We start from the raw sequence: 144179 nt of genomic DNA, 5'->3' as shown, positions 1-144179 counted from the left end.
ACAGAGCAATACAAGCCCATGAAATCAAGACTAGTATCTCATGTCCTTCAAAAGAAAAAAGCACAGTACACATAAACCAGTATTATGGAGCAGAATATGTAACCAGTGGGCCAAAGCAATGGTGTTTGTCCAGTTTCACCTTTTTTATTCAACCATGATATTTATTTGCCAAGGTTACCCACAGTGTAGAGTCCTGCATCTGGTTGGGTACACAGAATAAATGCAAAATGGTCGGGTTTTTGGCAGAAAATTCAGATTACCCTATTATGCAGATAGTCCACGGGTAACCCATCAGGGTACCCAACCAAGGTGAGCGACTGGTCTGGTCCCTCCCATCCTCCAATGGTGTTATTGTAGAATTTGTGACATTATCCATCTAATTAGGCTCCAGGGTGATGCCACTAACATCTTCGTGACCCCCAGGTTGGAAGGAAAAACCTTATTCTTACCAACTCTTCAATTTATCTTCATTTTTTATTATTTGTAGTTGTATTTGTCTTCCTCTTCAAATGGTGGTCACTGATCCGGACAACCAATAAAAACTATTGTGAGTCTACAATTTTATTGTTACTGAGACTTTTTATTACTTGTCTTTTTTGTTCATGACCGCCGCATATTCCTCTTCCTATCTCTCATTCAAACTACTGCCTGGTTAGTAGGTTTAATTGGACCCAAGCATCCAGATCACTGCTGAAATCCCAAATTAAATTAAAGGTGAACTACCCATTTAAAGAACTTCATTTTATGGATAAAGGCTGGAGTGAGCGGATGTATAGCATAATAGCCAGAACACTACTTCTTGCTTTGCAGGTCTCTTGGTTTCCACTGATTGGTTACTAGGCACTTGAGGGGGGGGGGGCACATGGGTCAAAACAGTTGCTTTTGAATCTGAGCTGAATGCTGAGGATCAATTACAAACTCACTGAACAGTAACATGTGGCCCCTTGTTACTGACCATGGGCATTTCTTGTTTTTTTTTCTTTCAGATGCCAACCCCCCTCACACTCATGGCTTACCTTTTTGAGCACCGGAGTGGGTCAAGGGGAGCTGCACTAGAAGAGCCGAAATTCTGGTTTAGAATTCTGAATTTGAGCTCTTTCAGTTACCAGGAGCAGCTTTTTGACACCTCTGGTAACCCACAGGCTGCTGCCGCCTGAGGCGAGTTTCTCAACTCATCTCATGGCAGTGGGACCCCTGTTGTTGACTAACTCAGAGCTGAAAAGTAGGAAGTAGTGTTCTGTTACGTTAGAAACACTCCAGCCTTTATACAGTAGATTACATTTTTGGCTAACTATATCAGAAACATTTTTTATTTTGCAAAGCCTAACTATTTACCAAATTTTTATATTAACTGTTTTTAATTTTCTTATTCTTCCTCCCAGTTTCCCTTTCCTCTCTACCCTTTACTTCTCTCTGTCTACCTTCTTCTCACATCTTAATTGTTAAACCACCCAACACTCAATTTAAATATTTCTTGGTGGGCACAACTTCTCTTCATGCCCGCAAGTCAGTTCATCTCAGAAGGCAATATTATCTGCTTTACAAAAGTCCTGTATTATCCTACCCTACTGGCTGATGGCATCATACATTTAAAAGTTCCCTCTACCTTCCCAATCAGTATAGTAGACCAGTGTGCTGCTTTATAAAACAGATATTATTGGCGTCATAGAATACATGCTTCAGCCAGGTCAGCTTACAGGTAAGAAAGTCCCTTACAGCAACCCCCACAACCCTAACCCCTGCACCACTGTCCTTTCCTGCATCTACTCAGAGCAGAACACTCCTTACGGATTCCAAAATGATACAGATCTTAAGATAGAAGCCTGTCTGACTTGTCTGTCACATGCAGGGAACATTGACATTGATTTACAATTTTTATTTAAAAAAAAAAGGGAAAAACTTCCAAAATGGTTTTATTCAGGTCCAACTACTGACAAAGATATAGAAATTGTTGAAATGCATTGCACTGTACATAGTTGCAACTGTATTCCCAGTCAACAATTTCATCACCAGATTAAAGATAAAATGCCAGGCCCAATACACCTTTTAAGATGTGCAAAGTGGATGCAAAGCTAAATAGAAATGTATCAGTGAAAGTAAAATGCCTTTGGATCTATACAATCTACATGGTAGACTGATGAAACTGATAAACAATGTTATCCATGAGGGGGGAAAAAAGTGTATGAGAGAAACTGGAAAAACTGTAATTCTCACAGGCCCATTCAATATACAGAAGAATGACTAAAATGACTATTGTGCATGAGTGCTGCTATAGGAAATACAGATAATATAGATAACGTTGCTCACCATATGAGGGTGGTATTGTATGTCACTTTCCCTCTCAAACCATCTGACTTTGAAGGTCAGGGGCAGATTTATCAAGGGTCGAAGTAAAAATTAGAATTTTCAAATATTCGAATTTGAATTTTCAAGTTTTTGGAGTGGAATTTGACTAGGGAATAGTTAAAATTTGATTTGATTTTTTAAAAAAACTTTGAAGATTTTCAAAATGTATCATGTAATGGCCTTTTAAGAATTCGAATTGCCACCTTAAACCTGCCGAATTGCTGTTTTAGCCTATAGCTGCCTTCATAAAATCAAGTTTTTTTTGGATTCAAATTTGATTTGAGTTTGCGGGTCGATCCCATTCACTCAAATTTGAAAAGTTATATTTTTTTTAAAAAAACTTTTACAAACCCCCATGAACTCGAAATTTGACCCTTGATAAATCTGCCCCTAATAGTTGCTTATTGTAATACTCCTTCTGCTAAAAAAGGTTTTGACAATTTTCCAGTCTTTACATGCTGATCCTTCATCTTTCATAAGTGTTTACTTCCGGTCTGCCCATATAAATCTTTCTTTAAAATTCCTACATATTTTGATTAGATAAAGGAGCTCAGGAGCTTTATTTTGGTGAAGCATTTACATTTTAAATTTTGTAGTTTAATGCTGGGGTGTAGGGGCTTGGGAACATTTTTAGGCAAAAAGACAGTGGTGTCTGATCAATACTAACACATAAAATCAATACTAACATATAACTATGATTTTTCATTGGAAAGTGTTTGTATCTCCTTAAAATATGTGCCAATGTTTGCTGCCCTACATGATATGTCCAGTGATATTTCTTACCCCAACATGGCTTGAGGGACCTGTTCAATCCTGTTCCTACTGTAATGTTTTCATATGTAATTAGCCTATTGAAGGATTCCATCGCCCCCCCCAGCCCAGTGTGACTGATGGAAACTATGTGGCCTCTACAGCTCCTTCCCCTTCACCTGAGTAGCTGGTACCACTGGACTGGGGTGGCATTTTTAAGCAAAGCTGTTCATAACAACATCTATGGAATTTATAGGAACATGTCAGTATCATTTTTAGAGCTAAAGAAAATAATAGGCAATACAAGAGGGTAAAGGAGGTGTAAATAGTAAGATAGAAACTCCATTTTCTGCCCAAAATGCACCTTCTCTCCAAATCCTTCACTTCCCTGTATAGCGTGCCAAATGTGTTATGAAAGGAGTGCCCCAATCCAACACTGGGGATATCCACTGGTGTCCACAAGCACGCCAAGCATGCTATTCTACAGGAGTACCTGTAGGAACAACACATATCTGAAGCCCTTTACGTAATGCGTGTCAGCAAAGATGCAAAAAAAGAGCACAATATGCTGAACACATAAATTTGAAATGGTGCAAGGGCATAGCTTACATTTGAATCTACACTCCATTCCACTGCCCCACATAATATCTTGTTTAGTCTTGTGTATGATATGCACATACAGTAAGAAATAATAGTTTTCCCTTAGGGAGTATAGTACACGGATCTGTTTTGTTTTGTATGCTTAGATACTGTCAGAGAGATAGATTTCTTCAATACCGCTCTTAGAATTTAGCAGTGTCACAGAAGGGAGCCTTTCTGTAGATTATCCACAGTATCTTTTTAACTATTCTGTTAGCTACAAATTTACAATGTCTTAAGCTGTTTTTATTCTGACTTTGGGCCTTGCCATACACAAGATAAATGGATCAACAGTTTATTTGCCACCAGCATAATGAAAAGCTTAGAGAGAAAAAGTAGAGAGAGACTCTTTCTGGGAAAAATTGTGACTGTTTTATCCAATGTCGCTGACAAACCCAAATCTTTTGCTGTAATGAACACAGATATCCTTGAAAGGTATATTGATTTTAGCAGAAAACACTGGCAAAGGAAGGTAGGTTAATACTTTTCACTGGTGTTTGTTAAAAGGAATGATACACATATACTATGCTATATGTGTGTATATACATATGTGTGTGTATATATATATATATATATATATATATATATATATATATATATATATATATATATATATATATATATATATATATATATGTATATATATATATATATATATACAGTCATATGAAAAAGTTTGGGAACCCATCTCAGCCTGCATAGTAATTTACTCCACTTTCATCTCCCAGGAGTACGTGGGTGTTTTCTGAACAAAGATTTTTAGTGAAAAAGTATTCAGATGTATGAAATTAAATCAAATGTGAAAAACTTGCTCTGCAAAAATGTAGGTACCCTTGTAGTTTTGATAATTTGAATGTATCTCAATAACTGCTCAACACTGATTACTGGCAACACCAAATTGGTTGGATTAGCTTGTTAAGCCTTGAACTTCATAGGCAGGTGTGTCCAATCATGAGAAAAGGTTATTTAATGTGGCCAATTGCAAGTTGTGCTTCTGTTTGACTCTCCTCTGAAGAGTGACAGCAGTGGATCCTCAAAGCAACTCACAAAAGTTTGTTCAGTATCATGGTTTAGGGGAAGGCTACAAAAAGCTATCTCAGAGGTTTAAACTGTCAGTTTCAACTGTAAGGAATGGAATCAGGAAATGGAAGGCCACAGGCACAGTTGCTGTAAAACCCAGGTCTGGCAGGCCAAGAAAAATACAGGAGCGGCATATGCGGAGGAGTGTGAGAATGGTTACAGACAACCCAAAGATCACCTCCAAAGACCTGCAAGAACATCTTGCTGCTTCAATTAGCACAAAGAGAATTTGTATGGCAGGGTGATGAGAAAGAAGCCCTTTCTGCACTCACATCACAAACAGAGTCGCTTGTTGGATGCAAAAGCTCATTTAGAGAAGCCAAGTCATTTTGGAACTAAGTGCTTTGGACTAATGAGACAAAAATGTAGTTATTTGGTCATAACAAAAATCGCATTGCATGTTGGAAGAAGAACACCGCATTACAAGAAAAACAACTGCTACCTGCTGTCAAATTTGGTGGAGGTTCCATCATGCTGTGGGGCTGTGTGGCTAGTTCAGGGAACTGGGAACCTTGTTAAAGTCGAGCGTCGGGTGAATTCAACCCAATATCAACAAATTCTTCAGGATAATGTTCAAGCATCAGTCACAAAGTTGAAGTTACGCAGGGGTTGGATATTCCAACAAGACAATGACCCTAAACACACTTCAAAATCTACAAAGACATTTATGCAGAGAGAGAAGTGCAATATTCTGGAATGGCCGTCACAGTCCCCTGACTTGAATATCATGGAAAATCTATGGGATGATTTGAAGCAGACTGTCCATGCTCGACAACAAATCAAATTTAACTGAACTGGAGAGATTTTGTATGGACGAATGGTCAAAAATACCGCCATTCAGAATCCAAACACTCATCAAAGTCTATAGGAGGTGTCTAGAGGCTGTTACATTTGCAAAAGGAGGCTCAACTAAGTATTGATGTAATATCTCTGTTAGGGTGTTATGATGCATATTGCATATTTTCTGTTAATCAAATAAACTTTATGTCACTGCTCAAATACTACTGTTTCCTTAAGGTATGTTATATATTAAAAGGAAGTTGCTACTTTGAAAACTCAGCCAATGATAAACAAAACTCCAAAGAATTAAGAGGGGTTCCAAAACTTTTTCATATGACTGTATAGTATGACTTTATAGTACAGGTGTGTGGGTGTGCATAGGTTTCTCTTTTATGTATAGATAGATAGATAGATAGATAGACAGACAGACAGACAGACAGACAGACAGACAGACAGACAGACAGACAGACAGACAGACAGACAGACAGACAGACAGACAGACAGATAGATAGATAGATAGATAGATAGATAGATAGATAGATAGATAGATAGATAGATAGATAGATAGATAGAATACTAATTCACACTCTCTTTTTTGACAATCAATCAAACACTTTTTTTATTCAGTGTTTCAATTGCAGTAGACCTTTCTCAAGGGGAAATGGAAATATGGGATGTGTTGATTATAGCATAGTTTATTGAAAATGTGAAAGAAAGTATGTAGAAAGTATACTTCAATTTATGGTGTAGAGGAAACTTCATTTGTAATAGAATGCTTTCACATGCATGCAGGAGAGGTCTAATACAGTGAATTGCAAATATTCAGATTCTTGGCCAATTCTCACATTTTACTGAGTACACCCTACTCTCCATTCATTTGACAATGTGTGGCATTGTTGGAAAATTAGGTGCACAATTGTCATCTGGAATTCTGAAGGATTCCTGCAACCAACCATGACATTATCTAGGTATTCTCAGATAGACGTATTCCCTACCTGGGGGTTTATTTTTTGCGCAAAACCTCAGGGCCTGAGCATTCTGGATGACAGATCCCGCACGTGTAGAATGAAGAGTGTGTTATATTGTATTATCTAAGGATACTGTTACCATCATACTTAAAGGAATTGTTCAGTATAAAAATAAAACAATGTAAATGGATAACTGTGCAAAATAAAATAAAAAGAATTTCAATATACGGTAATTAGTTTGGCAAAAATGCAATTTTTAGCAGAAACCATATTAAACATTTTCACTAAATGTAATTTTTCTATTAAAGGAGAACTAAACCCTAAAAACTAATATGGTTAAAATGTCATATGTTATATCCTGCACTTATTATCACATCTTAAAGTTTCAGCTTCTCAATAGCAGCAATGTAGCAGAACTTCAGACTTGTCACAGGGGGTCACCATCTTGGAAAATGTCTGTGACACTCAGTGGTCTCTGAGCAGCTGTTGAGAAGCTAAGTTTAGGGGTTGTCACAAATTATCAAGCAGAAAATTAGGTTTGTCTGTAATAATAGCTGATGCTAAAGGGTTGATTATTAAATTCTGATGCTAGTTGTACTTGTTTCTGTGCTGCCATGTAGTCATTATCTGTATTAATTACTAATCAGCCTTATATTGTGACATTTCTATTTTATGTGTACTGTATATTGTGAGTGGGTCCCTATGCTCAGTATGTGACAGCAACACAGAGCATGTAGCGTTAATCAGCAGAAAAGAAGACGGGGAGCTACTGGGGCATCTTTGGAGACACAGATCTTTACTACTAAAGGCCTGTGGTTGCTTTGGGCTGGTACAGAAGCCCAAAACATTAGTTAAGCTTTAGTTCTCCTTTAAAGGAAAACTATACCCCCAAACAATGTAGGTCTCTGTAAAAAGATATTACATAAAACAGTTCATATGTAAAACCATGGTTCATGTAAATAAACCATTTTAATAATAATATACTTTTCTAATAGTATGTGCCATTGGGTAATCAAAAATAGAAAATTGCCATTTTAAAAAATAAGGGCCCCCCTGGGATCATATGATTCACTGTGCACACAAACATACCAAACAAACCATACATGTTAGGTCACATGAGTCAATTAACAGACAGAGTTCTGTCTTTTGCTTCAACACTTCTTCCTGTTAGTTAGAGTTGTAGTATTTCTGGTCAAGTGATCTCTGAGGCAGCACACAGACCATCACAAAATGGTGGTTCTGTCAGGAGGCCTATCGGCTCCCAGCCGTGAGTAGTCAGGACCAAGGAGGAAGCTCTAGGGTTAAAAAGTCCAAGATCGCAGTACAGAAGGGTTCAGGCAAAAACGTTATCCAAATCCAGGCAAGAGTTCAAAGGCAGGCAGAATAGAATCAGAATCAAAGACCAGGCAGGGGTCAAAATCCAGAAAACAGTCAATTAACAATACAAAGCACCCAGGAAAGTTAAACAAATGAATCCTATAATTGGGCAGGGACACGGCATCTAAGAAGCCCTTTTATTTGAATTTCGGCGCCGGCGGTGACATCATTACACCTGTGTCTTCCAGCGGTCCTGACAGGTTCAAGGCAAGAGATGTAAAAGGTCAAGATTTACTTAAATACATAGACCAGTTTGGTAAGATTCTTTAATATGCCACTTAATATGATGTAAACTATCTGTTGCTTAAAGGATCAGTAACATAAAATTTACATTTTTTTTAAAAAAAATTAGTTTCTTTGCAACGAAAAAACAACACCAATACAGTTTTAACTTTTAAGTCGCAAAGCTTTTATTAAGAAATTACAGTTTTAACTTTTAAATCACAAAGCTTTTATTAAGAAATTACTTACCGATTCTCTGCATGAGCTTCTCTTCAGAAACGGCGACAGGGTGACGATCCATTGTGCTGCGCTCGATTTCTCCTCCCTGCCTTCTATAGGAGATAGCCAGGGAGGAGAAATCGAGCGCCGCACGATGGATCGTCGCCCTGAAGCCGTTTCTGAAGAGAAGCTCAGAGAATCGGTAAGTAATTTCTTAATAAAAGCTTTGCGATTTAAAAGTTAAAACTTTATTGGTGTTGTTTTTTCGTTGGAAAGAAACATTTTTTTTTTTTTTTAATTCTGTTACTTTTCCTTTAAGTGTTCATTTTGGGGGTATAGTTTTCTTTTAATTAGTATAGATGCTTTAAAATCTTAAAAACCAAACAGTGTCAGTTTGCACTTTTATTTTTCAGATTTTAAAATAAATACTATTCATTTATAGGAAGCATGACATTTTATTTAAAAATAACTTAACTGCCATGTGTAAGACTTTCTAGCCCAACTCATTTGACTGTATTATCTAATGCTCAGTTATAAACAACAGGACAGATGGAAAAAGAAATAAAGTGGGTGTTTGTCCATGTTATAGTAACAATGTCAGTGATGAATTACTTTTTACTTTATTTATCATGATGCTCTTATGTATATTTTGTATATTCATGTTTCTGTACCAATTATAAACAGTACAACTTGTTCTTACGCAAAATAAAATATACATTTTTCTTCCTGTGTTATTTTCCTAGAGCAGATAAGTAAGGGCTAAAATTCTTTCTGCAAAACTGAATTTACATAAATATTTATTTTTCAAATGCTAACATTTCTGCTGATTTACATGCTGTTTGTCAATTATTACTGACTAAACTATGAAGACATAGTAATAAAAGAGTTTTTATAGTGATAGGCGAATCCAACCCATTTCTCCTTGACAAAAAGGTGCCAAATGGCAAAAAAGTCACCAAACACATTGAAGTTACTGGGCGACAAACATTTTTTTAAACCGCACAACCTTTTAATCCATTTTAGTCTATAGCTTTTTTTCTTGGCTAAATATTTCACTCATCCCTAGTTTGTAATAACTGCTTGCAACATAAAAACTTGAGTGAGAAAATATGCATATTCACTTAATTCAGTTCTCATAATTACCTGCTTACAATAAAGTTGGAGCTATTATAAAACAATGAGCTATTACAAAAGACCTGAGCCTATTTAGCAGACGTCACATTTTAGTGGGTTTTGAGGTTTTTGAAAATCCGATTAAACTCACAAACTCTAATGGGGTTTATTTACTAACATTCAAATTTAGAATTTTTTTTTTCACAAATCGAAAAATTCATTGTTTTCTCTTTTTTTTTTTAAAAAAAAACTCTAAAACTTTGAGATTTATTAGTGTCACAAAAACCCCTAATACAAAACTTTGCCAGGTAAAATTTGTCAAGGTAGAATTTATAGAAGTCAACGTGAGGTGCGCAAATCCTATTGGATGGTTCTAAATTAATTTAGACTTGTAGAGGTTCAGTGTATCTGTATTTTTTAGTGCATCGTTCATTATGTATTTTCCATTCATTCTTTTTTTAATTGGGATTTTTAATACATCTCACGACATTCGTAGTTTTAGAGTTTGTGAGTTTAGTTGTGGTTTGATAAACCTAATAACTGACCTTTGATAAATGGTTCCCTTAAACTAATAATGTCATGGCATTTATTAAAAAACCTGCATAAAAAAAGTATGAATGGAAAATGACGCCGAATGACATGCTAAAAGAATGAATCCAAGAATCTCTAAATGTCTGAATTCATTTTAAATGGTCCAATAGGATCAGCATGGCTCCCACTAACTTCTATAGGACCTCAACAACTTTTACTTGGTAAAATTTTGTATTAGAGCTTTTACATTTAATAACTCTCAAATTTTTAGAGCATTTTTTTTTTTGAATTTGGAAAACCACAAATTTTTTGAGATTCTGGGACAAATCTAAGTTCAATTGGACCATTTAGACTCCTATTTATCAAATTTGTGTAGTGTTAGAAGTTTTTAAAACCACAAATAAACACATTTTCTCTATAACCACGAATGCCATGAAAGTTATTAAAAAGATCCAAATAAAAAAAGCACGAACAAAAAAAAGCTGGATGGTTCAAAAAAATATGAAAACCTCAAAACCATCTTAAAATTCTAGTTTTTAGGGAATTTACTAGGGGGAAAAAACCCTGAAAACCTAGTCCAAAGTCCAAATAAATGAAAAATGGTACAATTGGCTCAGCGCAGCTCCCATTGACTTCTATAGGACCTTGACTGCTTTAACTTGACAAAGTATTACCGTTTTTCATGGTTTTTACACTTTATAAATCTGAATTTTTTGAATTTTAGAGAAATACAAAAACATGATTTTATTTTATAGAAAAAAATGTGATCATTAAAAAAAATTGTAATTCGAATGTCAGTTAATAGGCCCCTTAGTTAAGGCTTGTCTCCCCAAAGAGATGATTATGATCCTACTTTTATAATACTTATTTTACCAAAACAGTAAACTAAGTAATATCCAAAACACAGTGGGGCTCATTTATCAACACTGGGCAAATTTGCCCTTGGGCAGTTACCTATAGCAACCAATCAGTGATTAGCTTTTTGAAGCCAGCTGCAAGTAGAACACTGATTGCAGCGATTTGATTGGTTGCCATGGGTTACTGCCCATGGGCAAATTTTCCCAGTGTTGATAAATGACCCCCAATATTCTTTAAGAATATCTCCAAATACAAGAAAGGGATGTAGAAAGAAAATTGCCACACAACTTTTTACAATCAATTTCAAATGCACAGAAATAATAGTCCCTGGTTAATGATGCCATTATTGATCATTGGTGGAGAGTTCCACTTCCAACTATCTTAATGAGTAAAACCTATTGTGTAACTTCTTCCTCCCCTGCCTTCATTTAAATGTTTATCCTAAGCTGGATTCTCCAATTTGTATTTTTATTTTAAATTAATTTACTTGCGGCGTGGCATTTATTTTAATTAATATATCCCTATCCATTGAACTGCTTGGGTCTTAGTTGAGGTTACTAAACTGGATTGTGTTTAAATAACAAGAGTATACTCCTGAATATCTTTTAAATAAAGAAATAAAAAAACACAAAAAAATAAATAAAAACTTACAAAAATAAAAGCCATAACTTCTTTTAAAATTCCTGAAGATGTCTCTTAATATAGCATTCAAATTACTATAAGATCAAATCCCATATTGGACCGTAAGCATGTGTCATTAGAGATATGAGGGCACTTCATCACAGTTGATTAGGGGATTTAAAAAAAAAAAGTAAACCATTGAGAAGCTGAAGTCACATTTTGGGATGAATAACCTAGCTTATCATTAGAAATTAGAAAAGAAAAATGATTTTAAAATGCCAAGTCATGTCATTGATATGATTGTTTCTACATCTCTACATTTTCTACCTTTCATCCTTGGTAACAATCATGGTATTTGCTTTGTTCACAAATGAAGCTACACTTTAGGGCCCATTTACTAAGGATCAAAATGAATTTTCGAGTTCAAAAACTTCAAATTTCGAAGTAATTTTTGGGTACTTCAACCATCAAATAGGCCAAAATTCGTTTTGAATTGAAAATACTTCACAAATTCAAAGTACTGTCAAAGTACTGTCTCTTTAAAAAAAAACGTTGACTTCGACACTTTGCCATCCTAAACCTGCCAAATTACTGTTTAGCCTATGGGGGAACCTCCTATAACCTATATGAGCCGTTGGCTAAGTTTTGAGAAGTCAAAGGTTTTTTTGTAAAATCGTACGATTAAATCATACGAGTGGAATTTAGCGGAAAAAAACCTTCGACTTCTACTTCAACTATCGTACTACACCTATTCAATGGTCGAATTTCAACTTTTTTCACTTCGAACTTCAACCATCGATAAATCTACCCCTTAGGGACTGATTTCATAAACAATTGTCATTAGCAGATTTGATTAAATATGACCTTTTCCTGTTGTGTATGTTGTATACGTTAAAACAATAAACTATACCTTTAAAAAAAATATGGCATTTTCCACAAGTGAATATTATTCTTGTTTTATAAAAACTCCTCTTTGGTACATAATTAACCATTACAACCTATAGTAATAGTTGAGCTTTTATAAACACATAAACTGGTTAGAATCTGTGGGATTCTAACCATATATTGGTGTGTCCACTCAGGTAACTTCTTACTTTTGCAAGACCATAATTTCCATCCCACCTCAGCGATAGAAAAGAAATTCAACATAAATAAACAGGACAACACAGATCTCTTCCGTTACTTCAACTACAGCTTGGATTTATATGAAATCAGAACAAGTCCTTCATGTTTTTTATTCTAGCAAAGTACAGCAAACCATAGCAAAACCTATATTTGCAGAAGAAAAAGAAAAATACAGTGTAGCCAAATTATTCTTTTGTGCAGTGCTTGTATAAAGCCACTTGTATGGGTTTATATTCTTGGCTCATGGAACATAGGGAGAGAACAAACTGTGATAAAAGTGTATAGGCAAACAATATATATATATATATATATATATATATATATATATATATATATATATATATATATATATATATAGAAACGAAAAAATTGGTAGCGCACTCCAGGGACTTGTATATGATTCTTTATTCTTTATGGCATAATGATCGACGTTTCGGCTCCCCTCTAGAGCCTTTTTCAAGATAAAAAGCCATTAATTACACACACATAAATAACCCCCACAATTATGACCACTCCCCTTGTGCAACGCCCATTTCCCTGTTGAACTTCCCCTATCACAGAGAATTAAAATACAATAATTTAATAAATACATATCAAAAAGTGTGCAACTATTCCATGCAAAAACAGTACAACCACGGATTTAGATATAACTATTGCCTGATGAAACATACTATCGTGTATTAAGGAAGCAATTAAAAAAGCATTGTTCATTTAGGCCTTTAGGTGCCATGGTATTTAATCTTTTGATCCAGTATGTTTCACGTTGCAACAACATTTGGGACCTGTTACCGCCCCTTCTTGGTTCAGGTACATGGTCTATGCCTATGTATTTGAACGTCGGCAACCTGTGACCTTTTTCAAAAAAGTGTTTGGCCACTGGTTTCACTGATTTACCGTCCCTAAATGCAGTACTAATCGCTGACCTGTGACCATCCATACGAATTCTTAAGGTTAAATCAGTCTTACCAATATACGCTAAACCACATGGACAAGTGACCATATAGATCACATGTGTGGTGGTGCAAGTGATACGATGCTTAATTTGAATTTTTTGACCTGTTTGAGGATGGTAGAATACTTCGCCAGGCGACATGTACCTGCAAGACATACAACTCGGACACTTAAAACACCCTGGTTTACCTGTTGACAACCAAGTGACTTGATGTTGCTGATAACACTTAACCGGATCTGTCATAACCAATTTATCACGCAGATTCTGCCCCCTGGTGTATGCCATCACCGGGGGTTCCAAGCATATTTTTGCCAAATTCTTGTCTGCCTTGATGATCGGCCACTGATCTCTCACCAATTTGCCAATCTGTCCTGAAGAGGTATTGAACCTAGTGACAAATGTCATTCTAGTACTTCCTACCTTGTCCTGTGGTCTCCTTACCCGGTCCCGGGCTCGGTCCAGAGCTCTCTGCAATACCTTTGTCTCATAACCACGAGCTCTAAATTTATCCCACATCTCCTGGATCTGTAACTCACATCTCTCTACATCTGAGTTGTTGCGCAAAGTGCGACAAAATTGCGAAACCGGTAATGACTGTTTAATACACGATAGTATGTTTCATCAGGCAATAGTTATATCTAAATCCGTGGTTGTACTGTTTTTTTGTACTGTTTTTGCATGGAATAGTTGCACACTTTTTGATATGTATTTATTAAATTATTGTATTTTAATTCTCTGTGATAGGGGAAGTTCAACAGGGAAATGGGCGTTGCACAAGGGGAGTGGTCATAATTGTGGGGGTTATTTATGTGTGTGTAATTAATGGCTTTTTATCTTGAAAAAGGCTCTAGAGGGGAGCCGAAACGTCGATCATTATGCCATAAAGAATAAAGAATCATATACAAGTCCCTGGAGTGCGCTACCAATTTTTTCGTTTCTGCATTTTCAATCCCAGGAGCAGCACCCGGGCGGATGATTAAATAGTTAATTGGAGGAGTGCGGATCTGTTTGGTTTGTGTGATTTGTGCAGCGGGAGGCACTGTTGGATCCAGCACCCTACATTTGCAACAGACATTTATGTGAAAATTGTATTTGAAATACGGCACCAAGATAACGAACGCAAGGCATCAGTTCCCTTCAGCAATGGAAGGAATGGCAGAAGGATTTATTACACCGTCTGGACTAGCGGAGACCTGGTATGTAACTGAACAAGAAGCGGAACAAGTTCTGTGGCAATCCTCACAAGCGGATCTCCCGTCTAACAACACGCTCAAAGATGTCTGCGATGAACTGACACGACTGAGACAGCGTGAGACGGATTTGGACCTACACGGTCTGTTCCTTTCAGATTATTATCGGGAAAAACACATACCGCGAGGATTCCGCATCCGCAATGTTCCGACAATAGGACGCACAAACCCCGAGTTTTGTCGGAAATGGATCGGCGTCCTTAACAGATGTTCGCTGGATCTAATGATTTTAGTGATCGGGGAGGTAGCGACCGACTTGGCCAGAATCCGCAAAGAACGTTCGGTGTATGAGTTGGAGCACCAGGAGGCCATTTCCCTGGAATCTTCTCAAGACATGTTGAACAAGGTAAATATGCGGGTGGATAACTATAAGAATGACTTGTTAAAATTCAAGAGAGAAAAATTACGGACGGTCAAAGAGGACTATGTTCAACATCGAGTATACCTATGGTTGAGTGGGGTTAGGGATAATATGCCGAGATTCAGACGGGCCCCAAGATCACGTCTGGTTAAGCCTAGAAATACCATTGATAATAGTTCCGGGGATTCTGATGGAGATGATAGCCTCAGGGGATCTAAGAATGTAAACTATGTGGCAACGGGCACCGATGGTGCGGATGTGAATACCAATGCAATAGCCCATAATAAATCGGATCATTTTTTAGATACCCCGCAATTGGCTTCTCTACCCCCCTCAGGAGCGGTAAAAGGCATAGACACCCGATCAGGAGGGGCGCGAAGAGGAAGGCAGCCCAAGAAATAAATATCCCAATTTTTAATCTTTCCTCCCACTCACTCACACCTAATGAGAGCTCGCTGCTGAGTAAGGGATTATCATATGTCCCAACTGTGCCGTTTGACTCTTTCCAATTTGAAATAGAACTATTCAAATTTATAAGACTCTTGGATTTGAAGGATTTCTTTAAAGCAAATGATGAATCAACATTTGGGGGGGGTGCACTCCGTTTAAAAAGTGCTTTCTGTCCTAAGACGGAGAATTCAGCAATTAAATTGTTTAAGGAGGCAATCGAAAATGGTGTAGCTGAACTTGAGAAGAACACCAAAAGGAATGTACTGAATTTGACCAAGGAAGAGAAATTGGCTATACAAACTCTTAGTGATGATAATAAAATCGTAATACGCCCCGCGGATAAGGGTGGGGGTATTGTGTTATTAAATTATGATGATTATCAAAAAGAAGTAATGTCACAATTGAATGATGCTAATGTTTACGAGAGCCTAACATTTGATCCCACAATAAGCTTTAAGCGACAAGTGGATGCATTAATTGATGAAGCATGTATCAATGGGTGGATCTCGGTGCAGGACAAAGCGTTTTTGGTTCAACCTTTTCCCAAATGTCCTATACTCTACACACTGCCCAAGGTGCATAAGGGCCTTAATCCGCCACCTGGGAGACCGATTGTGTCGGCTAGGGATAGCTTATTACATCCCTTGGGTATGTATTTGGACCGAGTGCTGCAGCCTATTGTTCAAGGGACAGGTTCGTACCTGAGAGACACGCCACATTTTCTAGAATGTATCAATCTATCTTCCCACTGATAGAGTTGTTTGTTTAGCCACTGTTGATGTGGCAAGTTTGTATACTAGCATTCCTCATCAGGAAGGTATTGCAGCTGTTGAACTAGCACTTAGGTTCAACACTGATTTCAGTGGTCCCCCTATCCAATTCGTATTGTCACTACTTGAGTTGTGTTTAAAGTTGAATTATTTTCGGTTTGAAAAGCGGTTTTATTTACAGAAGACTGGGACGGCGATGGGGGCATCAATGGCCCCCGCATATGCCAATTTATATATGCATCATTATGAAAGTGTGAACATCATGGAAAGGTTTGGTCGCCAGTTAATCTGTTATAAAAGATTTATCGATGATGTCTTTATAGTGTGGGACGGTGACAGGTCGTCCTTTGATGTGATGATTAATCACCTTAACAGCTTACAGTCACCGATTAGGTTCACAGCCGTGTGCGATGAACGAAAAGTTCAGTTTTTGGATTTGGAGGTGTGGCTCAAAAAAGACAGGCTTCACTATGCCTTATATCGTAAAGCCACGGATCGAAATACGCTGTTACATGGGTCGAGCTGTCACCCTCCCACTCTTAAACAGTCATTACCGGTTTCGCAATTTTGTCGCACTTTGCGCAACAACTCAGATGTAGAGAGATGTGAGTTACAGATCCAGGAGATGTGGGATAAATTTAGAGCTCGTGGTTATGAGACAAAGGTATTGCAGAGAGCTCTGGACCGAGCCCGGGACCGGGTAAGGAGACCACAGGACAAGGTAGGAAGTACTAGAATGACATTTGTCACTAGGTTCAATACCTCTTCAGGTCAGATTGGCAAATTGGTGAGAGATCAGTGGCCGATCATCAAGGCAGACAAGAATTTGGCAAAAATATGCTTGGAACCCCCGGTGATGGCATACACCAGGGGGCAGAATCTGCGTGATAAATTGGTTACGACAGATCCGGTTAAGTGTTATCAGCAACATCAAGTCACTTGGTTGTCAACAGGTAAACCAGGGTGTTTTAAGTGTCCGAGTTGTATGTCTTGCAGGTACATGTCGCCTGGCGAAGTATTCTACCATCCTCAAACAGGTCAAAAAATTCAAATTAAGCATCGTATCACTTGCACCACCACACATGTGATCTATATGGTCACTTGTCCATGTGGTTTAGCGTATATTGGTAAGACTGATTTAACCTTAAGAATTCGTATGGATGGTCACAGGTCAGCGATTAGTACTGCATTTAGGGACGGTAAATCAGTGAAACCAGTGGCCAAACACTTTTTTGAAAAAGGTCACAGGTTGCCGACGTTCAAATACATAGGCATAGACCATGTACCTGAACCAAGAAGGGGCGGTAACAGGTCCCAAATGTTGTTGCAACGTGAAACATACTGGATCAAAAGATTAAATACCATGGCACCTAAAGGCCTAAATGAACAATGCTTTTTTAATTGCTTCCTTAATACACGATAGTATGTTTCATCAGGCAATAGTTATATCTAAATCCGTGTTTGTACTGTTTTTGCATGGAATAGTTGCACACTTTTTGATATGTATTTATTAAATTATTGTATTTTAATTCTCTGTGATAGGGGAAGTTCAACAGGGAAATGGGCGTTGCACAAGGGGAGTGGTCATAATTGTGGGGGTTCTTTATGTGTGTGTAATTAATGGCTTTTTATCTTGAAAAAGGCTCTAGAGGGGGGCCGAAACGCCGATCATTATGCCATAAAGAATAAAGAATCATATATAAGTCCCTGGAGTGCGCTACCAATTTTTTCGTTTCTGCATTTTCAATCCCAGGAGCAGCACCCGGGCGGATGATTAAGGAGTTAATTGGAGGAGTGCGGATCTGTTTGGTTTGTGTATATATATATATATATATATATATATATATATATATATATATATATATATATAAATATTTCCAAAACCATATGTATTTTCAAGACCTTGCAAGAAACAGTATTTGGAATTTGTCATCATTCTGTAATAAAAAGACTTTGCTTTATACCCCACTCAATTTGCTTAGCATAATTTAGAGAACATGAACAGTTACATTGAGTACATATGTAATATGGTGTACCAATAAAACCCCAACATGGTAAAACTGGAATCAAGGTTTTGTGGAATTTCAAAATAAATGACAACCAAAGTAAAAGATAAAAGCAGACATCCAAGATTGTGATTGGCTGACTAATATGTAGGCTTAATTCTGAATATGCAGAGACAGGATGGCAAAAGGGTCTGCTGGCAACTGACTTAAATATTTCATGCAAGGACTTGGGGAGGGGGGGAGTTGGTACTGAAGAACAGTGTCAAACTGGGCCGTCCGTTGGGCCCCAGCTCATGTGTGCCCCACCAGCCCAGATCTGCTCCCCACCTTAAGCCATTGCCGCTGCTCCCAGACAAAGTTCAAGGCAAATAAGGCAAATCTTTAGGTACAGAGACAGAGTTCAGGGGTGCAGTATAGGAATGCAGAAGCAGGGGTGTAACTACAGAGAAAGCAAGGAGTCCCAGGAAGTACAAGGGGCCCCATGAGGCCCAAACAAGTAGACATTACTGGGTGGTAGGAATTATTGAGCTGGGGTAGCACAATGCACTGCAGCTGAATCCATGAAGAGAGTCATATCCTAAGATAATAGCTTTTTATTCAGCAGCTCTTCAGTTTTTAATTTCAGCAATCTGGTTGCTATGGTCCAAATCACCCTAGCAACCATACATTGATTTGCATAAGAGAAATAAGAGAAAAAAAGTAGCAATAAAAATAAATCTGTAGCCTTACAGGGTCTTTGTTTTAGATAGGGTCAGTGACCCCTATTTAAAAGCTGTAAATAGTCAGAAATAGAAGGATAATCATTTAAAACTATAAACAAAAAAAAATTAATGATTACTAATTGAAAAGTTCAGAATCAGGCATTCTGTGTCATATTAAAATGTAGCTTAAACTCTTTTTAAAGTCTGCTATAAATACAGAGTTACTCCAGAAACATCTTCCAATTTCATTAAGTTTTCAAAGTTTGCAAAGGATGAATAATTACATCTACAGGAGGATGACTACAGAATTAACAGTCTAACAAGTCCCACTGCAAAGAATCTATTGCTTTTATTTTCCAAGAAAATTCATGCGGTGTACACTATTTATATGACAGGTAAAGCAAATTGATTGCAAGTGAAAGATAACATTTTTAAATAAAATGCCACTATCCATTCTCAAAAGGAGTCAATAGAATGCCCACTAATACTAGACAGGGTATCTCAGGCAGCTTTTCCAGCACAATCCACATTTGTCTAGTAAAAAAAAGTGCATTTGCAGTGCTCGAAGAAACACCATCTTTCAAAGAACAACACACATTTTTTCATATTAAATCCATTAACTTGCAAATTCAGTGGCCATTCAGTGCTATGCTCATTTTTTCATCCAAACTATACATGTACTATACACAGAAATGCTATAAACTAATATGAACTGAATATATGTGCAACAGTATTTAGTTTTTAGTTGTGGTCTGACCTATAAGACTGCATATAAATGATCACCATGAATAATAAAATATAGTTGTGGTCTTGTGGTTTTCAGCTTTGATCCAGTGTACTGCAGGATTGTTGCTACAAATCTAATGGGCATATTTATCAAGGGTCGACTTTCAAATTTTGGCTGAATAGGTCCATTTTCGATCGAATAGGTCTGTATTTGGCCAAATTAGAATTGTACAAATCGTAAAGTAATAGCGCATTTGATAGAATTCGAATCAAAGTTTTTTTTGTGAAAAGTCCAAAGTCCACCAATTGACTCCAAATAGGTTCTATGAGTTCCCCCATAGGCTAAAATAGCATTTCGGCAGTTTTTAGATGACGAATGGTCGAAGTTGAATTTTTAAAGAGACAGTACATGATAAATTTCGATATTCACATTTTTTCAAATTCTAATTGAATTTGGACTATTCCCTAGTTGATGTACACTAAAAATAGCTTGAAATTTGAATTTTTCTTAATTTGAAAATTCACCTCGACCTTTGATAAAGCTGCCCCTAAGTATTATGAGTGGTAAAGATCTTATTCAGAAATGTGAAGGGGCGATTTTTTCCCTTTTCAGCATGCATTCAAAGAAAAGTACTTGTTCATCCACCCCACCTACTGTTCTTACAACAGACGTAATTTTTACACCAACTGCTGTAAATGATGCAGTTGTGTCCAATTCACGTCAACATATACATGCAATTGTGAGTGTTTTCTCATAGCTCCTACTTGCATAAACAGTTACAGGAATGGGACCTTTTATCGAGAATGCTCAGGGGGTTAGCACCTGGAGTTTTCCAGATAAAGGATTTTTCTGTAATTTGGATCTTCATACCTAAGTCTAATAGAAAATCATATAAACATTAAATGAACCCAGTAGGCTAACATTGCTTCCAATAAGGATAAATATCTTAGTTTGGATCAAGTACAAGATAATATTGTATTATTACAGAGTAACTAGAATGGAAATTTGAAAAATGTGGATTATTTGGATAAAATGGAGTCTGGGAGACAGTCTTGCATAATTTGGAGCTTTCAGCCTATGACTAAGTGCCCCAAAATGTGTTAGGCTTTGCTGTGATTGTTTTTGCCTCAATAAATACTTTTTTACTACATCAATATACGGAGTGTGGTCTGGTATGTGCCAGTCCTTCATTATCTATTTGCATTTTCTGGATAATGGGTTTCAGGTTAATGGATCCCATACCTGTACAATGGAATTGTGGGGGAATGTTGCATTCTGGGTAAAAGCCATGGGCAATTGTGTCCAAAATTGCACTTTGCACACTACAGTTAATAATTAATCATTTTAAAAAATGATTAAAAAAATAAACTAATGGTGTTCAACTAGTTCCAAATCAGCCCAGAAGGTGCATGCCAATTGCCACATATTTATTTCCTGAATGCGCAAACTAAGTATTAGTCTTTTGACTATATAGAAACCAGTGCCATATAAGAAATGCAGGCAGAAGTATCTGTTTGTGTAAGAAACTTACCCTGGTGGTCTAGTGGGCAGCCTTGGTGTGGACGCCCGCTGCGCCGCTCCTATCCTGCCCTTGCCGGCGCCATCTTGGATTACTAGGGCGCGTCTCTTAAAGGTGCAGGCGTGCTGGCGTGATCTCAATTGGATCCCTATTTAAGGCCCATTCAGACCTGTAGCCAGTGCCCGTTATAGGATCATATCCTGTGGTTTCCTGAGCTTTTGCTACCTGTTTCTGAATTTGCTATCCTGACTGATTATCCGTGTTTGACCCAGCCTGTTCCTGACTACTCTGCTTTCTGTATCCTGACCCTTGCCTGCCTACGACAACTCTTCCTGCTTAACCCCTTGCTTGATCACCCGGTTTGACCCCTTGCCTGTCTGACGATTCTGATATCCGCCTGCCTCGACCCAGCCTGTCTGACCATCCTTCTGCCCAGTCCAGGTGGCACCCAATTAAGCTGAGGGCTCCTCCCGAAGCCCAAAGTGGTCACACTACTGGTGAAGCCGAGCCGAGACCAGGGTCCTTGGCATTTGTTCTGGTATTGGGTGCCGGCCGTGACAGTTTGATGTAACTGATTAGTTATTGATTGAACATTTTCCTTTTACTTATTTAGTTTTTAAATTGAAATTAATCTTACAGATACAGCCCAGCTTTCTGCTAGAGAGTGTTAATGTTCTGTGAAAGTGCCTAGATTAGCTGAGTTATAGTGCCCCAGAGCACAGTGAACATGTGATTTGCCTCAGGCACCAGGGAGAAGGTCAGCCAAGTTAAAAAGATGTGTGGACTGTTACTTTTATATGGCAGCCATGTCCCTGGGGTGGTACTGGGAGTCTTGTTTGTAAAGAACAGCGTTTTTTGTCTAATTCATTGTTCAATTTCATCTCTCATTTAGGTGACTGCTGGGGGAGTAAAATGGCTAGCGCGGCTGCTGCCAGGTTACCAAAAGACTCGGGTTATGCAACATTGAACTGGAGCAAGGCTGCAATGTTAAGGGCCCCTCACAATCTCTATGGCCCACCTCCTGAAGTACGCACCTCCCCAGGTCTCACATGCAGCAACGCTCAAGTTGCTCCGAATTTTCCTTCTGGCCCTGTCCGACCCCAACCCAAAATCAAGCTATGCATTCAATATTTGGCCAAAGATCATTGCGGCAGGCTGCACTGACAGGAAACTCAGTTTAAAGGTAATTGGCTTCTAGGAAAGCACAGCAAATAAATAGATAATAAATATTAGACAGATATTTGATCTGGGATGAAAAAAATCTGGGCCCTGGGGCAATGGATGCTAGGATACCTATCCAAATTTTTCTTTCTACCTATTGACAAGTCACAAGGAAACAGAGCTAAAGCCTTTTCCAGCTCTCTAGGCCATGAAATAAAATTAATTTCCAGTCCTTGTCTAATATCCTCTGTTTTAGCTTTAAAAGGGTATACTATTTGTAAGGGAAGAGCTAGTAGGTGATTATAGACATATACATAACATGCATGATCCACATATAGGGTTGCCACCTGACCGATATTTTACTGGCCTGGCCGGTAAAAATGATGTTTGATCCCAATGTTATTAATAAGGAAAAGATAAATATATAGGAAGGCCGGTATTTTTTTCTGGAAAAGGTGGCAACCCTATCCACATAGGCAAATTTGATTGTAAGCTCAGAGGGAATACAGTAGCTACATTTATGGGGAGGAGTTGTTGATGACTACCCAACTGCTAATGATAGGAACTGCACAATTAGAACACAAAATTATTTCATGTTAATTACTGTGCAAGTCCCTTTAAAAGGCAATTAGCAACCTTGCCCTTTGCACAAATCATACACTTCACTAGTCTCCAGGTGATTTGCACTTCTGGTCCATAGGATGTATTGCAAAAACATTTACTTTTTGCTCCTGTTTTATCCTCTGCATCACAATGGGGGCTGGACTGTTGATAAGAATCTGATTATAAGATTAATGATGAGAAATAATTACTGGCTAATTATAGCTTACGACTTTAGTATGTCCTTGACAATGCACACGTATCTGATATAGCATAGCCCCTAATTAGTAATCTGAATCATAATGCTACATTCTTTGCAGCCTTTACACAGATATGTGATTCATCAAAGGCCTGCTTCACCCAAAAGCTGTTAATAAAAGAAAATGCAACTTTCAAATGTATATTAATTAAGGGCAATGACAGACAGAGCAATTAGTAGCAGCTACTTATTGTGGCTACAAAATGCCCAAAAAAATACCCTGCCATAGACAATACTGAGAATTGCCTCTGCTAATTATCCCCATTGTCTATTTTGTAGAGTGACAAGTAGCTGCTACTAACAGCTTTTTATGTCATTGCCCTTAAAATTGTTTAAATCGGACTCCTAAAACAATGCTGAATTAACAAACCTGAAAGTGAACTGACTTCTGTAAGTTGTTTCTAGAGACCGAACAATAACATTTAGAAACAACCGTAAAATAACTGACATTTATTTCTGAATGTATGTTGGAAAATTTCAAAAGATCAATTTTAACAGATGGGGGTAATATTTTAAGGGATACTGTGATGGGGAAAACTTTTTTTTTCAAAATGAATCAGTTAATAGTGCTGCTCCAGCAGAATTCTGCACTCAAAAGAGAAAACAGATTTTTTTATATTCAATTTTGAATTCTGACATGGGGCTAGACATATTGTCAATTTCCCAGCTGCCCCAAGTCATGTGACTTGTGCTCTGATAAACTTCAATCACTCTTTACTGCTGTACTGCAAGTTGGAGTGATATCACCCCCCTCCCTTTTTCCCCCCAGCAGCCAAACAAAAGAACAATGGGAAGGTAACTAGATAACAGCTCCCTAACACAAGATAACAGCTGCCTGGTAGATCTAAGAACAACACTCAATAGTAAAAACCCATGTCCCACTGAGACACATTCAGTTACATTGAGAAGGAAAAGCAGCAGCCTGCCAGAAAGCATTTCTCTCCTAAAGTGCAGGCACAAGTCACATGACCAGGGGCAGTTGGGAAATTGACAAAATGTCTAGCCCCATGTCAGATTTCAAAATTGAATATCTTTTGAGAAATGGATTTAACTGATGCGTTTTGAAAAAACATGTTTTCCGATGACAGGATCCATTTAAATTTCAAGGGAAAATATACTCCCCTCGTCAACATTAGCTGAATGAATAGAGCTTGTGTTGAACATACTTTTTGTCTATTGTTTTAATTAAGAAATATCTTTAGTTTCTGTTATCTGTGGCACTAAACAGGAATATAATGCCAGTTTCACTTTGGTACGTCCTGTCACTTCCTGATCCCACATAACTTCAAAGGAGCTGATGAAACTAATAACCATTCCACCAAGAAGCCCTGCCCTGATAATAAGTTACTCAAAGGCTGCTGCTTAGATGAGAGATGGGTTTGTTTGCTACGGTGCAATGACACACGTCTGTGGTAAAAATATGTGAGCGACAAATTTCCTAAAAACGCTCTCCCACTGGCAATAACTTAAGTCACTGATGGCAAATGCTTATGTTTATCGCTTAAATGACCCCATTTGCTATTGCCCTAAAGGCAGTGATGAGCAAATCTGTCCCATTTAGCTTCACCGAAAAATGTGCGAAACTATGGGATAATGTGCGACACAGCAAAATGCATTTAAGTCAATTGTTGTTTTTTGGTGGTTTTTTTTTTTAGCAGAAAATGCATTAAACTCAATATGTGTTTTTTGGCGTGCAGCAAAAATTTTCACAGCAGAATCATGAAAAAGTTTACAGAGAATCGATGCCTGGGGAAAGATTTCAATCATCACTATTTAAAAAACTCAACAGTATTTAAAAGTAGACATGGAGGCGCTGAATAAACTGGCCAGTTTATAAAGGCTGACGCAGGTGAGCTTAGTGAACATAGGCCAACTTTCAAATTTTTATAACGGCAAAAAATAGGATAATATAGATTTAAAAAGAAATATTTAAAATGTATTTAATGTGCTCATTTTCAGAAAAGGTGTTTTTAAGTGTATACAGGTATGGGACCTGTTATCCAGAATGCTTGGGACCCGGGATTTTCCCGATAACAGATATTTCTGTAATTTGGATCTTCATGCCTTAAGTCTGCTAGAAAATTTAAACATTAAATAAACCCAATAGGCTGGTTCTACTTCCAATAAGGATTAAAGGCAAAACAAAAAATAAAATTAAATTTTTACTTTCTTTAATGAAAAAGAAACCTTTCTCAAATATACTTTAATTAAAAAATGTGTACCGTTTTTATGATAACCCTGAATGTATGCAGTAACATTCCCCCTTCGTTTTACTTGCTGCGGATAGGAAACTTCAGACGGTCCCTAATTGCGCTACAGGAAAACTGATCATACTTTCAAACAGCAGGAGCCCCCCACCTTACTTCCCAGAACTCGAGCAGCTTTGCTTGTTTCCCTGTAGAGCATTTGGTGACCGTGTAGAGATTTGCATCTGCAGGCCCAGTGCAGTCTGCATATTCTGATTATTAATCAGTCTTGCTGTATAGGCTTCTATGGTAGAAATGATCTGACTTTGATCATTTATGATGACCCCTAAGATTAACCTCCCAACTGAAGCCCAGACCACACTGAGCATGTGTGCAGTCTTGGTCTTGCAAAGATGTATAACAAAGTTACAAGATGGTGACCCCCTGCGGTCAACTTAAATCGTTTGTTTAATTAGGCTTCTGGTGCAGTGAGTAGTACACAAAATATAGCATGTCTAGCCTTATTCTATTTTAGACTTTAGTTCCCCTTTAATGATATCATCATAGGGATCATGTACAAGGTACTGTTTTATTATCACAGAGAAAAAGGAAAACCGTTTTAAAAATCTGGATTATTTATTTGATATATAATGGAGTCTATGGGAGACAACCTTTCCATAGTTCGGAGCTTTCTAGATAATGGGTCCCATACATGTACTGTCTGCCCAGGGAGACTAAAGAGAAGCGAGAAGATTCCATTGTGGGAATAGGAAGATGCACTTGTTTTTGCTGCATTGAATCTATAAAATTAAAACAGCAGAGTAGACGCATCAGTGAATATCATCTGAGACTGAGTAGTAGGTGCGTTTGTAGTTGATGCCCTGCTCGATAGTCTGTTCTGGCAGAGGTTAATGGGAGCCGCTAGGACCCCGCAGATATCGCCGAGTCAGAAGCAGCAGCAGAGCGGGGCAGCACTGAGCATGCGCGGAGCGACTGTTGTATGTGGCTGTGGTGTTAGTTACTGATATAAACAGCTGGAGCTTGTGGAGCAGCAGAACAGCCTGGATGCGCCTTCTGATAAGTCAGCGCTCGCTCTCCGGCTATGTTTAGTTATCTGACGAACGCAGCAGCAGCACTCCGGCATGGGAAAAGCATGGGATTTATCTGCTCATTCCTGAGCTTTTCTTGGGCTTGACAAGTAGACACTTTCCTCTCTGCGCCTTCCTGTGCTCAGGTAAGTTAGTTGTATGTGCCAAGTCTGCGACCCTTCCCTGGAGCTCTGCATCTCCCTAACTTGTTTGCAGCACAAGCCTTTCGTTCCATTCTCTTCTTCTTCTTCCTTTTCATAACAAAGCTCAGTACCGGTATCTTGAGCCCATACAACTTAATTGCAATGCCATCCACTCCAGAGCCTGCTGCCAAAGCTTTATGGAATACAGCTGTGTATCTTGTCATTATTACTTCCTACTGTGGGATTTCTTGCGACTGTGACAAATTTCTGAAATCTGATTTCTCATTGGTTGATCTGTTAAATTGACTCCAGATATTTTAAAGGCTGGCAGGCAGGTTCTAAAGTGTCATCAGTGTCTGTGCCTCCTTGTACTTGAGTGACACACAGAGCATCCCCACTGTCACATTCAGCTTCATGCAATGAACTCATTCTCCCCTTGGGTACCAGCAGCACAGCAGATATGTAGAATGGGAATAATAATATCTGCCAGCATCTGTCTACTGTGTAGGAACTGAAGTTTGGGCAGCAGGTAGCTTTGCCTTGATTAGGATACATGCAGGTGGCTAAGATATGTAATATCAAGTGAAACCCCCCAAGTTTAGCAAGTAGCATTCCAATGAGAGATCCAGTTTCTTGATTCTCATCAAAACCAGCAAATGCCTCCTGTTCTGTGCACTGAGCCCCAATGCTGTGATCATGGCTACAGCCAGTGAGATTATTATTTACTAGTCCCATCATGAGCCCTCATTGCCCTTAGTTATTGTCCTTATAGTTATTCCAGCCATTTGAACAGCTGTCTACTAATAGCTTCTGTATGCATGGCTGCATAAAGAGCCTACATATTACGATTACAGAGTGATCACATGCTAATAAATCTGGTTTAAAGGAGGTCTGGTGTATCGACGGTTACTCTTTACTGCTTCTGTAGCTGTGCCCTATGTCTTTAAGAAGTTTCATAGTTAAAGGAGCATCACTAAACTATACATATATATTTAGGGCTCAAAAAAATATGGAATAAAAAGGCAACTGTTCCCATAAGCACTACCTAGTTGCTGCAGTTTGCTTTTGTGACAGCATTTTTAAAGTATTATATACTTATACAACAGTAAGGGGTTTAAACACCATCCATATTGTTCCTGGTCTACGTATGTTTAACCGTTTCAGTGCTGTTAAAAGCAGATTCTACAGAATCCAGTGTCTCATTCCTTGTTTTCTTTCCAGTTTCAATGTGATTTGTTTGCTGCCTGACATATTGCACTCCAGATTTAAATAGCTTTTATGGTATCCCCCCCGTGGCCCTATTTGCTCAAAGTAACCTGTAAAAGTCTGGCAAGAATAGATTGTAACCATTAGGCATAACCGTCATAAACAAAGGGATTGTTCTAAATCATGTTTATTTGTCCTGTTAGCCATGAATTTTAATTTATTAGGCATGGCTGTAAATTACCCTGCAATGTATGTAAAAAGATAATTTGGCAAACTGGATTATGTCACGCGAAATATATACTGTGCAATATTTAATAATAACTCAATTGCCTGGACTGAAGCATACAAAAAGATTACAAATAATTTAGAATGTTGGATTTGTACAGCCTTTAGTGAGCTTTTTTATTTATTTATTTTGCTTATTTATAACAGCAGCTTGGGTACAGGCTGAGGAGGTTGCTGTTAGTAGAGGCTAATTCTGCGTATGTCACGGACATTCATCTGTTTGAGGGTAGAGGCTGGTGGGGGGTAGAACAGGTGGTAGCAGAGCAAGAGAGAACTGGATCCTCACTCCCTTATCTGGCAACAGTTTGAGGTGTTCCTCAACTCTCTCCATATTTCATCAATTATTTATTTCTAATTCTGTACGATAAAGCATCTTTGCTAAAGTCTGCTGTTCATATATGCAATGTGGATGGGAATCGAATGTGAGTTTACATCTTCAAATTAACCTTCTCTAATGCTTAGGGTTCCTTAAATATCCCATGCAGACCTAAACTGAATCAGGTAATACCATTATTGACCTTTGAACGAGTTTATATTCCATTAAGCTAAAAGCAGAGAAGCAACAAGCAGAAAGTTCTGTACCAGGGCATCCACCTTAACTGGGTTATCATAATCATCATTTATCTATATACCACCATCAATGTTTTCTGGTTAGGGCTATAAACATTAACTTACTCGTGTCTGTTCAACTTCTTGTTTGGTCTCTTGTTCTCTAATGAGTCCCCACAAACAGCATGGAGTCTCTGTTCTTTACAGATAGAACATTATTTTACATGTTTCCTATAGTCTAGGAGAAATCCATCATTTATACCGGGAATATATTTCCACTTAGTAATGTTTTTGACATAAAACTGAGCAGTTGCTTTTGAGATTTATTGATTTCCTCCTTCACAAATCAATTCAACTGAAGAATTAGCGGATGTCAAGAACATTATTTGGTGACTTCAAACTAAAATAAGGAGCACACAACTTTAGGAATCAATGACAGGCTTAGCAAGCTTTGCTGGCGACTTATTATTCAGAATAGTCACACAAATGGGAATTGTTAGGTGTAGTCGTGTATAATGAGTTTTTTCTTTCTTTATAAATGTTAGGAGGTAAAAGGATATTAGATTTCAAAATGATGGCTTTAGAAAACAGTAAACATTTTTTTTACACAGGCTTTGTTCAGAAGTAAGTTGTTGCTTGGCAAAGCGAAGCAACTAGTCTGATATTATCCATGATTGTTAGTGACCTGAAGGCATTATTTCAAAAGCGGATGGAGTTTTTTTTGCCAGAACAATTCAGGCTGCTCCTATTCACATTATAAAACACAGATACGGTATAAAGATGAATAAGACTTCCTGATTTCAGAAAAAAAAAATGTAAAGGAGAGGAAAATAATTATTCCCTGTATATTTGCCATAAATCCGTGGTTGTCAAACTTTTTTCAGTTCAAGCTCCTTCAGAAGTTCAGTAGTTGACAAAGGCCTCCCTTAGCCCATAACAAGGTTACAGATATAGGAAAAACATGGGTGTATTGGTCATTCAGCTATGGTTTGAGGTCTTCACCTGACACTTATCTTTTAAGTGTATGGATCAATTCCAAATCTCGCTCTAACCTGCATTTATGCTGAACCTCCCTGCCATTGACCCAAGCTCTCTCAGTTTTATAAAACAAACTTTTAATAGCTGATGCACATACCCAAATTACCAAACAATATATAGCGAATATTGTACCCCCTATTGTAAAATATAGGGATGTTATAACACTAAGGAGGTCCATGACCATCGCCTTTTTATACATAGGCACCCGAGGGCATGTGCTTAGGTCTGCAGATTTTTATATATACTATATATTTTTATATATACTAGATTACTAGTCAATTAAAAAAAACTCGACCTAGTTACATAGTTAAATCGGGTTGAAAAAAAGACAAAGTCCATCAAGTTCAACCCCTCCAAATGAAAACCCAGCATCCATACACACACCCCTCCCTACTTTCATATAAATTATATATACCTATATCTATACTAACTATAGAGTTTAGTATCACAATAGCCTTTGATATTATGTCTGTCCAAAAAATCATCCAAGCCATTCGTAAAGCCATTAACCGAATCAGCCATCACAACATCACCCGTCAGTGCATTCCACAACCTCACTGTCCTGACTGTGAAGAACCACCTACGTTGCTTCAAATGAAAGTTCTTTTCTACTAGTCTGAAGGGGTGGCCTCTGGTACGGTGATCCACTTTATGGGTAAAAAGCTCCCCTGCTATTTGTCTATAATGTCCTCTAATGTACTTGTAAAGTGAAATCATGTCCCCTCTAGTCACTGCTAAGAGTCTTGCCTTTATGAAGTCACTAGGGTGGCACCAGACCAAAATAGACCCTGTTCATGACCATATAAAATGAGGCTGAAGACTAGTCATGGATCTCTGAGGCTCTTTTTATTAAAAAACATAATGGCTCTTCTGTAAAAAAAAAAAAAAAAAAATGGATGGCACTTGCTGGTGCAAACTACTTCCATGGTATTTTATTGGTGCAGATACTGGTGCATCCTCCCTTTGTTGGCTCATAGTCTTGTGCAAAGACTTCCCTGTCCCCTAACATGCACATCACTCTTTTGCGGAATTTGTGAGCAGCGGTGAATGCAGGCCTCAACAGTTTCCTTAACTGCCCGTCCTGCTGTAGCAGGTGGTAAGGAGAGGGGTGGCTTGCTCTCCTGCATTATTTACCTTGTGCCAGATTTCTTACCTGGCAAGAGGTGCAGAGCGCAGCCAGACCTCAGATTGAAGTGCTTTCTGCATGAGCTGTATAACAAAAAATGGTCAATTGGGGATAAAGGTATTGGTACTGGCCTCTTCTCTCGCCAGTTGTAAGTATACCGAAAAATAAATGTTACCAATACATGTAGTTCAAAAGTGGGGTGTTCCTGGGTTTATTGAAATGCTCTAGACACACAGGATTCAACTCTGAATGGAAAATATATATCAGAAAACAGACCAGTTGTGATTGATTTTCAATTCAGGATGCCCGAGCAAATTATGGGAAATTAAATTATCTCTGTGGAAAAAGCGATTGCTTACAAAATCTACTCATACAGTACATGGAATTAAATTATTTTGTTGTGTTTTTGTTGTGATTCACTTTATTAAATATTGTGTGCATAAAATCCTTGAGTGCAATGCAGATTTATTGACCACATTAGAACAGAAATTGGGGGGGGCTTTTTTTCTGAAAGTATTCAATTATCTCCTGTACTGCTTAGGCTTTTCTACTTCTTTCTAAACCAGTTCTTTACTTTGTTGCTTAATCAGTTGTATGTTTCAGGGATTTACTGTGATACTCCTGGGTAGGACATAATTATGCAGTTGTTTTGCTTATTTAAGAAATATAAGGGCTAATCTATTGAGAGAGGTGCAGCAAAAGCTTTATTTTTTTCTTCATTCACTCCCTCATTCTCTCCTCTCCTCTGAAAACCAGGGGCATTTACTTACCATGTACAGTGTTTAAAGAGCATCATCATGTTTTTAAAAATGCAGCTACATTCACAAATAACAATGAAATAATTGAAAATTGACAACTGATATATAGTGGGAAATTGCTGGGTTTCTTGAGTGGAGCACCCTTTAACAACATTCTGATTTGTAAGTTCCAATAGGAACAAAATACCACCTTCCAGAATATGATTTGACCCAAAATTGGAATCTGTAAGTTTTGCTTGGCTGCTCCTAGTAAAGAACATGACTACACATGTTTGTCTCTTATTTCTTATACAGTACTCTGCTAGATACATCTGCTATATTAGAGGATATCTGTAGATTGCATACAAGCATCCTTGTATTGTTTATAAAGCGCCAACATATTAGGCAGCTCTGTACAAAAAATGTTGAATATGTTGAACATGCAGATTTAAAAACAACCAATAACTGATACAAGATGGCCCTGTCCAAATGAACTTACAGTCTTAAATATTTGGTTGGAATTTAATCACGGTTTACCTATAACTCATCAATATTCTGCATGTCCAAGGGGTGTTCTACGGTCAGCTGCCTAGGGTGGTACTGGACCTAAATTTAGGTCTTGGGTAGTACAGGCTTGGGATACTTTATCCGGAAACCGGATATCCCAAAAGTTCCAAATTGTCTCCTATAGACTCCAATATAACTAAATAATCTAATTTTTTAAAAATTATTCAGCTTTTCTTCTGTAATAATATAACAATACCTTGTTCTTGATCCAAACTAAGATATAATCAATTCTTATTGGATGCAAAACCAGCCTACTGGGTAATTTAATATTAAATTACGGAATGATCCATTATCCAGAAAACGGCAGGTCCCCAGCATTCTGGATAACAGGTCCCATACCTGTATACCCAACATGATATGAGTGAATGTGGAAAGATCCCTTAACTGAAAAACCCCAGGACCCAAGCATAGATTAAGTAATTCATTTCAGTGTAATTAATTTTCAACAAGTTGGGGTTATGGATTTACTCATTTATGTGCAAAGTACTAGACAAACAAACATCAGCAACAAGTATTTACTTGTCACCTATCTGAAAGCAAATATATTATTGTTATGAGTTTCTGCATCTGGGCAAAATAGTGTCTTTATCACATAGTTTTGGATTGAAAAAAAGACAAAAATCTTATACACACACACACACACACACACAAACTTACACACCTATATATAAACTCAAATATATGAACTATATATACCAATATCTATACTAATAGTAGATTTTAGTATCACAACAGCCTATAATAATATGCTTGGCTTTGAAATCATCCAAACCCCTCCAAGCATTAATAGAATGTGCCATAACATCACCCTCCAGGGCATTCCACACATCTCTGTCATCACAACGATTAACCTTTTTCGTATGAAGGTACATTGCAATAGATGCATATGCCATATGTAAAAATTAAGTTGCCATTGCCATGTGAACCACATTATATAAAATTTTCGCAAAGGGCCTTTATTCTACCACATAGCTTATTTTCTAAAACATGGAAGAGCAATGTTTTGTAATGAATGTTCCTCCATATTGTGTGGTGCAATTAAGTACATGCTTGAAATAAGTTGCTTTTCTGTCACCAACATAATTCCACCAGTTCTGAGTTTGTGGTGGTACAAGGCAGCTATGTAGTCATGCCTGCTGTATGAATCAACTGATGTCAGTATTTAAGCAGAAGAATGCAAGTAGTAAGTGTGATCTGGCGACTTGCCTTTTTCGTATTTGTACATGCAGCAAAGTTATCATTCTCAAAGGTTGCTGTCACAGTCCAAGAACAGCGAATTGCAGCAGTTATGTTTTTGCTCTTTTTGCCTCCTGCTGTTTAATGACACATTCGCAAGTGGAGATTCAGTCATCCAGCAGATTTAAGAAGGTAACTGCTTTACTTAGGCACAAGGGGTAATTCAAGCAAGATGACTGTTTGCACTTGTTAAACACTTCCCCCCATGATTCTCTGTGACATTTCCCAGATATGCCAATGTTTACGCAGCAACATTACCAGAAAAATGTACGCTGGGGTGGAGGGCATCAAGTATGGGATATGTTTCAAGGGCAGGACTCCTTTGTTTTACATGGATTCAATGGATAATACTTGCCCTGAACATATTTCATGCCTATTGTTTAATCATGAAAATGTTTTTTTGTTATTTTTTGAGCTAATCAGGGACAAGAAAAATTGAAGCTCCTCCATATTTGACCCTTGCAAGGTAGATCATTTCTTATGACTTTTTGTTAGCAGAGGCCCATTATGGAGGTGGGTATATCTCTGTGCTAGGTGGGCACTGAGTATGGGATATGGTTAAAGGGCAGTACTCCATTGTTCAACATGGATGCAATTAATAATACTTGTCCTGAACATACTTAATGCCTATTTTTTTAATCATGAAAACATCTATGTTTTTTGTTTTTTCTTGAGCTAAACATCTAAGCTCCTCCATATGTTGTCCTTGTAAGGTAGATAATTTCTTATGACTTTTTTTGCAATTAGAGGCCCATGTAAATCATGGTATAGCTTCACATCCCCTGTTTGGCCCATTTAGCTGATGAAGTAGCCGAAAAGCAAGATTAAAAGAATGTGTGAATATAGTTCACCTTTAAGCAGTTTAGCACCATGCTTGCATTGTACATGTACCACGTTCAAATTGACTCAATAAGGACTATGGGAACAGTCTAACATAGACCAAAGTGGATACCAAAAATATGTTTGATTGAGTGAGTAGACATATAGGTAGTTGGGTCTGTACATGTAGAAGTTGCCGAAAATACTTTGACAATCATTAAACCCATACTGCTGTTAAAGCCATTTCAGCAGCTTTTTATCCAAATTTCCTGACAAGAATTCTCCAATTCAAGCATCCTGGCAGCTTGACTTAACTTAGACTCAAAAACAAATAAACCCAATTTATAAATATTCAAAACATGTTTTTAACCTAAAGGTGAAGGTTTCTGAAGGTTGCCATGTCCAGTAAAGAAGAAGCTTTGGCACAAATGGGTATATAAACTAAAGCACAATAATTAAAATGCTGTAAAAATGCTCTTATAACAAAAACATCTTAAAATAGTTGAGTAAAAACCACATTTTCCCAATAATAAATAATTACTAGTGAGCTAGCAAGCTTCTCTCTAGATGAATTTCTTGCTGAAAAATTAATGCCATTACCTCTTAGGTAAAAGTAAATGAAAAGGAACAAGGTTTCTATTATAAAAGATGAGCAGGACAATGAACCATGGAAACATTTTTGTATCTGCCGCAAGAGTTTTAATAGGGTCTGACACACAAAAGAGGGGCACATTTCACTCTCAATCTCCTGTGAAGCAAAAGTAACTAAAACTGATGAGAATTTGCTTGATATATTGATCTAAGGAATTCACATTCTTCATGCAATGCCACAACAAGTAACTGAGCTGTGCAGGCTGCTTATTGAACAGATGGTGGTCATGGTCCTTTCATGCATCGTGAATGAAAACCTGTTTTATCTGTGTCAATCCCAGCTCATAGTAATATTTGCTCTGGGCAGGTTAGGGCTAGATATGTTAAACACATTTCCTTGCTTGAGAGCAGTTCACAAAAATATCATGAATGTTATTCGTTTAGAAAAGAAAGGGGGAAGCTGAAAGACACAAGTGTAAGAGAGGAAGGAAGGGTTTATCAGCAAAAGCCATATTTCTTCCACAGTTGTTTTTTTATTATATATATATATATTCTTTATTTTTCAATCTTTAACAGAATAAGAAAAGCAGAAGAAAGAAAATAGTACAGACATAAGATAAAATAGAAAAACAAAGCTGGAACGCAACACAGGCCGTTAGATTCAGGAGTTGTAAGTATATACAGCATAGACATAACAGATTATCAAGTTTATTACAAATATTGCATAATTCTTGTCTAGTTCTAGTTCTACGTAAAAGAAAAAGTAGAAGGTTGTTCTTCCTAGTGTTATAAACAATATAAACCATCACTAACTCTATTGAGGTACAGCATCTTTTTTATACTTGTATACCGTCCATGCAGCCCAGGTAGCTACATATTGTTCCTGAGTACCATGTAATGAGGATATAAATTCCTCCATTCTCATTATTGTTCTTATTTCCCTCATCCATTCCACCATTGAAGGGGGCTGTACTGATTTGCAGTGTCCGGGAATGACTGCCCTGGCCGCTTATAGCACAAATCAGGTGAACCAGTCTTTGATAGTACTGATAGGGCTGGGTAGCATTGATAATAGAAGAAATACTGGCTCTCCAGTTATCTGTATACCCAATGTCTGCTTTAGGTGTTTAATTACTTTAGCCCAGAATGATTTCATACTGGTGAATGCCCACCAAATGTGTGTTGGAGTATTTTGAGCTTCTTTTTCCCAGCTGACAGCAACGGTCGTTTTAAACCTTAATTAATCTATGGTTTTAACCCAAAGTGTATGGGGCAGATTTATCAAGGGTCGAATTAAAAATTCAAAAATTTGTATGTACTGTCTCTTTAAAAATTAGACTCAAAAAACAAAGAGCTAATAATATAGCAAAAATCTTACAAGACATAAAAGAAGCAGAACAAGAACATAAAATTTCGTTAAGCACCGCCAACTATGGAAAGCTCACAGGTCTGAGACAACAGCTAAAAGAAGAGTTAGATAAAAAACATCAATATTACATATCGAGATGCAGAAAGCAATTCTACGAATTTGGAAACAAGAGTGGAAGGCTATTAGCACGTGCTTTAAAAGCGAAACAGGCAAGAACACACATAACCACAATAAAAAATTCCTTAGGAGAGCTTTGTTATACGACAACAGACATAGGTGAAACTTTCCATGAGTACTATACAGCTCTATATAACTTGAAGGGAATTGCAGAAGAACAAGATGATCCAATGTTACATACGTATATAAGAGAGACAGAACTTCCCCATCTAACTCAAGAAGAAATAAGTAGATTGGAAATGCCGATCACTGTAGAAGAGCTGAACCAGGTAATTAAAGCCGCACCAGTAGGGAAAAGTCCAGGACCAGATGGTTATACAATTTTATTCTATAAAACTCTGCCGGACTTAATACCTATTATGTTGCAGGCTTTTAATGGAATAGATATGTCTACAAGCCCTTCCAGTGCACTCTTAGAAGCCCATATTGTAATGCTCTTAAAACCAGGCAAAGACCCAGCACTTTGTACAAGCTATCGGCCTATATCTCTGCTTAATGAAGACATGAAAATTTACGCAAAAATTTTGGCTCTCAGACTTCAAGAAACATTACCCAAAATTATCCATAAAGACCAAGTAGGCTTTATACATAAAAGGGAGGGAAGAGACAATGTGCTTAAGACCTTCACTCTAATAGAACAAATGAGCTTAAGAAGCGAAGAATTCATGATCCTGTCCACAGATGCCGAAAAGGCTTTTGATAGAGTTGCGTGGCCTTTTCTAGAGGCAACTCTGAAACAAATGGGCATGGGAAAATTGGCCTTGGCAAGAATAATGTTTCTATACACAAATCCATCAGCAAGACTTAAAATAAATGGAGTTCTCACAAAGCCATTTCAAATCAGAAATGGGACTAGGCAAGGATGTCCTCTATCGCCATTGTTATACGTATTGACCATGGAACACCTATCAAATGCGATAAGAGGGAACCCCAATATTAAGGGATTCTCTCTATCAGGGGTCAATTACAAGACGGCAAGCTATGCAGATGACCTCTTGCTATACATTACCCAACCATTAACCTCACTGCCAGAAATAATGAAAGAGTTAAGAAGATTTGGAAAACATAGTAACTTTAAAGTCAACATAACCAAATCGGAAGCGATGTCTATAACTCTCCAAACAAAAACATTGGCAGAGCTGAAGAAGAACTTCCCATTTATCTGGTCCCAGTCATATATTAAATACCTAGGAGTTAAAGTACCAAAGATGGTGACAGATGCCTACGCCTTGAACCACAATAAAATCTTAGATCAGATAAGAAAGGATCTAGAAGAATGGGGTAAAATACAGCTTTCTTGGTTTGGCAAGGTAAACGTAATCAAGATGAATATTCTTCCTAGACTACTGTATGTAATGCAAGTACTGACATGTCAGATTCCAAATGTATTTTATGTAGAAACTCAGAGATTATTTACAAAATTCATAGGGGGAAAAAAGCTGAGCAGAATATCGAGAAATATCCTGATAAGGCCAAAGGAGAAGGGGGGACTAGGCCTCCCAGATCTTAAAACCTACTCTCATGCTATCACAATGACTAGGATACTAGATTGGCAGCATCACAAAGATAACAAAGATTGGGTCCAGATCGAACAATCCCTGGCTAAAACGACCCTGGCATCGCTCCCCTGGATACCTAAACCAAATCGTCAACCATATGATAAATACCCATTAATAACAAGATATACTTTAAGACATTGGGATCAAATAAAAAGACAATACGATGAGATCATAAACTTTGAAGGCCCAGCCTTGCCGATAACTGGGAGCCCTCAGTTCAATCCAGGTATAACAACTGGAGGATTTTTAAACGCATCGGAGGGGAAGTGCTTAAGAGCCTGTGAGGTGATGAACGAAGAAGGACTGATACCTTTGAACAAATTAATTACACCATCAGAACAGAAACCAAAGCATAGTTTCCAATACGCCCAATTGATGCATTGGTACAAGAGGTCGTTAAAAAACGAGATCAAGAAAAAGAGTGCTACTCCCTTCGAGAAATTGATACAAATAAAGATACCTCCATCACATACTGTTTCATTAGGAGTTGAAATTATAAATCAGATAAAGTTTAAAAACCGCCCAACGTATGCCACAAATTGGGAGAAAGAGATTGGAAGAGCGTTTACAGACAATGAGTGGCAAAAGGCCTATATACTCACTCACAAGATGAGTACGGCTGTGAAGATGCAAGAAACTAATTTCAAAATTCTAACGAGGTGATACCTATATCCAACAAAACTAAAAAAAATATACCCAGCAACTACAGACCATTGTTGGAGATGCGCCACGGAACCTGGAACATTTCTACACATCTGGTGGACGTGCCCAAAAATAAGAAGATATTGGGAGCAGATCAATAAACATTTGACACAAATAACGGGGGGATATTTACCAGAGACACCGGAGGTGTGGTTATTGTCCATGTTCCCAGACGCCATAAAGAAGATAAAAAACAGTTTCATAAAATTTGCTTTACAAGCAGCAAGAGCAGTGATACAGAGGAAATGGAAATTGACCCACCCTCCCTCAGTCGAGGATTGGATACGGGAAATCGAATCCATGAGGAAGATAGAGGAAATGATCTCCTACGACAAAAGTACACAGGGAAAATACATCGCTACATGGTCGGCATGGATAAGGTATAAAGATACACCAGATTATAAAAATCTTATGGATGGCTAGAAAGGTTTTACAAGAATAATGAAGTGGAAACTAAGATGTTTTGGACTATGTACATGACATAGACAAGTTGTGATATTTTTACATGTTGTAACTTCCTTTTACAATGGAAAATTGGAAATAAAGATAAAATATATAAAAAAAAAAAAAAATTTGACTTCGACCATGTACTGTCTCTTTAAAAATTAGACTTTGACCATTCGCCATCTAAAACCTGACAAATTGCTGTTTTAGCCTATGTGGGACCTCCTAGAACCTATTTGGAGTTAATTGGTGGACTTTGAAAAATCAAAGTTTTTTTTATGGGAAAAAGTTTGATTCAAATTCGATGGAATGCGCTATTACTTCGATTCGTACAATTCGAATTCAGCCAAATACGGACCTATTTGATCGTAAAACGGAGCTATTCGGCCAAAAAAAACCTTCAACTTCATTTCGGTTGGTCTTTTCGAGTTCGAATTTCAAAGTTTTTCAAATTCGAAATTCGACCCTCGATAAGTATGCGTTGTGGGATTAGATGTTCCACTGCAGTTTTGATTGCAAAAGTCGAAATAAAAAGCATTTTATGCAGTGTACTGTAGAGACAATAGGGTATATGCACATTTGTGTTGTGCGGCCCGGCCCGATATCCGCAGTTTACCCATGGGTCGGGTGGGTTTGGGTTGACCTTGCACCCCATTTGCGGGTGGCGCAAAAACACTTCCAGCTTCCCCTTTTATAGCCACGTGTCTGCTCGCCCTGCCCCTTTTGTGACATCAGCGGAAGGTGGTTCAGCACGAGTCTGTATAAGGAACCTGGAAGTAGGTGTGGGTGGGTGCTGGTGGAGGGCGGGTTTCGGGTTGGGTGCAGGTCGGGTTTTACCTGACCCCCACATCACTTATGCACATCCACAAGTGCAGTTAGCAATGTGCAATTTGAAACTCAATTGTCATATTTCTTTCTCACAATTCAGTCTTTTTCCCAGAATTCCAACATCATTGCAGTCTCAAGACGGTGATGCAGTTGTTTTGCGAACGTGTTGTGCCTACTGTAATTGCATACAATTTGGCAAAATCAATGCAATTGTGTGTGTGCTTTGGTGCAAATTAGGCTCAATTGCACTGTACAGTTTCAAAGTCTGCCTGGCAAATTTTTGGGTGGCATGCGAGTGACATGCTCCTTCTGCTTTTGCCCCCTTTTGATGCAGGGCACTGAGGGATCCCTGTAGTTAATGCCTGTTCGGGAGGTGGTGGTAACTCTTGGATTCCCTTGCAACTATACGGAAGAGCAAGGAGTGTATTTCCATGCAAGTGCCGTTAATGAAAGTGTTTTTTGTGCAACTGACTGCAGGAAAATTTTAGGGTCCACAAATGCACTTGTGGATATACATGAGCCCTAATTGGTTTTAGATGAGGAAAATAATATTTTTAAGCAGCAAAAGAAAAGGATGTGTTTATTATATCTTTAACGTATTTTGCAGTGAATTTAAAAGAATATATTTTTGCAGTATGGGAGAGAGATGGTGGCTATATTGTACTCATCAAAGTATTGGCTTTTTGCTAATTAATGTCTAGTAATTTTTGCTATAATTGTAATATGAATTGTCATTTCCCTTTGATTAGTTGTGCTTCATATTTAATGATATCATAAAGCATTCAAGTTCCATGCAGAATTATGCTTTGCCTTCTGAACCAATTAATGCATATTCTGGAAGGTCGTGTTGCGATATTTTAATAACAAAGCAGCCCATCTGCGAGTTTCACACAACACCTGTATTCATTACTCATTACGCTGTTAAAATGCTTCCTTTTGCAAGAAATCTCCTTTGTGGGGACACAGGCTAACCAGTTTTCTGCCAAAGGAGACACAACAAATCAAGATCTTGAAAGGTAAGGAATATATTTTGCAGTTCAGTATTTCTAGATTCTTGGTTGTTTTTTTTTCAGAAACTGCTTTAAAAATGCATTTGTATTTGGGGCAAATTAACATAGCTCATTAACTATGTAAGACAGGAAAATTTGAATATCTTAGAAGAGCATGTGTTTACGCTATATGTGAATCTTCTTAAATAATGAATAAATCGCTATAGTTAACAGTGGTGTCCTAGAATCTTCAGATGTAAAACTTTCCTGATGGGCACAGGCAGTTACAGAATGATATATTCATTTAATAATTACATAGGCAGAACAGTCCTACTTAATAAAGCAGTTTAAATGCAATGACATTTCTGGGTACAGTCCTGCAACACTTTTGGTTTTTTAATGGGCACATGAAGTCATTGTCCTTATTTCTACTCACTTTCTACTCACGTTCCACTGTTTGCTAATTTTGCAACAAATCCTATGGAGTGCTATTTCATACTGCTAAAATACAGGTATGGGACCTGCTATCCAGGATACTCAAGACATGGGCTTTTAGTGATAACAGATCTTTCAGTAATTTGGATGTCCATAACTTAAGTTTGCTAAAAATCATTTAAACATTAATAAAACCCAATACAATTGTTTTGCCTTCAATAAGGATTAATTTTATCTTAGATGGCATCAAGTACAGGTTACTGTACAGATAAAAAGCAAACAATTTTTAAAACAGAGTCTATAGGAGATGCGTTCTTGTAATTCAGAGATTTCTGGATAACGGGTTTCTGGATAATGGATCCCATACCCGTACCTTAGCTAGGATCTAGCTAACCACAGCAATAATAACTGTAAACTGAAGCGCTTTATATCCTCCTATTTATGTCTTATAGTTACCCACTCATTTAGATTGTAAGCTCTACCGGGCAGAAACATCCTTTCACTCATCTTTTTATTTATTTTATTTCTTTGTATTTATTGATATTTTATTATTGAATTGACGACAGTTCTGTTAAAGGGGTTGTTTGCCTTCCAAACATTTTTTTCAGTTCAGTTTGTTCACCTTAAAGACCTTTTTTCAATTGCTTTCCAGATTAATGTTCCTGTCTCAGATGTTTGAGCCTGGCTGCTCAGTGATCCAGGAGCTTTCTGAACTGTCACAATTTGTTACATTTAATTGATAAATTTCCCAGCAGTATCTGTGGAATATTAGCAACTATTGTATCAATTCCAACAGCTGCCTTTAATGAAACACAGGGATTCTGCTCAGCAGGGACAAAGATAACAAATGTATCAATTGAGAACAGTTACAGAGCCAGCTACCCCACTCCCCAAAAGAGCTGCTTTAGAAGGTGAAAAAAGTTTATATTTCAATATTACAGAAACAGTCACAAATAGAAAATTTATGAAATAAATTTCTGAAACCAACTGAACGGAAAAAAAGCGTTTAAAGGTGAATAACCCCTTTAATGTATTGTTTTACTGTAAATCACTATGCGGCTGCATGCACAAGATTTTGAAGTTTGAATAAATAATGTTATTGCTAATAAAGGCAGTATTGATATGTCTCTTTCTCCCCAGCATGAGAACCCTTCACCACACTGGCATGTAGAGCATGAGGGAGCATGGGTGCAAATTCCCTATCACCATTGTTAGTGCTCCCTTTTACTCCATGGGGTGGCAATGAATGACCCTGAAAACATCTCTGCATCTATTATGAATCTTTTTTATTATGAGTCTTTTTCGGGGTTTTTAATAAAACAAGTTGCCTACAGTGGTCTTGTTTAATGAACCTACTGAAACAAAAGCTAAGCTGTATGTATTTCTGCTAATACCAATTAGCAGTTGTTATGGTAATTATCTACAATGCAGGTTTACCAATAGCTTTACACTTAAAAATATTTTTGTAGTGTATGCTGGTCTCTTGCATTCAGAACCATTTCTCCTTCGTAGATATCAGCTGTCTTTGTTTCAAAACAGGAAAAAGCAATTCTCAGGATATTAAACATTGTTGCTTGGCTTTCTCTGCCCTTTTAACTCCATTGAAGCATGTGGATGTGACTTTGATGCTTACTTCTATAAAAAGTTTATTGTTAGAATGGATAGCACCATTCTCAAGTGTTATACGTTTTAGTCACGGCACCTTTTCTGAAAAGAATACTGGCCTAACTATTTCTATAATTTTTTTTTATTTTTGATAAATTTAAAGTCATGCACCTGGGATGTAAAAATATCCAAGCCACTTATACCCTTAATGGGACTGCACTGGGCAAATATATTATGGAAAAGGACCTTGGAGTCCTTGTAGATGATAAACTTGGCTATAGCAAGCAATGCCAGTCAGCAGCATCAAGGGCAAATAAGGTCTTGAGCTGTATTTAAAAGGGGCATTGATCTATGGGAGGAGGGGGTCATTCTTCCACTTTATAAAGCACTGGTAAGGCCACATCTAGAATATGCCGTACAGTTTTGGTCTCCATCGCTCAAACAGAACATTATTGTATTAGAGAGGGTACAGAGAAGGGCAACTAAGCTGGTGAAAGTTATGGAGAATCTTAGCTATCACTGGTCAAGTTGGGGATGTTCACGCTGGAGAAGAGGCGCTTAAGGTGTGATATGATAACTATGTATAAATATATAAGGGGATCATATAATAATCTGTGAAGATGTGGAATTGTCTCCCTGAATCAGTTGTATAGGCTGATACATTAGATAGCTTTAAGAAAGGGTTGGGTGGCTTTTTAGCAAGTGAGGGAATACAGGGTTATGGAAGAAAGCTCATAGTACAAGTCCAATTGCCATTTTGTAGTCAGGAAGGAATTTTTTCCCCTCTGAAAAAATTTGGAGAGGCTTTGCGTTCCTCTGGATCAAAAAAAGTTAAAAGGTTGAACTTCATGTGTCTTTTTTCAACCTAACTTACTATGTTAATATGTATTATGTTAATATGTTGTTTATTTAAGTCCAGATGGCAAAAACTTGAAAAATTTTAAGTTTTTTTAACAATAAAATCTGAATTTTTAGTGGAAAAATACCCTCAAATTTTTTGAGATTTTTATACCTGCTGAGGTTGTATATAAGTCATTGGGAGAGGTCCCTATGCGATTTGGAAGTTTCTGTGGTCTGCGCAGGAAATAGCCCAAAACTCCAACTATTTCAGACTTTTTGGGCAAAAATCCAAAAAATTTAGCTTTTAGGGGAAAAAGCCTGAAAATAATCGTAAAAAATCCGTAAATATTTTAAGATTCTGATTTTCACTAAATTTTTTCGTGTTCGATCATGATTTATTAATAATAAATAATACAGATTCTAGTTTGGTCGGACATTTTTCATTAAAATAATCAGAAAAATGAAGGGGCAGATTTATCAAAGGTCGAAGTGAATTTTCGAATTAAAAAACTTCGAATTTTGAAGTAATTTTTGGGTACTTCGACCATCGAATAGGCCAAAATTCGATTTGAATTGAAAATACTTCACAAATTCGACCTTTCGAAAATCAAAGTATTGTCTCTTTAAAAAACTTCGACTTCGACACTTCGCCACCTTAAACCTGCCGAATTGCTGTTTAGCCTATGGGGAGAACCTCCTATAACCTATAAGTTTTGAGAAGTCAAAGGTTTTTTTTGAAAATCGTACGAAACAAATGATTCTAAGGATTTTAATTTAGCAGAAAAAAACTTCGACTTTGACTATCATACTACACCTATTCGATGGTCGAATTTCAAAGTTTTTTCGCTTCGAAATTCGACCCTTGATAAATCTGCCCCTAAGACTTTGATAAATAAGGCCCACAGTGTGCGCATCAATATTTGCAGTTTGCGATCATGCCATATCTAAAAATCTCTTAAAGATAATCGCAGAGAAATTATGCAATTATGCTTGCACATTTAATGCACCAATCGTGTCCAGCTTTATAAATGTAAACATACGCTGGGCTAACACTTTCACTGGGCGAATCATTTGGCACTGCTTTATAAATAAACCCCACTCTGTTAACAAAAGAAATACAGTGTTCCAGTAACTGCACATAACTGCACATATAACACCATGAGGTGGCCAAGATCACCTCATTTAATGCAGCTCAAGAATATTGTCATTTAACAGGACATGCTCATGGGCACAGCTTACCTCTAATTGATTATTGCATCTTTGTGATCATAGGGGCTAAACAGGGATACTGTCAACATCGTTAAACTCCATTAATTGTATTGTGTTGTCCGAATTGTTAAAACCACATCAATTATATCAAAGATTAACAGTTCATAAGGTTATTACAGCTTAGAACCTCTGCTGAGCTTTAATTCTCAGACCACAATGGTGTTCCACTGCTCACATTCATTTGCTTCATCCACAGCAAATATATATTTTTTTTAAAACTGGTCTTTTCCTCAGTATTATTTTGGTTATACAAATACCAACCCACAGGGGTGTAACTACAGAGGAAGCAGACCCTGCGACTGCAGGGGGGCCCAGGTGGTATAGGGGGCCCCATGCAGCCCTACTTAATGAGCAATTTCAATATATATTGGTAAAACAGGAAAACCTCTGAGTGTTTTGGGGGCCTAATATAAATTTGCTGTGGGGCCCAGTAACATCTAGTTACGCCACTGCCAACCCAAATAAAATAAAAAAACGATCTTCTTCCTACAGTGTATTTTCGTTTAAGGCATCACAGGATATCTAGATCCTAGGGCAATGAAAACTGATTTACCGTAATCTTTAATTTAGTCCAAGAGATTGCAGTTATTTACATTCTAGTTTATCTCAACATAAGTCTGCCCCGGTCAACGAATTCTATCATGTCTGGTAATAGCCATGTTTATGATGGGGTCTGTACGAACTGCATTTCACAGAGGATACTGCTATGTAATGGCAAATGCAGCATTTCTATATGAGGATAATTATGGAATTGTAAAATGTACTGTTTGTGTCTATATTAGATATGTCATGTGGACTAGGGATTATTTGCACTTCAAGTGCTGAAGTGTGAGAGGGGCACAAATTTGCACCTGTTAAAGTGTGTTAATGTTCCTATTGTTTTCCAGACTTTGTATTATTTGGTGCTGGAAATCACAAATTTCAATTATGTTTTCAAAACACAATTATTCAATATTTATTAAATAATAAAAAAATCAGAAAGCTTGATAGGTTGTGTATAAGCCAATGGAAGCTGGTCTAGAGAAAATGTTTATTATTTATTCAATTTGAGTTTTTCGACCCAAGCTTGTCGACCCATTGAAAATGATGAATCATGTACAAATTTCAGGTATTCGTATTTTTTTTTCAATGTTATTTGAAGCAGAAAATATAACTGTTTTGCTAAATAGGCCTCCCTGCATAGGCACCTAATTTTGCTTAATGGAAAAATTGCAAAATTCTCAGGGTTATTTATTAAAGTCTAAATGGTAAAAACTCTAAAAATTCGAGTTTTTTTTCATTAGAAAACTAAATTGTCTAGATTTATTATACCCGATGCTGCAAAAAGCCAGAATCTGAAAATCTGCCATCTCAAACCTGTCGAGGTCCTGTATAAGTCAAAGGGAGAAGCACCTATATCAAACTGAAGTTATCTGGGTCTTCGGGGGTATTTGCCAGAAAATCTGACTTTTCAGGGTTTTCAGACAAAAACTCAAAAAAATGTAGTGATTCTGGAAAAAAAGCCAGAAAAATTCAAGCAATTTGGAAAAAAATGAAGAAAAATTAGTGCAATCCAGGTTTTTGCTCGGTTTTATCAAGTTTTTCTGAGATCCGATTAAATAGAGTTATTTTATAAATGAATAAGCTAAAATCAGGCATGGGAGTTTGGTCATGGTTTTTTTTAAATAAAATATGAGATAAATTCAGATTTTAGTAAATTACCCCCTTGATGTAAACTTATAAAGTATGCTTGAATTTATCATGTACTGTCTCTTTAAAAATTCAACTTCAACCATTCGCCATCTAAAACCTGCCAAATTGCTGTTTTAGCCTATGGGGGGACCTCCTAGAACCCATTTGGAGTCAATTGGTGGACTTTTTTTGGGAAAAACTTCTAATCGAATTCGATCGAATGCGCTATTCTTATGATTCGAATTCGGCCAAATACGGACCTATTCGATTGAAAATGGACCTATTGGACCAAAAAAAAACTTAATTTCAGTTGGTCTTTTTGAATTCAAATTTCGAAGTTTTTTCAATTTGAAATGCGACCCTTGATAAATATGCCCCTAAATGTTGCAAAATTGTTTGAGCTGCCAGACTCAAACACCAGAGACACGAACATTCAACTTTAAACTTAGATTTTAGAAAAAAATAAAAAATAAATAATGGAAAGTAATTGCAAAAAGTCTTAATTTCTGGGGAACAATCTGAAAACAATGAACTGAAAAAAGTGTTTAGTAGGTGAACAACCACTTTAAAAGGACTATAAGCCCCGCATTTATACATTAGAAAGCAATTGTTCCTGCCATCGCATATTTGCTACTGCAAGCTACATTTTTCTCAGCAGGATTATAATAAACTATATTAGTTCATAAGTAATTAACGTTTATCTAAACTATAATTTTTGTGCCAAAAGATTTCACTATCCTGCTTTCATTAGAAATACACGCTATCAAAAGAGCAGCATACCTTTTGATTTTATAAACAGTGTAATAATGAGACAATGAATCTCAGATCTAAAACACCCCGTGGGATACAATTATCATACAGTACACACTTCATTAAAGACCCAGTCTTGTTTGATGGTTTCATTTGCCTTGGTCCATTGTCTCATTGTAATAAAGGTCATAAGGTCTGAAACCAAACACTCTTTTTCAAATGGCATACATCAATAGACTGAACAAAAGAAAACATGCTTTTTGCTTGATTCTTTTGGGGATGGGATCAAATAGCCACTTCAAATATTTCTTTTGTAAAAGCTAAGAATAGATTAAGTAAATGGTGTAAGTGCCATCAACATTAAAATACAGGTATGGGATCCGTTATCCAGAAACCCATTATCCAGAAAGCTCAGAATTACGAAATAGCCATCTTCCATAGACTCCATTTTATCCAACTCCATTTTTATCTAAAGTAAAATATAATTAATCCTTATTGGAAACAAAGCCAGCCTATTGGGCTTATTTAATGTTTAAAGGATTTTCTAGTAGACATATACCTGTATGTATGAAGATCCAAATTACGGAAAGATCCATTATCCGGAAGACCCCAGGTTCTCGAGCATTCTGTATAACAGGTCCCATACCTGTGCCTATAAATGAATAAAATAAATTTTTGTGGGATAGAAATTAAATTAAAATAAAATTGTCCTGTTGGACAAGTACAGCATCTGTGTTTAGTATAAAATATGACTTTTATCTGAAATATCTGATTCATTACTATGATTCATTGTATTGGTGCAGGTTAACACTTGTCATCCTAATGGATCTTATTGTAACTTATATAGGGATTTTGTACCCAGAGAATAATTCAACAATTAGATTTAGACACAGTTGGGACACAGGTAAAAATCACGGGCTGGGACCCACCGTCCCAGACCCGATTCTTTCCTGCCCTTCCCTGTCATTCAATGCTGCCCTCACTCCCCCATTTACGGTAAGTATAAATATGGTGGGAGGGGCTGGTGGTGGTTGAGTGGGTGGGAAATGGGGGCCCTAGAGGGGGTGTGGGGGCCCCTGGGGTACCAATCCTGGTGGGCCTTGCACACCCCAGTCGGAGAATGTTCAACAGCCCTATACATGAATACCGAATAACATGACGGCACATATTTAGGAATCTTAGTTGCTGGTGAGTTTGGTTATCTTCCTTCTGAATAAATGTTAAGCAAGTAATTATTATGAGTTGCTTCTTTTTTCAAACTCACAGGGAGCAGATTCACTAAAGGGGGAATTGTCGCCAGCGACTGCTTCGCACACATCGCACCACTTCGCCATACGCACATTTGCTACCACTACGTTAATTCACTAATTTGCACCGAACGCTGGCAACTTTTCGCTAGCGTTACTTCGGCAGTGCGAGCATTTCATAGCGAAGATGCGCTAGCGTTTGTGCCTAGTGAAAATTCGCAAGTGATCTTAGGTCAATTTGCATACGCCGGGTAATTTAAAGTTGTATGGAGGTCTTTATTATAAATGTTGATGCAAATGCTTGATGTTACAAATTTTTATTACAAATATCTAGAGAACCTTAATAAAGACAAGGATTTATATCATGCCTTACACATGAGCCCACTGTAAAATGAATGTTCCAAATGTTAGGAAATTTCTGGAGAAAACCGGTTCCCCAAAAAAGTTTGTTAGGACTTTTGCAGGCAATCACGCTTCAAAAAAGGAAAAGTTGCCAGCATTTTTGTAACTTAAATACATTTTAAGCGCACAGGATATGATATAAGTGACAGAAGATTGAGGAAGATCTAGCTTCTTTTTAGCAGTTCGCCTGGTCTGAGGTAGTGAAGTCAACTCTGGCGAAAGCGGTAACGTTCAGTAAAATCCGCACTTTACTGAATTTGCCGAGCAGCAACCTTTCACCAGAGCGCAAAAGTCATCTGGCGATAGAGTGCAAACGAACACTAACATTGGTCTCTTTCGCTAGCAAATTGGCACCTGTTATTTTTGTCCATGTCGCTGCGGGTGGGAACGCCAGCAAATTGTCGATAGCGTTAGCCACTTCGTTCTTTAGTGAATCTACCCCATAGTGTGTAATCTGTTTGAAGCAAAATGTACCTTTGTTTTAAGTGACTTTACTCAATATTGTTCTTCTATCTGAATGAAAAGTGAGGCAGACCAGGGGGCATTTAATGTGATATCATTAAAGCTGGTGCCTATTAAATCTACCTCAAGGGTAAATAGTTGCTGCTGAAGGACAACTTAGCTAGCTCACCTACCTCTGAGATTCATCAGTTATAGAGTAGGGCATTGAGCATTCCCCTGCTAATTAAAGCATTACCTTGTCTTGATCCGAACTTTTACTTGTTTCTAAAATCAGAGAAACATCGAGCGACAAAAATAGCCTGAGGTTTTGCAGCTATTGTTTTTTCTTGAAGAAAAAAAAGGAGAAAAAACAATGTCTCACAGTTCTTTTGACAAGACTCCGTGATCCAACTGCCAAATGTGATATTCGTGTTTTATGTGGCCTGTCAGAACATGTTTTTTTTCTGTCTGCTGTGATGGAAAAGGGGCTTACTCTAGGTCTAATAAGGTCCTTTTCTGGTCACTTTGTCCTTGTGACTAACTTTATTATTTATTTTCAGTGGATACCTATCCATCTGATGTAACTACAACTCCATCATCATTCAGCACAGGCACCTTGGAATTTACAGTTACCCTGATTCGCTGTAACATTTCTATGGCATTTCTAGTTTTTGATATCAGATAAAATAACGCAGATATACTTGCTATTCATAATAAAGTGAATATTGTCATTAAACAGTTGCTATTAAAAATGCTATTTATGCTACAATGCACAGCCTGTGACACTCGTTCTTAGCGACATACATTTTCTTTTCATTCCTATGGAATTTTTATCAGTGAGTGAAAGTGAGAGTTCGCTGTTTGATAAATAGGCTTCTAAAAATCCCATGGGAATGAATAGAAAGTGGGCACGATTTTCTGTGTTGAGCTCTAATTTCACACTTTGATAAAATCTACCCCCTTTAAGTCATAACAACTTAAAGAGATACTGACACCTGAAATTAAACTTTTTTTTACATCTATTATAATATTGGCTTTGCAAGCTACTTCTAACTTTGCCATAAAGTATTTGCACGATGCTTTTACATTACCTGTCTGATCCCCCATGTTCCTGTATGAGGGGGCTGCCATATTTGTGCAGCAGGAGTCTGTTAGCATTAGAAACTGTAACTAACAGGCTGACATGGGACAGTCTGGTTGGCAAAGTCAGAGAGTCAGGCTTAGGAACTTCTACTAACAATTATATACAAAAACAAACCTCTCAGCAAAAAATGATCAACATGACCTATAGGTAACATTTAATGTACATTCATATGCTAAAATTCATTTTTTAGTGTCAGTATCACTTTAACAACTGCCTCAATGAGATTCATGGTAGAGTCCTGCATTCGGTCAGGTACCAGCGGAATGCCTACAAAGTGGTCTGGTTTTGGGCAGACAAATCCCAGTTCCCTGACCATCCGGGTCGTCTGTGGGCACCCTGCTTGGGTACCTGGACCGATTACAGGCTTGTATTGCCACCACCTTCTAAAGTTTAAACTAACTTTTCCCACCTGACCTGGTTGATCCCCCCTCGTAGAGACTCCACGTTTGTCCGCCAGTGACATTACTTCCGTCAAGGGGGGACAGCGCACTCAATAGCGGCCCAGCAGGTCCGTTTCTCAGTTAGCAGGTCCGGGTTGGGCAAGGGCCAACTAGACCTGCGTGAGACTTTAATTCATGGTATTTGGATCATGCTTTAATAGTCACTTTCATCTTACACCTACCTGAATAAGTTCATGGGAACCGTTGTGATTGGATGGTAACTGTATTACCCATAAGAGTTAAAATTGCCAGGAAACTCCCTTAATTCACTTAAATTTAAGAAGCTGATTGGATATATGGTGAAAACATATTGAAGAATACTCATCAAGTCCAGTTATTTTAGACTTATTACTACCAGATACTCCTTTAGCCCTAGATTCTTAACAAGAATCCAGAAGGGGTTGAGAGATAGCATTGTTAATAGTGATCTGGCTAGTCTCTTGCAGCCATAATTAATACTGTCCATGACAAGGACATCCCCTGGGTTTTGAATACTGTACTACCATAGGTGTTCTCCTGTACTAAGAACAGATTAGCAGAATGTCTTAGAGTTTTATTCTAGAGGTCTATACTCAATCACAGGGTAGTTTTCCTATGATTCAATATCTGGTAAATGTAGGCATCAGTTGCAGGATTGAGCTAAACTCGTATTTCCTTCTGAAATTACTGCACCATCTACAGTTTTATTGGTATCTGTGAGTGATTTACTTACTGAAATTTAATTCCCCTCAGTTTCATTTGAGAATAAAATGTTTATGAGAGCTAAATGAAGGTTACAGAAATGCTGTGTGCTTGACTGGCGCTAAACATTAGTGGGGGAACGTATTCAAAGTTAACAGAAAAATAAATGTGTGAAACAAAAAATTTTTCTTAATGGGAACAATTTTTCCTTTGCGCATATTTAATATAAAGGAGAAGGAACGCTACAGAGGCATTTTATTGCCAATAGATTAGCTGCAATAGTGCAAGCTAGAACGCTATATGTATTCTGTAGAATGTTTTACCATACCAGAGTAAAAAGCTCTAGAAGCTCTCCGTTTATCTAGGATAGCAGCTGCAGTATTAGCTTAGTATGACATCACTTCCTGCCTGAGTCACTCCATGCTCACTTATAGCTCTGGGCTCAGATTACAGCAGAGAAGGGAGGGGGGAATAGGAGCAAACTGAGCATGCTCACGCTATATTTATTCTGTAGAATGTTTTACCATACCTGAGTAAAAAGCTCTAGAAACTCTCTGTTTGTTTAGAATAGGAGCTGCAGTATTAACGTGGTGTGACATCACTTCCTGCCTGAGTATCTCCCTGCTTTGGGCTCAGATTACAGTAGAGAAGCAGCACTACTTTGGGGGTTTACTGGTATATTTAGATGGACCTCTCTGATAAAGCTTACTTCGTTTTAACCTTTCCTTCTCCTATAAGTTTTGCAAATATATTTACAGAAGTTTATGCGATAAAAGGTATCATTGGAGAAGTCAGGTTTTTAGCACCACAATATAATTGCCATCTTGAAGTAAGTCTTAAACAAAATTCCTGTAAGCAGTAATAATACACATAAAAACAACGCACAATATTAAATTATATAGTGAAATGAGAATTTTTTTAGTTTTCTTCCTGTTTATAACTTTTTGCTTCTGCATAGGTTCATGTTCTCCAACATACTATTTTAAGCCCTTTTTGGAAGCCTAAACCATTTCAGTGTAATTTAAAATAAAATTTGTGGCATGTCCAGTAATCAACCACAGTGGAGATTAGATTGTATATTAAGATATAGTATGAGACTATATCAATGGCTGAGAAGCTGAAATGGATGTCTCACCTTCATATTTTTAGTATCCAGACGCCTGTCAGTCCATCATCTTATTAAACAAGGGTATTAATATGAAGATGTTCCTTCAGCTGCTGCTCTTTAGGGAAGGCTTTTTACAAGATGCTGGAACATTACTGGGGGGATTTGATTCCATTCATGAGGTTGGGCACTGATGTTGGGGTTGAGGACTGGATCTCAGTTGACTCACTGATTCACCTCACACTGTTGACATTATGCATTCATGCAGGTAGTGTTCTCCTGGCATCTGCCAAACCCACACTTTTCTGTTGGACTGCCAGATGATGAAATGCCATGTGATACACCAGATGTTGTGTATTTACTGCTCTGGAATCCAATTGTGGTGACTTTTACACAGTATGAATTGTGCTAGTTTGTAAACGGTGATGTTAGGTTTGTCTGCTTCTTTTCACTTATAAAAATCTCATGCATCTCATTTGAGTTGCAGTGTGCTGATGCTTCTGATCATATGTTTATGGCAAACGTTTGTGTATATAATATAGGAACACAGCACCACACTTAACAGGAACTGTCCAAAGTGATTTGTTTCAAACAAAAATCTCCAGCATTCCGATAGCAAACTGTGATGTTGCTCAGGGAAAAACAAACAGAAGTGTGGATAAAACAAACACTTAAAAACTCTTCCCCCAGTGAAATGGCGCCAGAATGAAGCTGTTACCATAGTAACCCCAAAAAAAAAAATCAATGCAAACATCGTACACGCTGCAATAGGGATTAAAACTCTAAATCTTGAGTGGTAGCGTTAGAGACAATTAAAGATAACTGGTAAAAAAAATCAATTCAGGTATCGAATCCATTATCCAGAAACCCTTTATGCAGAAAGCTCAGAATTATAGAAAGGCCATCTTCCAGTAACTCAACTTTATCCAAATAATTAAATTTTTTCAAAATGAATTCCCTTTTTCTGTAATAATAAAATAGTATCTTGTACTTGATTCAAACTAGGATATAATTAATCCTTACTGGAAGCAGAAGAAGCCTATTGGGTTTATTTAATGTTTACAAGTTTTTCTAGTAGACTTAAGGTATAAAGATTCAGATTACGAAAAAAAAGATCCTTTACCCAGAAAAAATCCAGACGCAAGCATTCTGGATAACTGGTCCCAAACCTGTACATAAGAGAAGAAGAAAATAGCCCTTGCTAGCAGGACTTTCTGCTATCCTTTGTCTATAGACTTGTATATTTTTTGTAGTGGCTATGGCATATATATATATATATATATATATATGTTATCTAATTGCATCCCTATCTAATGCACCTAGGGAATGTCAAATATAGTAACTAGTTTTAAATGTCAACCAGTCAAAACAAAGCAATTATTTGGATGAGCTACCCACAAAGCCAGACCCCATCACACTCACCTCTACATCTGAATTAACTAGGAAATCGTAATTTCCATGTTTTCTGAAGCCATCTTATCTGGCAAGTAAGGCAGCATTTCATCATCTACTGTAGATTTCCATGCTACTATGCTATAGATTAATATTGTATCTCCCAGAGGATTTCTCATCCATATAATTCATACCTATCTGTCCCATCGGTCAGAAAGATAAAACAGGACAGTAGTCTAATGCTGATAAATGGCTGGAATCATCTGTTTAAAAAAAGTCTCATACATCTAGATATAATTAAATCAATATGCTTCCAGCTATATGTTTGGCTATTTATATTTTTATCCAGATCTAAAAGAAATCAGTACAGCACTGCCCATTTTACAGCTTGGTCCTGTTTACTTTTGTACATATGGAGGGTGAGCAATAACGGTCCATGACTAGAGGCCTTATTTATTTCACCATAATGAAACATAAAAATAACCCGCTGCAGGACTTTAACCTGATCTCTTCAAAGTAAGCAAATGTTAACAGTATTCTGGAGTCTTGTCATAACAGTGAATATGCTTTTCTTTATTACCTACATATAATGGAGTTGTATCAAACATAAACGTGTTCTTTTTCAAGGCACAATGCCTTGACTTTTCTGGTTACAACAGGAACTATACAGAGGGTGACTTGTGATATTTAATTTAATCCTTTAGTTTGTCCTGTCTGACTGCAGCCCTGGCTGGGTCGAAAACCAGGCCTGGACTGGGAGTCAAAATAGGCCCTGCCATTCCAAGTACACAGAGGCACAAACAGCACCCTACCAGCCCAAAACAGCCTCCTATCAGCCCACTATATGGTAACTTTCTATGGAACTATTTAGCAGCCCCTCTGGCATTTGCCAGAACCCACAGATTGCCAGTCCGGGCCACCTCCCATCAAAATTCCTTAGATGTAAATCGATTAATCCATAAATGGGTGGTTCACCTTTAAGATAACTCTCAGTATGCTATAGAATGGCCAATTCCAAGTAACTTTTCAATTGGTCTTTTCAATTTTATCTTTTAAAGAAATCCTTTCATTGACTTTGTAGTTGTGTGATATGATGATTAGGCATGAGACCAGCCATCCAGTGTGAGGATTACTCACCCTGGTGGCCTAGTGGGCCGATGGGGACACCCGCTGCGCTCTCGGCGGGGACACCCGCCACACCGGTCTTCCTCCTCTGATGCGCTGGTTCCTAAGAGTGCGCGAGGCGAGCCTCCTCCTTCTTTATAGGCACAGTCGCAATGGTGCGAAATTTAAACATATTTAAAGGGACAAATTGTATTTTGTCTTTGCCCGTTATAGGTTTCTTCCTCGTGAGTTCCTGGTGCCTCTGTGCTGTTTAAGCTTCTGATATCTGATTACCTGTTGTGACCCCTACCTGTTTTGATCTCTGAAATCCTGACCCTGCCTGGTAACTTTTCTATATCCGTATCCCTCCTGATTGATCTCCTGGTTTGACCCTTGCCTGTCTGACTCCGCTTGTACTCTGCCTGCCCCGACCCGGCCTGATTGGACTACGCTTTCTGCCTATGCTTTGTACTGTGATCTTCTGCCCAAAAGACTTTTGCTTTACCGTCCCCCCCCTTTGCTCGTCCAGAACCCTTCACTTGGCATTTCTCTTAATAACACCTGGCGGCATCCGATTAGCCGAGGGCTCCTCCCGAGGTGAAAGGTGGCCGTTAAAGGCAGAAGCAAGAGCCGAGAACAGGGTGCTTAGCATTGGTTCTGGATTTAGGGTGTCGACCGTGACATCCAGTTCCTCAGTAGTCTTTATTTGGTTTGACATAAAATAGGATGGGGATTTTTAATGATACAGTTTTCCAGCACAGTAATTAGGTACTTTCTGCTGCTTTATAAGAATTCACTTTGTTCTTTTGGTATTACTTTACAGGTATCATATGTTGTCAGGTCAGTGTTATGTTATGTTCCCTTTTACAAGTAGAAGGAGATATATGATATTGTTAAATCAATATCAACTTGCTTGATAGCCCAGAGAAAAGGCTTTCTGTTGTAGTGAAATAAATGAATAGTCTATTTGCAACCTTCAGACACAGGATCCCTCTATGACTTACTCAAAAGCTCTGACCACATTCTCAATGCATTTATGCAGGGGAAAACCTCTTGTAAGCTTTCACATCCTCTCAGAATGGGAATCAAGTTGGAAGTTGGGAGAGGTCCAGGTTGCTATGGCATGCTGCTGTCTTTTATTTTCAAAAAGAAGGTCATAGAGTTCCTAAAAGACAAAGGAGATTTTTCTTGCTAGGACAATTCTATCCCGGTGAGGAACAGATGTTATTTATCAAAGTCCGAATTCATCTCAATATTTTCTGCTCTGTTTTTTTACGCTTATTTATTATTACTTTTTCCCGAAAATTTGATTTGCAGGAAAAAAATCAGATTTTCACAATTTTTTCAGATTTTTTCATATGATTTTCAAGATTTTTTCGGAATTTTCACCGAAAACGTATTTGCGGGAAAAATTTGATTTTCACAATTATTTCTGATTTTTTCATATGATTTTCACGATTTTTCAGAAATTTCACCTGAAAAATGTGCGGGTATTGCACGAAAAATTCCCACATCAAAAAATCATTGGGACTTCTCCCATTGACTTATATGCAACCTTGACAGGTCTGAGATGCGGATTCTCAGATTCAGACTTTTCCATCCTCGGTTATAGAGTTCCTAAAAGACAAAGGAGATTGTTCTTTCTAGGACAATTCTATCCATGTGAGGAACAGAAACACTACGGGGGTTATTTATCAAAGTCCGAATTTATCTCAATATTTCTCAATGAAAATTTGATTTGCGGGAAAAAAATCAGATTCTTACCATTTTTTCGGATTTTTTCATACGATTTTCAAGATTTTTTTGGAATTTTCAACCGAAAACGTATTTGCGGGTATTGCACGAAAAATTCGCACATCAAAAAATTATTGGGACTTCTCCCATTGACTTATATGCAACCCCGACAGGTCTGAGATGCGGATTCTCAGATTCTGACTTTTCCATCCTCGGGGTTTTAATAAATTCCGAAAAATTTGTAATTTTTTAAAAGTCCGATTTTATTTAAAAAAAAATCACAAATTTTTCAACATTTTTGCATTCGAAGTTTAGTAAATAACCCCCTAACAGTCTCAGCCAAAGTAAACTTGATATAAGTTCACTAAGCAGTTCAGACAGTTTAAAATAAGCTTTTTATGCACAGAGAAAGACACTTTTACAGCTGATAAACTTTCAAGCATTATTCGTAAAATACATAAATTACATAAATTTGTATTACGTAAGAAGAGCAATCTGTCTAGTAGATAAAAGGAATTTGAAGAAACCTTAGACACAATTGTATATCTTACATTTGTTTACATTAGACAATAAAAAGGAGACCATGGATTTTTTACATTAAAGTGGACTAACATGATCCTTGGCAAAGGAGTTTAAGCTCTGCGCAGTTTGGAACGTCTAATGAATTAGCAGCACCGATAATAGGTGTGGACCCACACGTCCACTTTATGCAGTAATAGTTATGAATAAAGCTACGATAACCATCAAGGCTCCCCCTTCACTACAGCTCGGTAAGTTCCGGCTATACATCACTATTTGAAGCCTTTGTGTTCCAGGGCTACAACACCTGAAAAAAAAACTACAGATATGCCTGTACTCAAGCACTTAATATGTGAGCAGTTCCAAACACACATATTTAAATTGAACAAGACGTATTACACCATATATCGTTTTCTTTATTTAGGCATTTGGGAAACATCACTTTAGCAGATATCAGTGCACTGAACCCTGCATAACATGATCCTTGACATCATTATGTCGGGTCTGGTGCCAAAATTAAAAATAAAAGGACGCAGAGGTCACGGGTTCAATGCCCGGTTATAGGAATTGCTGAATCATGTTCCTGGGTTTCCGAAATTCCCAAATTACTGTTTCCTGGATTCCTGACCCTCTGCTAGACCCTGATTCTTGCTGCCTGCCTAATTGAACTCTTGCCTGAATTTTACTACAATTACGCCTAACCCCTTTGGATACTGAAAACTTTTACCGCTAAGCTTCCTCCTCAGTCTGAACTTCTCCACTAGGAGCCGATAGGCCCCTGACAATTGAATTTAGAATGTTTCTAATTTCAGTATGCTGAAGCTTAGATTAAAGACACAGGTACAGATCTACCCAACCCAAATGGCACGTGTGAGTCCCTGACTGACTGCAATGGTATACATAATAAATAACCTTTTGTAGGTAATATATGTGCTTACAAAGGTATCTGTTGGTATGTTTCAATATAATTATATAATCATAAACTAAGAACTACTGTGGTCAATCCTGTTGCAGTTAATGGCAGTGACCCATGGTGGCTTCCTCTGCTCACAGATGGTAATAAAATGTTTTTGTGCTATGAATAGAAAGAAAAATAAGGGGAAAATGTATATTTTTTAATTAAAATGTTTTGTAGTAATCTTAAAATTACAAATGATAAACCTATAGAACATATGTGTTCTATTTCCCCCCCCCCCTTAATTTTATTTTTGTTTACACTTGCTCTCATTTTACAGCTATTTGGCTTTTGTTTTAGTCATCTAAGAAATGTGTGTGCCTTTTTGTTTAATTTCATATGTATCCACTGTCTGCACTTTATTAAAACAATTAAGGGCCTGGAGAAAAGCTTAAATCCAACACAATTACATTAGGCAGCTCTGAACTTTAATTAGTTAGTGCAAAGGATAATGGAATTTTCTCTAAGCAGTTGTGCTGCTTTGATATGTTTGGATTATTGCTTTGAAATTTGATGCTGGTGTATACATTCTAAACGTCTCTGATGTTATGGTTGTTTATGAATGTGTCTCAGTCGCAAATAGAAAAACCATGTGAAATGATTTCTTTATTCTGTTTTACCCCTTGTTGCTGTCTTCAGCACTGCATTTGACATTTCGATTCTCAAGCTGATAGACATCATGAACCATCACCTCATTCTATTTACGAACAGGGCTGTCACATTCTGTTCTCTCCTTGCCTTTTCCATTTTCATGTCTCTTCTTCTTTTCGCACCTTCCTAACAGTCTGCCGTCCACTAACTTCCCTTGTTATCAAGGCTAACCAAGCTTATTTCCACATCATCAAGGTTTTGATCGAAAATAACTTGTAATGTGTACACCATGTCCAATTTATTACTTAGCGCGGGCTTCAGTTCAAACAGGCCATTTCTTTTTCAGTCTTGAGGCTTGTTTTATGCGGAATGAATGCATAAAATAATCTTAAAATGGACTTTCTGCTTTTAATAAGCTAATTGACTTCATGAGTTATGTCATAAAGAGGGGCTTCTTAAGGGGTAGTATATACTGTACCTATATCTTAACTAAGACTTTTGTTTTAAGTATAAATATTTTCTTTATTAATACAAAGCACTAATGGATTATTGTTTTTTTAACCATACTTACTTACCCCTCATAATCAGAAGGCATTGTTTAAACAGACATAATAAGCCTGCTCTCTTCCTAAGATTTAATCTGCATCTTAGACTTAAAGTGATACTGAAATTACATTAGGGGGCACATTTACTTAGCTCGAGTAAAGGAATAGAAGAAAAAATACTTTGAATTTCGAATGTTTTTTTTGGCTACTTCGAACATCGAATTGGCTACTTAGACCTTTGACTACGACTTTGAATCGAACAATTTGAACTAAAAATCGATAGTTGAAGTACTGTCTCTTTAAAAAAAACTTCGACCAAGTACTTCACCACCTAAAACCTGCCGAACATCAATGTTAGCCTATGGGGAAGGTCCCCATAGGCTTCCTAACAATTTTCTGGTCAAAGGAAAATCGTTCGATCGATGGATTAAAATCTTTCGAATCGTTCGATCGTAGCAAATGCGGTAAATCCTTCGACTTCGATATTCGAAGTCAAAGGATTTTACTTCGACGGTCGAATATCGAGGGTTAAGTAACCCTCGATATTCGACCCTAAGTAAATGTACCCCTAAAAGTTACTTATAGGTCATGCTGATGTTTTTTTTTGCGGAGGTTTGTTTTTGTAAGTAATTGTTAGTTGGAGTTCCTAAACCTGACTGTTTTGCCAACCTGTAGTAAATAGTAAATCACAGGGAGTCAGATAGTCAGGTAATGTAAAAGCATTGGGCAAATACTTTATGGCAAAATTATAAAAAGTATGCAAAGTGAATTTTATGGTAGATGTAAAAAAAGGTTCAATTTCTGGTGTCAGTATCTCCCGTCACCCAAAAAAAATTATTCAAAATCCAAGCAAAATGAACTTTAATTACACTATATAAATTATTTGAATCTTGTTTCCTTCATTCTGGGAATTCATAATTATAGCAAGCAGGCAGGAGTCATTTTGTGGATGCTGTTATTAAGACAAGCCTTGTATCATCTCAGAATCTTGTTTGTGCATCAGAATGAGGGACCTGATGTCCATCCCCATGCCCTGGTTACACAATTAAATGGTAAAGAGAATGGGGGAATGTGGGGAGAGCAGTGACATCTAGGAAGTGCTGAATGGAAAGTGATTGTCTGCCCATGGCATAGAGGAGTGGCAGACAATATATGATTGACAGCTGAGATGTTTAATTGAGCTTACAACAGCTATGAATGCTTTAATAAAAATAGAAATTGGATTTCATGTTTAATTTGAAAAGGACTTTTATTATACAGATTTTTGTAGCTGGGTGACAGGTCCACTTTAAGAAAACAGGAGTGTATTATTTAGAGGTTCCAACTGGGATTGCCACCTTTTTTAAAATTCTTTACTTGCTGGTGGGGGTCGGGGACGTCAAAAGGGACGGGGCTGCGCCACAGTCGCTAAAAGAAGCAAAAGAAAAGCTACGTTCCAGGGGATCGGGGGCAGGCCGAGGGCTCTTTTTAATCGTATTACAAATTTACCGGCAGCTACATTGCCGGTAAATTTGTAATACCGGCCCCAGCCTTGGCAGGTATTTTACCGGCTAGGCCGGTAAAATACCGGCCGGGTGTCAACCCTAACTGGGAAGAGTAAATTGATCAACTGGCTTCTCCTCTCCTCTCTGAAGAACCAGGAGGGAGAACAAGAACATCCTTTACTTTTCATTGTGATTGTGTAGTAGAAAAAAACATATACATTTCTTAATTAAAATTGTATTCAAAACAAGCCCTGTTCATAGAACTCATGTTAAATTAGTTGGGCAACTGCCAGGATTCCTGCTGTCTTTCTGGTTGACAAAGAGCCAGGTGTAGTCCAAAAATGTTGGGCTCTGTAATATCCCCTTAATTTCACATAAAGGCCAATTTATGTAAGTGAGATTAGTGCTGTCCAGTTTGGGAGTTTCTTTTAATGTCAGCTAGATTGTGGCCAGTGAGGTGCATGTACCTTTCCAATCTTAAAGAGGTTGTACTATGCCCAGCCTGCTATGCATGCATGATATGGTTGTTTTCTTGCAAAGTGATAGGGTTGCCTTTTCCCATGCTTTCGTACACAACCAAATTTTGCATGAGCTGTTAAATGGTTGGGCACGAAACAGTACAGAGGAATACTACATTATATTATCATTCTTTTAATACACTTTAATTTTTTGGTGTTACTATTCCTTTAATGTTGGTTTATAGCCATACTCTATTAAAGGAACAGTAACACCAAAACATTGGTGTTTAATAGTAATGAAAATGTAGTGTTGCATTGCACTGGTAAAGCTGTAGCCATGAATGCAGCCATTTAAGCTGGAAAAAAAGGCACAGGTTGCACAGCAGATAATAGATAAGCTCTGCAGTATACAAAGTGATTCTTCAGAATTTATCTGTTATCTATTGTGTATTCTGTGCTTGAATGGCTGCCCCCATGGCTACACAGTAGCTTGTTTATATAAACATATATATAATAAGTTTTCTGAAGCAAACACATCAGCTTTACCTATGCAATTATATTGTCATTATCTGAAACCACTTTCCTTTTTTGGAGTTACTGTTCCTTCAAGGACCATGTAGCAGCAATGGTACAAGCACACCGTAATAAGTTAATGTATTGTCTGTTTATATTTCTTGACTGTGATTATTATCTACTACCTATAAGTGTTTCACTGATGCTAACATATATTATATTCTGCTATTGTTTGGTGTGTCCTTTTCAGGCCATTTCTCTGGTTGGGATTATTAAACTGTACACCCAGGTCATATTTTTTAGGAAATTCTTAAGCTTTAAACGTTCTTATCTGGAACAGAATAGTTCAGAATTTTATTTTGAACAGACTGGCTAAATATTCGTACATGTATGGTTTTGATCAGCCAATATCTGATACAATTGCAGACAATAATCTACAATTTGCATCACTGTTAAAAGCCTTAGGCACATGTACGAGTATGTATAAGCAAGACAGGACAACGATGGGTTAAATGGGAGAACAATACATTCAGTTTTGACTTTTTTGGAATATTCACTTGGTGTCAAGGAACTGATAAGAGTGAGAGTGGGTTTCAACTGTAATGGCTAAAATGTATAAACAGATATATTACTGTATTATACTGATGTAATGTAATCTTCAGGCAGAAACATTTGAGGGCAAATTACTGATTTATTTCTCTGTATATGTCATTACTATGAACTAAATCAACAGCATCTCTCTGCTCCAACCCACACATTTTGATTTTAGTTCTTTGAGAAGCAGGAAAAAGCATTTTTTTTCTAAAGTTTTATGACCGAGTTAGTCCTAAGGCTCCTTTCATGCCAACAAACACAACATGATTTCATTATGCCCTCAGCATTAATGCAATGTATTATATCCATTAGAGCAGAACTTAAACAACGAATTGTAAAAATCAAATGGGGTAATATAATACAAGGCACACAGTTTGCATCAAGTCTAACCCAAAGCAACCAATTGGATGTTTGCTTGACTGTAAATTTAAAATAAATAGTAGCAGTTATTCATACTTTTTTATTCTAATAGCACTATTTGATTATCTGTAAAATTTGCATGTTTGTATTGTTTCTTCTTCTTAAAGGGGAAGGAAAGCTGCAGAGGCATTTTATTGCCAATAGATTAGCTGCATTAATGCAAGCTAGAATGCTATATTTATTCTGTAGAATGTTTTACCATAACTGAGTAAAAAGCTCTAGAAGCTCTTTAGGATAGCAGCTGCCATATTAACTTGGCGTGACATCACTTCCTGCCTGAGTCTCTCTCTGCTCACTCATAGCTCTGGGCTCAGATTACAGCAGAGAAGGGAGGGGGCAAGAGGAGCAAACTGAGCATGCTCACGCTCGGGGCAAGGAGGTTTAAGATGAAGGCAGGAAGTCTGATACAGAAGCCCATGTGTACACAATAGAAGGAAAGAAATGCAGTGTTTCTTTTGACAGAGGACTCAGAACAGCATTACTTTGAGGGTTTACTGGTATATTTAGGTGGACCTTTCTGATAAGACTTTCTTAGTTTTAACCTTCCCCTTTAAAGCAAGTTCCCAGTACTTTGATAGATTGTTGTAGAAATATATTCTTTTCATCCTTACTTCGTTCTTAAAGTGTATTAAATGTGGAAAATAGTATCCATTTCTTCTCTCTGTTTATAATGTATTTGGGGGCTAAAGTTTTACTGTCACATATTTTTATAGGGAATGTCATATGATATTTTCTATATATGCGGTATAGCGACAGTGTGACTGGTCTGGCATTAAAATGTACAAGAAAGTGTACATTTAAACTGTATGGTATGGGCTGCAGGGGATGCTTAGTTGAGATAGGGATGATATTTCCTTCTCAGTCAGGTGCAGGAGTGTAACTACAGAGGAAGCAGGGGAGCCCAGAAGGTATAGGGGCCCCATAAGGCCCTAATTCATATAGAAGTTAATTAAATATTGGTAAAACAGGTCAAACTCTAGACATCTTGGGGGCCTGAAAAATAATTTGCTATGGGGCCCATTAATATCTAGTTACACCACTGGTCAGGTGATTAGGTGGCACCAGAGAGATGAGCTGCCTGTAGAGGTAAAATGAGTGTGGGCTAATACCTGGGAGTTCTGGCTGTTCCCTGTGTATGAGAAACCAAGTGTCCTTTGGTGCCTGAGCTTGATAGAGAGAGTGTTAAGGGGCCTGTGTCTGTGTTTGAAGAAAGGCCTTCTTCTGGGAATGTGCAGCAGTGAAGCTGATGTGGAAGCAGGCTGTGTGGTCTGACTGATAAAGAGAAGTTATCTCTAAACTAGAGAACAAGGTTCTAACCCTTGTGGTGGTTCAGTGTCTGGAAGAGGCCATGGGGTAGTCAGGAAGACTATATTCTCAGCTGAGTGTTATATAGTTTTGATGCCATATGAAGATATGCACCTTGTTGAGGTGTTTTTCAGTCACAAAATATAAATTTCTATATTTCGAAATTTCTTATATTTCTAATAGTGAACTGGAGACAGTATGGACAGTTTTCTGCCAGCATGTGCTTTTAGCTCAAAGCAGAACATTGATAGCAGCATGGAAAAATTGAGTTGCTAGCAGTTCAGGCAGTTGAATACTTCAAGGAGACCTGTTATCTTGGGGAGAAGAAAGGGTATGATAACCCTCCAACTTGCAGTGCAGCAGTAAAGAGAGGTTGAAGCTTATTAGAGTACAATTCGTAAGGCTGGGGGCACTTGGGAAAGTAAGAAATTGACTAGCCTCATGTCAAGTTCAAAAATGTTATGTATATAAAAAAAATAATGAACAAGTATACATATTGACGCTAGTAATATTGTAAGTACCCCCACCTTGGACATGGTTGTAATTTCAGGGTTCAATCAATAACTGCAAAAAACTTGCACCAAGCAATCAAACACTATCGCTGTTGTTAACATCGAGTGCAGAACAAAAATCACGCCAATAAGCATCTAATAACTGCACTTTGCACACTGCACTGTGGCCATAAATGAGACTAACTCATTCTGAACCCCTTAAATGAATGTTACAGTAATGATTTATATAATGCAAAATGACAGAAATGACATTGAAGAACTACTGTGTATAGTAACAGTGGTGTTTAATATTACCCACTTCTTTGTTGTGTCTTGGCTTAATAAATTTTTTATATTTACATTGTAAAATTTCCAAATATTAATTATATTTTTTTTATATTATTATAGGTCAGCAATAGAGTACTTACCTGCCTTTTTCATTCTGTTTTTTTATAAGGTTATCCAAAGTGAAAGTGCCAAAATGAAGAAATAAAATGGTGCCATTTTTTAACTTCCATCCACTGACTTTGGGAAGAAGATAATTTTCTACACCATGGCAGTAAATATGTCATATTTAGGTGGAACTTTGAATGGTCACAACCAGATTTTTATAAAAGTGATGCTATAATCAGTTGTTTTTGAAAATATTTCTACTACCACCCCCTTCCCCCCTTTTTTTCTCCCTCCCCTTATTTTTATGATTTTAAGGTGGGCATGGCCAAACCTTTCTTCAGCCTACAGAAGTTTCTAAGGCGGGCCCAGTTTTTTCTCTTCTTTCTCACTGTTGCTTATCTAATGGCTGGAAGCTTGCTGCTTTTACAGAGATCTTATTTGGTCATCCAGCAAAGTAACCGAGGAAGTGCAGGTAATCAGGGTTCATCAGCTGACAGTTTTGGCGATCAGCATCTTGATCATAGGATGGTTCAGAACACATACTGGAGTCCAAAAGGATTGGCTGATGTAAAATTAAACACTAAACACTTACACACTCAAAGACATGGAGTAATAGATCAGCCACTTTGGTTGATTTCACGCAACTCAGAGCTAAGGCAACTAAGGAGAAGATGGTTTCACAATTTTGTAAAAGATCAGGATCCTTCTCTTGGCACACCATCCAAAGTATTGAAGCACACACTGGTCAACAAAGGTATTGTATTTCTTTTCTATTTTAAAGGGGATATGAATAAAAAATTGTATGCAGACATTCAGAATGGTCCTGTAACCACTTTGAGATATTTAAGATGTTACCGATGATATTAGACTGCTAATACAAGCCCAAAAGCTCTCTTTGATGATGAGTGTCAGCGACCCTAACTTTCTATGCACTTTCCGTATTTGTTTAACATTATGGTTGGTAACTCTCAGTTGAGTTAAAAACCTGGTATTAGCAGTCTAAAAATTGGGGTTTTCGTTCTCCTTTAAGTCTTTCCTTCAAGACATAAAAATTGTAGTGTAAAATAATGTATATACCTTTTTTTCTTAGGCAAAAATTTGATTAAATGCTGTGTGCTATACATAGAGCAAATGAATTATAATTTTAAACCTTTATTCCATATTTATCTTTTTTTTTCAGTTTATCAAGGATTTTTAATTTGTCATCATAAGAAGAGCTTTCACTGTTGTTGACAAACAAAATATTACAAGATAAAAATAAATGATGTTACATAATTTTTTACTGGTTTGGAAAAGGATGGACTGGGTTAATAATCTGGGGATAATACAGTTTTAACCATTGCAAATTAATGGCCATGCATTAGGAAATCATTTGGTGAAGAGGATTTTAAAAAAATATTCTGTTGCAATGGGTATTGTAACAGTGTGTGAAAAAAAATCAACTTACATTTAAATGACAAAAGTAATTTATGGCCTGTCCAGGCTATAAAATACCAGCCAGGTGGCATCCATACATAGGGCTAAATTTGTATCTAATCATTCTTATCTTATTCCCATTTTCATCTTACTCCCATCTTACAAATTTAAATTTAGTTGGTGGGCCCATGGCACCTGTAAGACACCATCTTACATTGTTCCCATTCAACACTACCAAAAGTATATTGGAACATTTCATGGTGGGAACAGGCAGGGACGCATTTATTAAGGAGGCCCCTCCAAATGGAATTACTTTTAAAGACTTTAATATTGAACACATTTTTCCAACTGTGCAACAGGGAGAGGAGTGGAGCAGGCAAGAAACCCATTGCACCTGATATACTGCAGATGCTAAAAGTGCTTTAAAAATGGTTTACCTAGCTCACACGTGCTTACTTTAAAGTGAGATATAGTGATGAGCGAAATTTTTCAGTAGGCATGGATTCATGCTGAAATTCTGCACTTCGCCATCTGCAAAGTTTTTCATGAAAGTGTGGCAAAAATCTGCTGCAACAAAAAAGTTGCCATGACAAAATTGTCACTGAGACAAAAAAGTCGCCATAAGAAAAAATGTCCATTGACTTGCATTTGGACAGAAAAGTCGCTGAGACAAAAAAGTTGTCAAGACAAAAAAGCTGCCTATTGGCTTTAATGCATTTGGAGTGAGAAATAATTGCCATGCATATAAAGAATTGTTGCACGTAAAAATATTTTGACACCTATTGAATTCAGTGCATTTCAATGCACAGGGCTGGATTTAGATTGTGTGCCCCTAGGCCCACTGCCATTCATTGTCCCCTCCCCTCCATTCGTACACATGTGCAAATTTTCATCTGCCTTCCCCTGCCTTCTGCCGGCTAAAATGAAAATCGCCTGGGGGCAGGTACTCGGAGTGCTTCGTTTTCCGAACTCACCCGAAGTTTCCTCGTGAGGCAATTATGGGCGAATTCGGAAAACGAAACACTCAGAGTGCCTGCCCCCAGGTGATTTTCATTTTAGCCAGCGGAAAGCAGGGAAAGGCAGATCGGGGAGATTAGTCGCCGTGAAGAAGAGGAGATTTGTCACCTGGCGACTAATCTCCCCGAATCTGTCCGTGTGGCCAGACCCTAACTGTTGTCGCTTGTTAAGACTGCATTTTAAGACACCCTGTATGTTTGAGTTTGTTTGATGTTTGTTTTTAATTCCCTCTGCCACGTGAGTAGCGCTTAATAGATGAGTGGTTTTAATATATCACAGACTATTTTTGTCTTCTTAGTTATCCACGTAAAGTGATACTGACATTAAAAAATTATTATTCAAAGTATTAATTTAAATCAAAAGTTACCTATAGGTCATTTTGGTCATTTTTCACTGATATGGCTGCTTTTGTAAGTAATTTTTACTTGAAGTTCTTAAGCCTGACTGTTTTGTCAACCTGACTGTCCCTTCTCAACATGTCAGTTAGAGTTTATAATTCTAACAGACTGCTGAAGCTCAAATATGGCAGCCCCCTCAAAGAGGAACATGGGGGATCAGATGGGTAATGTAAAATAATCTACATATAGTTTTATGACAAAATTATAGATAGTATGCAAAGACAATATTATGATAGATGTAAAAAAGGGGTTTCATTTCTGGTGTCAGTATCTATTTAGGTCTCAGTCAAGTCTTCAAGATGTTTACATTTAATCAATGCATTATCATAAGGTTTGGTCTACCTTTATTGTTCACATATTGCCTATACATTACAGTAGTTGGAATTTGCAAAAGCTGATGGTAAACCCCCATAGGGCTCTTTATTTATAGGCAGGGGTGCAATTTTTAGAATAAAAATTATGCCCTTTAGAGCCCATGCACAAATCACTTGCACAAAAAAATCACAATCACATGGTGTAGAGTTCACTGTTCACAAGTACTCTAAAGTATAGAGCTCTGGAGAGCTTTGTGGTCTGGTACTTTTTTTTTTTTTGCAAGGCATGAATGAAAGTGTTTTTTAAAGATGTGATTTTTAATTAAGCACTCAGTTAACATTCGATTGTGCTTAGGGCCATGAGCTCAAAGGATGACCCAGTTCCTCCGAGATTTTGATAATGGGCTGGTTGTTGAGGATTGTACTGCAGGTGTTACAATGTTAAAGACTGCTCAAGCTGCTGACATTAGCTGCTGAATAATTATATGGGCATCAAAGTCTTATTTAATGATGTCTAAACTGTTTCTTTTGCACATACAAGTCAAATCAGATTAACAATTCATCTAAATCTTCACATATCAGGGATGTTATGGTCATTAACTAACGCCATCACTCTAGAACGAGCCAAAGCTCTGTGTGGAAAGAATTGCTAGAATAGAATTAGGATCATTCTGTGATGTTCTAGAAGTCTCAAACAAAAGGCCAATTACTTGGAGGTTTGGAGTAAACAGTGCTTTCCTTTAGACATCATGGTACTGTAAAAGGTTAATTGATTAAGTTTATATATTCAAGTATGGGACCTATTATTCAGAATGCTTGGAACCTGGAGTTTCTGGATAAAGGATAATTTCCGTAATTTGGATCTCCATACCTTTAGACAATTAAAAATTATTGACAACATTAAATAAACCTGCAATAAGGATTAATTACAGTTTATCATAGTTGCAGAATAATAAAGCAGATGCTAGTGTTTTATTATTACCAATAAAAAGGAAATTATTTTGAAAAATTACAATAATTTAATAAACTTATCCCCTTAAAAAATAATTCCAAATCCTTTTCTATGATGTTAGTTGAGCAAAATTAACTTTAATTACACTATATAAATTATTTAAATGTATATATTCATGGACACTGTTATTAAGGCAAGTTGTGTTTCACCCCAAAATCTTGTGCATGCACCAGAATTGGGGACCTAATGCCCATGCACAGTGCCTTACACAATTATAGAACATTGGAGGGGGGAATGTGAGGAGGGCAGTGATATCTAGGAAGTGCTGAATGTAAAGTGAAAGTAATTGTCTGCCCTGCGGAGAGGCAGGCAATATATGATTGACAGCTCAGATATTTAAACACCTTTATAAAAGGTATGGATGTTTTAATGAAAAAAATGTATTTGGGTTTCATATTTAATTTGCCAAGTACTTTCATTATACAGCTTTTTAATGTGTGGGTGACAGGTCCACTGTAAAATAGAGTCTATGGGGCAGATTCACTAAGTGCCAAATTTGCGATATCGTCCACTTCACTCACATCACAACACTTTGCCAGGCGTAAATTTGCCAGGATAACGCTAATTCACTAAAATCTGAAGTTGCGTCCAGGGCGGCGAACACTGGCGAAGTTGCCCTAGCGTTGGCTAATTTGCATACGGCGGGAAGTTAAAGTTGAATGGACGTATATGTTGCAGCAAATACATTACACTACACAAGCCCGGGAAACCTTAAAAAAATAAAATAAAGTTGTTATATTGCCCTACACATGATCTCAGTGTATAGTTTATGTGCCATATGTTAGGAAATATAGGGGGGAGTCCGGGTACCCAGAAAAAAATTATGATCTTTTGCAGCCTATCACCCTGAAAATGAAAAGTCGCCAGCATTTTTGATACTTCGAAAAATCTAACTATTTTTTGAGGAAGTCCTATCTACTCTATTGCGCTTCGCCTGAGGTGGCAAAGGCAAGTCTGGCGCAAGAGGTAACGTTCAGTAAAATCCACATCTTAGTGAATTTGCATAGTTACGTCCCTTCGCCAGAGCGCAACTTCGCCAGGTGTAAGGAAGCAAATTACCGCTGGAGTCTATCTGCTTCGCTAGTGAAGTTACGCCTGCACCCGTTAGTAAATCGCCAGAGTTACAAAATGATGTCGCGCTGGCGAATTTTCGCTAACGTTACGTCACTTCGCCCTTTAGTAAATCTGCCCCTATGGGAGATGGCCTTCCCGAAATTCAGAGCTTTCTGGATAATAAGTTTCCCTATAAAGGATTTCATACCTGTATCTGCAACCTTGTTTAGAGGAGGTTGGCCAAATACTGAACTGCAGAAGCTTATATATCTGAAAACCACCGCATTATAGGGAAAGAAAATGTAAAAAGATTAAATTCTATTCCACAGGGCATTAGTGGTCACAGAATGATCTGAGGAGCATACTTGTTCTGGATGCTGGGTTAACCATAAAGTGTCATATTCTAATTGACTCTAATTTGCAGGGATCATTTATCAGGGAAAGTTCTTTGTAACTGTATTTCAAGAAGGATAAAACATTTAAAGAAACAATATTAAAAATAATAAGCGATGTAAGTGTTTCTTTAAAAATTGGTGCGGTGAGCTCTTTATGATAAGATTTCTTTGTCAAATAACTGTAATTTAAAGATCCTGCAACTATGTTATTGAAAAAGTATTATGACCATTATTATTTTTATAACTCACATTAGATGAAAGAGTGAGGAAAAAAAGGATTTTGATCTGACAGTTGTTTAAACAGTTTTAGGGTAAAAAAAAAATCAATTTTCTTTGATATACACAATACAGAATCAGTTGCCAACTTTGAGCCACTTGATTGAATAACTAAAAGGGATTGCAAAGCTTGTATCCCTTTTATATCCATTTAAGCATCATTTATTATTTTAAAGCAGCCCTGCTATGGTCCATTTGATATATTTGTTGAAGTGACATTTATGCAATATCCAATTTGTTAAAGTGGCATCTGAATGCTCTGTTAGTCACATTGCTGGAAGAAATATCTGTTTTTCATGGGAACTGATTCTGTAGCCATATTATGAAATATGATAAATATAATATAGCGTCAATGCTTTTTCGAACACTAGTTTTGTGGTGTCATTCAAGATAATCTTTACTTGCTCCAGCTTAATTGATAGGTTTGATTAACATGGTTCACTGTCACTACTTCTGTGCGTGCATGGTGGATTCTATTTCCTGGTGCACAGTTATTTCTTTTTCTTTTCTGGCACAACAAAAACGCTTTTACCTGTGTTGTTTTATGGCAGGGATTTCAGATATACTCACAGGATTAGAGCCATTGTCCAATATAGGATTAAATACCCTTTATCAGTCTATCTGCTGCTTGGAGTGCCTGTAGCTGTCTTAGGGAAGAGATACACGTGAAGAATCGGGGATATAAGTCGCCCAGCGACAAATTGCCTCTTCTTCAGGCGACTATTCTCCCTGCAATGCATCCCGCTGGCTAGAATCTAAATTGCCAGCAGGATGGCACTCGGATCGGTTTGTTTTCCCGAAGTCGCTCAAGGTTTCCGCGTGAGGCAACTTCGGAAAACAAAGCGATCAGAGTGCCACCTTGCTGGCAATTTAGATTCTAGCCCACGGGAAAGCAGTTCGGTGAGATTAGTTGCCCGAAGAAGAGGCGATTTGTCACCGGGCGACTAAATGTCCCCAAATCTTCATGTCTCTCATACATCTTCATGTATGTCTCTCAATGAGAGAAAAGAGATGAAAGCTAATTGAGGCTATGTAAACACATACATAAAAATACACTAAATAAACAAAAAATAGCAAAGTCAAAGGAGTAACTATAGAGGAAGCAGACCCCGGGGGACCCGGACCACAGGTTCAATTCCTCTGTAGTTACCCTAGTTTTGAAACTCTTAGCACCCACTAGAAACTGTCAGCAGCAGACATTCAAGTATGAGTGGGCAGGGAGGCATCTAGGTAGCAGAGCGAGCCAGGCCCCTCAGAAGATTTCTTTTGCAAATCGGACCCAGATTATGTTATGCAGCTGAACAAAGCACTTTGATTATACAGGTATAGGATCCCTTATCCGGAAACCCGATATCCAGAAAGCTCCGAATTATGGAATGGCTGTCTCCCATAGACTCCATTTTATCCAAAAAATCCAAATTTTTTTCTCTGTAATAATAAAACAGTAGCTTGTACTTGATCCAAACTAAGATATAATTAATCCTTATTGGAAGCAAAACCAGCCTATTGGGTTTATTTAATGTTTACATGAATTTCTAGTAGACTTAAGGCATGACGACCCAAATTACGGAAAGATCCATTATCCGGAAAACCCCAGGTCCCGAGCATTCTGGATAACAGGTCCCATACCTGTATTATTAATAAATGGGATTTTGGGGGTGTAATAAAAGTAAGCTGGATACTTGGTCTGAGTAACCAAGCCAATTCCCTCTGTTTGATTTCTTGGATTGAAGGCCAAAGACTGAAGATTGCAGCTTTTACCTTGTACTAAAGCTTCACCAATACCTGCAGTAATGACAGCAGATAGTAATAGACAATTCTGTAAAGTGGCTGTACCAGAAATCATTTCAAAGCAATTATCAATTTAGGGGCATTAACAGGCAGTGCCATGTGGAACTTTAGAGAACATTTTGGTCAAGTTTTTAAGAGCGTACCCCACTTTAAACTTTTTAAAATGCACCATTGTGAAAACATACAGTTGAAAGCACAAATTTGGGCACCCCTTGTCAAATTAGATCTTGAATAAATTTGAAGAGATTCAATGGAAGAGAAGGAAACCAAAATGCATGCTCAAGTGTTTCTCCTCCAAAAATCCACTTTGTGTGCCCGCAACAGGGCCGATACAATCACTCCTGCTGCTGGCACATCAAAAATCTGTTAGGAGCATAAGGGCAGCGGATTCTATGCCTGTGCTTTTCTGCATTCCAAGAATCCGCAACATATGGCACTAGCCTTACATTGTATATGTCGACATGGGGTATCTGTATGTGTTGTTGCTGTCACTTTTCTGTTGGGTGTTGGATAACAAAAGGCTCATGTAAATTTACTGTAAGGGAGGTTTTATAAAAACATGAAAACAAGAAAATACTGTAAGTTTGATATTAGTCTAATAGAATATATTTTTGGAAGTTACCTTATAGACTATAAACTGATGCGCTTGGTTTAGAAAGCGTAGCCTTGTTATTGAAATCTGCAAATGAGTAAAACATTTGATCAGGCAATTACATCGATATACAGAAGATTTTGGTAAAGCTACTAATACTATTCCACATTGTAGACAGTGCATTAATCAGAGCTATTATTATAAAGGTTAAAAGGGAAATCACAGGAGCACTTGAAGCAACAGCGAAAGACAGGGTAGTTACTGTAAGGGCAAGAAATAGTAAGAAAATAATATTTTCCTAATTTACTTTTTTGTATTTGAGAATGTGCTTTTTCCCAGCCATAGAAGACAGATGCTGTTATAGTTATTCAAACATTTGATACTGGCAGTTATCCAGTTTTCATCGTTGAGGTCAATAAATAATTATATCTCTAACTTTGAATAAATGAGCAACCAGCTTTGCTTTTAACCTCTTTTCTATTACATTACCTGCAGTGGTGGACAGGGGGACCTGGACTGTGGGGTCTGCTGTATAAAAATGCCCCTCCCCAGGGAGGTGGGGGGCTGGACACTGTGTAGTTACACCACCTATAAGCTACCAAAAAAAATGCTCATCTTGGTTCTCATTCACTAAGCACTTAGGTTTTGTAATAGAAGGCACTAAGTTTGCCCAGGAGAGTAGTAACCCATAGCTACCAATCAGCAGGGAGTATTTGCTGGTCACCTGTTTAAAAGCAAACATCTTATTGGTTGCTATGGGTTTAACGCTCCTGGGCAAACTTAGAGCCTTTTATTACATATGGAGGTATGTCTTGGCCCTTACTGTGTTCTGCATCTAGTGTATCATATATAATTCCGGCACAAGGTTTAGAGCACAGTGAGCACAAAGCCTGGTCCTTACTGACTGCCATAGGCCAGGTAGTAAGGACAGGTTACTGGACTCCTGGGCATTCTGCACCCAGCAGTGCTCCCAAACTTCCATAATATGCAAGTCAGAGGGTGGAAGGAGGTGCCTCCTCTAGACTACCCCCATACATAAAATGCTGCTAAGTGCTGGCTCTGTATTGATGGGATTGCATAGGTTGTTGTGCTACTTTTTTCATCTGTGGTTGTTTTTGCACCCTGCCCTGCACTTATTTAAATTAGGTTGCTTTGAAACTATAGCAATAAAATCCTGACAACATTTTTTAATGCAACTATTTAAGTAGACTTGAGAGATGGTAAAGTAAATATTGTGAAGTTAACAGGTATAGGATCCGTTATCCGGGAAAACCTGTTATACAGTAAGGTTGTCTCCCATAGATTCCATTTTATCCAAATAATCCAAATTTGTAAAAATGATTTCCTATTTCTCTGTAATAATAAAACAGTAGCTTGTACGTGATCCCAACTAAGATATAATTACTCCTTATTGGGAGCAAAACCAGCCTATTCGGTTTATTAAACGTTTAAATGATTTTCTAGTGGACTTAAGTTATGAATATCCAAATTATGGAAAGATCCATTATCCAGAAAACCTCAGGTCCCGAGTATTCTGGATAAAAGGTCCCATACCTGTACTAAAGTTAGGGTGATCTTTGATAAATGGACCACTGGATACCAAAATACAAAGGTTATCTCCTAACATTTTAGCATAAATAGATCATTTTCAAATGCACCCAAATATATATGATTCACTACAATATAATAAGCATTGTGTCGCCAGCAGCATAACAATTGTGTGCCTGGCTTTTTTTTTTTATATACACAGACAAGACCATGTTCATTAATGGAAGTAATTGAAGTCAGAGTTTGGGATGCAATATATTATTTATATAATCATATAACATAATCGGCAATGTTTATAACTGATGGTATTACTAAACCCAGCTATCAAGAGTGTATTTTACAAGTTATTTTTGGATTTGGATTTTTTTTTTAAAATGCATTTACTTTTTATTAAATACCTAGGAACATATGTTGGATGCTTTGTTGATAACGCAGAGAAAAGGACTCTCAAAGCTACAGTGTTCTTTGATCTTCGGAAAATGACTGTAAGCCACTGCCAGGATGCCTGTGCGGAAAGGTAAAGAGCCTTTAGAATGAATTTAACTTTTTCTCATCAGTTCAGATTTAATTTTTTAAGTTGATTTCTGGGGAACTTTTTTACAGTTTGACTCTGTAAGTCTCTATAGAGTGACTCTGTAAATGACAGTAAGTTATTTTAATCAGTTTGCTCATATCTCAGTGCAAGTAATGGATTGTCTACAGAATTCCTATTTTATACAAGACTTAGCTTATATGGGACTCTGTACAGGTATGCGACCTGGTCTCCAGAATGCTCGTGACCTGGGGTTTTCTGAATAATGTATCTATCCGTAATTTTAATCTTCATAATTTAAGTCTACTAGAAAATCGAGTAAACATGAAATTAACCCAATAGGCTGGTTTTGCATTCTGGATAACAGATCCCATACCTGTACTGTTTTATTTTTACAGAGAAAAAGGAACTTATTTTTAAAAATCTGGATTATTTGAACAAAAGTGAGTCTTTGGGAGATGGCCATTCCTTAATATGGAGCTTTCTGGATAACAGGTTTCTGGATAACGAATCCCTTACGGCACCATTAGGGGAAAATGTAATAAAAGTCTCTCAAAGAGAATTAACATTTGCACAAATAACAATTGTGGAGTGATTTATCAAGGCTTGAATTAGAATTAGATCTTTTTTGGTAAAATCTTTTTTGTTTTTGAGTTTGTAAACTCACAAATTAGAGTTTTGTAAGCCTAGAAACTCAAAAATATACCTACTTATTTTTTACTTTATGATTTTTACATAAATAAGCAAGCATTTTTTTTTTTTTTAACAATTCTTTATTTATCCATCAATGTATGAAAGCAGTTACATATCTGGTATCAGAAACATTACCATGTAATTACAATAAAGATGTTACACTTTCAAGCAGTAATGTGAATAAAGCAGTAGAAGACAAAGGTATGAAAGTTTTACGTATCCGACAGTAGAAGCGTCATCATGCAATTACAATAAGGACATTTCACTTTCAAGCATCAATGTGAATAAAGCAATACAAAAGGAAACAGAAAGAAAAAAAAAGGAAAACAAAGAAAAAGAAAACCTTTAAACATAATAAAAGGATAGCAGTCTTGGTGTTTGTTGTCCATTTTCTATAAGCCTTTGATTTGTTTATTTTATCGTGTTATGTAGTTTCAATAAATCTTAATCATGAAATGGTAAGAAATGCTCGCAATCTTATGTATTTATCGGTCTCCGTATGAGTATCACGGTGGATTCACCACTGGTTCCCACTCAATCCACATATCCCACACTTTATGAAATTTCTCCGGACAGCCTCGTCTCATGTAAGTAAGTTTATATAAAGGAATGGATCTCTCAACCAGACGTTCCCAATCGGTAAGTGTTGGGCCACATGGAGATTTCCACTTCATGGCTATTGCCTTCTTGGCATACACACACAATATGGATAGCAGAGTCCTATGTGCCCTCATAGGAACCTGTTCTTCTAACCTATGCAGTAGCAATACCTGGGGATCCCTCCAGAGCGGAATACCAATCCTATCCTGTATCTGACGTAGAATTGACTCCCAATATTGTTGTATTCTGGGGCAGTCCCATACCATATGAAAGAAACCCGCTGGTGAATGGGAACACCTGGGACACCCCGGGTATACATTTGGGTGTAACCTATGTAACCTCTGAGGGGTAAGATAAACACGATGTAAGTAATTTAACTGCGTCATTCTATCTTTAGTGCTTATTATACCCTCAAACAGCCCCTCTAAAACCTCTTCCCACGTTTCAGTTGTTAAGTCGGGGATATCCTGCTGCCATTTTACTATCAATTTGGTTAGGGTCGAGCTGCACTTTTGTATCAGTTGTTTATAAAAGCAGGATAAAGGTTTGTTCAACTCCTCGTTATGTACCCCCTGATCTATAATGTTTGGAGTGGTCTCAATAAATTGGCCCTTAAATTGAGCGGTCACAGCATGTCGGATCTGTAGAAACCTAAAAAACATGTTATTGGGTAAGGAGAATTTGTCCTTCAGTTCCTGAAAAGTTAACAGTTTGCCTTCAACTATTACGTCTGCTATATATTTGATACCATGTCGGGCCCATATCTGTGGGTCTGGGATCTGCTTAAAATGGGCCAATTGAGGATTACACCATAGAGGGGCAAACTTTGAGCAATGATGGTCTGCCATTGGGTAATATTGTAGCGCTGAGTTCCAAACTGTAACCGTGGTTCTCATCAGGGGAGTTACCTTATTGGAGTAATTAGTGCCCCTATAGAGTAAATTCCTAAGTTCTTCATAGGACCCAACAACCTGAGCTTCTAAAGTAACCGCTGCATTCCGCAGGGGGGTAATGGCCCATTGTCTTGCCACCACCAACTGAGCAGCCACATAATACAAAAAGGGATTCGGAGCCGCCAGTCCCCCTTGAGTAGTAGGGAGTTGCAGTGTGGTAAAAGCTAGTCTTGGGGAGGCCTTGTTCCAAAAAATGGAGATCAATAAGGATTTTAGCTTAGTAAAAATAGGTTTCTGTATCAGTACGGGCGTTTGTCTGAAAATATATGTTAATTTAGGAAGTATCACCATTTTAACCAAATTAACTCTACCTATCAAAGATAGTGGCAGCTTTTCCCACAGGTCTCGTTTTTTCTCCACAAGTTTTAGGAGTGGTTGCATATTCAGCTCACAATATTGCGATAAATTCGCACTGATCCACACCCCCAAGTATTTAAATTTGTCGACCCCACTTAAGTCCCATTGTCTGTGTTGCAGAATTGGCTGGACGCACGTCGATGGGAAACAAAACTGATTTTGCCCAATTAATTTTTAGACCCGAATAAGCAGTGTGTTTGTCAATAATCTGTAAAGCGTAGGTGAGGGCCCGGTGAGAATTCGGCAAGTACAATAATGTATCATCGGCATACATGGAGATAGTCTCCCTCAGGGCCCCCAGTTTTAAACCTCCTACCCCTGGTGAATCTCTGACCCGGCACGCCAAAGGCTCCATTGCGAGAGCAAATAGCAAGGGTGAAAGGGGGCAACCTTGCCTAGTGCCCCTGTTTATTGGGAGTGACTTGGATATGTTAATATTAGTTCTAATCCTAGCCACGGGATTAAAGTATAATGCCCGTACCCAGTCAATGTAGGCACGGCGTATCCCTACTCTTTCAAGAGTGGCCCACAGGTATTCCCACTCCACCGAATCGAACGCCTTCTCGTTATCCAGGGAAGCTATCACTCTGGTACCCGAGTTTTCATGTTGAATTGCAATATTTGTAAACAACCGTCTGATATTTATGTCGGTAGAGCGACCGGGCATAAATCCAGTTTGGTCTGGAGAGATAACTTCCGAAAGATGAGGTGCCAATCGCATTGCCAACACCTTTGCCAATATTTTGGCATCGGTGTTGATCAATGATATAGGTCTATAGGATGAGCATTCTAAGGGGTCCTTGCCGGGCTTGGGGATCAAGACCATTAATGTTTCCCTCATGGAGTCAGGGAGGGCTTCACCGCGCTTTACAGCATTATACAGCTGCATCAAAAAAGGGGCTATGGATTTGACATGCTGTTTATACCAATCTATTGGTAGGCCATCTGTCCCAGGAGTTTTGCCAGCAGGAAAGGCTGCAATGGCCCCTTCAACCTCCGATTGCGTAATGTCAGCTTCCAAAGCTGAGGCCCTTTGGGCATCAAGCATTGGTAGATCTGTTTCACCAAGGTATTGTTTAATCTCCTCCGGAGAGGCGCCCAGTTTTGAAGTATATAGTTCAGTATAATAGCCCAGAAATCTACGATTTATCTCCTCCGGGGAAGACACTATCCCTCCCTGTTGCAATTTTATTGCCGGAATAGCTGTAGAGGTTGTATCGTCTCGCGACAGAATCGCCAACATTCTCCCATTTTTGTCCCCAGATTCAAAAATGCTGGCTCTTTGGTAAAGCATGCATTTTTTGGTAAGTTCCAACTGTGCTAGCTTGAGAGCACATTGGCTATCCTGCCATTGTTTATGGGTGAGGTCATCAGGTTGGGCAATATAGGCAGCTTCCTTATCCAGGGCCTGTTGGGTTTTTGGTCTATATCAGCCTGCGCCATAGTCGTTATTGCTTTAATATTACTGATGAACTCACCTCTAATATATGCCTTGAAGGCATCCCAGGTTGTGGCTAGAGGGGTACCCTCATTGTTCAGGGCTAAAAAGGTCTGGATACTGTTGTGTATTGTTACATTGAGTTGTTCGTGTTTGGCCCAGTACGGACTCAGTCTCCATAGCCTATCTGCCGGGGTAAGTGATGTCGACAGGGACAGTAGAATTGGAGAATGATCCGATATACCTCTAGTAAGTATATCAATGTTCGTAACCCATTTATTCACCTCTACCGAACCCAAGGCCACATCAATGCGGGACATATTATTGTACCCTGGGGAATAACAGGTATACTGTCTACCAGTAGGATTCCGGACCCTCCACAGATCAACCAAGTTAAGCACAGAAACCCAATTTTTAAAGGCTGGGGAACTAGTCCTGGGAGGGTGGAGTTTGTCTAACTCCGAATTGGCTATTGCATTAAAATCTCCCAACAGAAGAAGGGGCACGTCTGGAAATGCCAAGATCTTCCCTGTCAGCTCTGCAAAAAACTCTTCAGTGGGAGGGGGTGGAGCATAAATATTGGCTAACAAAATAGACTTCCCCTGCAGAGCCCCATGGACAAATATATATCTCCCATAGCTATCCGTAATCAGCTTTTCTATAGTAAAGGAACAGCTCTTATTCACTAAAATGGATACTCCTCTGGAGTAGTTGGAGTAATGGGAGTGGTACCTGGCACCCAACCAGGGCTTCTTTAATGACAGCACCCTATCTCTCAATAAATGAGTCTCTTGTAGGAGAATGATCTGGGGTTTGTACTTTCGGATAAAATCAAACACCAGCCTCCTTTTTATTGGATCCCCCAAACCCCGTACATTCCACGACATAATTTTAACCTGCGCCATAGTTAACCCTGTCTAGATAGTGTGAGATAATATTGGACCTCGTACTGGAAAGGACATGATGCACCGTTACCCAATTAACCTTGCGGACACTGTATGGAGCACCTTGACAATAGCTATCACAATTAGAAAAAAAATAACATTCCCAACCAACCCTTTCCCACCCCACCCACTCCCTCAGAACATTTAGAGTGAGTTTTCTCCCAAAAAGCATAACCATAACAAAAAACTTGCACTTAGGGGTTAGTGGTCACCTGGAGTCGCACATAGGACGTCCTCGAACGTGGGGAAATTGTGTGAATGACTGTCCTGCATACAAACTGAAAAAAAAAAAAAACGACCCAGCTCCAAGCATCCGAGTCAAGTACTGAGTAGTGAGATAGTCACTGTATAGTAGAAATGAGTCAAAAAACAGTGCCCTCATTTGTATGTTCACCGTCCCACGTTTTTCCCGTTTTTGACTTCTGTTGCTCACATCCATCTCCCGATAGGTAGGTGTCCTTTGAAATATCGTTCCCGCCGTCGGTATCCTCTTCTGGAGCATCAAGGTTCCCGTCTCGGTGAGCCGCACGGTCTGTGTTCCAGCCAGGCAATAACCTCTTCGGGAGTTGCAAAAAAGAAAGTCTTTCCATTATCAGTAACACGTAGTTTTGCCGGGAAAAAACATAGCATAATGTATTTGTTTGTATCTCAGTTGTTTTTTGGCCTCAGTAAATTTGGCCCTTTGCTTCCGCACCTCAGTGGAAAAGTCAGGGTATATCGAGATTCGAGTATTTTCAAAGTGTATTTCACCCGCTTTCCTAGCAGCCTGTAGTACTGCATCCCTGTCTCGATAGTTTAGCAGACGCGCAATAATTGGGCGTGGCGGGGTCCCCGGTGGTGGTGCTTTACCCGGTACCCTGTGCGCTCTCTCCACAGTAAACGCTGGCGAAAATGTTGTCTGGCGGAAGGTATCGCACAGCCACTGCTCAATAAACTTTTCAGTATTTCTTCCTTCAGCTCTTTCCGGGAGACCTAATATCCTAATATTATTCCGCCGGAGGCGGTTCTCCAAATCATCCGCCTTATTTTCAAGCTGTAGTAATAGCCTTTCAGTGGTGGCAACCCGGCCTGGCAATGGGTTTGTAAGATCCTCAAGTTCACCAACCCTTCTTTCAGCCTCCCCAGTTCTCTCCCTTAATTTCTGCACGTCATGTTTTAAGATTGCAAAGTCCATTTTTATTTCATCAATCTTCCCCACCAGTGTAGTGTGGTTGGAGGTTATAGCATGCAGGACTTCAGTTAATGTAGGTTCTGGGAGTGGGGGAGGGGTTCCTGGCCCAGGCGCAGGAGCGGTGGAACAATCCATGCCTGACCCCATAGCATCGTGCCCTGGTGCCTGATCAAGTGCCAGAGGTGTACTCAGCTTACTGGGGAGCGGGTCCCTTGCATATTGGGCAAGCCGTTTCGCCGCCGTGTCACTCACCCCTTTCACCGCATCCATGCCGGCGCATTCAGGAGGAGAGGCGGCGCCATCTTGGGAGGCCATAATCTTAGCGCTGGATCTCGTCGCTGCTCGTCTTTGACGAGTCTTCCGCACCATCGGAACCCGGGTGAGTGCGCTATGGGAATTCCCCCTGCAAGAGGAGAACAACTGTTGGGCGAATTTGCAGGATTATAGCAGGGTTTATGCTCCCCGTTCAGAGCTCCTGATCGATGCGACCTAGCTCGCCTCCATCCAAATAAGCAAGCATTTGATTCGAGTTTTTTAAAAAAAAAAATTTAATTTGATTTTTGAGATTTATCATACTCTGGCCCTTTAAAGGACCAGTAACACCAAAACATTTTTTAAAAAATTCGTTAGTATGCTACAAAGAGAAGACACCAACACATATTTAACCTTAAAATCGCTAAGTTTTTATTAAGAAATACCGATCAGAAAAAGCGATCGGCGATCCATCGTGCGTCGCTCCATTTCTCCTCCCTGCCTTCCTTATAGGAGATAGCCAGGGAGGAGAAACCGAGTGACGCACGATGGATCGTTGCCCTGTCGCTGTTTCTGAAGAGGGGCACAAACACATTTTCGGTAAGTTATTTCATAATAAAGAATTAGCGATTTTAAAGTTTAATATGTGTTGGTGTCTTTTTTCGTAACATACTAATGATTTTTTTTTTTTGAATTATTTTGCTGTTATTGGTCCTTTAAGAATTTGAAATTGACTATTCGCCACCTAAAACATGCCAAATTGCTGTTTAAGTCAATGGGAGAGGTCCAGAGATCAGTTTTGAGTTGTTTGCAGCCTTCCTGACATTCAAGTTTTTTTCTGAGATTCCATTCACCTGAGTTTAATTTGATTTTTTTATATATATTTCAATTGGTCGAATTTTGGACTGATAGGAGTTTTTAAAAAGTTTGCATTTTTACAGTATAATAGTCTTCATCATTACAAATTTTAATTGTGAATTGAGTACTTTTAAGGCGACATAATCTTTTGGAGTAAAAAAATTTCAGTAAGAAGATTTATTACATGCACTGGCACAAACTATAAAATTTACAATCTTTCTTCCACTGTTGGAAGAGACTGCTAAACAGCTTCCAAATATGCAAAAGCTATATTAAATTTGTGCAGAGGCATAAACTTTCTCATTGTCAATATTTATCCCATAACCGACTTTTATTACATTCCTTGGTAAACACCTAGTGGGTTGTTTACTAAGCCCCTAATGCAAAAATCACAAAAAATTTGTCAATGGGAGAAGTCCCAATGATTTTATTGATTTGCGCTGGGTCTCGTGCCAAACCCCGAAGTTTTTGGAGGTTTCGGGCAAAAATCTGAGGTTTCCGGTGAAAACTCTGAAAAAATCGTGAAAATTGGGCGAAACTTCAGAAAAAATCGTGAAAATCTGAAAAGCTCATTTTCGGGAAAATGTAATAATAAATAAGCGTTAAAAACCCAAGCGGCTGAGATCGGAGTTTGTAGCCAATATTGAGATAATTTCAGACCTTGATAAACAATCCCCCTAAATTAACCATACGACCTGCATTTGAATGTTAGATATGTGCCGGCTTCATTTCTAGGCTGCATATTAGCAAAACGTTTCATAGATGACAATTTCCCTTTAATTCCCTGTAGCTAATGCAACATAAGAGCTTTACTCTATATTGAAGAGTGAAATCATTTCTCTTCAATCTCAGGAAATGTGAGGACTTGCCATAAAATCCACACCTTGCTTGATTTAATAGCTTCTGCTCTTTGCCAACACTATTATACTTAGGTCATACCCCAGACAATCAGTGTTAACCTACATTATTGTCGATGGTTGGAAAACTTCTAAGTTAAATAAGGTTAGGGCTTGGCAACCCTGATTGTTCTGCTGTATAAAATTTTCATTCTTGACTGCAGAGAATAAATATCCCAAATACAACACAAAATATAATTCACTATTATCTGTAAATCAAGCTTTTGTCAAAGATCAGCAGATGTTCAGCGCAATACATTTCTGAATCTTGCTATGGCATTTGTTCTTGCTCCTCTGGCTTTAATAGACAGCCATTAAGTTGTCTGCTGTCTCTTGAGAAATTAGTACCTAGATGGCATGGTACATTGTATTCAAAGCTGCATGCATTAATATCAACAGAAAAAAGGCTTCATATGTGAAAGGATATCTCTGTAAAGGACATTGGATCAGAATTGTATAGCTGTAACTAACCTCTTCATGTCAGCATAGTGCCACAAAGAGAGGAGGAATGTGTTGCTGTTGAGATACTTAGCAGTCAGACAGACACTCGATGGGGCCCATTCACTAAGTTCGAGCGAAGGAATAGAGCAAAAATAGTTCAATTTTCGAATGGTTTTTTTGGATACTTCGACCATCGAATTGGCTACTTCGACCTTCGACTTCGAATCGAGCGATTCAAACTAAAAATCGTTCGACTATTCGACCATTCGATAATCGAAGTACTGTCTCTTTAAAAATTTCTTCGACCCCCTAGTTCGCCACCTAAAACCTACCGAGGCCAATGTTAGCCTATGGGGAAGGTCCCCATAGGCTTTCCAAGTTTTTTATGATCGAAGGATAATCCTTCGATCGATGGATTAAAATCCTTCGATCGAACGATTATTCTTCGATCGTTTGATCAAAGGAATTGCGCAAAATCCTTTGACTTCGATATTCGAAGTCTAAGGATTTTAATTCGCCAGTCGAATATCTAGGGTTAATTAACCCTCGATATTCGACCCTTGATACATCTGCCCCTTTATAACAATAACATCATATCCAGCACTTTATTGCTGTTAACTCAAAGGCACATAGAATATACTATTTATACTATAATATATATATATGTTTGACTTCGCTATACAAACCTGACCTGTTTACATTTTTATGGCAATAAACATAATATGGCAAGATTGTCTGTAAAAACAGTGTTTGTCATGATAGCTACTGGTATGTTCCTGTTCTGATTTTGCTATGCGTCAGCATTTCTATCTAATTAGACATTTTATATAAAATCTCAATAAAAAAGTCAAAAGAGCATATGATGTGACATTTTAAAAAGGTTGAATCTGACTTACTGTAATTGCCCTTGTATTTTTTTAACTGGTCTTGTGTGCAGCTTCTAGTATATCTAAGTACCTTGTAATAGAACATAGTATATACAGGTGTCCATTATCTAGAAACCCATTATCCAGAAAGCTCTGAATTACAGAAAGGCTGTCTCCCATAGACTCCATTACAATCAAATAATCCAAATATTTAAAAATGATTTCCTTTTTCTCTGTTATAATAAAACAGTACCTTGTACTTGATCCAAACTAAGATATAATTATTCCTTATTTGAACCAAACTAATATTCCTTATTTGAACCAGAACCAGTCTATTAGGTTTATTTAATGTTTACATTACTTTCTAGTAGTATGAAGATCAAAACTATGGAAAGATCAATTGTGAATTTTTTCGCCAGCCATGGACAAATTTGCTCATCACTAATTATCTGGAAACCCCTAGGTCCGAGCATTCGAATAATAGGTCCCAGCCCCATGATTTATATATACAGGTATGGGATCTGTTATCTGTAAATCCATTATCCAGAAAGCTCCAAATTACAGAAAGGCCGTCTCCCACAGACTCCATTTTATCCAAATAAAAAAAATGATTTCCCTTTTTCACTGTAATAATAAAACAATACCTTGTTCTTGATCCAAGTTGAGATATAAATAATCCTTATTGGAAGTAAAACCAGTTTATTGTTAGTGAAGTAGACATTATAAAGAAGCAAATTGTGGAAAGATCCATTAAATGGAAAACCCCAGGTCCAGAGCATTCTGGATTACAAGTCCCATAGCAGTATATACAAGATTTAAATAAAAATTCATGGTAAAAGCCACCACCAGCTTGGTTCAAAACTATTTCACCACCACCAGTTTTTAATGTTATACTTTTTGCACTGCTTAGACCTGGCATAACCCCTTGAAAGCAGTGAGACAATGCAGGTAGCAAAAAAAATGCTGATATAAAAAGTGATAACAATGGAAACTTTTTATACTGTTTTTTTTTCTAAGCTAATACTTTTACACCACAATTTTACATTCATAAAACATCATTGCATATCTTTAGAAATAAGTGTACCATGGCTGTAATAGTCATCTCTGGTGTATATTAACTGCATTTTTATAAATACGCCCAATAGAACATCAGTTATGTATATACTGTATTACTCTAGAGAAGATGAGTTACAATATGTTCAAAATGTATACCACACAGATACATTTTCTCTACCCCTTTATTTACCAGGACATATGTTTATGCTGGTTTAGCATATGGATCTGAATGTTACTGCGGAAACCATTTGCCTCTGAATAGAGCGAAGGAAGAAGAGTGCAACAATGAATGTAAAGGAGAGAAAGGTTCCGTGTGTGGAGGTGTCAACCGACTGTCTGTTTTCAGGTTGGACAATCTGCAGGCACCATCAAAGCAAAGTGAGTTATTTACATTTAACAGCTAAAACTTTTTTTTTAAAGTTTGCAGGTTTAAATTTCCATCTACTGATTCAACCTTTTGATTTGGACAAAATAATCATTATCATTATATTGAATATTACAAGATCAAATTTACATGGTAAAGGGATTAGAAGCAGCACATTTCAGATGCTTGAAAGCATATTTTTTAAAGTAATGCAGCCCTTAGGCTATATTCAGGGAATAGACTAAGACTATTGCCCATTTCTAGTATATAACTTCTAATGAATGACTTTCAGCCAGCGATTTTCATTCTAGCCGGCGGGAAGGCAGTTCAGGGAGATTAGTCGCTCGGAAGAAGAGGAGATTTGTTGCCGGGCGATTAATCTCCCCGAATCTGCCTGTGGGTCTCTGCCCTAAATAAGTTATGTGAATACACATTTGTAGCTATATGTAGATATTAGAAGATATTATGGTAAAGTTACAAAGTATAGTAATTAATAGTAACCATGGAAGGGGATTCTGGGGTATAAAATCAATTCATCATTTTTAATGGGTTAATTCATCCAGTATTTGGAATTAAGCACCTGGCACTTTAGCAACTGTATTGGTTACAATTAATTGTTTGTATAAATAATTATGGAATGTATTTGTGGGGTATGAGATTAAGTTATAATGGTATTTAAGGTCTAACCCAGTGATCCCCAACCAGTAGCTCGAGAGCAACATGTTGCTCTCCAACCCCGTAGATGTTGCTCCCAGTGGCCTCAAATTAGGTGCTTATTTTTTAATTCCAGGCTTGGAGGCAAACTTTGGTTGTATAAAAACCAGGTGCACTGCCAAACAGAGCCTCAATGTAGGTTTACAATCCACATACCGGCTACCAAATGGCCAATCACAGTACTTATGTGGCATCCCAAGAACATGTTTCATGCTTGTGTTGCCCCCCAACTCCTTTTACTTCTGAATGTTGCTCATGGGTTCAAAAGGTTGGGGATCCCTGGTCTAACCAATAGAGTATATATATATATATATATACCCGTGTATAAGCTGAGTTTTTCAGCATCCAAAATGTGCTGAAAAAGTCTACCTCGGCTTATACTCGGGTCAGCGGTACCCGACCCGAGTAGCTGAGATTGCAGTCACTTTTAATCATTCCTATACCAACAGTACACTTGGGGAGAGACTGCAATATCCCACAATGCCCTCTGTTGGTTATATGAAAGAATAACAGTGCACCCTCTGTTGGTTATATGAAAGAATAACAGTGACTGCAATATCACACAGCGCCATCTGTTGGTTGTATGAAAGAGTAACAGTGACTGCAATATCACACAGCACCATCTGTTGGTTGTATGAAAGAATAACAGCGACTGCAATATCACACAGCGCCATCTGTTGGTTGTATGAAAGAATAACAGTGACTGCAATATCACACAGCGCCATCTGTTGGTTGTATGAAAGAATAACAGTGACTGCAATATCACACAGCGCCATCTGTTGGTTGTATGAAAGAATAACAGTGACTGCAATATCACACAGCACCCTCTATTGGTTATATGAAAGAATAACAGTGACTGCAATATCACACAGCGCCCTCTGTTGGTTATATGGAAGAATAACAGTGACTGCAATATCACACAGCGCCCTCTGTTGGTTATATGAAAGAATAACAGTGACTGCAATATCACAGCGCCCTCTGTTGGTTGTATGAAAGAATAACAGTGACTACAATATCAAACAGCACCCTCTGCACATGGTAGTGGGACAGTGGGACAATGCACACAGTAATCCGTTTGGCAATTCTCTGTCACCATCAACTTTGCAAAGAAGTCCAGTTGATCGCTGGGGGGTCGCTTTGGCAGAATGTGCGCTGCTGGAAGACAGGGCTGTAGTTGTGTCTAGGCTTATACTAGAGTCAATACGTTTTCCCAGTTTTCGTAGGTAAAATTAGGTACCTCGGCTTATACTCGGGTCGGCTTATACTCGAGTATATGCGGTATATATATATAATGGTGTGAAGGATCAGCACTCTCCCATTAGTTTAGTGAATGAAGTGTTGTTTTATTAAATACACAACATTAGATCCAACAACAACCTTTTCTTTTTTAATACATAAAATTACAGTAAATTGGTTTGTTCACCCCGTTGTGATCTCTCAAAGTGAAAAAAGTTCTGTGGAGTACACAAAAAAAAACCCACACATAAATGTTACAAAGTACTATACAAAACTTGTCTGGGAAACCCCAGATCCAGAAAATAAGTTAAAGGGGACCTGTCACCTTAAGAAATAATTGATAATTCTATTATATGATGTTAGTCAAGCAAAATAAACTTCATTTACATTATATAAATGTAAATGCTGGTATGTAGCCCCATTATAAAACTTTTCAAATAAAGGATATATACAGTAAAATGGCACAGGTTAAACATCAGATAACATATGCTCTGTAGAATAGAATGGGTTTAGTTCTAACACCAAACCCATTGTATTTTACAGAGCTTATCTGTTATCACTGTAGAGACCCTGATGTTTAGGAATGTTCAAGTAGGAAGTTTCTCCTGGTATTTGGACACCTGCGTGGTCCTTAGATTCACCCAGGCAGCTATGTCCCTTTTCCTGGGTCTATTGCATTTCAAGGTTTGCCCAGTAGGTGGGAGGGTTTTGATAGTTTAAAAGGAAGAACACACATGTGCTCAGGGTCTTTTTCTGGGACCTCACCTCTCTGGTAGGTTGATACAAGTCTAGGAGCGAAGCTAATGAGCAGTTCATTCCTCCATCGAGGAGGAATAGTGGGGTTAGGACCCCGTGGTGTATGTATACCACTAGTGCATGGACTACAATGTGTGATTTGAGGACCAGGTAGGGTGCCAAGATACAAGACCATAGGTTGAAGATCCCAACAGCATAGTGCTCTACTCTCAGGGAGGAGTTGCCCCAGGAGTGTGGTAACTTATACTTGTCTACTTTACCCCTGGGAGGGATTGCAGACTATTGTATTTAAAGGTTGACTGAAACAAAGTGACTGTGAATGTATCCATCAAAGTGTTCATTGTGAATAAATGAGTTATTCGATGCAAGAAACCTAGCTGTGATATTGATCCTTGCTGCCTAGAGGAGCACTCAAGGTACTGGGGGTTTTTGGAGTTACCCAAACACAAGGGGGTCAGTGGCATAATACAAGCAGCTGAGTCCTGTCTACACACACAGACTCATTCACACAGCCAAGGCCCACCCACAGGTGTGCTACATCTGCTATTCAACCTCTGCCATTTAGCCTTAGTTGTAGCCCCATGTCTATACAGTAGTTTGTATAAACAATATTAGCAAACCCCAACAGTTGTTCCTTTAAAGTCAATAGATTTCAGCAGTGGGCCAGTTTAGATATTTTTCTGTGACTATGACACAATGTTAACTACATTTTAAAATTTAAAATGTTGGTCTTTACAGTAATTCTGCACAGAAACTACAATGTGTCCATATAGTTTTATTAGAAATTCATAGTTATTTTCCATGCAAAATAAGCTGGAGACCTTTGTTTCTTCAGCAAGTGCAGCACTTTGCAATGTCCCAGCCTATACCCAGAAAGCCATCTAAAACTAATAAAACATGTACCTGTACGAGGAATTTGAGAAAACATAAAGCAGTTCATTTGTAATATGTTTGTTTGTCCTTTCCAGTGAAGAGTCATCTAATTTGCAATTATAACAAGCTTTATGCTGTTTAAGGTTCAAAAGTCATATACTAAAAAAGTAAGCAGAAAATAAAAACAATGATTTTTTTCCCCTCTGTATAGGTCTGTCTTGTAATATGCTTTAAGGTAAGAGAACAAAGAGAGTTTAAAGTGGACCTGTCACCCGAACAATAAATATTCCAAATCCTATTTTGTCAATTTAGTCAAGCAAAATAAACTTTAATTACACTGTATAAATTATTATTATCTGGGAATTCATAATTATAGCAAACAGGCAGGAGCCATTTTGTGGACACTGTTATTAAGGCAAGTCTTGCATTATCTCAGAATCTTGTTTGTGCACCAGAATGGAGGACCTGAAGTCCTTCCCCATGCCCTGGCTACACAATTAAATGGTTAAAAGAGAGGGGGGATGTGGGGAGTGCAGTGACATCTATCAAAGTGGACCTGTCACCCAGACATAAAAAGCTGTATAATGTCCTTTTCAAATTAAACATGAAACCCAAATTATTTTTTTATAAAAGCATTCTTAGCTATTGTAGACACATTTAAAAATCTCAGCTGTCAATCAAATAGAGCAAATTAGGCATAGAGGCGAGGCATGTAATTACTTTCACTTTCCATTCAGCACTTCCTTGATGTCACTGCTCTCCCCACATTCCCCCTGTCCTCTTCACCATTTAATTGTGTAGCCAGTGCATGGGGATGGACATTGGGTCCCCAGTGCACGAACAAGATTCTGAGATGATGCAAGGCTTGTCTTAATAACAGTGTCCACAAAATGGCTCCTGCCTGCTTGCTACAATTATTAATTTCCAGATGGAAGGAAACACAATTAAAATAATTTTTGTTCATTTTGCTTGACTAACATGATAAAATAGGATTTGGAATTATATTTTTGGATGAAGGGCATAGAGGAGGGGCAGGCAATATTCGATTGACAGCTGAGCTTTTTACAACAACTATGAATGCTTTAATAAAAAAAAGAATTTAGGTTTCATGTTTAATTTGAAAATAACTTTTACTATACATCTTTTTATGTCTGGGTGACAGGTTGCTTTAAACTATTATTGTTGATGTTATTATAGTATGGTATATAGGGATGCTCAGAATCCAAAATCCTAACAGAATCCAGACCCTAATTTACATATTATTGTTCTGATTCAGTTCGTTATTACAAATTAGAGCAAGGAAGGGGTAAAAACAACGTGTGATGAAAAGGCACATGATTTTTAGGATTCAGATTCAGTTTGTCCAGGAAATTGGATGCAGCTGAATCCTGCTGAAAAAGGCTGAATCATGCCCAAATCCTGGATTTGGTGCACCCCTAATGGTATTTATTATCTAAAAGTCTTTAATCTAGGGTTTTCCAGTAACTATTCATGTCAACATGCTTTAAAGCTCCTAACAAAATAAAAGAAAAACTGTAGGCAGTGTTGTTTGCGCTCAACACTTTTGAGTTAGCTCAGTTAGCATCAGCTACCAGGCACTTTTATTATTACAGAGAAAGAAGAATTAGCAAAAAATTCCAGGTAATAGATCATATACATGTAGTACTCACCTTGTATAATAAAATATTTAGAGGTATAAATATAAGAGGTATAAATCCATCATACCCCAAGTTTGTACATTAATCCTTTATTCTACATCTTGGCCCAGGTGTTTGTATGCATCTGGTTATGTGAGACAAGTGACAAACCTCAGAGCTGATATAGTCAATTTTTCAGAGACTGACCCATCTGTTGGTGAAGCTCATGCTTACAAGACATTTATGGCATAACTAAAAAAAGAGCATTCAAATCAGTGTGGAGACGATGAAGTATTAGGCATCCAAACATGTTTATAGAAGAAAACAAATATTGGGTTATTATGCATTCGGTTTTGGAGAGAGGGGTTAGGAAAAGCCAGTCATGCAAATGTCACCACAAATTCACTTGACAGCTCTGGAACAGTACCAATCCAACCTACCAATCCAACCTAAAAATCTGTACATTTTCCAGACACGCGTCTTAATGAGTATTGAAAAGGTTAAATCTTTGACTGTGAAACAGAATCGTTATTTTGAATTCAGGTCACAGGATAGACACATAAACAGAAAAATACAGTTGTTTTGTATTTTCTGCTTATTTTGTCAGTATATGACTTTTGAACCTGTCATGGATTGAAGCTTGTTATCATTGCTAATGAGACTGACCCTTCAACAGAGAGAGAAATAAACAAATTGCAGTTGAGTCTAAGTATGCCTTTTCAAAATGCCATGTTCTTCCCTAGGGGCATTGTTTCCAGCATGAAAACATACAGAAAACCCTTGGGAATACTGCTGACATCCCCCATTCTTTCACAAAAAGAGCTGTAGTTTGTTACAGAACATCAGCTATGTATTTTGAAATAATTTATCTCAGGTACACAAACCCAGATTAGATGTGTCAGAATTGATGGAAAGTGTTGGCAGTTTTCCCAGGATTAGAGGGGGGAAAAACATTTAAGCAACATTAAACACAATGTAGTGTAGCATGGACACGGCTCTTGTTACATTATTTTGGATAGTGCTCCCAAATTATGATTGATGAATGACAATTATACTATTGCAGGGACCTCCGTTTGTAAAGGACATATGTGCAGATAGATAAAGCCTGAACTAGACAGATAAGAGCTAAAAAAAAAGAAAACAAAGAACAGCTGTTTACAACTCTCCAGGCTGGAAAACGATTCAAACATTTTTTTTTATTGTAATGTATATTTGACTGAAAAGATAACATCCAGCTCTGCTCCTTTTAGGAAGCAGAATATCTAATAACAGAAAAGCATGAGAAAAAAGAGATTAAAGCAGATAAGGCACAAAAAGACACAGTGAAGTCATGAATTGGTGCTTCCTTTGGCTATATGTATCCAGGGCAGTATATCCCCAATTATAGTATATACTGAAATACTTACTGAATGATATACAGTACATTTTGTACTGCGTTTTACACTCACTAATTGCTAAGGAAATAAATGCCAAGGTTATGATGTTTGGGGGGTGGGGGTAAGTGTCTCAAAGAAACAAAAAATGCTACAAATGTAAAATATAATAATAACTACGTAATTGTTTTGTAAATTAATCTAGTTTAGAATCGTAATTCTCATATTGAGTTAAAAAAATAATGCAATTTTTAACCAAGAGTCTACTGCTTGGACTTAAATAGAGAACTGACTGCAATATAAATTACAAGTAGTGGTGAGAACACTTTCAGGTCACTCTTATTGGAATATCTGAGCTGTCTGTCATTGGGAACACAACTTTTTACAGATATTTTAGAGGACATTACAGAGACTACCCCCTTTCAGTTGAAGGAAAATATTTTTTTTACAGAAAGCAAGACAAATGATTTTTTTAAAGTAAGGAGAGTGCCCTAACACTATTGGCTTGATTTATGATTGCTTAAGCCTTTCTGTAATTTTTCCCAAACCGGATTTTGTAACCAGAGTTTTTCTTCTATACAATAAGTCTGTTTACGTAAAATGTGCATTTACGTAAAGAACTTTTTTGACTGAAAACCCAGTTTGAGTAGACAACTCACGTGGGGTTTCCTTGATGAGCTCAAGCCGAAAAGCTCATGAAATAAAAATTAGTGTTCCTTGCTGGGCTTTGATGTCTTCTTGGACTGCTGTCCGTTGATAATGGAAAAGTTGACCATGGTGACCATGGTGGACAGTTGTCTTTTTATTGTTAAAACTGCATATTATGCACATGGCTGCATTTTGGAGAACAGGTAGAAAACACAGAAGCGGTATTTGATTTCTTTAACAGAGAAATAATAAGACTTCCATTGTTCAGACAGTTAAGATGTGTTTCTCAGTCTTTTCTCATGTTGCATTATTTTTCATCTCACTGCAGGGAGGAATGTTACCTACCGAGGATGCTTCAGAGCACCAGAAAATGTAACAAGGATATTTCCTGTCTCATTTCCAAATCTAACTGTTGAAATGTGCTCAGAATTCTGCTCTGATAAAGTAAGAGATGTTTGTCTACCTAAAAAAACTAGATTCCTGCATACATTTGAAGGAACTATAGTACCTTTGACACCTTTGTTTACAGATTTACTGCATTGTACAGGTATGGGACCTGTTATCCTGAATGCATGGGACCTGGGGTTTTCCGGATAAAGGATCTTTCTGTAATTTGTGTCTTCATGCCTTAAGTCTACTAGAAATTCATTCAAACATTAAATAAACCTAATAGGCTGGTTTTGCTTCCAATAAGAATTAATTATTTCTTAGTTGGGATCAAGTACAAGCTTCTGTTTTATTATTACAGAGAAAAAGGAAATCATTTTAAAAACTCTGGATTATTTGGATAAAATGGAGTCTATGGGAGACAGCCATTCCATAATTCGGAGCTTTCTGGATATCGGGTTTCCGGATAACGGATCCTATACCTGTACTTGAAAATTACATATAAATTCAGTATATTTGGTTTTTGATCTATTGAAGGAAATAAATATTGCAATATGGTGTGTATAGGTCCTTCTCTAAACACTAAAACATAATTTTTGCATGCTGCTTTAATCACAAAGGTATGAAGATCCAAATTACAGATAACATGTCCCACACCTGTAATCTAATTATCTACCTTGCCAAGACCACAAATGGAGTAGCTTTGATTTGCCTGTTTGCCATGTTTTTCTATCTGTGATCAAAGTCATGAAAAATTGTATATATATCTGGGTACAGCCATATTAAAAATAAAAAAAGAGTATTCAGTAAGGTACTTTTACTTGTTCCCACCCCCAAGTTTGACAGGTAAACATCAACTGGAAATTGTTAAAATTGTCTGGAATATATTTACAACACTCTTTCTTTTTTTATTGAAAACCCTTTTCTCCTCTATATATTTATAAACAAAATTGCAATAACGTGATTCTTATTTTTCTACTTTTCTAAGTAAAATTTTGCCATTTTGAAACACCTTTCTGAGTGAATTGTGTTTCTAGAGTATTTGTGCCTGCACATCAGCATCTGCTAATCATGCAGGATTCAGAAGTGATGGAGCTGCAAATCAAACTATATTTTTGCATTCCTTTTCATAGGCATTTGCAAGTAGTATTATTGCGTGTTTTTTTTACATCTTCTTGAGCTCAGTAAATACTTAGCTACAGAAAATACTGTAGAAATAATGTATTATAGATGATTCAGATTTCAGATATTTCAATATAAAAGTAAAAACACTGCAAAATATAGCCCCCTGCTCCCCCGGTAATTCCGCCACTGGTTGCCATCTCTGAGTCCCGCTCTGGAGACGGGGTTGTTTAATGTTTAAAATATTTTTTGTAGTTTATAATGCACGATGATCAAAATTAAGATGCTATCTCTTATCCAGGATAACATATATATATTATATACTGGTATTTTATAAATGTGTGTATTTTGATTTGCTACTGAAATATACACCATTACTTATACCCATTAATCAGTTGGACTGATGAGACATATTTAAGTAAGAAGCGGTGTAAGAAGCAATGGGTTTATACTGGGGCGAATTTGGCTTTACTCCAAAAACTCACACCACAAATTTATCTCAAAAATGAAGGTGTTGAATTAGTTCAGACAGAGAACATATTAGTAAAAAGTTTAGTAAAAAGTGGTTTTAATTTTACACTTGGCTACACAATCATTACACAAATTTCTAAATACACATGGGGATACCAGTTAGTGATATGTAGTGTATTTATTTTGTGCTTTAAACTAGGGATGTGCAGGTCGGGCCGAAGCCTGCGGATCTCCCTCAGGTCGGTGGTTTCGGGCAGACTTTCACACTTCGTGCCTGGGCCTTCTTCTGCCCCACTTCTCCCTCTGTGTGCATCTTTGTCTCAACCCACACATCACTATTCTAAACCTTTGATGTTGAGTAAACAAAAAAGGGGCAATGGTGGTGTAACGTACGGTATCCTAAACCCAGAACTAACCCCAAGGTTCCAGTCACAGTTCGCTCTTCTGCCTATAGCAGGTGCCTTTGGCTTTGGGTGGAGCCCTCCGCTACTCAGATGCCCACAGGTCTTATTGCAGGAGAAGCAGGAAGAGTTCTGGGTGAGCACGGCAACCGGACGAGTATGGATAGGATAGAAGAGCAGTAGCAGGAATTCAGGAACAGACTGGGTCAAATCAAAATGGGCAATGCAGGACAAATACGGGTAACGAGCAAGGTCAGGGTCACAGGCCAAGGTCATACATGGAGAGGAATACGGTATCAAAATCAGACACAGTAGACTGGTCAAAAACAGGCAGGGTTTAGTTCAGGCAGCAGGATGGCAGAGTGAGGGACAGGCAAGGGTCGAACACTGAAATACACTTCAGGAAACAGACTTAGAAAGCACCACAGATGGCAGTGGCGTCTGTGTTAGCCTGTTTATAATTTTTTATCACACGTGGTCAGAGTAGACCTAAAAAAAGCATGAAGCTTTTTATGGCTAATACCACTTCATTAGAATCTTATTAACCATTTCAACTTATTCATTACAAAATTCTCCATTTCCATATTGTATTTATTTTGGAGGTTTTTGTTTAATTTTTAATCTCCAAATCTGAAAATCCAGCATCTCAGACCTGTCGAGGTTGCATATAAGTCAGTGGGAGAAGTACCAATGATTTTTTGATGTACGCTGGGTTTTGTGCAATACCCCAAAGTTTTTGGGTGAAAATTCAGAAAAAATCTGATGGAAAAATCTGAATAAATTGTGAAAATCTGTTTTTTTCCCCTCAAAGCAAATTTTCGGGAAAATGTAATAAAAAATAAGCTTAAAAAACTCCAGCATCTCAGACCTGTCGAGGTTGCATATAAGTCAGTGGGAGAAGTACCAATGATTTTTTGATGTACACTGGTTTTTGTGCAATACCCCGAAGTTTTTGGGTGAAAATTCCGAAAAAATCTGATGAAAAAATCGGAATAAATTGTGAAAATCAGTTTTTTTCCCCTCAAAGCAAATTTTCGGGAAAATGTAATAAAAAATAAGCTTAAAAAACTCAAGTGGATTTGATCGGAGATCGGAGATAAATTCAGACTTTGATAAATAACCCCCTAAGTGTATGTGACAACAGCATTAATGTATATGGATGTTGATTAATACAACATCACCATTATAGTCTTTGGGGTAACTATAACAGTATGGGGGTAGAAGAAGTGCGGGCTTCTGGGGGTTGTTATTGTAACAGTTTTAACTTTGTCTACTGTTCCCACTGTGTAGGAGTGAGCTATAATATTAGTAGCAACAAAATATAAATGTAAAACCTTCTTGTCTATGAAGGTCATACATTTAATTTGTTTTATTCATTATGAGAAAAACAAATCAGTTCAGGCATACTCATGCTTATTCAAATATATCTAAATCTAATGTATCTTAATACTCTAGGGAATGACCTAAATGTTGTTTTCTTTAGCATTTTACATTTACATTCAATATTCATTTTACCTGTTTCAAAACAAGGACTGTTTAGTTTTTAAGGAATTATAATGGGTAAAAAAATTGCCAATTATTTGAAATAAGAAATGCTCGTTCACATTAACGACCAGCAATATGATGAGCTGTAAAGCAATTCAGTTTTTGGTGGATACAAAAAAATCTGAAAGAGGTTGTTCCCTGTCATTTATCTTCCCCTACCACTAGCTTGACAGGGCTACTTTGTTATGCAGTGGCAGAGGAAATCACATCTTGTGAGCACAATGGGAGCATGCTGACACCAGTGCCAACATAGCAAAACTGAGCCCAGCCAGGCATGATGTGAGCTGCTTTGAAGAAGTTGGAGTCATTATATGGGAGACAGGAAGAAATATTTTTAAACTTAATGATAAAGTAGCAATATATTTGCCTCATAATACCCATGCTGTCTGCTTCAGTGCTTAACATATACCGTGAAAATTCTAGCACTTTAAATCTGTTTCCTTAGCTGCCCCATATTCTGTTTATAGATACATTACAGATTATTTAAAAATACAGCCACAAGTGCAATCCTTTAAACTGCGCACACTTTTTTATGTGCATTGATATACTCTCACACTAATGTATAATTGAGCCATGGGCCATCTTGCCACTGCCTAAATTAAGTGCAAGAGTGGCTAACGTCTACCACCCTTTTTGAAGGTGGCAGCAACTCCAGGGATCCGCAACATCAATAGGCGCACTTGCAGACCCTTGCACACAAAGAACAAGCAAATGTTGCTATAATGGCGAGATCTGGAAATGACTCAACCCCCACAAAATTTAAAAGCAGTTGTGTCCAGTTAATTAAAATGCATGCCCACGTGCTATTTTTTTGGACAGATTGGTTGCAATGGTAATAAGTGCAACTCAATGAACAGTTGCCAGTGTGTTGGGATTGTTTGAAGAAACACTACATTGTCACTGTGTCCACAATAGCACTCTCCAGAGTGCCCTTACTGAGTGCTTCATGTACAAAGCATATAACAAATATTATATAAATATTCCATACATGCATTTACATATTGAAATTTCATCTCTCTATTGGCTTTATAAAGCCCAGACTGGAATGTTTTAATGAACATATCTGCCGTGCACGTCAGGGTTTATAATTCTAACTTTGTGCAAACCGCAGTCTAATCCCTGGTGAGCCATTTCTGACTCTTTTCTCACCAGTGAAATGAAAATGAGGTCTCATATCTCTAACTATTTACCTCTCAATTTACTTATGGATTCATATAATTAATTCACCTATCATTACCCTATAAATAAAAATAGGGAGATAGGGGTATAGTTAAAGTTTGATTACAATTAAATACTCTGATAACTTTAATGGAATGAAAGGATATTTCATAATTTAGGAACTTTTTCACTAGGGATGCACCGAATCCAAGATTTGTTTCAGGATTCATCTAAGGTTCAGCGGTTTTCAGCAGGATTCAGATTCAACCAAATCCAAATGCCTGGCCAAACCAAATCCAAATCCTAAAAATCATGTGACTTTTCATCACACGAACAAGGAATTAGAAAATAATTGAAAGAAATGTTCTTGTTACCTCCTCCTTAGTCTAATTGTATATGCAAATTAGCATTCAGATTCAGTTCAGTATTCGGTTGAATCTTTCCCAAAGGAATTGGGATTCGACTGAATCCTAAAATAGTGGATTTGGTGCATGCCTACTTTTCACTTTTACTGTTTAAGTGTAAATTAAACACTGACACTCCAGCATGAACATTTTAACTGAAGTTTTGTGGTCAGGGGATCTAGGGGATGGCACATTATTTAGGCATAAATATTTTATAAACTAGAGCAGGCCAAACATATAGCCCTAAGACTTCACTGAGCACTGCAAGTCTCTATGTTCTCTATGGGAGCCACCGGAAGTGATGAGTCTCTTCCATTTGTTTAGTTATTATATAATTAATATTTTATTTGTCAGTTCTTCAGCCTAACATATTTAGCTATAAACAAAACTCTCATGTCAATTTTGCTGACAGATTTCACCTGGTTTAACTGGCTGATTCAAATATAAATCAACAACTTTTAGTGCACTACTGGCAAACAGTATGGTTGACACTTTTGCAATAGAAATAGAGACGCTGATACCACACTAATAAATCTTATTCAGTGCATTGCAAAATTCTTAAAGGGGACCCATGATCCTAAGAAATAATTCCAATTTATTTTCTATAATGTTAATTGAGCAAAATAAAATGTACTTAAGCTACATTTATTATTTACATTTTCTTTCCTTCGGTCTTGGAACTACACAATCACAGCACACCAGGCAGGAACATTTTGTGGACACTGCTATTGTCAAGTTGTGTATCACCCCAAAATCTTGTGTATGCGCCAGAATGGAAGAACTAATGCCCATACACAGTGTCCTACACAATTATAGAGTGTGAGGAGGGAGTGCGAATGTGGGGCGTGCAGTGGAATTGCTGAATGGAAAGTGAAAGTAATTGACTGCCCGACCTCTGTGTCTCAGGCATAGAGGTGGGGCATGTAATATATGATTGACAGCTTAGATATTTAAACACATTTATAATAGGCATGGATGTTTAAATGAAAAAAAATGTGAGATCCATGTTTAATTTACAAACAACTTTTTTTATGCTGCTTTTTATTGAACTGTTTTTCCCCATTTTATTAAAAAAGACCATATATTTGTTTCTAAACACTGGAAATCAAAATAAGTTTGCATATGTTACTGTGTAATCCTGTGGTCCCTAAACAGTAGCTTGTGAGCAACATGTTGCTCTCCACCCCATTGGATGTTGTTCCCAGTGGCCTCAAAGCAGGTGTTTATTTTTGAATTCCAGGCTTGGAGGCAAGTTTTGGCTGCATAAAAACTGGTGCACTGCCAAACAGAGCCTCAATGTAGGTTGACAATCCACATAGGGGCTACCAAATGGCCAATCACAGCACTTATTTGGCACCCCAAGAACATTTTTCATGTTGCTCATTTTTCATGTTGCTCCCCAACTCCTTTTAATTCTGAAGGTAGTAGGTACCTTAAAGGCATAGTGACAGTTTTAACAGAAACTTGTCACTACGGTATGTCTGTATAAACTATACCATCACTATTCTTTTCTTTAATAAGTTCCTCCTGCCTCCACTTAGTTATATCTTAGTTTGGACCAAGTACAAGGTACTGTTTTATTGTTACAGCGATAAGGAAATCATTTTTGAAAATGTGGATTATTTGGATAAAATGGAGTCTATGGACGACAGCCTTTCCTTACTTTGGAGCTTTCTGGATAACTGGTTTTCGGATAATGGATCCCATACCTGTAATGTGGAGGATGAAAGGGTAGGAGGTGTCATGCAATGTGTATGTATTTTTTGGTTCATTCTAGGAAAAATTAGCAAATTTGCATTTTTTGTGTCACTTTGTGTAATACGTATGGCAAAGTGACAATAATAACAAGAAAAACAAGGAGAATGGTTTGGAAGGGATTACTCATTCTACAGCTCTAATACAGACCATAGGTTCATTTCAAAGTAAAACAGTTGGTGAGGTTTGGCACATTATTTCTGCAAATGTTTTACATCTGTTTTTGGCATCCAAAGCTGTTTATTGTGCTTCAGCTTTCAAATTTTTAGTGCAACTTCAACAGTTAGCGTTAAAGGGCAACCGCAGTTCACATGTTTAAACGCATTAGCAAGGGCCCTTACAACTGTAATAACATTAGATTTATGGGGAGAACGCTGCATTGTGATTAAAAAAAAAATGGCATGAAATTATACTTTGCAGACTGCCCTTGTCATCATAACTGATCCCTCTTAGTTTTATTGTTTTTATTCAAGTAGAACTCTTATTTTGTTGTTTGTTTAAAACATTCTCCTTCATTTCAGCATTTTCACTGAACAAAGAGACATTTCAAGCTATGGTACACAATAATGTAAAAAAAATATCTTGCTTATGGTTTAGAGCATGTGTGAGACTGAATGCATCTATATATATATATATATATTCTTCTTTGTTTTTTAGCTAGTAGTTTGTATCAGCATGCATGGTGTGTTTTCTATACTGGTGGTTTGAAAGACATATTATAAATACTAATTATTAATATTCTAAGGCTTGGAATGAAAGCACAATGATCTTATGACCCATTTACCTTGCTCTTTGTAATTTGCATTTTCCTATGTGCTTTGCTTTGCTTTGGATGGGATTGTTCTGGCAGTGTCCTTTCAAATACAGTGTGGTTTCAGCAAATTGCATTTTTGATTAAGGGAAAAAAATCTGGGACAAAGTCAAGTGTGAATATCTTACACTGTAATCATTCAGTGGTATAAAATCAGAATAATTAGCTCTTTTCCAGCACTGCATAAGTATTATTTTACTTAACAAGCCCTCTGAGTGATTAGATGATGACTGCTTTTGTGGAATCTATATGTTTAAGCTATATCATGCTATAGTATTTCAGAGTACAGAATAACAGAACATCTTTGCTTAAAGGGAACTCCACAAAAACATAACTTACAGTTTTTGAAACGTAAACATAATTTCAAGCAACTTTGCAATATACATCATTTAAAAAATATGCATACTTTTTATGATTTTTAATAGTTTCTAACAGTTCCCTAAGCCTAGCCCCCTGCTCTTCTGCTAATCTCTCTGCCTACTTTGCTGAGCTGGCTGACTACTGTTACTTTGTATCAACAGCAAGCTGTCCTCAGCCTGCATTCTCCAAACCCCACAATTCCCTGCACACGTGATTTCAATAAGGAAAGGAACATCACAGTGCAATGCATTGTGGGTTATGTAGTTCCTGCATGCTGTCTGTAAACTGTGGAGAAGTTGTTACAATTTGTAACATCAGTATTTTAGTCCCTCCTTCCTGCTAGGATTTCAAATGATACAGAAAGAGAAGTTGTAATAACTTACCCCGGTGGTCTAGTGGGAGGCGGTCATCAGGGACACCTGCTGCCTCCTCGGCGGGGACGCTCGCCACGCTGCGTTGTTCCTCTGTGAATGTTTCCTAGGGCGCGCGCGCTGGCGTCATGACCTCAGCGTGCAATGGCGCGAAGTTCAAATGTTTAAAAGGGATCTCAATGTGTAGATTCCTTGCCCATTATAGGTTCATCTGTATTGAGTTCCTGGTGCTTCTGTTCTGCGATTTTGTCTGTTTCCTGATTCCTCTTGTGATCCCTGCCTGTTTCGACAATTTTGATCTCTAAATCCTGACCCTGCCTGGTAACCGACTCTTCTTTATCCATATCCCTCCTGATTGATCCCTTCTGGTTTGACCCTTGCCTGTTTGACTCCGCTTGTACTCTGCCTGCCCCGACCCGGCCTGTTTTGACTTTGCTTTCTGCCTACGCCTTGTACTGCGACCTTCTGCCCAAAAGACTTTTGCTTACTGTCGTGCCCCTTTGCTCGTCCAGAACCCTTCGCTTGGCACCTTTCTTAAAAAGACCTGGAGACATCCGATTAGCCAAGGGCTCATCCCGAGGTGAAAGGCGGCTGTTAAAGGCAGAAGCAAGAGCCGAGAACAGGGTGCTTAGCATTGGTTCCGGATTTAGGGTGCCGACTGTGACAGAAGTACTGTTAAACAGCTGGATTTCAGCATAGAAAATGGCATTTATTCATAATTTTGAATAAACCGGTAACTGTGATGGCTATATTAAGGTTTTCTGTGTTATGTGGGCCTCTTTATCAAATTTTAGTTTGGAACCCGGAGTTCCCCTTTAATGATACTTGGATTTCGGCAGCCACTGACAACAACAGTCTTGCCATTCTTTATCTGTTTGCCTTTCTATCTATCTGTAGGTCAAACTCTCCAGGTCAAGTAATGTAATAACCCATAGCAGATGTATTTTTAGAGCAGCAAACAATCAGTTGCTAAAATTTAAGCAAGCATTGCCCGTGTTATTTCATTATACCTTTATCAAGTAGGGCAATGTATGAAATCATATTATGCTAATAATTCACCCCTTACCTTTTGTATCTGCTTTGCCCATGCTCTTCAGTTTGCTGAAACTCACATGTAGGTACCAACCATTTCTTCTTCAAACAGCACAACCATTGAGAGCAGGCAAAGCACAATCAATTGGAGTAATTTGAAAATGGACAATTTATCAGAATTGGAGGGCATGCTAAAACTAAAGCAGAAAATGATAGACATGCTTAATGCTGGCAAATTTTAAAAATGTCATATACATGGTAAAAAAAACCCTTTCTTTATTGCTCATAAAAAATGTAATTTGTGCTCCAAAAAAATGTTCTCTATACAGACTTAAGCCAAATGAACCTATCAATATTTTCCCCTGACATTTTCATTATGGCAGAAAAAAATGTCTGTGAGCCATGCCTACTACTGTTGGTAGAGGTGGGAAAATTATGGAAAATTGGTCTGTGAATAAGTCGACACAAATTACATTTTCCTTTACTGACATTTTTGAGAATTCCCCCAATAGCGTTCTAATATTATTTCATAGCAAAGGGCCTCAGGTCGGATGGAAATCCACCACAAAAGGGTCATTTGAGGATTTCCCTTGTCATGTTTGAGCAGAGGCAATCAATATGCCAGTGCTTTACTTCTATAACTATGTATAGCATACATTTACTCTGTACAGGGTTATCTATAAATTTGTGCATAACATCTAGGAAGATTTATCATAATTCTAAAACATGGTGTACTGGATTTCTTCATTAATCAAACTCTCAGCAAACTCTCATCAAAGTATATTGCTGCAAAAGGAATGGCTAATTTGATTGAAATATTTAATTGTGTTTAGGTAATCAGATATAAAATGTTCGAGCATTATAGATAATTATCAATTCCTAAAAGATTGGTTTTAGTTCTATTACAAACTGCTAGTCTAGAGAGAAAACACATCATAGAGTAACTTTGTTACACATTTAATTGGCCACTGGGATATACATTCTTATGTTTTCTGGGCCCCCAGGAGAATTTATTTCAAGGTTATTATGTAATACGAATCTACATCCTAGATTTTATACATTTGGGATATTAAGGACTGGATTAGTTACTGAAGGAGGGATGCTAAATAAAGGCAAATTCAAAAATGGGTAAAAAAAAAATAGCCTTAAAATTTCCCAATACACAACTTTTTTAAGTGTAAAAGTATAAGATGAATGGGGTGGTTTACACGAGTAGGAATGCTCAACTGTGCTCTGTTTTAAAAAAAATATTCACATAATGCTGCCTTGTGTATCCCCCTTCCATTATTTCTTTGGGCACTTTTAAAAATGGGTTGCTGCTAGCAGCATTCAGATGAAACTCAATTTTAAGTTTCTGCAATGTAGTTTCTCCTCTCATATTACACACTTTCTTCACACCCATGAAATCTGGTTTTCCACTGAATTTTATCTAGAGCTGTAAATAATCTTGAGATCGACATGGCCAAAGGACACTGTTCTAAACCTTCTTGATTTATCCTCTGCTTTTGATGTTTGTCAGCCATCCCATTGAAATGCAAAATCTTCATTCTTTTGTTAGCTACAGTCAAGCTGCATCTCTCTACTCTTCTCGCCTAACAATCTTACTCTGTCTCTTATGCCAAACAAAATTCTCTTTTCCAGTTCACTTTAGTGTGGGGGTGCCTTGGGGGTTATCTGCTATGAGTGAGACAATTTGCATGCAGATAATATCTGGATATATTCAGACATTCCTTAACTAAAGATCAATTTAAAGACCCAAACATCTGTTTTCTATTTTGCGCACGGCGAGAAATTATAAAGTTTGCGGCAAATACATTACATTACACAAGTCCAGGGAACCTAAATAAAGAAAAAAGAGTTGTTATAATGCCCTACACATGAGCCCAGTGTATAGTTAATGTTCCATATGTGAAAATGTATGGGGGAACCCAGTTACCCAAAAAAGATTTTAAGGATTTTTGCAAGCTATCACTCTGAAAAAAGGAAAAGACGTCAGCATTTTTATATTATATTTTTCCACTAAAAATATGATGTAACAGAAGATTATGGAAGAGCTATGCCCTCCAATGCACTTCACCTGGTCTGAGCTGGTGAAGGCAAGTCTGGCGAAAGAGATAACGCTCAGTAAAATCCGCATCTTGGTGAATTTGAGGAGTAACGTCCATTCGCCAGAGCCAAAACTCACCTGGCGATAGAGTGTGATGAGTGCTAGCGTCTTCCGATAGCGAAGTTACGCCTGTGACCCTTAGTAAATCGGCAAAGTGCCTAAAAGTGATAATGCTGGCGAATCGTTGACAGCGTTATTCACTTTGCCCTTTAGTAAATCTGCCCCATTGATACTATTCCCTTAATCCAATGTCTCAAATTTTGGGGATCTGATACTTTTTCTCTCAAGCAACTAATAAAACACTCATGTATGCCTGTCCCACCTAAACTGCCTAAATTCTGCTTGTAGAATCCTTTTTTCCCTGTTTTCTCTGTCTCCTGCCTCTGTACTCATCTTGTGTTTGTCAGCACTTTCCTTAGAAGATGGGGTATATGTCAAATATGTGTGGCTGTATGATGAGTCCTTATAATAATGTACTGTGAGAATTCAGCAGTTTTTATTTTAGATACTGTATTTTAGATTGTGGTATACATTGTATAACTGTTTATCACCTTAACAAATATACAGAAAATTGCAACCCACCCAATTCGAATTGAATTTGTTTCAAAACTACACTGTTGTCCATATACAGGTACACGTCATATGGAATGTTCTATTACAAATCCTGAACATTTCTTCATCGAATGATAATTGTCACTCTTCTTTAGATCATACTGTGCAGGTGCAAATTTAATAAATGAGCCCCAGCATGGGTGTGTGAGCTCATATTCCATTTGCAGTCTCCAGAATCCAAAGATGCAGGCTTGCATACTTGAGGAACAGATGTTAGGTTAAAACAAAGTATTTCATACCAAAAAACAACTGACGGATTGGTATAAGAAGTGGAAGAACTATTTTACTATGATGTTCAGGGATTCTGCTTAATGATTATTGCAATCCACAAAGGTTAAGCTGTGCCAAAGCTGATTTGTGTGATTTTTTTTTATGCCTCGCACAATTAACTTTACATGCTTCATTAGTGTTCTAAGTTAAATGATATAAATTTGGTGGTCATAAGTAACTGAATGGCGTTCCTAAACAAAGCAGAGAATGATCTGCCCTATGTGCTTTAAAATTAACTCCTGATAATAAAATAGTACAATTAACCTTAGCCTAATATAATGCAATACAGTATTAGTTCTGCTGCAATAAATAATTTTCATCCTAAATGCTAAAATGACAAGATGAAGGGCAGTACTGTTGTTATGCTGTCGCTATACATAGAGTAAAATTAGGGCTATGCATGCCCATAAGACAAGGTGTGGTGAGACTATCCTTGCTCCTTTAGCACAGAGCTTCTGATTTTTTTATCCAGCACTCCCTCCAAAAAGCACCAAACCCTTTGCGCAAGTACGGCATGGTTGAACCACATTTATGCATTTAGATAGCAAGGGTTAAAGTGGGTTAACGTCCATGACATTTGGCAGGCAGGCTGCTGATTTAGGTAAAATAGCATACAGTTCTTTGTATCTACCTAATTGTGGCAGGAAATGAAAACAGCATCTTGGCTGGTAGATTTTCATGAATTAGAAGAAAGGACTTAAAAAAAAACAGTCAGAGCAGAACAGAAAGAGAAACAAAAAAGCTACTTGTGGCTTATTTGTTTTTAGACTGAGAAAATCAAATTCAATAGCATGGTAGTCAACCTGGCATAATTTCAGCTGTCCATCATGCAATTAATGTCTGTGCCCAATTCTTTAGGCACAATGGTGCTGCACCTGTTGACGCTGGTCGGGGTAGCTCCAGGGTTCCCCTATACAGATGTGCAAGGAGTGCATTATGATGCAAGTACCTTTGATGAAAGTGGTTTTAAGCACAACTGTGGGGAAAAGCACAAGTTGTCCCCACTGTGCTTGCATATATAAATGTGCCTTAATAACTAACCAAATAGTGTTCCTGCATGTACAGTTGAAAAAAAAAAAAATGTTCCTTTTTGTGGCACACAAGAGCAAGTGTTAGGTCAGTGTAGTCAGACAGGCTGGTAGTATTGATTTATGTGGCTGGCCTAACACAGTTTTTTTAGATTAGTTACTGAATACTGTTAAGCTGCAAGCAACTTCCATTATTTAAAATTTCCCCCAAAAATCGCCAAACAAAACAAATAAAATAGCTTGGAAACTTGTTAGTTCAGCATGGAGTTAAGTATCAATCGTACTGTTGTAGTAGCACAATGGTGGTACTGCTATTTTTAGGATACATTATGTTGTTGTTATCAACTGTATAACGACAAATAAAAATCATTGTGATTACTATAAATGAAAATATTTGCAAACTAGTGGTGGATTCATATGGGAAAATATGGTTTGAACAAGTGAAACTCTTTCTTTCCAAAATAAAACACATACTTGTCACCCCTATTCTATCTTGACTTATCCAATGTAACTTTTATGCCATCTCTCTGCTTCCCTATCTCTAACCTACTTGTGTAGTACTTGAGACTAATGCTATTCCTCTTTGGACCCTCTACAACCTGGCTTTAGTCAACAGCACTCCACATAAACTGCCCTGACCCAGCTAATTAATGACCATTATCAGATTCTGGACAGATTTGCTCATCAGTACTATTCATCTAATCTCAACCCACAAGTCTAAACTTGGATCACTTCTTGCTTGTCTGCTATCTCTACCTGGATGTGTCAAGGATACCTTTAGTTGAACCTCTCCAACATATAAATGGTTCTTTTCCCCCATTCTTATAAATGGTTCTTTTCCCCATTCCAACATCCCAGAAGTGTCTATTACAGTTAACAACTCCATTATCAGCCCATCTCCCCAGTCCTTCACTTCTTATATCCAGTCACTTACTAAATCGTGCCAACTTGACTTAAGAGACACCCCCAGAATACTATTGTTTATCACCCAAGATGCCACTAAAAATCATATTGACTACCGTAACTCTGTTAATTGGCCTTCCCCTCCAGATATTGTCACCTGTCCAATCTATAATGGATACTGCCACTAGGCTTATACACCTCATCAACTGCTTCTTGTAAGGAAGGCTTACCAGCATGGCTGCATTCCGTCCCAAGATGGCGACGCCTCTTCCTTCCATGCAGATCGTCCTGGGCGCAGTTCAGTGACGTCATCATCTAGATGCCAGCACAAAGACGCCAGCGCCGGATTGGACGCCAGCGCAAAGACACCAGCACAAAGACGCCAGAGTGATGACGTCATCACGTACGTTTTTTTGCGCCAATGAAGGGCTATTTAAGGCGCCAGAGCACTCCAGACTTTGCCCTACAATAGGTTCCACCTAGTGAGTTCCTGGGTGCGCTATATTCTTCTGTTATCTGATCCTGATCTTGACCATGCCTGTTTATACCGTGTATGAACCTTTCCCGCCTGTACCGACCTTATTGCCTGGACTTGACTTTGCCTTCTCTTAACCCCTTGGATACCTCGATCTGGTGAGAATGTGCTTCCTCCTTGGTCCGCTACCTCTGTCTGAGCCTTTGGCCCCTTAGACTTCTCCATGCTATTCTGCAAATTCCTGCACTGGATCTGATACCTTTCACAATAAAATTCAAACTAATGACCTTCACATTCAAAGCAGTTAATAAATCTGGCCCACTCATCTCTGAACTAATCTCTATATACTCACCCAACCGCTTGTTATGCGTCTCTACTGACCTTCTCCTTAACTCCCTCTCATTACCTCCTCAAATACTCGCATTGAAGCCTTTACAAAGGCTGCCCCATGCTCTGTATCTCCCAACTTTCTGTCTTCAGAAGGTCTGTTAAATCACATTTCTTTAGAGAAGCTTACAATTATGCCTACTATAATCCATCTAAAGAGTTACCGTAATTGGTTCTTTACTTTAATAGGTAAATAAAACAAACAGACACATAGCCTATTCAAGTTTGTTAAATAATGACTTGCAATCATAATCTTCATCAATTAGAGCAAATTATCCAGGTAATTGTACATTCCAAATCCTTTGATGTCATACATTCATGCAGTTGGAATAAATATGAGGCCAACTGGCACAACAAGTTTAATCATTTGCTTAAGTTAAATATTACAAACCTGGGTCACATGTAATGAATGTCATGAATAATTATACAAAATTGCAAAAATATGTATATCATATATCTGTGACCTTAGTTTATTTAAATAATTACATGGGGAAATATTTAAATAATAACTATAGAACATATACAAGTAAGAGTCTTTTTTTCTTTTAGAAATAATTCAGTTTTCCTTTAAACATACCCTGGTATATGGGCATACAAATAACATTACTGTTGAGTAGACAGTCATTATTCCCTATGAAACTGAGGGAAGAGTCTTAAAAGTGGTTTTATACTATGAAACTGGCATAGAGCTAAAATTTGAACCTATGTTCTTGTTATAGCTCTACGCCAGTTTCACAGTGTACAACCACTTTTTGTACAGAAAATTATATGATAAAATGTGTTATACATTACAGCCACAGGGAGCACTAACTGTCATTTTTTATTGTTTGAAATCTTTGTATGGCCAGGTTAACCTGTTAATATTTTATAACCTATGACTGATTAGGGTAAATTATATACAAGAGGCAAAGAATACAATGGATCTGAAACAGTATGTAATGGGATGAAAATCTGCTGCATTACCTGCATTTAGTAATACCCAGCAAAATGTTTTGGTTAGTGATTGGAGAGGTTTAAGGTATTGAGTTAATCTTAGAATAGGACCACAAAATAATACCAGAAACAAAACCAGAAAATAGCTATTATTAGTATATATCTGCACATATTTTTGCAGCTATTAAAGACATTTAAAAACATTATGTAATAGTCATTATGCATTAAACAGAATACAATGCCTAAAACTGAAAGCACATATTTTCCAGCTATAGTATATAATGTACATTTCGAGCATACATATAGATTTATAGTTTTTTTTATTTGTATTTGGTAGGAATGACAGAATGAGTGACTTTTTGGATGCTCATATACTCTGGTGAATAGTTTGTGCATCTGGCAGTTTTTGCGATGTGACACAAGTCTGAAAAATAAGAAGGAAGGGGAAAAAAAGAATGTGGAAAAAAACGTATACTTTATCAAAACATTATACATAGTCTCTCTAATAGTGTAATAAAACTGTGGTCCTTTGCTGGAAGAGGAAGCTCATTAGGAAATTGCCATTGTTAATGTTAGTAGTGCTTCGTTCTGGAGAAAAATGTTTCTTATTACTCCAGCTCCAAGTGTCTACCTTTAAAAAAAGTACAGGGACTTGAGTCTCAGAATAATAAATGCAGTGTGCACTGCTTCTAAATTAAGGTCTAAAGTAAGTGCTCAACGTCAGCAAGGCGGTTGACAGCTTTTATTGTTGGGGAGTAGTTTTTGATGTATGGTAATTGAGCTCCTTGACAGTTTTTTCACTTGTTTACAGGCCTTGCTGGCGACTGTATGTGGCTGTCAAGCTTTAAAAAACAGATGAGAAAAGAAACATTAACTCCCTGCTTGCTTATTGCTTAAACTAACTTGGAAATACTGGACAGTGGAGAAGAATGCATAGACCTTTCTGACATCCATGTTTTAAGGAACATACATACATAAAGTTAATATTTCAACAGAAATATGCATCCTCTATTATTAATGTGTATACATATAAAACTCAAAAGTATGAGTATTTAGAGGGTTTTAGCAAAAGAAACAATACTTTAATAGGTCAACCTTTGAAGATATCACTTTTAGCTAGGGAAGCCATCTGAGCTATCTGATCAGTTTCTGTAATTGGGAATATATATATATATATATATATATATATATATATATATATATATATATATATATATATATATATATATATATATATTCGAACTCTATATATATATATATATATATATATATATATATATATATATATATATATATATATATATATATATATATATATATAATCCTCTCCAAAAGAAGCCGCACTGCTCAGGACTTATTGCAAAGTAATATGTTTATTAGAAAACCTAACGTTTCGGCTGCAACACCAGCCTTTGTCAAAGTGGCTGGTGTTGCAGCCGAAACGTTAGGTTTTCTAATAAACATATTACTTTGCAATAAGTCCTGAGCAGTGTCGCTTCTTTTGGAGAGGATCGTATGCAGCTTTTGTGAGGCGTGCACCCAGGCAATGTGAGGACCATTTATCGTGAGTGCTGGGATTTTGGGGAAGTATATATAAATATTGGGAATTCACTTTATTTGCAGAAGGGGTTATACCTTTGTAAAGTAGAAAATTAAGAGACAGAAATCAACCAGGGTAAATTCAAGCAGGAATATACCTGTATTATATTCACTGGAGGTTTTATTTCTCCACTAGACAAGACACTTTTCAGTTTTAGACAGCATTCCCAAGTACCTGATGAAGGTTTGCTGCATCCGAAACATGTTGTACAGTACACAATAAATGAATGACTCAATGATTGACTTGCAGTAATTCTCCAGAGTGAAATTTGTGTTGATTTATAAAGTCTGGATGGTTTAAAAGTACCTCTACTCTGTTTGAAGAACCTCAGAACACATTTAGACCAAAATATGCTAAGAGCAAAATTGTCCAAAGTCTCTGGAGTTCCCCTTTTATTCTGACCCGAAAAAACTCGTTCTCCTCAAGCGTAATGTTCAACCAAAAACCAACAAACTGTGGGGGTCAGCACTAAACAGCTAGGGAAAATGGGCATACACACACTGGGTGAGAAAGGACCACCGGGTATCGTTGCAGTGCCTGACACAAAATCCCTGGCGCTCTACCATTTTTTCCTACTTGTTGACTCCAGCACCTCCAGCACCTGTACTGGCTTTATCAGCCTGAGTGAACACAGCACCTGTTATTCTCCATATCTGCTGTGAGCATTGTCTGAGACATACCTGTCCTCTAGGGTTTTCCAGGATCTGTGGCACATATGTGTATATATTAAAAAATATATCTATATATATATATACATATAATACTTCTGGAGGTATTGCACTCTTACTTGTCAGTCCACACATGGGTGCTCGGTCAATTATTGCATATAATCTTCAAGATGGACCTGCACACCAAACATTTTCAATTCAATTCTTTATTTTAACATCACTCGTGTATCCAACGTTTCGGCCCTCGTTGGGGCCTTTGACAAGGATATATATATATATATTCACAATGTTCGTCTTGAATACTCTATTCATACTGTAGTTGAATAGAGAAATGGTGGAATAATAAATTATAAAAAATAGGGATAACCGGAACATTTTCTAGTTGGATCATTGTTATTAGTCAAGTAGCTTAGCGGTCTGTGTTTTGTCCTTGGCCACTTGCTTTTAACTTATTAAATAACTGACCTCAAACAATTGTAAGTAATAATTATAAGTCATATCAATTTGTTTGCTAATGATACTGAAGTGTGCAATAAAATATCTTCCATGTTTGCACCCTACAGACTGATTTAAATAAATTGGGGAATGGGCAGCAAATTCACAAATGATGATCAACAATGAAAAATGCAAGGTTTTACATTTGGACAGGAACAACATTAATGAAAATCATACGTTTAATTAACTTTTATTAACAAGTTTGGTGTGTCATAAAAAAAACATATAGTTTTGCTCATTAATGATCTAACAACTTTTCCTTGAGATGAAGGAACAGATGAACTTGTTGTTTTAGTTATATACTAATAGGGAATTTGGCTAATCTTTGCTACTATGGTCTTGAGGCTGCTTTCTTACCCCCCCCCCTTTACTTAACCCCCATCTGTACTGCAATGCTTACAATAATGACACTTGGAGCCCACGATGGAGTTTAAAGGCTGCAGCTTTATTTACGACATGCATAAACATTATATGAAACCAGAATCGTAACTAGAGGGGGGGCGGGCCCTTGCGCAGGACGCGCAGCCGGGCAGGGGTGCTTCGCCAATGAGGCGAGTTGAGGCTGTCGCCTCAGGCGGCAGCGCCCCGCTAGGTACCAAGGGCAGCAAAAATGCTGCTCCTGGTACTTTAAAAATGAATTCCCGGGTGAGGGGGGCAGCAGCAACTGCTGCTGCCTCAGGTGGCGGAGGGGCCAGGATCACCCCTGCAGCCGGGCCCCCCTCCGTACACCCGGAACTGGCCAGGAATAAGCAGCGCGCGAACTGCCGGGGGGCCCTGAGGGGGTGCGGGCCCTGGCCCTGTATGTAACATGTAAAGCTATATTAAATTTGCGCAAAGGAAAAAAATTTTGAGCAAAGGCATAACTTTTCGCATTGCAAATTATTTTTTCCGATACCAATTTTTAATACATTCCCCCATAAGTCTCCTATGAAATCAACTAAATTGCTGGCTGGGATTTTCATGGTTATTTCCCTTTGGCACAGGGTGGGGTGTGGAGCTAATGTTTAAGTACTGCAGAGACCTGTCTCCAACTTTGGCATGATTAAAAAGTGAGGGAGATTTTTGCAGGAAGCCCCTAGTCCCTACTACACATCAGCTATATGTTACTGGGGGAATTAGGTAGTCATGGAAATCTGGGGTCTTTCTGTAATGTCCTATTTTTAATTTTTTTCTAATAAAAGGTTTTAATTCTCACAACCTTTTGTGATCCTTGAAACTGTAAAATTCAGCCAAAATTTAAAATGAACCAAAGAATCAATTCTGAAAAAGGGCCTACATTTTTTCTTATGTGTTGATTTAGGAATCTGATTATAATGTGTTTCGTGCCATTATAAAGCTACTTATACTGATGCACCAGTGTATCAGTTTTATCAGAAAATACTTCATCTGAAACTTGATTTAAAACAAAAATAAAAATGCAGATTGCCATTCTCAAACTAATTTAGGAAAGATGCTGGGTGAGGTTTTCTCTGCTATTATTGCCAGAAACAAGTGAATCCGTTAACAATAGTGATGGGCGAATCTGTGCAGTTTCGCTGCGCCGAAAAATTTGTGAAATTCGTGAAATGGCGAAAAATTTGTGAAACACATTGAAGTTAATGGGCATCAAATTAATTTTGACGTGCATCAATTTTGACACCAGTGTCAATTTTTATACGCGCGACTATTTGGTCGAAAATGCATTAACGTCAACGGGCGTTCGAAAATATTGACGTGCATCAATTTTTTTTTCGGATTTTTCGAATTGTCAATGCGGTTCGCTAATTACTTGCATGGGGCAAAATACAGAAATTTGCCGCAAATTCGTGTCTGCTGAATTTATTCGACTTGTTAACAAGATCGTAAAATGATAAAAATGTATTTGTAGATTTATAAATATATGCATAAAAATAAAAGTATGTTCAGAAACATGTTTTTTATTTAATTATTATGTTTTTTATTTAATAATTGCCCCTGCATAAGGGGTGCAGGTAAAATACTGTCAGTTTTTCTTTAAAGTCAGAAGCTACCTAGTTCATATTCACCGTAAAAATATTATTCCTTATCACCACTGGTCCCGAACTGAAATCTGCATGAATATATAATATGTCTGCTGGTGAAATTTCAGGAGGAACTCTTGGGAGAAATGCTAGATATTAATGTTAAAAAAAACCTCATGGCTTATTAGCAGCTCTGCATGGGTAAATGTAAATCTGTAAAGTTGTAGAATTTCATCTTCTACCTCTGCAGGATTTCACACCTATTTCTGGTGAATGTCTGTTTCTTCAGAAGTCGTTTCATTATGTTTTTAACAGGAATAAAAGTCTGTTTTGTCCTAGAAACACTTTTCTTTGATGTAGGGCAGGCTTTTTCTAAAATCATGTCGAAAAAAACCCACTTTTTTTTTTTCAAATGCCCCATAATGGATATATTTACAGCGTGGTTTTATAGGATCCTACCATACTGACATGTACTTTCTTCTCATTACTAGAGACTAATTAGCTTTTGGATATTTTTAACTTACATACACATTTGTTTTATGTCATGTAATGTATATTTTATATGCTCCACTCTCCCTTTATCCTTCTCATATGTGCAAGTAGAAGAAAATAACTCATTTGTAAAGACCTTCTAAAACATAATGCCCAAAACTGCAATTGTAAATATTTTAAATTAAATACAGTATATCCATCCCCTTTATATGCCATATAATACTATTGTATGATTTACATAAGGGTGGGGTCTCAGCTAAGATACTTTTATACATTTTCAGATCAATGTTTTCCATGTTAAATAGGCAGTCGTAATAGATATTGTAAAATGAATGTACTGCTTGTGGGACCTGTTATCCAGAATGCTCTGGACCTAGGGTTTTCCAGATAAATAAATGTAATTTGGATCTCCATAATTTAAGCAAACTAAAACATGATTTAAATATTAATTATATCCAATAGGATTGTTTTGCCTCCAATGCGGATTAATTATATCTTAGTTTGGATCAAGTACATGGTGCTGTTTTATTATTTCAGAGGAAAAGGAAATCATTTTTAAAAATCTGAATTATTTGCTTATAATAGAGTCTGTGGGAGATGGCCTTCCCTTTAATTCAGAGCTTTCTGGATAATGGGTTGGTTTCTACATAACGTATTCCATACCTGTACAATATTTAGGATATATCATTTGCATTCGTATGTTGAAGGAAACTGAAATGTTATTGTTTATAATTTTTACTTTTATATATTTTAATATTTCTCATCTTACCTCACACCTAGGAATATCCACTAGCAATTGTGAAATGGACAGAATGCTTCTGTGGCTACCCAACAGTTCAGTTCAACCTGTATGAACCCCTGGATGAATCTCTCTGTGCTGGGTACCTAAATGGCGCCAATGAATCAGAGGCACTAAGGGAAGAGAATTACTGTTCGGTTTATCAAACACCTATACAAGGTAAAGGATAAAACTGCAGATTTAAAGGACAAGGAAAGGTTAAAACTAAGTAAGCCTTATCAGAAAGGTCCACCTAAATATACCAGTAAACCGTCAAAGTAGTCTTCTTTCAAAAGAAACACTGCATTTCTTTCCTTCTATTGTGTACACATGGGCCTCTGTATCAGACTTCCTGCCTTCAGTTTAAACCTCCAGAGCTAGGGCTTGAACATGCTCAGTTTGCTTCTCTCCCCCCTTCTCTTCTCTGCTTTAATCTGAGCCCAGAGCTATAAGTGAGCAGGGAGAGACTCTGACCTGAAGTGATGTCAACCCAAGCTAATACTGCAGCTGCTATCCTAAACAAACAGAGAGCTTCTAGTTTTACTCAGGTATGGCAAAACACTCTACAGAATAAATATAGCATTGCACTATTGCAGCTACTAAAATGCCTCTGTAGCTTTCCTTTAAGTGATTGAGATCTTGAACATTTCTTTTAAATTGCACTTAATAGCAAATTCATTTGTTTATTGAAATAGCAAATAAAATGTGGATTTGTGGAACTGCTTTCAGAAAACAAGCCAGGGAACTTAATGCAAAAATGAACGCAATCATGAAGATTAAAAAGAGACATTTGCAAAGATGGAACAGGTGATTATAACTGATTTATTTGCAGTGGTCCCTTGTGAAAGTATATAGTATAGTATTTATATGTGACCTTCTTTAGTGACAAATAGAAGTCACATCAATTCCTCAGGGCTTCAAATTTAATAAAAGTGAAGTAAATGACATTCAATTTATATATTTTAATCTTGCTGCCAGCAAACTAATAAGCACCATACCAAAAGAGTACCACCCCACCCCTTCCAATTACAATTGCTTATCTGTGTGACTTTAGGGCTATAATTCTAAGCATGATCCTCCAAACCATACCTACTCATGGTACATGGTACATGATCAAGGATATCTTGGTACATCATCTGTTGATTTGCTAATAGAGGAAGCAGACCCCACAGTCCGGGAGGTAACTATAGAGGAAGTAGACCCTGGAGTAGGGTAGTAGAACGGGGGGGGCGGACTTTGGGGTCTTCTTCCTCTATAGATAATAAGAAACCCCCTCCTCGCCAGCCAATCTCTAACCGACGAGGAAGGGGGACGTAAGTTGGGGAGGGACATGGTTAGAGTTAGGGTGGGACATGGGCATGGATGGCATGTGAGCGGGATGGGAAGTGGTCGGGAGAGTGGGGGTGGGAGTGCGCTGGACCCCTCTGAAGATTATTTTGCAGGTGGGCCCGGCGCACTCTAATTACTTCTCTGAATAGAGAAAAATAATCAAATATCCTATAGACCCTACACCTTTGTACTAGAAAAAAAAAACCTCTGTAAGCTGCATAACATTAGCTACACACCCAAATCCATATGGACTACAACTTTACCCCAATTCAATATTGATACTGTCTTTCTTATAGACTTATGATTGTGTCTGCCTTTGATTACTCTACACTAACATTGTATTATTCTTTGGCAAACCTATATTTTCCAGTTCTAATTTCAGTTGCTTTTTAATTTAATGATTTTTCTATTTAAAAGAAATCAAAAGAGCTACCTGACATTTTCAACATGATTACTGGTATTTAGTGTAACGTTTATGTCAGATGCTGCCTTCATATAGAATTATCTTTAATTACACTGTATAATTACTTAGTAATTTGTTTTCTGCTCTTGTTAGCTGCTCATACTTCAAATTTTGTCCACAAAATGGCTGTGACATTTGAGCACATTTTATTTAAAGAAGGCATCTTGTCTACATTTCCATCTCAACCATTTCACTAGATTACTTGTATGCTTGTAATAGGACCCTCAAAGCCCAGATATACTTAATTTACAGCAAGGCAAATCATATTTTAGTACAGGAATATATATATATCAAACCATTTAAAATCATTCTCTACACAAACAGATTTGTATTTGCAGACATTGACAGTACTTTGAATATTGTTTGAGGACACTGCATTATTTTCTTTTTATAAATAAATGAAGTACAGGTATTGGATCCCTTATCCGGAAACCCGATATCCAGAATGCTCCAAATTACGGAATGGCTGTCTCCCATAGCCATTATCCAAATAATCCAAATTTTTAAAAATGATTTCCTTTTTTCTCTGTAATAATAAAACAGTAGCTTGTACTTGATCCCGACTAAGATATAATTAATCCTTATTGGAAGCAAAACCAGCCTATTGCATTTATTTCATGTTTAAATGAATTTCTAGTAGACTTAAGGCATGATGACCCAAATTACGAAAAGATCAGTTATCAATAAACCCCAGGTCCCGAGCATTCTGGATAACAGGTCCCATACCTGTAATAAAATATAATATATTGCATTCATCTGTAGAAAACATCAATTGTATTATTGGAAGTACTGGTATTGTACTGGTGCTCTCATGCAATTGTATAAAAAAATACGAATACACTTGCTTTAGTAATGCAACAATTTTCAAGTCTATAAAATAGAATCTATTTGAATCTTTAAGTTACAACTCAGATATTTTTCATTCTTAGTGGAGTATTTTGTAAATGTGTATGTAATAACAGGTTGTAAGGTAAGTAATTGTTACCCAAGTCATTTTTTTCTTTGCTTGGCCTGTTGAGCCAAATGTATATCTATTTTTTTCTTTAATGGACATATACAGCTACTGCTCAGTCATGGACCCTTCTTTCTGTTCATACAGTAAACCTATTGATCTGAGGAATAACTAGATGACACATTATCACTTACATATTTTCCACAAATGAAATACTTATGCAGTGACTCAAGCCAGAGCCACCTGGGTGAAGCTATTCAATAATTAATGCATCCTTAGGCAGAGCTACTTGCATACAGTATTATGATATGACTTCAGCCAAGCTCATGTTAGATTCCTGCAGGGAGAAAGAATCAATTGAGTAATAAACAAGCTGGATGGCTCGCAGGTCTCTTGCTATTTCATCTTGCAGTGTAAGAAATTACTCCTTTATTTGCAATTATGCATTTATGACACTAATGATGTTTTTCGTTTGGCGTCTTTCATTTATAAGAGACTCAAAAATGTTTATTGTAATCAACATTTGGAGGCCTATTTATCAAAATTCGAATTAGTGTAATTTTAGCGGTTTCTTTCTACTTCAAATAGTCTCATGATTAAAAAAACCGTGAATGTAAAAAACATGATTGAATGAAATCATGGGAAATAAACCAAAAAAAAAACAAATTCATATTTTACTCAACACTTTTTGTGAGTTTACATACTGACATTTTTTTTTGAGAAACTCAGATTTTCTGTAGGGCAGCCCCTATTGTCGTCTACATGACTTTGCAAGCTTTTATATGACAAAGTTTACTGGTTATGGTTTTATTTTATTTTTTTTAATCTTGTCAAAATAATACAGAGATGGAAGTTTAGTGGTAATGCAAACAAGTTAACACTGTAAAAACAAAACATTTCAATGTTCAAAAATATGTATGGAGCCCATTTACTAACAATTGAATTACGTTTCTTTTCCCACAAATCTAGAAAAAAATCATGTTTTTTTAAACGTTCTAAAAATTCAGAATTTTAACTTCACCAAGTAAAATTTGTCGAGGTCCTGTAGAAGTTAGTGGGAGCTGCGGTGATCTTGTTAGACCACTTTAAATCAAATCAAACTTTTAGAGGTTTTCAGGATGTTTTCATTAGGAATTGTCGGAAAAACTTGAGGATTTCGAGGTATTCAATTTTGTAGTACGTCGATCAGCTCTTTTTTCATTTGCAATTTTTAAATTCGGATCTCTTAAATAAATTCAGTGATAATCGTGGTTATAGAGTTTGTGAGTTAAGTCGTGATTTCAAAAACCTCTAAAACCACTAAAATTTAACCTTTAATAAATAAGCCTCCACATTTTCATAGCTAACATACTTGCCAGAGAGGGTTTTAAAGGAACAGTAACACCAACAAAAATAAAGTATTTTAAAGTAATGAAAATGTAATTTATTGTTTCCCTGCACTAGTAAAACTGGTGTGTTTGCTTCAGAAACTCTTATATAAACAATAGTTTGTATAAAAAAGCAGGAGAAAAGGCACAGGATAGACAGAATATAAAAGATAAGCTCTGTAGGATACAATGGGATTCTTTAGGATTTATCTGTTATTTACTGAGTATCTTGTGCTTGAATGGCTGCCCCCATGGCACAACTATAGTTCTGTTTCTGAAGCAAATACCCCAGTTTTACCAATTCAATACAACACTACATTATAATGTCATTCCTTTAAAACACTTTAATTTTTTTGGTGTTACTGTTCCTTTATATCAGAATAAACAGCTGCCAACACAGAACAAGATAATGAACAATAATATATAGTGAAATGAAAGCAAGAGTAAAAGTGGCTGAACTATAAAAGGTCAAACCAAAGGGTTGCTGGTTAGGGAGTTTGTGTGCACTCGCAAGAACTCCACAGTAAAGTGCCACTTGTGATGAGAGCTTAGTTATGGCTGAGCACTGGCAAAAGCTTAATAGTAGGTGTAATGTCCATGAATCAAATTATGGACATGAGAGGGGGAAGATTTTGTAGGGGGCAATATTAAGGTGAATTTGGACACCCATTCTCCACCTCTCCACCACCACCAATGATGTGCGAGTAAGCCACAGAATGGCACTGGGATTGTATTGTAAATCTTGTGTCCTTGTTAAAAGTAATAATAATGCTTGGCTGAGATATATAGCATTGAGGCCCTTACTGCCAACAATATAACAATGAGATTTTTCAACCTGTCATCTATTATGGATGTTCATTATCTTATATGCCCTTTAGTAAACTGCAAACCTGAGTATTCTATTTATAGGTGGACTAGATGCTTTGTATCTAGTTGTTTCTTAGCTAATAGCACAAGGAAAGGGGAAATTCTGCTTCACATGTGATTCCACCCTTTCCTTGTTCCAAAAGTCACTTAAATATTCTCATTATACAGTAAATGATAAAATTGTAAACTATTCATGGAGACATTGCTTTTTCAAATGAAAAACCAACAATTGTAATATAGTTTTTTATTCATATACTTGCTACATTGTGCCAGACTGACAAAGTAACTAAAATTGGAGATAGACAAGTATATTTGTTTAAGATGAGAGGTGGTACAGTGAGAGGTTTCTTGGTAATACAGACATGCTGAAAACTTCTCTAAGTATGTGTTGTAAAATTAAACTATTCACAATCCTTAATATGTTAATCATTTATGTCTAATAATATTTACCCCCATATGTAATAAAGGCATTAAATTGCCTAAGAGCAGTAACCCATAGCAACCAATAAGATGCTTGCTTTTAAGCAGGTGCCCACTAAATGCTACCTGCTGATTGGTTGATGTAAGTTACTGCTCCTGGGCAAACCTAGTGCCTTTTATTACATAACCCCTCTAGAATTTGGTGTTAAAAATGTATTATATCATTTATGTTTCACATTCGTATGGACCAGGCCCAGTTCTAAACAGCAGTTTAATTTGGACAGTTATAAGTGGATTTACAAAAATACTAACTGGATTATTAAAAGTTTTAATTTTCACATAGTCTCAGAAAATAACATTAATATTAAAGTAATGAACATGTTATTGGGGAAAAGCAACAATTCAGAAAAGGGAAGGAAACTTCGGCAAAAATGTACAGTAAGATGATCAACTGCTAAACGCACCCAGAGCCTATAATAGGCCAGTATAATCTTATCAGGTTTATCACCTCACAAATGGGATATCTAATACCAAATAGAGCTCCATGTGACAAGATTGGACTGGTATAGTAAGTGCTGTACAAAAGATACACCATGTTTAAATTGATTTTCAAGACTTTTGTTACCCTTTAAACTTTGGACAAGTTGGTTGGTTGAAAGCAAATCCTGTATGATTTCTTATTTTTTGAAGATCTATGATATTTCTTTTTGCAGTTTGATAGTAATACTGAAAAGTTTTGGAAGCTGATACTAGTGCTGTGCCGAAAGGTTGGGTATACAATATTTGCTGTACTTGTTTACTAAAAACATGCTAAATCGGGTTCATATTCTAATCACATAAATACAAACTGTATTCTTTTATGGTACTGTACGAGTTAAAAAGTATACATAGGTCATCTAGTGGTGTCTTCATTTCAGATACCAGGTGCACCAACAGGAAATTCCTTCCAATCAAAACGAAAGTGTTTATTGCTTTATCAAGCTTCCCTGGGGCAGGAAATACATGGGTGAGGCATCTAATAGAGCACGCAACAGGATATTATACTGGAAGCTATTATTTTGATGGAACATTGTACAACAAAGGTATTTATAAATATGAACATTTGTTTGTGTGTTTAACATTTGTGCTCATTGTGAATATACAGGAATACAAATGTTTATACCAAATGATGGGAGTTGTAAAGAAACTGAATGTGAGAATAAAGCTCACCATACACCCAAGTACTACTTCTGGCCTTCTCTCTTCCCGACAGACCTACATAGACCCAAACATGGGCAGATATGGTGTCCACTTGGTTTGAAAGGACCAAATCAACAGCTTAAATCTTCCCATGGACAGTATAAGGCATTCTTAATTGGGGGGTGCCATAAGTTAGGCACCACCAAGTGGTTATATATACATACCTCACAACCCGGGCCAGTGCTCCTATCAGCAGAAAACTGCATTGGTCCAGTGGTTCTTCCAGTGAACACCACAGAGCTATCTGCCTCCTTCTTCTTCTTTCTTCAAATTTCCCGGGCAGACGCATGCGCAGTAGAACAAAATAGCGGACTACTTCATTAAAGTTCAGATTATCTAGCAATTGCTCATGCTCATCCACACGAACAAAGAAGAAGCCTGAAGCCGATCACTACGTGGTGCTCGATGGAAGAACCCCCGGACCAGTGCAGTTTTCTGCTGATAGGAGCACCTGCCCGGGGTGTGAGGTAAGTATATATAATCACTTGGGGTGCCTAACTTTTGACATCCATAAGTAAAGAGAGCCTTTCCTTCTCCTTTAAAACAGGCCAGCTGTGTTAGAAGAATCAGCCAAGGTGACTAAACATTAAGAAGCATATTTATAAAGCTGTGTAAAAGATAAAAAGTGTTCCAATGCAATTTACAGTTTGCAGCAATAGTGTAAGTCTAATCTATGCCATTATTTGGATGATTAATTGCAACATAAAGCATGTAACTTTGCTTTTAAACTGCATTTGCTCTACTCGTGTTGGTGTATTTTTAGTTTGAGGTGCTGCTATTTCTTTTTTATTTTTAAACATTGCACCTGATTAACCTTACAGTTATTTCAATGACTTTCAGTTCAGTGTAGATAAAGTATTAACCATGTTAGGCATAGTGTGATTGCAGCTGAAACACGTCTGCTGTCTTTGGAAAACCTCGAATCCCACAGGAACCCAACCAAGAGGCAAATTCACTTGAAGCGCCTAACGCTAGCGCAAATTTGCCAGTGTGACGTCATTTCGTTACTTCGCCGATTTACTAATGGATGCTGGTGTAAATTTGCTAGCGAAGTGGACCTACTCTAGCGCTACTTTGCACCTTTATACCAGGCGAAGTTGTGCTATGGCGAAGGGACGTAACTACGCTAATTCACTAACTTGCGCATTTTACTGAACGTTACCTCTTGCGCCAGACATTCTAAGTCCCAAAAAACGCTGGCGTCTTTTCCTTTTTTAAGGGTGAAAGGCTGAAAAGATTGTACATTTTTTTGGGGGTACCCTCCTTCCCCCCTACATTTCCTAACATATGGCACCTAAACTATACAGTGGGCACATGTATCGGGCAAAATAACTACTCTATTTTATTTTATGAAGCTTTCCCAGGCTTGTGTAGTGTAATGTATTTGCTGCTACATATACGTCCATTGTACATTAACTTGGCGCCGTATGCAAATTAGGCATCGCTAGCGTAACTTCGCTTTGCTTGACGAATTAATGCTAGCGCAACTTCGCTACTGTTCGCCTCCCTGATCGCAACTTCGGATTTTAGTGAATTTGCCCCCAAGTCTCTTATGTTTTCATTGCTAGCTTCCTCTCTTAATCTCTGTTGGACTTACGTAGCCCTTTATTTTACCATGTGCACAAATCTATGTAAGATGGATTGCCTAATGTCGGTATGTAGTGATTACACCTAGAGCTTCGCAAAGCACTAAAACATGTTTACCTTCCCAGTTTATGTAGCAGTTGAATATCCTATGATGCTTTTGAAACCATAATCAATTAAATTTGCAAAGACTGCCCCACAGCCTGCTTCTATTGAGGCTGCTGTTACTTTTAATAAACCTTGGTTCAGTATTTCGGTCATATCTGGTCCAAAGCCCATAAAGCTAAAAATACTGAATAGGGTTTCTGGCAGAAATCTGATGCTGATAAATGTTGTGCTGTCATTCTTTTCAAGTTGGGAATTCCTGCTGTCCACCAAAAACATCAATCTTCAAAATAACTACCTATTCATTGGGTACAAACTTCATAGAGCATTAGATTAGCTTAGTCTCACCAAATAAAAAAATCTATGTTTGAAAGCATTTATATCTCCGTCCGGAGTGACTAGTTTCTGCCTGATACGCAAGAGCAATTAATATCCTGTAAATTACATCCATATACACTGTGCTTAGTAAAGTTAGCAGTTATAAATGGTGCTTAGCAGGGATGGGCGAATTTGACCCGTTTCGCTTCGCCAAAAATTCGCCGCCGGCGAAATGTCGCAGACGCCCATTAAAGTCTATGGGCGTCAAAAAAATTTTGTCGCGCGGCGAAACTGTTTTGACGCGCGTCTTTTGTTTTTTGACGCACGCTGCCATACGAGTCTATGGGCGTCATTTTTTCGGCGAAACGAGGCGAAAAAATTCGCCCATCCCTAGTGCTTAGTGATCTTTTAGACTGTAAACCCACTTGGACAGGGCCCTGTTTACCTCTTGCATAGATTATTGGTTGTTTTAGTACATCTATATGTTCAATGCAATCTTGGGTTGAATAAATGTTTTAGTTTGACATTTGGTAGAGTCACAAATCTTTCATAAATTAATCGGAACCGGAATTTTCACTGCAAATTAGGGTACAAAAAGGTTAAAAACAATCACGTCCGCATTCCAGATTCAGTTTGGCCAGGCTCTTGGATTTGGTGTAAACATATGTGATAAAAAAGAATGTACCCTCTTTTATATGGATCTTGGTTACAATAGGGGTACAGTTGCCTTACTCTCTATATTATGCAACTAATATTTCCTATTAGTATCAACTGTTTTCTGAATTAATAATAAATGTTGTAAGCTTATTACTGTATATAGATTGACCAAATACATTTCTTTTCCAGGCTTTAAAGGGGAAAAGGATCACTGGCGAAGTGGAAGGACTATATGTGTGAAGACTCATGAAAGTGGCAAGAGAGAAATAGAAATGTATGATTCCTCCATTTTACTTATAAGGAATCCTTACAAAGCCCTGATTGCAGAGTTCAACAGGAAATGTGGAGGCCACCTTGGCTATGCAACAGAGAGGCACTGGAATAGTAGAGGTAATCCACTGCTCCCAATATTATTGCAGAGAGAGAAAAACTTTGTTCTGGCACTTAAAGTCCCTCTGCTTTCTGTAGTGAGTGGTTACCTATTCTCAGGAAAACAGAGAGACTTCAAGACACTTGTTGTCAGGGTTCTCTTCTAATTTGTGGAATTAGCAGGATGTATTTATTTATAGGAACCTATAAAATTGAATAAAAAAATCCCCCACAGCCACTTATTGCATAAATCAGGCTTTGGGGCATTGCCAACCGGAAGTGCATGTGACGTCACATCCGTACATTTGGGGGTGCTGTAAGACCTAGGATGCCACCAGACCTAAATATAGCTCTGGGTATCAGGTACATTCAGATGAGTGTACCAACTGAAGAAGTTTATGTCAAAAAGGGGGTATACCATTAATCAAATCATCTACTTCACTCAAGAGATAACAAATCATTTTTTTTTGTGTGATTAAAACAACAAGTAAATAATACAGGTCATATAAATCCACAGGGGCACAATGGGCGGGAGAGCATGCCCCTTACTGCTAATTTACCAACACTTGCACCCGGGGGTCATTGCTCTCTGCACAAAGCCCCAGATCAAAAATTCAGCACTCAGGAGATGCAGCTCAGCCCTGTCCTGCTCTAGAGATGTGCAAAGGTTTGGGGCGAGAGGGACACCTATGTGCCTTTCCCTGCCTGCCCTTTTTTATTACAGTGCTGACCAGTACAGTCAACTTTATATTAGTTAAGGGAGAACCAGATCCCTCAAATATGGAGTGCAAAGACTTGCACGTATTAGTCACAAGCACTTCAGGATGGAACTGCTTTGAGATAGCTTTTGTTTCTCCCCTTCCTATTGTATTTACCATAACTTAGGTAGTGCTTCCTCGCCCCACATAGTGGTAGACATGAGAAAAGCACCCTAGCAGGAAAAAGTAGGGTTTTTAAGGGTTAGGTAGCACCTTTAGCAATGCAAACAAATCTTTCAGCAGAGGTGTCAGGTAGCTGCTATTTGGTTAGTTGCTCAATGTTCTGTTGACAGGCTGGTGATGGGGAGGGTAACTCCAATTTGCAGTAAAGAGTGTCTGAAGTTTATCAGAGCAAACTGGGAAATTGACATAATTTCATAATTAAATATTAAAATATCAGTTTGCTCTTTAAAAAACTGATTTCAGTGCAGAATTCTGCTGGATTAGCGCTAATAACTGATGCATATCCCTATAAGATCTTTTTTATGCCAGTCACATAAAAATCAGTTTATGGTTTTATAAATATTTTAGAGTTTTTTCTTGGTGTCCGATGGTGATAAATTAGCAATATAAAATGTAGTATGATTCTAATTTTCTTACTCATCTTTTTAACTGTGTGCCACACAGTAAGTGATACAACATATAATGAAATCATTTGTTAAATACATTTGTAGTTCCTAAGTTAATTAAGCAATTAACAGCTCATAATGTTCGAGGTCATGTCTAAACATGATCGGCCAGTATTTTGGCAACCACTGCTAGAAAAAAAAACCCTCAATTATTTATAATAAGTGAATATTACAGGTAGTATTTGGTAGGAACAAAGACAGCTCAGCTTGATAATTAGGTGAATGCTGGCATCAAAGCCTTAGGAGAAAGCATCTTGCAAGTTGAAGGCAAATTGTGACTTTTTACTTTTTAGACCATGATGTCTATGAAGTATCAAGATGCAGAGCTAAACAGATAAGCAACTCAGTTTTCTATCAGAAAATGTAGTAGCATTCATTCATTTTTATTGTTTGCAGCATGTTAAACTTTTATTGTAAATATTTCAAATTAGAAAGGTTTTTAATGACCTAAAAACATTTACTTGACCTGTATTACTGTACAAATTATCTTTATGATGTTTATTTTGGTTAATATATCTATTTTTTACAGAGTGGCCGGAATTTGTTGATAGTTATGCATCATGGTGGGCCTCACATGCTCTAGATTGGCTGCAGTATGGAAAGAAGCTTATTGTAGTACATTATGAAGACCTAAAGATGGACCTTATTGGTAAATTAAGAGACATTTTAGCCTTTCTCAAAGTGCCCATAAATGAAGACCGCCTGCTTTGTGTGGAAAACAACAAGGATGGAAATTTCAAACGGATAGGTTCCAGTCAGTCATCCTTGGAGCCTTTTACTCAAGAAATGAAGAATGTCATTGATGGATTTATTAGGACGGTAGACAAGGCTCTCAAGGCTAGGAACTTTACAGGTTTGCCGGAAGAATACATGCCAAGATGATATCAAATGACTCGTTTTTGCCTTTCTTGGACTTTAAACAACACAAGAACCTGCAAACAGATTATCTGCGGTAGTACTGTGAGTTTGTTTTAAGCCAAGGCAGAAACCATAGACATCTCTGTGTGTATTTTTGTACAAATGGCTGGGAGTTTTACATTTGTACATTATGATTTTGGAGAGGTTATTTTGGTCATCGTTGCTGTCTTTTAGCAATACCTTTCAGAAGTAGTTTCATCTTTAAGTCTCGGAGTTTGAAATCTGTCAGACTTGCTTTGTGTAAAATAAATAAAGGTCGGAGCAGGATACAGCTTATTTTCTTTAAAATGGTCTTGTGTCTGTTTGTTTTGTTTTAGCATTGTGATCAAGGGAAATGGACTAACCATAAGTACCTTGTGGATCCATTCAAATGTTATGGTATTTCCTACTGACCCAGATAGTTACTTGGGCAGTAGTTTACTAAGCTGCATTCCTTGATGTAATTGAAATTACTGTATCTGAAATTTTGAATTTTAAATTACATGTTTTTGCTTTATACACTTTAAGTAAAATGAGAATTTCTAAAGAAGTTCTGCTGCATTCAAACCTCAGCCAAGAGCAATGGCTAAAATGCTTAATTGCCAGTTGCAGAGTAACGGCAGACAGGAGACAAGGATGCCAGACCGGAGTTTCTTTCTGCTCTTTATTATCCACAGTACTAGTTTCAAACTATAACAAATGCAAACTTTCTCCAGAGACACCAATTAAACAGAAGATGGACCTCCACTGAAATGGGATCTAAAGATTTTTCCTTCACCTGGAAGAAAATAAGGCACAGTGCCATTACAAATTCTAAGTCCTCTTTATTGCTGCACTAGAAACAGATATCCTTTCTCACACACTAGCCAGTACATACTGAACAGCAGTCTCAATCTAGGCATAGATCACAAGGGCCAGATTCAATGTATGTATTGGATCTAAAGCCTTCCCACCTAAAGCATTTGAACTCCAGGACCCAGAACATAACTTTTAAATAACCTAATGTAACATAACTTGTTTGCTCCAGACCATAGCCCCTAGAGTACCTCACTGTGTGTTAGTGAGAAACCTAGTTAAAATATCCACTAGTTTTACAGCTAGTGCCTCCCAATATATATACAGTATAGTAGAACCCCCATTTTACATCCCCTGATTTAAAGTTTTCCCTCAGTTTCCATTGTTGTTTTGTGGTCCCACCTATATATTATGCATAATACATTTCCCTGATTTTACATTTTCCTGGATTTTACATAATTTTTTTCTGGTCCCCTGAAAAACATAAAATTGGGGGTTCTACTGTATATATAATGCCAAATTCAGATGCTTCAGAATTCTACTTACAGTTGTTTATAGGTGTCTGACATTTATTTAGCCATCATGGTTTAGATCAATAGTTTATAAATTATTAGGTACAAGCTCATCTTTTGCAGTCCACACATTTTCCATATGCCCCCTTTTTTTGATAATGGGTTTGGTGACATCCATATGAAATTACTACTGTATCAAGCATTGTCTCAAAAATACATGGTTATTGCATAATATGAGTTAGTTCTATATCTATGTAAATGGTTCTAATGCTTTTTTACAATTATATCAGGGACATTTATATCACAACCTAATTGGCTTCGAGTTGTGCCCTTTATTCTATTGCTCTGTGCAGTCTAAAGGAGGCCATACACGGAGAGATTTGATCATTTGGCGATGTTGCCAAATGAGCGGATCTCTTCCTGATTTGCCCACATTGGGGTGGGCGATATACAGCTGAACCAATCATGGACCCTAGGGCCCAACGATCGGATCATAATGCTGCCAATTCCGTCGGTTGGATCGAGGGGCCGCATCTACAAACAGATGCGGCTCCAATCCAATGGGTTTTTAATCCTGCCCGATCGATGTCTGGCTGACTTTTGGCCAGATGTCAATCTTGGTCTGTCGGCAGCTTTTATCGGCCCGTGTATGGCCACCTTAAGGGGCTTATTTATGAATCTTGAATTGGTGGTCCGACATCTAAGTCTTTGTGCTGGGACTGCTTACTTTTGTGTAAGCTTCAGGTATGAAGTTCAACTGGCCCCTCCATTGTTCATACTTCAGATGTAGGCTGTAAAAGCCCTGCATTGTTCACACTTGTAATCCCATGTATTCTTCACACCTATAAGACCCTATATTGATCCCACCTCAGACTGTCAATGCCCCATTATCCACCTAGTCACACTCAGACAGACCGTAGGAGTAGCGCATTGTGTCATTGTACATAGTACTGTATGCACTTTTCATCTTAGAGTGGTCCTTATAGGTTTCCCTGTCTCCTACCATTGTCTGCTTGTGCCGGCTCTAACCTATTTGTGTATGTCTGCCCTACGCTGCCTGTGTGTGCCATACTCTGTTTCCCTACTCGACCTGTGTTTGTCATACTCTGCCTGTGTGCTATACTCTACCTGCCCTAAGCTGCCTGTGTGCCATACTCTGCCTACCATATGTTGCCTGTGTGTGTCATAGTCTGTCTGCCCTACTCTGCCTGTTTGTGCTCTACTCTGCCTGTTTGTGCCATATTCTGCTTGTAGAAGGAGACCCGATGGGGGTTTCTTAGCATTTGAAAATACTTGTTTGGGGGTCCCTAAGGTGTTTCACTCTGTACTGGGGGGGTGCTTTGTTATCCATGGGAGTAGGAGGCATATGGATTGAAGGGTTTATGCAAGAACCATTAGTTTTTTTGAAGTACTACCACCATTAATTTGGGAATTGTCTTAACATTTCTTGTGATAACAAGAATGTAATTTAAAGTGGGTGTGTTTAAAAAGGGAAGGGTCAATACTGGAACTCTGTGCCACAGAAGTTGGGCAGCGCTGATTTAGATGAAAATAACAACAGTTTAGTTGAATCAAAATTATGAATCTATGGATATGTAGAATTATAATATTTTTAGATATAAGCAAATAAATTAATTAAGAAAACCATTACACAAAATTAGGTGTTTAGTGCCACACTTTGGCCAAAATATGTAACATTACAACACAGGTTGCGATGTTAATGTAGCACATTAGCAGCTATTACACAATGACTGTTCATTGCTCTCTCTCTTTGAAATCTTTGCTGTATTGTCTAGGTGTAGCGATCACTGACATTTCATTTCTGAAAGGATAAACAATTTAATAATCCTTGAGAAAGATTATTATACTAAACTTATAAAGGCAATCAAGGTATAGAACACTCTGTTACTTTGGAAACGTAAGAGGCCCTTTTTTATTATCCCTGTGACACTAGCATAATACTCAGCAAACACAGAATACATTATCCACATAAAATTATAGAAATGAAGCCTGTATAATTAAGGCTGTCTAATTAATATTTTTCTTTGTTCAAGGTTAGCACAAGGTGTGCTATAAATATTACACATTTTACTGCAAAGTTTGAATTTCACAGATCTTAAACATTTGTTTCCCCACTGGATACTAACTTCCAACTCCCAGCAGGCTCAAGAAATCCAGGGCTGCCTAAGCCTGATGAGAGTTTCTGTAGTTCAGCAGTAAATGAAGATATGCAAAGATCCTGGCTCTAACAGAAATAAATAAAAGCTGGAAGCAAAGAAGCTATGTCATTCTTAATTAATATTTGGGAGTTCCTATACGACTGTGAAAATGTGCCTGCTATCATCCTCTTCAGATAAACACATGTGGCATTTGAGAATATATCTTGTTAAATCCCAAAGGCAAATGAACCCATAAATGTTGGTTAAATATTACTTGTTTTTCTTTTTTAATTATGTAAATTTTGTTATCTGTACTGAAGCTTATCCGTAGGCTAATGACATAAGAATAACTTTTCCCTGGTGATTGTACTACAGCAGCGAGGTCCTGGGGACTTGTCCACTATTTAACAGCCATCCATTTCTAAGGGGGAATGCTTATGTGTTTAACTGCTGCAATACAGTATGTTTCACTTGTGTAATGCTAGCAATAAATCATGTGATATGATTCACATATGATCAGAGGCAAGAGTATTTATAGAATATATAATAGCCATCATGCCTCCATGCCACACCCAAATCAGATTTTGTAAAATTGAGAAATGTGTAATAATATTAGGAACTTGATTCAAATAAAGGAGAACTAAACCCTCCCATTCCAAAAAAAACCCCCTTAACTGCCAGCCATTCCCCTCTCCCTCCCCACACTGTGCATTAGTCAAAAAACAACCCCTTAAAGGACATTTAAATCCCCTCCACAAAAATGAATTCAGTGAGCAACCTCTTTGAAATCTTTAGATAAATGCCACTCTGGTTGTTAAAAGATTAACAGTAGGGCTGAAGCATTCCCTTAATAACTTAGAAATCCTTCTCCTCCTCTAAGCCACTCAGCCCCCTCCCTCAGAAATTTGCTTTGACTGTTGACTTATGAGCATGCTCAGTTCTTCTCAGCTCAAAAACCCAAAACCCCAGAACAAATGCCAAGGTTCCGGTCATGGCTCATGCTTCTGCCTGCAACAGCTGCCTTTCAGGTCAAGAGGAGCCCTTCACTACTCAAATGCCGTCTTAAAGTGAGAGAACCAAGATGAGGGTTCTGGGCAGGCAAGGGAGCAGGAACGTGTGACAGGAGGAATGGGGAAAGAGTAAGTGTAGTTGTGGAACAGGCTGGGGTCAATACCAATACCAAGTCAGTACAGAATCAGAATCCGGAAGAGTAGTCAGTAAACAGGCAAAGGTCGGTAAAGGCAGTGATTCAGCTGTGGTCAAGGAGTATTATTTTAGGAAATAGTGGAATAACACCCCTAAAACCTTAACAATGCCCTTGTTAAACAGTGTAGATTAACTTCATTGATATTCCACTCATTTAACAGTTCTTTGAATTTTCTAGGCTCATCAACAGTTGCTGGAGAAGCCACCTCCACTTTGTATCATAGACAAAAAAAGGGACTGGAGAACATGTAGTCCTTCAATAAAAAGATATTGTCACGACCGGCACCCAATACCAGAACAAGTGCCAAGCACCCTGGTCTCGGCTTCACCAGTAGTGTGACCACCGTTGGGCTTCGGGAGGAGCCCTCAGTTTACTTGGGTGCCACCTGGACTTAACGAGAGGTGCAAGGCGAGATGTTCTGGCTGGCAAAGGGGCACGGCTGTTAGCAGAGTCTTTTGGGCCGAAGGTCACGGTACAAATGGAGCAGGCAAGAGAATTGTCTGACAGGCAAGGTCGAGGCAGGCAGATATCAAGAATCGTCAGGCAGGCTAGGGTCAAACCGGGTTGTCAATCAAGGGGTTAAGCAGGAAGAGTTGTCGTAGGCAGGCGAGGGTCAGGATACAGAATGCAGAATAGTCACGAACAGGCTGGGTCAAACACGGGTAATCAAACAGACTAGATACAGAACAGATCAGACGCACAAGGCTCAGGAACCACTAGAAACAAGTTCTATCACAGGCACTGGCTGGGAGTATGAATGGGCCTTAAATACTTTCAAATTTCGCGCAAATGCGCGCTGGCGTAATCACGCCAGCGCGCCTGAACCTTTAAGAGGCGCGCCCTAGAAATCAAGATGGCGCTGGATCCTGCGTCCCCGCCGCACAGGTAATATTATTACAGATATAGTCTGAGTTGAAAGCCTCTCCAGTCCCTTTTTCATCCTTGTTAAACAGCAACGCATGTAAACTGTGAATGTGTTTCAGTAATCATTCATTATTTACAGGCGCCCCCCTCTCCCGCTCTGCTCTTAAAACTTTAGTATCAGTCAGCTAGGGGATGCTAAGTGGACTAGTGGCAGCAGCAGGGTTCCCCACTAGGACTAGAGCAGAGACCCATACAGTCATAGGAAATATGTATTCTGTGTCCACAACCAGAAAGGGAGACAGAAGGGCCAGCAATGAAGTTAGGTAGTGGATAGACTAGTGGCTGCAGAGGTCCTGCTGGGACTGGGGCCCACCGGGATTTTTCATGGTGTCCCGGAAGGCCAGTCTGACACTTTACATCAGGTGCGGACTAAAACAGCCCACACCAGCCCACTAAATACTGTCTTTATATGGAACCTTATAGCAGGCCTCTGGCATTTGCCAGAACCCACAGATTGCCAGTCCGGGCCTGCTTTCCATGCTCTGTCCTATGCAAGGTCAGAGTTTTCATTTAAACTATTATAAATACAAGACTATGCAAGGCTACTTTTTCATAGAAGGCTTCAGGAATCAGCAATGAATTTTGACTCAATTGCAGTACAGCTTCTTATTTAAACATATTTAAATGTATTGTTCTGTCCTTGCTACGTATTACCCTGGGGCAGTGTGTAGTTCGACATGCAGCTAAACCTTCCCACAATTCAATAAAGAGACTAAGCTTGGAGTCTGTAGATTTTACTGAATAGGCAAGTGGAATAAGGTGAAACTGTAATACAAACAGCAGAAAATATAATAAGTATGCTTGCAATGAACTATATAAAAACATGCAAATGAACATATAACTGCAGCATAAAATATATATACTGGCATAAATGTCTCTGTAGCAATGTCTCTAGGGTTTCTGGCAGCTGTGGAGGTGTTTTGGTGTAACTATTTCCTTACCAGCGATTCTATCATAAGGGAGATGCAGAACTGTGTGCTTCTTCCAGCAGCATGGTCTGTAAAATGGAGTCCTGGCTCCCACAAGGCATTGCTCTAGGTCACATGGTGGGCGTACGGTAGCCTGATTAGTCCAGATTCTGCCATAAGCCTTATGGAGGTGTAAAAATGGATATAGGAAGTGACGTTGTGCACTTACAACAAGTGTCCAGAGGAGGGAGCTCCGAGCAAATGAATAGGGGAATCCCAAATATGGTAAAAGCGTATGCTGGAGACATGACACTCCCCGTCTGGCATCCATGGATGGCACCATTATTCCTCAGGAGACAATAATAAAGTTAGTTCTGTTACTGGACTGAAGAACAATTTTGTTTCTCCTTGTTTGGAGGTTTTAACCTCAACCTTGCGGACTCTCCCATCTTCACTTGGGAATGTTTTGGTGACCAGACCTAAGGGCCATTCGTTTCTCTGCGATTGACAGTCTTTCACGAGAACAACATCACCAAGTCTGAGATTGGGTTTGATAGTTTGCCACTTGTTTCGTGGATGTAAAGTAGAGATATACTGCTTTCTCCATCTGTCCCAGAAGGAGTTTGCGAGACACTGTACTTGTCTCCACTGTCGCTTGTATAAGTCTTTGGTGGTAAACTCTCCAGAAGGAACACTAATTGTCTCAGTCTTTTGAGTAAGCAGAGTGGCCGGTGTAAGCAAGAAAGGATCTTCTGGGTCATTTGAGACAGAAGTAAGAGGTCTGGCATTTATAATAGCAGAAACTTCGGCCATGAATGTAATTAGAGACTCATGGGTGAGCCTTGCAGTTCCCACTTGTAAGAATATGGAATTGAGGATCCTTCGGGCTATGCCGATCATTCTTTCCCAAGCTCCTCCCATATGAGAAGAGTGAGGTGGGTTGAATGTCCAGATGCAGTCCTGATCAGTTAGGTATCTTTCAACATCTTTAACATTGACGTTTGAAGGAATTTGTAGCTCCTTGGTTGCTCCAACAAAGTTAGTACCTCTGTCAGAACGAATGTGCTTCACGGGACCTCGTATTGCAATGAAGCGTCTCAGAGCGTTTATGAAGCTTGAAGTGTCCATTGACTCAATGACTTCTATATGGACAGCTCGGATGGTCATACAAGTGAATATGACTGCCCAACGTTTACTGTTGGCATGACTTCCTCTCGTGTGACGTGTGGAGACAGACCAAGGGCCGAACACATCTAATCCAACATTGGTAAAAGGTGGGTCTAAGCTGAGTCTGTCAGCTGGAAGATTGGCCATCTTTTGTGTTTGCAACTTCCCACGGAGTTTACGACAAAGAATGCAATTGAAAATGATACTGTTAACGCATCTTCTTGCTCCAATTATCCACAATCCAGCCGTTCGCACGGCTCCCTCTGTAAAAAGACGACCCTGATGTTTGACTTGATCGTGGTAGTGGTGCACAAGCAAACTTGCAATGTGGTGGTGACCAAGGATGATTAGAGGATGTTTCTCTTCAAACTCTAATTTCATGCTTTTGAGACGACCACCTACCCTCAATAGGCCAGTCTGGTCAAGGAATGGGTCAAGCTTCCTGAGAGTGCTATCTTTGGGAACAGGCTTGTTTCCTCTGATACAGTCGATCTCTTTGGAAAAGGTCTCTTGTTGTACAGTGCGGATAATGACATATTTTGCTTTCTGAAATTCTGCTGCTGTGTAGACCTTCTGGCAGTGATGCCATCCTTTGCAGGTACTTACATGTGTAGATGCAGTATGTTTAAAGGAGTGAGCTATGTGGGTTAAGCAAGTGACAGCTCGGATGAGTGATTTCCAGGTTGAGAATCTGTTAAATCTGCTGGGTTTAAGTTGGTTGTCAGTAGTCGTTGTATGACATGTAGACACTTGGGGACGAATTTCACCATCTGAGTTGGCATCTACTAGTTCAAATGTCTCGCTTTCAGGATTAGTTTGCTCTGTGTTGTACAAGAATGTTGGTCCTGTGAGCCAAGACGTGTCCTTAAGCTGACTTGCGGCAACGGCTCTAGTTGCATGATCTGCAGGGTTGCAGTCCGTGGGTACATAGTTCCACTGTCCTGGATGAGTGGATCGTCTGATTCTGAGCACCCTGTTGCTGACAAAAACATAAAATCTTCTGGTTTCGTTATAAATGTAGCCTAGTACTACCTTGCTGTCTGTGTAGAATACAGTCTCTTTGAGTTCTATGCCTGTCTCGGTTGTGATGAGCTCTGCTAGCTCTACGGCTAGGACTGCAGCACAGAGTTCTAGTCTGGGTATAGTGTGTTCAGGGATTGGTGCCAGTTTTGCCTTGCCCATAACAAACCCAACGTGACATTGTCCATAGATATCCACGGTTTTAAGGTATGCTACAGCAGCTATGGCCTTAACCGAAGCATCAGAGAACACACAAAGTCTTTGGCTTTGTACCTCTGTAGAAGGTACCGGGGCATATGGACGTGTAACACAAAGGTTGTCGAGAGCCTTTAGGGAACTTCTCCATTCTCTCCATGAATTACCTTTGTCGGGAGCCAGTGGGGTGTCCCAATCGGATGTTTCCAGGGTTAAGTCTCTTAAAAGTGCTTTACCTTGTATGGTGACAGGAGCAGCGAATCCTAGGGGATCATACAGGCTATTTATTGTGGACAGAACACCTCTGCGAGTGAAGGGTTTTTCTTCTCTGTTTACTTGGAAGGCAAAGGTATCAGACTTTAAGTCCCACAGAAGCCCAAGGCTCCGTTGCACAGGTAAGGAATCAACTCCCAAATCTAAGTCTCTTAGATCATTTGAATGGTCTTGGGAAGGGAAGGCTTCCATCACTGCTTTGCTATTAGAAGCTATTTTGTGGAGCCTGAGGTTGGAGCAGGCAAGTGCTTCTTGTGCTCTTTTGAGAAGGCTGACTGCGGCTTCACTTGAGGGTGAGGACTTTAAGCAGTCATCTACGTAGAAGTCTCTTTCTACCAACTGTGCAACATCTGACCCGTACCTTACCTCACATTCCTGAGCAGAGCGTCTGAGCCCGTAAATTGCGACTGCAGGTGAAGGACTGTTGCCGAAGATGTGCACCCTCATGCGGTACTCTGTGATGTCTTTAGAAGGATCGTTATCTCTGAACCAAAGGAATCTCAGGAAATTTCTGTCTTTCTCTCTGACAAGAAAACAATGAAACATTTGTTGAATGTCAGCAATAAAGGCAATAGAGTCTTTGCGGAAACGAAGGAGAACTCCCAAAGTTTGTTATTGAGGTCAGGGCCTGTGAGGAGAACATCATTTAGGGAAACACCTTTGAATTTGGCACTGGACTCAAAGACCACTCTAATCTGTCCTGGTTTCTTTGGGTGGTACACCCCAAATATTGGTAGGTACCAGCATTCCTCTGAGTCTTTGAGGGTGGGTGCTATCTCTGCATGGTTATTCTCAAATGTTTTTCCCATGAAAGAAAAGAAGTGATCTCTCATCTCTGGTTTCCTTTGAAAGTTGCGTTTGAGAGAAGAGAAACGTCTAAGGGCTTCCTCTCTGTTATTAGGTAAGCGTTGTCTCTGAGGCCTAAAGGGTAGAGGGGCGACCCAACTGTTTGAATTGTTTTTAACTAGTTCTTGTTCCATTATTTTTAGAAAGAGTTTATCTTCAATAGACATCGCTAATTGGTTGTCCTCTCTTGTTCTCTGGAACACTGTGCATCCTAAATGATCCTGATCACTGTCATGGGTGAAACTATCATCAGAAAGGTGGAGGGGTGTGTGTCCCAGGCTGGTGCTGTAAGGTTTTTCCTTTATTAGGAACTGGTTGTGGCATGGTGGGAAAATGGAGGGGCGTCCATTTTCTAATGTATTTGTGAGCATGCTGTTTACGCAGGCTGGTTTGTGTACACTTCCAAGGCAAGCGTCTCCTATTATGACCCATCCGAGGTCTAGCTTCTGGGCATAAGGTGCATTGTGAGGGCCGTTTATCTGGTCCCTTGCTTTGTGTACCCGCAGGATATCCCTTCCAAGGAGAAGCATTATCTGAGCCTTAGGGTCGAGTTCGGGGATTAAGTGCATTATGCGCTTCAGGTGTACATGATGCTTAGCTATGTCTGGTGTAGGGATTTCAGATCTATTATCTGGGATCTGGATGCATTCTATTATAGTTGGTAAGGGTAGGCATACCTTTCCGTCTATGGACTCTACTTGATATCCAGATGCCCTTCTTCCTGCTGTCTCAACAACTCCTGAGCATGTCTTTAGAGAGTAAGGAGTGTTTGGGCCCTTGATTTTAAATGCATCAAAGAAGGCTGGGCAGGCTAAAGATCTGTTGCTCTGGTCATCCAGGATTGCATAGAGCTTAATGCTTTTATCTGTTTGGCCTGTCGGGTATACTCTGACCAGGCAAATTTTGGAGCAGGATCTGCCTCCTACGGCACCATTGCAGATTTCTGTGCATTGGGAAGTGATTTCTTGTGTGTTTGTGACAGTGCTATCTTCCTCCCCGCCATGCTTGCTGGCGCTCTTGGTATAAGATACAGTCCATGGGGCTGACCCAGGGTGTAAAGCTGTGTTGTGATGCGTGCTGTCACATTCTATGCATTTTACACTGACCTTACAGTCCTTGGCAAGATGAGATGTTGATGAACAGCACCTGTAGCAGATGTTGTTTTCCTTGAGGAAAGCTTTGCGGTCCTCTATGGACTTCTCTCTGAAGGCTCTGCATTTCAGAAGGGGGTGAGGCTTCTGGTGTAAAGGACACTGCTTACCAGGGTCTTTATTCCTTGTCTCCTCATGAGAAGGTTCTGCCGATCTGTGAAAGGAATCTAAAGAGGAAGCATTAGTTTTGTGCACTGTTACTGCTGCTTTGCGAGTATTTGGTACTGAAGGGGTGGTATGTGGCAAAGTGAAATCAAAGCTGGGGTCATTTCTCATCTTGGCTTGTTGGTATACAAAGTCCATGAATACAGTGAAAGGAGGAAATGGAACATTGTGCATTTCTTTGAATTTTGACCCGTGTGCCATCCACCGCTCTTGTAAGTTATAGGGCAATTTTTGTACTATCGGGTTAACACCTCTGGCTGTGTCTAGGAATGCAAGCCCCTGTAAGTCTCCTTCAGCTTTGGCTACTTGTAGTTCCATTAACAAGTCGCTTAATTCCCTAAGTTTTTGGTAATTTTTATTGGTTATTTTAGGGAAGTCATCAATTCTCTTGAAGAGTGCATTTTCTACAACCTCTGCTGAGCCATAGCACTCATTAAGTCTGTGCCAGATCATTCTGAGACCAGTCTCTGGGTGATTTATGTTAATGACTCTGATCCTTTTGGCATGCTCTGCAGACTCAGTTCCTAGGTATTTGATAAGGAGGTCGATTTCCTCACTGTATGAAAGGTCTAAGTCTCTGATAGTGTTCCGAAAGGAGGATCGCCAGGCTCTGAAGCCTTCTGGGCGGTCGTTAAACTTTACAAGTCCTTTTGTGACTAGCTCACGTCTTGCAAAGAACTTGGCAAAGTCCATTGTTACCTGGTTACTACCAGGATAAGAGGGTGGCTGAGTGTAATAGTGAGAAGGTGTTGTATAGTCATACCTGTCTGGAGGTTCTCTTTTAGGCTGGACTGTGACATACTGTTGTGACACAGCTGAAGAGGTAGGTGCAGGGTTAACCCTAGGCTTGGGTACCTGGTTGAAGTGGGTGTTGTAGGCAGGATCACTTAGCTCGACGTGGTCTCTCTGATGCAATTGCAGCTTGCTGATGGCCTTTGGAGGTGTATGGCATCCTTGGCTTGGTTCAGGAGCAGCATGTTGGCCTGGTTGCTGTGCTGAAAGAGAATCTGTGTCTTGTTTGGAGTGCTGGTAGACATACTCTCTAGTGCGTTGTAGTGGGTCATGGGGTTCGGTCTCAAGATTAGGTACCTCACTGTGTCCTTCGCTGCTAGGGTACACAATCATCTCTAGAGCTTTTGCTTCTGCCAAAGTCGCTGCAGCTTCTCTCTCTCTGGCCAGCTTTTCTAGGGTTGCCTCTAAGCGAACACTTTCCAGCTTTGCCTCTACTGCTAAGCGTGCACTTTCTGATTCCCTTTCTGCTTCTAAGAGTGCACTCTTTACTTTTGCCTCCATTTCCCTCTCTGCGAAGGCAGCACGGGCCTTTGCTGCTTCTGCTTTTGCGCGGGCAATGGCGGCAGCATTAGTAACAGATGAGCGTTGCGAGGAGCCTGAGACCTGGGATCTGGTCACTAATGAGGATGTCTTTTTCTGTGACATTATGGGACTCTGGATATGCCTTTGTAGTGGCTTTTCTGTGCTGTAATGACTTAATAGCAGTGTCTCTATCCGGATCACTGTAATATACTGTTGTCTGAGCTTGCAGCGTAGCTGGTTTAATCACTTGTGTGTCAGCTGCTGTTTTACTGCGCATGCAGTGAGTTATAGTTCAATCCCACCTTTGTGGTAGCGCTGTTTCACTGTTCTGTCCTTGCTACGTATTACCCTGGGGCAGTGTGTAGTTCGACATGCAGCTAAACCTTCCCACAATTCAATAAAGAGACTAAGCTTGGAGTCTGTAGATTTTACTGAATAGGCAAGTGGAATAAGGTGAAACTGTAATACAAACAGCAGAAAATATAATAAGTATGCTTGCAATGAACTATATAAAAACATGCAAATGAACATATAACTGCAGCATAAAATATATATACTGGCATAAATGTCTCTGTAGCAATGTCTCTAGGGTTTCTGGCAGCTGTGGAGGTGTTTTGGTGTAACTATTTCCTTACCAGCGATTCTATCATAAGGGAGATGCAGAACTGTGTGCTTCTTCCAGCAGCATGGTCTGTAAAATGGAGTCCTGGCTCCCACAAGGCATTGCTCTAGGTCACATGGTGGGCGTACGGTAGCCTGATTAGTCCAGATTCTGCCATAAGCCTTATGGAGGTGTAAAAATGGATATAGGAAGTGACGTTGTGCACTTACAACAAGTGTCCAGAGGAGGGAGCTCCGAGCAAATGAATAGGGGAATCCCAAATATGGTAAAAGCGTATGCTGGAGACATGACATGTATCACTGCAATATATTTATATATGGTGAAAACTGTATTATTTGAAACAAATTAAGCATACCATTTTTGATATTTTAAATAATTTATATTGTTAGACTGACAGTACTTCAATTTAAGTATTTTAGTATTTATTTAAATGTATTTATTTAATATTTATTTAAAACGTATTTATTTAAGTATTTTAGTATTTATTTAAATGATTCAGTTAAAATATCTTTTATAAAATGGTAAATTTAATAATGATCCCAAGACAAATTGCAGTTGATCAATTCAGTTATAGTTATTCAGTTATACTGTTATCAATCATGATGTTTAAATGTAGGCTTTAGTGGAGAGGAATTGTATTATACAATGCAATATAATTGATCCATAGTAACAGCAGCTACTATAGAATTAACACTAAAGGTATTTTTCAGCAATATTTTAATTATTTAGAGTGTTTCAGCTGTATAATGTGTTTTTGATAGAGCGTAATGTCATGTGTGGTTACAATTGCAGGAATTATTCTGTATAGTTATTCAGTAGCACTACTAGAGTGAATAGTTTTTAAAATGAATAATTTTGCTAGTGCTAAATATGTAAATCTAATATCTAAATATACCCATTGGGGTATTTGATCGAACACCTTGATCAGCTCAGAATGGTCAAACTACTTGCTAGAGAGCACCCACACAGAGAATAATAATCAAAGCTTGGTTGGAAAATGACCTTAGTGCATCTTCTTGACTCCAAGAGACCAATTGGACCAGTATGTAATGTATGGTATCCCAAAACCCAGAACAGATGCCAAGGTTCCAGTCGCGGCTCAGGCTTTTGCTTATAACTACCGCTTTTTGCTTCAGAAGGAGCAATCTGCTACTCGGATGCCACCAGGTTTTAGAGTGAGAAAACCAAAGCAAGAGTTCTGGGCAGTCAACGGAACTGTAATGTGATAGGAGGAATGGGGAACAGGAAGCGTAGTCAAGGGACAGGCCAAGGTCAATGCCAATCAGTAATACAGTACAAAGTCAGGATCCAAGACAATAGTTAGTAACAGGCAAAGGTCAGTACAGGCAGCAAACTAGCTGAGGTCAGGGACAGGCAAGGGTCAAAGAATAAATAATCAAACTTGAAGCATACTCTAGAACTATCAGAAAATAGACCTACATTGGGCAATGAGTAATTAACAAAGGCACTTTTAATATTTGAATTTTGCAATGACAACGGACGAGGCATTAACCCAGAAACAGTGCAGAAGAAGACATGTAGCGGCATGCAGTAGGAGGAGATGTCTGGTGTCCCCACAGCCCTCCCAGATACTATTACACAGTCCCTGGATTAGCTCTGTACTAAAAGTTATTTTCAATAACCCTGTATTTTCCCACTTGCTAAAAAGTCATCCAATCCTTTTTTAATGCATGTTAGTGTCAGGGAACAAATTTCACAATTCCACGTCTCTTTTTGTAAAAAAGTCAATTTTGAATAGTAAGTGGAACCTCCTTTCTTCTAATTGGAATTGTTGCCATCATTTCTGCTAGAAGGACTTATTGGTAAATACAACATTAGTGTTGGGATCCAGTTTCAGCAAGAAAAGGGGTTAACCTATCTGCTGGTTTCCTCCAATCAGCTGTGGAAGAGGATTTTTACATATGATGCCCTTGTCAGTGCATTGCCTGAGCATTGCAGGTTCTTAAGGTAAGAGGAAGGGTGCCCCTAAATTCTTCTCAATTAACATAAACAAAAACTTGCATAAGATGTTACTTTTATGCACAATAATGAAGTTATCTAAAATGGTTTGGAGCTAGGGTTTTGCTGATTAGGGCACCTTCCTTAATGTGGGGCACATAGCTTTAAGCGGGTGCTTCCTAAAGGGACCCACTCTGAATGACAGTTACGGTTAGTTTAGTGGACAATGTCAACAATTAGTCATACAATGTTTCCACTACATTATCTGCTAATGATGTATGGCTTGCAAGCCTTTAAGCAGTGGTTATCAAACTTTGAATATACAACCTTTGACCAGAGTCCCTCTTGAAGGTTTAGCCTTTAGTCAGGGCCAGCCTTAGTTCATATTCCTGTATCGGTCACCCATAGTTTCAAGAATATGTAGGCCATCAAATGCATATAC

General features: G+C 38.1%; 1 protein-coding gene across 3 annotated transcripts; it reads left to right on the top strand.

Annotated features, from left to right (window-relative positions):
- Window positions 1-26249: 26249 nt before the first annotated feature.
- wscd1.S (WSC domain containing 1 S homeolog) lies at window positions 26250-128829 on the top strand. 3 transcript variants are annotated; one of them, XM_041583704.1, is made up of 10 exons: window positions 26250-26805; window positions 35533-35626; window positions 65617-66306; window positions 75767-75881; window positions 86615-86799; window positions 94351-94466; window positions 116569-116746; window positions 122882-123046; window positions 126057-126257; window positions 128153-128829. In XM_041583704.1, exons 3-10 carry the CDS (start codon window positions 65874-65876, stop codon window positions 128503-128505), a joined length of 1746 nt encoding a protein of 581 aa, XP_041439638.1. In that variant the 5' UTR covers window positions 26250-26805; window positions 35533-35626; window positions 65617-65873; the 3' UTR covers window positions 128506-128829. The 3 variants fall into 3 exon arrangements, with proteins under 3 accessions (XP_041439638.1, XP_018104630.1, XP_041439639.1); XM_018249141.2 differs by lacking the exon at window positions 35533-35626; XM_041583705.1 differs by lacking the exons at window positions 26250-26805; window positions 35533-35626; window positions 75767-75881 and having other exon boundaries at window positions 66131-66306.
- Window positions 128830-144179: the final 15350 nt, after the last annotated feature.

This window comes from Xenopus laevis, chromosome 2S, assembly GCF_017654675.1.
Source record: "Xenopus laevis strain J_2021 chromosome 2S, Xenopus_laevis_v10.1, whole genome shotgun sequence".
Classification (NCBI taxonomy): domain Eukaryota; kingdom Metazoa; phylum Chordata; class Amphibia; order Anura; family Pipidae; genus Xenopus; species Xenopus laevis.
Note: the sequence above shows the minus strand (reverse complement) of the source record. Positions and strands in the feature narration are given on the sequence as shown.

Bases quoted from the DNA above. Each gene is read 5' to 3' on its own strand.
- wscd1.S (XM_018249141.2), top strand. From the start codon at position 65,874: ATGGCCAAACCTTTCTTCAGCCTACAGAAGTTTCTAAGGCGGGCCCAG. The intron at 66,307-75,766 runs GTATTGTATTTC...TTAAATACCTAG, and splicing joins GCACACACTGGTCAACAAAG to GAACATATGTTGGATGCTTT. The intron at 75,882-86,614 runs GTAAAGAGCCTT...TTTATTTACCAG, and splicing joins CAGGATGCCTGTGCGGAAAG to GACATATGTTTATGCTGGTT.